General features: G+C 48.0%; 3 protein-coding genes across 5 annotated transcripts in view; all 3 read left to right on the forward strand.

The window, feature by feature from the left end:
* Positions 1-3375: 3375 nt before the first annotated feature.
* SPEG (striated muscle enriched protein kinase) lies at positions 3376-118499 on the forward strand. Of its 2 annotated transcripts, none has more exons than XM_063116802.1 (41): positions 3376-3802; positions 41973-42062; positions 47095-47437; positions 51423-52819; positions 56509-56652; positions 57441-57623; positions 62228-62436; positions 62740-62828; positions 63522-63697; positions 68921-69181; positions 75009-75167; positions 76376-76565; positions 78967-79196; positions 80225-80344; positions 81728-81832; positions 82678-82884; positions 84666-84789; positions 85753-85925; positions 86410-86522; positions 87358-87526; positions 88362-88455; positions 88811-89011; positions 89477-89537; positions 90829-90906; positions 92690-92862; positions 93439-93465; positions 93834-93986; positions 94687-94729; positions 95286-95354; positions 96189-98421; positions 99787-99942; positions 100622-100738; positions 101288-101455; positions 101602-101724; positions 104678-104842; positions 106503-107277; positions 108254-108493; positions 114410-114633; positions 115793-115868; positions 116183-116332; positions 118025-118499. In XM_063116802.1, the coding sequence occupies exons 1-41, from the start codon at positions 3385-3387 to the stop codon at positions 118227-118229; spliced, it is 10431 nt and encodes a 3476-aa protein (XP_062972872.1). In that variant the 5' UTR covers positions 3376-3384; the 3' UTR covers positions 118230-118499. The 2 variants fall into 2 exon arrangements, with proteins under 2 accessions (XP_062972872.1, XP_062972873.1); XM_063116803.1 differs by having other exon boundaries at positions 47095-47269; positions 75009-75188.
* A 10263-nt stretch (positions 118500-128762) lies between these two features.
* Positions 128763-135284, forward strand: SPEGNB (SPEG neighbor). Of its 2 annotated transcripts, XM_063118677.1 has the most exons (5): positions 128763-128834; positions 130006-130136; positions 132291-132598; positions 133856-133997; positions 134713-135284. In XM_063118677.1, the coding sequence occupies exons 2-5, from the start codon at positions 130006-130008 to the stop codon at positions 134849-134851; spliced, it is 720 nt and encodes a 239-aa protein (XP_062974747.1). In that variant the 5' UTR covers positions 128763-128834; the 3' UTR covers positions 134852-135284. The 2 variants fall into 2 exon arrangements, with proteins under 2 accessions (XP_062974747.1, XP_062974746.1); XM_063118676.1 differs by lacking the exon at positions 128763-128834 and having other exon boundaries at positions 129970-130136.
* Positions 135285-138614: 3330 nt separating this feature from the next.
* Positions 138615-142821, forward strand: part of GMPPA (GDP-mannose pyrophosphorylase A) — a 10884-nt gene continuing 6677 nt past the window's right edge. Inside the window, exons 1-7 of the mRNA XM_063116804.1 lie at positions 138615-138779; positions 139673-139770; positions 140085-140188; positions 140785-140977; positions 141552-141611; positions 142134-142264; positions 142709-142821. The exon at positions 142709-142821 is cut by the window's right edge and continues 22 nt beyond it. Coding sequence (XP_062972874.1) covers positions 138740-138779; positions 139673-139770; positions 140085-140188; positions 140785-140977; positions 141552-141611; positions 142134-142264; positions 142709-142821 — 739 coding nt within the window. The 5' untranslated portion in view covers positions 138615-138739. The remainder of the gene's footprint in view (positions 138780-139672; positions 139771-140084; positions 140189-140784; positions 140978-141551; positions 141612-142133; positions 142265-142708) is intronic.

Consider the following 142821-nt stretch of genomic DNA (forward strand, 5'->3'; position numbering starts at 1 on the left):
GGGTGGAGGGAGACTGAGAGATTAATAGTAATATTTATTTCTTACCCACCTCTCCAATGTTGAATACAAAAATATAAAATACATAAAACTGATTAAAACATAAAACCACTACAAAATCTTTTAAGACATCTTAACATTTGACTGGGTAGGCTTGCTGGAAGAGATCCATCTTTATAGCTTTTTTAAAAAAATCAGAAAGACTATTAAGCTGGCAGATCTCTCTTGGCAGGCCATTCCACAGTCTGGGAGTGGCAATAGAGAAGCTAAGGTATGATCCGAACCAGGGTCTTCCCAGTATAGTATACAATCTAATAGGGCACTTCCACACTGAAGTTTTAGAGCAGTCTTGCCCAGCCCAGCGCCTCCAGATGTTTTTGACTTCAGCTCTCATCAGCCCCAGCCAGCATGGCTCAAAGCATCCAGAAGGCACTAGGTTGGGGAAGGCTGTTCTAGAGGAACCAGATGCACAAAAACCCTAAGCTAGGGTGACCATATGAAAAGGAGGACAGGGCTCCCGTATCTTTAACAGTTGCATAGAAAAGGGAATTGCAGCTGGTGTTATTTGTATATATGGAGAACCTGGTGAAATTCCCTCTTCATCACAACAGTTAAAGTGCAGGAGCTATACTAGAGTGACCAGATTTATAAGAAGGCAGGGCACCTGCAGCTTCTTCTGTTGTGATGATGAGGAAATTTCACCAGTTTCCCCATATATACAAATGACACCTGCTGCAATTCCCTTTTCTATACAACTGTTAAAGATACAGGAGCCCTGTCCTCCTTTTCATATGGTCACCCTACCCTAAGCAGATTACAGGAAGGTCCGAGGAAACTGATTACTTCTCTAGTTCTCTTGTTTGTTCTTCTTCCTTGAGATCGAGCAGAGCTCTAGTCAATAGCTCGAAAACCCACTGTTCTCCAGCAGGTGGCAGCATAGTTCAAACCTTCCCATGGTCTGGTACCAAAATATGCAGCACTTCTCCACAATGCATTGCCAGAGCAGTATGGGAGAACTTAATGTTGTCCTTTCTTTTCTTTTATGAATGTGTATATACCGTTGTCTAGGGCAGTTCCCCCAGTTATTCTGTGTTATGCATAGGGCTGCGGGCTGTTCCCAAGCGGCTCCTCCACCTGTAAGAACCTGCATTTGCAGAATACACAGCTGGAACCTAGGCTGGTTTGATCACTCTGCCAATGTTCCTCAAATGCAACTCTCATCCTTCCTGTTATCTTAGCCACGGGCTCTCCAGATTGAGCAGATGTCTTCAAATCCCTGTATTCGTTTTCTTCCCCTCTGCTCTCAGATCTGGCTAAGGCCATAGCTAGACCTAAGGTTTATCCCTGGATCGTCCAGGGGTCAAACCTGTTCATCTAGGTGACACACAGGGGATCCAGTGCTCAGGCAGGGACGAACCCTGGATGGTCCCAGGATAAACCTTAGGTCTAGCTGTGGCCTAAGTCCACCTGTATCTCCACAACCTTCCTCCTCACAACCCATTCACCTTTGCCAGATGTTGCCTGCCTCCCTTATTTATTTGTTACGTTTCTATCCTGCTCATTCTCCAAGGAGCACCAGGTGGTGCATGTGGTTCTCCCCATCCCTTTTATCCTCACAATAACCCTGTGAGGTAAGTTAGGCTGAGAGATGTCAACCAGCTCAAAGTCACCAAGTGAGGTCCATGGCTGAGGGGGGATTTGAACCCGAGTCTAATCCAATCTCTTCCTTGGCTGTGTTTCTTGACTTCTCCCCTTCCCACAACACAAAGCCAGTGCTGCCCCCCTCTGTGCATCCTGGCTATACTGCATTTCTCTTCCCCACTTGGACACATGCAATGCCATCACCATAAAGAAGCCAGTGGAGGCCACCCAGAAACTATCTGTCTGGTGACCCCTGCAGGATCAACACTGAGGACAAATGTTCCATTTGCACAATGGAAGAGCCAAGCTTGCTTGCAAGACTCTGGCTATCCAAGCTCTGCTGATACTTTCCCAAAGTGAATTGCCGCCTCTTTCACCCTTCACATCTCAGATATTTGGCTCGGCTGTGTGTGTGTGTGTGTGTGTGTGTGTGTGTGTGAGTGAGAGAGAGAGAGAGAGAGAGAGAGAGAGAGAGAGAGAGAGAGAGAGAGAGAGAGAGAAATTTGGCTATGTTCATGGCAGAGTTGATGAACATTTTTCACCCTGAGGGCCATATTCTATTTTATAGAAGCTCTTGGATGCTGCATTCCAGTGGTGGATGAGATCACAGGTAAAAATGAGCAGGGCTGGGGGGAGGGAACCCCGATTTCTCCCCGCCTCCCAAACTCCATTTTACCAAGTTATAATAGAAAACACATCTACTCAGGAGTAAACATGAGCACCATGTCTACTCAGAAGTAAGTGGGGCAAGCCAATGCATGTCTAACCAGTAGTAAGCAGAATAAGCAAACAAGAGAATATGTCAAGGACGCAAACAGGGTCTACTCCCCACACCCAACCTCCTGAAACAGTTTCTGCAAAAGAACTGAGCAACACTAGTGAACAGTTAATGAAGCAGTTTCTCCCTCAGCTGCGCTCCAAATCTCCTTGGGCCCCCTGGGCCAGAGAGAGGAATACATTGTCTTTCTCTCTTGCTAGCATTCCAGGTGTCCTTCCTTAACATGAATTGTGCCGGAGCGGGGAAGGGAGGGCTGGGCCGAAGAGACCCCCTCCCCCGGTCCCTCAGTACTAATATGGAAAGCGCCATCCACTCATGTCTATCTTTGCTAGGGAAGTTAAGCCACCCCACAGTCATACGCTCCCTGCTCTTCTCAGCTCCGGTCAAGGAATGTGACACATCACATGGCAGCTGCTACTTGAGAGCAGGAGGGGGGATGACTACAGAGGGGCTGGGGAAAGATTCACGTTGGGCTCCAGAAAAAGGAGGGGATTCTGGGCTTTGTGCGGTGCTGGGCCCACTGAACGAGAGAGTCCAGATTGCAGGAGCTACAGGCTGAGGGAACAGGCACTCAGCAAAGCGGGAGGGCTGAGCCCTCAGCCCACAGCCCGGCTCCCTTGATGTATTGGGACGGGCCGGCTGCAACCTGAGACCAGCCTAAAAATAACACCACCACTACCACCACCACCCCGCCTGCCTGGCAGAGAAATGACCTTCTGGGACTTTGTCCGGCCGGGTGGGCAGGCACCTGGAGCAGCGTCTGTGCCCCCTGGCAGGTACCCAGGAGCCGGGGGTCACACACTGAGAGGGTGAACATCAAGCAAGGGGGACGGTGGCTGGGGGGCTTGGCTGGGCCCTGGGTGGCTGGTGGGATTGTGGACTCCTAAGGCGTGGGGCTGGCATGGAATAGCACTGCAACCCAAGGCTGTGTAAACGCGACTGAGTCCTCAGCCCCTCAGCCCCAAGCCATGCAGAAATCTCAGGGTAAGAACAACCTCAGCCGGGCCACGGGAGAGGCTGTGGGGACAGGACGAGGCCTGGGGAGAGCTCCCCCAAGCCCTGCCATCCCTCCTAAGAGAGCCAAAGTCACCGCCGAGCAGACAGGCCCTGCAGCCCCCATCTTCCTGCAGGAGCTGAAGGACATGACCACCAGCATCAGCCACGACATCCTACTGAGGGTGGCAGTCACTGGCAGTCCCCAGCCACACCTGAGCTGGTACAAGGACAAGATGCCTTTTGCCCCTACCCAAGAGAAGGACGAGGAGTATGGCAGCCTCCGGATCTGCGACAGCAAAGTGGCTGATGCCGGGGTCTACAGCTGCGTGGCCAAGAACGAGCATGGAGAAGCGACCAGCAGTGCCACCGTGACCATCACAGGCATGGAAGGTATGGGCAAATCAGGGCACGGGGCTGGCGGGGTGCAGCTGTGGCCATATGCCAGGGCTCTGCTCAGCCATCCGCACCCACAATTAGCAACAAAGGTCCCACGAGGAGCAATAATCACTGCTCTTCCTAGACGCGGGCGGCCCTTGGTCCTCAGATCTAATCACACCTGATCAGCGCTTAGTAGGGCTGAGTAAGACCCAGGGTTTCTGCTCTGGGTGGGAAACTTTTTCCAGGGTCAGCACACAACCATGGAAGTGGTGAAATAATAGCAGAATGCCCCTCACCTAAGAGTGAACATCGCTTTTCCCAATGCGTTTGGGATTAGCGGAGGAGGGTTCCTGGTCACAGGATATTGGCTGTCAGGGAGGTTTGAGCCGCTGTACCTCTTTCCTTTCTAAACAAGTTGCGAGCATAGAACAGCTCCCTGCCATGAGTAGCGGCATCGTGGAGGAGGAAGAATGGGAGCTTTCAGCAGGCTGTGTTGACGAGTTGTTGTCATGGAAGCATTTGGTTCCTAAAATGTGGACCTTTGTGCTTGGATAGAATTGGGGGTTATTGTGCTATGGCGGCAGGGGGGTGGGAGGTGAAGATATGGGGTATTAGAGCTTAATTTTGAGGCAAGACCTATCCCCAGAAACTGTGCAGTTCCACCCCCTCCCCCATAATGTTGTTTAATTGCTAAAATATGAATTAAACTTAAAGGAAAGAATGCACCCCCGTTTCACTGAATCCCCACAGCTTTCTCTCACATGTCCAAGATTAGGGTGAAAAGACTCCCAAGCCGACGTGATTCCTGGGTGGGTGGGGGAGGCTGGTGGTCTCAATTGTGAAGCTAGGTGCCGCTGGGGGACCTATTAGGGCCCTTAGAAATCTAACAGGAGGGTTAAGCATGTGGTGCAGACCGTACCAAAGAGGATATTTTAACTGCAACAGAAACCAGTCAGATCTGAGGGCCCCAGGCACGTTCAACCCCCACCCCCCGCAGCCACATGAGCTCAGCAATCCTTAAGATCTGAAAGATGAGTCCTTTCAGGAAATTAAAACGCTGCACACCCCCTGCCACGTCGGTTGTTTCTCGCTCCATCATCTGAATCCACGCTCCCGCATCCTGCATAAACTTAATATGATCTGTGGTTCTGCAGTTGTGCTGAAGGGCCCCTCTGCTACTTTCAGAACTGTTTTCACCACAGACTGGAGGTGGTGGTTTGGGTTAAAATGGACTTATGGGTAAGGTGGAAGCGGCCCATAGGTTAGGGCTGTCTGATGGGAGTGTAACGGAAACATCCCCTCATTTTTCTGCATCCCAATTTTGTGATGTCTGCTCAGATTTAGAGTTAAAGTTAGATTCAGATTCAAAGTTAAAATTCAGATTCAGAGAGGGCTCCTATTCCTGAGAGATATTAACTGGTGTGGATCCCTGTCTTTCAAAAGAAGCCATTCGTGGTTATATTTCCCCTCTTCAAAACTGAGGAACCCTTTCAGGCTCAGCACCTCTAATTTCGGTATGACAGTAGGGTGACCATATGGAAAGGAGGACAGGGCTCCTGTATCTTTAACAGCTGTATAAATAAGGGTATCTCAGCAGGTGTCATTTGTATGCATGCAGCACATGGTGAAATGCCCAGGTGAAAGCTGTTGTGATGAAGCTGTTGTGATATTTTCCTTTTTATTTATCTCTTAGGAATAGGAGCCCTCTCTGTTGTGATGAAGAGGGAACTTTACCAGGTGCTGCATGCATCCAAATGACACCTGCTGAAATTCCCTTTTCTATATAACTGTTAAAGATACAGGAGCCCTGTATCCCTTTTCATAGGATCTCCCTATATGACAGTGAGACTGCTGCAATTTGTTGCAAGCCTGCTGTACCCCTATTCCTGCCCAGGGAAAAATCCCACATATGTGGTGCAAACACATCCGGCACCACCTCAGGGTTGTGCTTTCTGAGTGTGGCTAATCAACCACAGAATCACAAGGCAGCTCTTATTTGGGATGGGAGGGAATGGCGCTAGCATCCATTTAGTCAAGGAGGTTATATCCTGTATGGATCCAAATGGGACTGGGCTGGAAAACCCTCCCAGTCATAATGGGCGTTCGAAAGTGTTTCTAACCAGTTTCATGAGGGGGCTGACTAGGGTGGCCACTTACACGTTGTCAAAATAGGGGAACTGAATCACCAAAAAAAAAAAAAAAGGACAAAAGAGGACACCAATCAAATGTAAATGTTAAATTAAAATACAGTACATCCCACCACAATGGAGAAGACAGAGCCGGTAACACCTGTTCTTGCTTAGTCTGCTGTCCAGGTGATAAATGTTAATGCTCAACTTCAAGGCCTCTGCTGCTCTCCTGCCTTATGGTTCTTTGACTTTAACCCAGACTTGGATTGGACAGCCCATCTGACAGAGGACACCTTCAAATAGAGGACTCTCCCCTGCCAGCTCTCCAACATAGAGGACTGTGTGAAGTAGGACACCTGGCCATCATATAGGAGCCTTGTCAGTCTACCCTCAGCCCCATGTTAAGTATTTTCAGAGGCAACTGTGACTCAGAGTGTCACTGAGCCTTAAATGGAATAATCTTCATATATTAAAATCCTCAGGCTTTGTATAATTAGGAATTGTGAATGTCTGGGGAAATTCTCCTTCCTGTGACTGCTCCAAGGCCAGTATCAGCTCTTGGCACTCTCAGGTAGCTGCCAGGGCCCAAGCATCCCAGCAGGGCAGGCCCACTGTCCTGACGCAAATGCTCTTTGGCCTATCTCCCGGCTGTGCTCCAGGGCATTATGGGAAGTTCAACATTGCAGGCAGCTTCTCAGACACAACAGCTATTGCCATATAACCCCACAAGCCGGGAGGAGCTAACTGTCCAGTGACAGAGATGATCCTCAAACGTCAAATGGCAAATGCTTTGCTACTTGACCTGAAGGCTGAGACTCCATGGATGGCAGCACCTGATAAGCACAGAGCCAGTTCACACTTAACCTAGTTCATACTTAACCTAGCCGAGATAATTCCTTCACACCTATAATATAACGTGATGCCAGCAATCCACATGGAGGCCAGTATATCATGTGTTTTGCTTTGGTAGACATAAAGCTATAGATTCATGAATGTTTCACTTTAGGCATCTGATGAAACTGGCAGTTCCTTACCAAAGCCTATGCACCGACAAAAACAACAACTGGTTTTTATGGCACCATAGCACACTTGTTTTTTGGGGGGCTATAGTATATACCAGCCTCTCCTCGCCAACTTGGTGTCCTCCAGATCCGATGAACTACAACCCCCAGTATGCTCCAGCCAATGGCAACAGCAGAGACTGACTTTTGTTTTGTCCAGTAGTGTGATACTCTTTATTTCTCAGTGGTCTAGCCAGCAAATCAGAAAATCGCTGCCTAGATAGACTCAAGTTTGCAATGGCCCAAAACTCGACAGATTAAAAAGCAAGCCATTCTAATTGGAAAACCGTTGCGTGAAAGAACACGCATTGTGTGAAAGTTCTGGATGTGTACTATAAAGCATTAGATTTGGCATATTCAGGCATCCCAACATGGTGCCAATTTACCGGGTACTTCAGGGGCCACTATTGATCTACAATAGAATATAGGGAATTCATTACACACACACACCCATTAGGCACAAATGCCATGAAGATATCCCCTTACCACATTAGTACAAGCAGAACAAAATTCTGTTTAAAAGAAATCCAATTCGCCAGTGGGCAGAATATGGAAGGACACCTGACAATCTAGGAAAGACAGATTTAACGAAACCCATACATTGCTAATGTCAACATAGTGCAGAAGGCTGTGACTGGGCCATTTGTGTGCCAGTTCAGTCTGCTGCCCAGGTGCTGTTGATGGGCTAGAGCTGTTAGGGTTCTTTATTTTTTAAGCTGGAATGGAACAGGACAGCCTTTCAAAGAGAAGTTGCCTTTAAACAGAGGACGGTTCTCTGACAGCTCTTTAATTGGAGAACACATGGCTACTTGAAACAGTGAACTCAGGCAGCACTGGGTTGAGTTTTTTGGGAGGGTAACACATGCCCTCTGTGGGCCCAATCTCCTGCCTTACCCAGCAGCCATTTTATTCTAGAAGCCTTCTACTTTAGGCTATGGACAATTGAGCAATAATTTGAGAACTCAATTGGCTGGAGATGAGGAGAAAAGATTTAAAGCTCCATCACACCGGGGGTTAATACGCTCCCCACCTTCGCTTCTCCGCAGGTGTTTTCCTTCCTCAAATTCCTTCCTCTTTCAAAAGAGGAAGTACAGAACCAGCACAAGGCCCACTGAGTCCGCTGTTCTAATGGCGCTGCTTCTCCTGCACACAGCAGGAGAGAGCAGCAATTCCGAGTTTAAAAAAAAATCAGACTTAATGAGGTTTTTTTTTTTTGTCGCGCAAGGAAGGCCAGAAGGGGCGGAAGGCAGACAATGTCATGAGAGGGACCTGAGCAAACTCCGTGAGTGCCCAGTAGCGAGCGTGCAATAAAACACTTGTCGGATGGAGCTTTAAATCATCTCAGCCTCCAGTCTTATTCTTAAAACCTATAGATCTGCAGATGAAGATGACATGCCCACCTCCACCCCTTGCCTGTTTTGAATAAGCTTCTAGCAGAAAGCAGTAAAGACTGTGCGCTGCTGGAGGGGGGGGGAGTGTGGAGGAGGATGAACATTCGAGAGCGAGTACTTTGTAAATTCTATTCGTGCCTGGCAAGGTGGAAATGAATAGGATGACAGGCTTTCTTCCTGATTTGGGGGTAGCAGTCCTTCCTCCCAGCCCCATCACAGCAGCTCTGTACTCTCCGGCTGACATTTCTTTTATACTGATCCAAGCACCTCCATTAAGAGTCCAAAAGCCATTAAGCCAGATTGCAGTGGTCCGTAGGGACTCCCAGACTTGGCTTTGAACATTTCCCCGTCTAATACAATGCTCTTCCTTAATAGCTGTTTCACACGTGGCCTGTTTCATCTAGGATCTTGTTTCTCCAAAGGAAACTGTACATGTAGAAAAATAGGTGTGATGATAAATGCACAGCTTCCCCCCCCCACCACCACCACATGTACATGCCATACCACAGGAACTCACTGCCACTGCAGTGCATACATGCTGTGAAATAGACATTTGTGCACTGCCACATCTGGCAGTGTGTTGCACCATTTCACTGCAGCTTGCAGTGAGAACTATGCAAGAAATTCGTTATGTAGGAAACAGCCTTAAGTGTGAGATTCTCCGGGGCACTCCAGCACATGCTGGTTTCACAGTCAAACCTACCTTCTTCCCTAATCTGTACAGCCCGGCACATTCTACTGGGATGCTTAATCCAGTGCTCCAATTGCAGGGGACTTGAGGGGCTGTGTCCCCTTACCTTTTGTGATGGCGTATTAGCTACTGTTTTTAGAAGGCTAATGGTGGCGGCTGGGGGGGTGGGGAGTGGGGACATGACTTGGCCAAGGGTTTTGATTAAGGACCCTCTACCTTTCCTCTTATAATTTGAGCACTGATTTCTCCTCTCTTCCCTATTCTTTCTGCCAAAGGCTATTGGGTTTCATTCAGTCAAGAAAGAAGTTGACAAATACAGATTTACCCCTGGAGGTGCTGTGCCAAGCAGCCAGCTGAGCACCACAGGAATCAGATGAATCATGATCCGCCTTGCTTTCCTAATACCTCCAGCCCCACAGGCCTGCCAGTATCCATAAAGTATGCTGTGTATCACGTAGGTACGAGGGGTGTAGAAAAGGTGCAACAAAGCAGAGATTGGCCATTGATTAAAAAGAGGCAGTGTGAGTCTTACAAAGAAGGCTTTTGAAGGTATGATGTACTTTGTGGGCAATTCCTTTGTTTTCAGGGACCCGTGCAGGCATCAAAGTGATGACAGGGGCTGTCTTAATGTCTTTGCCCAGGGTGACTCCAAATCTGCGCTGCATCAGTTATAGGACGCAGCCACCAATTCGGAGCCATCGTGGGGCAAGGAGCTGAAGACCCGCAGCAGAAAAGTCAGTGACTTACCCTGATTTTTCCTGGCCGAGTGAGGTTAGTGCAGCTCTTCCCCATCTGTCCTCGCTGGAGCGATGCGCCTGGGGGATGCGTTCCCAAGGGGAAGGCGGCTGGCCTCTCATTCATTGCTAGAATCCATGGGAGGGGGAGAGGTGGCCAGGCAAGCCTAATGGCCACCAGAGAGCCTGCGTCGCCTCCCCCAGTGGGAATTATTCAACTCCACCCCACACCAGTTTCGCAGCGGAGCAGCACCTACTCAGTGCCGTGAAGACAGCCCCACAGGGACACAGAAAGTGTTAGTCTCTAGGGCAGCCTTCCTCAACCTGGGCGCTCCAGATGTGTTGGACTGCATCTCCCAGAATGCCCCAGCCAGCATTCTGGGAGTTGTAGTCCAACACATCTGGAGCGCCCCAGGTTGAGGAAGGCTGCTCTAGGGCATGGATAAACAAGGTGGCTCTCTCAGCCACCTTAGTCTCTAGGGCAGGGGTGAGCAATGTGGCTTCCTCAGACACCTTTCTTGGTGCCTGCCAAGGTGCCCAGTTCCTCCCACTTTATATTTTAAGAGAAATAGTGAAGCTAGAGGCTGGGAGGGAGGGAGGGAGGGGAATAAGGCAAAGGGGTAGAGGAAAGAGAAAGAACAAGGCCAGAGGCTATCAAGGGAGACGAAGAAGAAGAAGGTTGGGGATGGGGAAGGGAGAGAAACTGTGAGGGAACAGGCTGGCGGGTGGAGAGAGAGAGCAAAGGGGAAAGGTCTGTGGGTGGAAGATTGGGCGACACAAGAAACAACTCTTTCCTTTTCTGCCACCCCACCAACAGCTGATTTGGAGCACGTTCAGGAATACAAAGGAGAACTTGGTGCCCTAACATTTCCCAAGGTTTTTACTTTAAAAAATGGTTTGGGTGTCTTTTTGGTTTTTGTTTTGGAAGGCTGCAGAAAGTCGAGAGCTCCGTGGGCGCTGCTGGAGGTTCCCACAGGCGCTATGGTGCCTGTAGGTGTCACACTGGGGACATCTGCAATGTGTGAGATCTGGGGGGCTGTCTATATGCATGGAAAGCCCCGGGGTGGCTGTGTGGTGCTGCTGCGTCAGTTATACGACACAGCAGCCACCTCGAGGCCATCATGGGGCTTTCCCATGAAGCTGCAAAGCAAAAAAGTCAGGGCAAGGCGAGTACAGTGCATTTGCCATTCATCCTCACTCTGGAGTCACAGCAGAGGCATGGCTGGGTGGATGGCAACCCCTGATTGGTCGCCATCCACCTGGGCAGAGGGTGGGCCCGGCCACTGGAAACTCCACACTTTTGCTGCTACATTGGGATTAGCCACCACCACCACCACCCCAATGCAGCAAAAGTGCGGAGTTTTGCTTATTGCAGCGGCAACCCACCGCCATATAGGCAGCCCCCTAAGCTTCATTTAGTTCCTAGAAATCCCAAACTTACTGTGTGTCCTCTGGAAGGGGTATAACCCACTATCCTCCCCATATTTACAGGATGGTAGGTGGCTTCAGTCTGCGTTGACAGCAGAACACCCATATATAGAAAGGAAATAACATTACAACAAAAAACAGACTTAGTTATTCTTTTGTAACCCTTAATATTTGATGCATAACCAAAGAATTTCACTGTTAGTAACTACACTTGATAGTAAGATCTCTTTGTACTTTTAACGATCAGATTGCTATTGCTTTATTCTAACCCATTCTTTGTACAAGAAAATACAAATATCTTTAGTAATGTAAGGCATCATAACTCAACTGGCTCACAGTTCTTTGGACCTGATGTTTAGATTGTCCTTTGAAGGAGGCAGGGTCTCTCCCCCACCCCCTTTCATACTTGGGTCCTGCAAATAGTTAAAAGGAGGCCTGCAAGCTCTGCAGGCTTCCACAAGCCCCCTCCCCCTGGTGTAGCTTCTCTTCCTTTGCCAGGCTGAACAGTTGAAGCCTTCTGAGAGCGGTCAAGCCCACCCTGGAAAGCCCCATACTGGGCATGCGCTAGGAAGTGGTGGGGGTGGGCGAACCACCACACCCTATGCTGGTAAATACAAGCTGAATTTCTTTTCAGTAATGCTAATAATACAGACTGTGACAACAGCATGGCTTACATTAGCACCATATATCATGTAGCTTTTGGGACCAGTGCCTCGGCAACATCAGGATTTTATAGCTCCTGAAGAAGGATTAAGGTTTTTTGTTGTGGTGGTGGCTGTTTTTACAGGAGAGCAGCCCAAATCCTGGGCACAGTTAGGTATGCTTAAGACTCAGCTGCCCAGAAAGCATTAGCCACTTTTCCTTTTACTCCAGCGATGCGGTGGGGTTTTTTAAACAGAAGAACCAGAACTTATGCTGAGCAGATTTCACGTTGACAGCTCAGTCCAAAGGGGTGGCAACTGCCATGATTGTACCAGGTATTCAATTCTAGTAGAGTGGCCAGGTGTCCTAATTTATGGAGGACAGTCCTCTATTTGAAGGGCTGTCAGATTTAAAGATCAAGAGCCATCAGAAGGGAGAGCAGATCAGCGGCCTTGAAGTTGTCGATCAACAGTGAGCCCATGGACAGTACATTGGGCGGGCACACGGGTCACAGGCTTCCTCATTATGGCAATATTCACAGTATTTCTATTCAAATTATAGCCGTTATTTCTAAATTTGCATCTATACTTATAAATCAGCATATGCAAATTTTTATGCAAATCGTCATCCTCTTTTTTTTGGTGATGCGTCTACTGTTTTTGGGCAATTTGTAAGCAGCCACCCTAAGCCAGGTGGAAGGCATCTAATTATACTAATCAGAAATAAACTTGGAATCAACAGAGTCTCGGCAGCATCAATACAACCATTCCCTGCCTTGGAAAAGCTTATTTATTTATTTTATTACATTTATATACCGCCCCATAGCGGAAGCTCTCTGAGCGGTTTACAAAGATTAACACACCATTGCAATAAGTAGCAAGGCTTTGTGGGTAAATTACCTATTTCCATCATAATCATAGAACAGGTTTTAAAAAAGGAGTTTTATGTACAAGACCTGCACGATTTTGTGTTTCTTCTTCACTATGATCTAGAAAAAACAGACTCTTCAATTAATCAGCATTTCTAGATCAGGAAGGTTTATCAGTATAGTGCTGTCCAATGAGCCCCCAGTGGCCATGCTTGCAGCTGCCATTTTAGTTTTCCCAAAATGCAAGGCCCCAGAGGTTCTTGTGGCATTGTGGGTAAAAAGGATAAGGTAGCTGCCATAAAAAGATGGTATCTTCCATGTTTTTATGGTAATTTTAGGTTGACCCACATGGCATTTGTTTTGTCTTTACCCACAATACCCACAACAGAACATCCAGGGCATTGCATTTTGGGGGAAACAAGAAGGTGGCTGCAACAGGGATCACTGCTGGCAGTGGGCCTAAGCAGCTGCCTGAGAATGCCACACCATTCAAATGATGTCTAGTTTGGCTCTGATCTATGGCCCCTCCCCTTAATTAAAGCCACCTAATGAGTTTATTACCTGAGGTGAAATTCAATCCAGAGCCGGCCTTGCTTTAAGCCCACACTCTTGACCAATTTAGCACACCACCCCTATTCACCAATGTCAGGTTCTCAGTCAAATCCCCTCACTCGAGCAAGATGCTTTTTCATGCCAGGTCTTTGTGTCCTTGCTGTGTTTTATCAGGCTCCCCCGGCTCCTTCCTTCCCCTTGCACTGCACTCTCTTTGCCCCTTCCCTTGGCATCAGTCACTGACACCCTCATTCTGCTGCCCTCCGCTCTTTGCCACTTTTCTTCCCTGCCTTATCTTTTGCCAAGGACTCACCTGGCCCTTTTCATTTCACTCGCTTTCTGACTTGGTGCCCAGCCTTTTCATCTCCATGCTGCAGTGCCATCTTTGGGGACAAAATCTGCAGGAACATCCTGTGCTCAGCTTTGCCAACCTTCACAGCTACTGACTTCACTGCTTAGTTTAAGAAGGGTGGCAGGAAGGGGCTGCTACCTGAGTACCTCTGCAATTCAGAGAACAAGGGCCCAATCCCAGTCTCCCTAGTGGGATAAGAACACCGTGGCTTCGCCACCTGGCAGGAAGAGAGAAGAAAAGGTACTGTCAACGTTGCTGGCAGGGCTCCGAATGTTCATGCCCGGTGTCAATTGGCATCCTTGCCATTGTCCTACCTGGCTATGTTAGTGGAGGGAAACTTGCTACATCTGACGTACTCCTTTAGTTATGAGTATACAAAAGGAGTGCACAGGGGCTAGATGTTTCAAACATCAGCATCTGGAGAGAATGTTGGAAGCACAGCACCGTAGGCAGCCCATTTGCTTGTCTCAAGGGGCTCTACACTCAGAAAAGATGAATATGCGATTGGACAGCTGCCAGGCTGTAGACAACAGCCAACACAATAAACCCTGCAGGTTATTTGCTTGCTGTAAGCAAACAGTAAAAAATACAGTGGTTAAACATACACACAAACACTTCCATAAACACATTTGCAAATCTGCACATATCTACTCCTTTGTACTTTCTGACTAGCAATTTTTAAAGCAAGCATACACAAAAGCTGAGATAAAGTGTGGAAAGGAAAAAGGGTGGGCTGTGGTGCATTGGAACAGATCCCAAGTTCTTATCTGGAAACAGTGCCTATATATCTTTAAATGTATATAGTATGTACCTTTAAATGCTCCAGGGCACAAAAGAGAATTCAACTACAGTGACGTATGTCCTGTTCCTTCTCTCAGCTATCTCTTTCTTCACTTGATATGGTGCTAAAAGGGCCCAAACAGATATAACCTGGAAAAGCTGTAGGGCTAAATCTTTTAATTAGGGCGAGCTCCAGGTTTGAGGAGGCCCTTGGCAAAATGCCCTCTATAGCACCCCTTCTTCCTTGCTAGGTAACTGCCTAGGAATGCCAGGTTCTGATTCCAAGTCTGGCTCTCAAAAAAATTGCTATATGTCTGCTGGGTGGAAAAAGCCCGGTAGAGGTACTTTTCTTGTTTCTCCTCTGCCAGTTTGGAAGCAATTCAGGCAAGGGGGTTTAGATCCGGAAAATAGCAAGGGGAAGAGCTTGAAGATACCCCTATCATTGCTCTGATCAAAATAATGGAGCTGTTGGTAGAGAATAAAAAGAGGAAATTGGAGGGGTGTGGGGAGATTTTAATTTTTCTCATCCACCAGGAGGCCTCAGTTAATAAAGAATTGTGAATCTCTGTAAATATGTACCCAAGCATGTTGTGTGTGTGTGTGTAGGATGTGGGGATCGGGGGGGGGGGGGCATCATGTGTATATCTGTAGGTGCATATGTTGGAAAGAAGAAGGATTTAGTATACTTAGGAAGAGAGGGAAGGGTTGTTGCAGCTTCTAGCTAAATTTGCAGAGGAGGGTTTCACCTTGGTCCTGAAAGCCCTATTACCTAATCCTAGATGTGAGTGGATTTGTTATCATTGTTTTGCAGTGAGGGATATGCACTTTGTGCATGCCTAGAAGTGCCTCCTTCTTTATTATTTCTCATACTATTGCAGAATGGGTGCCTGAGCTGAGTCTTGCTGCTAATCACTACATTTTTTTATTATTAAAAGATATTTTGTTTTAGTTCCCTGGACTCACTCTTTAGAAAGGAGTTTAAGATGAGGCCTTCTCTTATCTGCCTCTTCGCCCCTGCCAGTACCTAAAACAGACCCGTTCACTATGTGGATTGATTTCCAGCAATAGATTTGCATCACTCTTCCCTATATCTGTTATACTTCATCAGCTTTCTTTGTTTCATGTGGTTCATAAGATTAATTTTGTGTTCCCAACATTGTCCCACTGATATCACATACACAGATGGAAATCTTTTCTCCATTCCCTTTTCTTTCACGACTCCGCATCAGAATGTTTTCTCAACTGGATACCCACAAACATCAATTCGACCCTCTGAGAATCAATGGAGGGAATCAATGGAGATTTATGATATCTTTGTTAAAAATATTTTTTTAAAAAATCATAAGTGTTGGAAGGTCTTTTAGAGCTTCTTCAGAAGGGAGGGGATCGCGTTTCCTTCCCATCGCTTTGAATTCTGCTTCTGTCCCACTATACTGACAAGCAGCTTTCTTTTTCTTGAAGAAAGAGGAAGTAAACAAAGACCACGTGGCCCATTCAGTGGCTGTTTTTTCTTTTTTTGCATTGCTTTCCTGCACACAGCAGGAAATGGCGGCACGTTTCACTTCAAACCAAAAAAGACAGATTTTCTGGGTCTTATTATTTTCATGGAAAAAGGACCAGAAGGAGTAGGAGATACATGGGAGGTGGACGGCAGCATCAAAAGGACACGCAAACATCTGTAAGTGGCCAGTAATGAGAGTGCTATAAAATGCTCTCATATAGTCCAGCCCCCTATTCAATGCAGGATATTCAATGCAGGTTACAACTACAGCTTCCCTGACAGATGGTTGTCGACGTTTTGCTTAAATACTTCCAGCAAAGGAAAACCCAGCTATTCCTGAGACAATTTGTTTTACTGTCAAACAACTTGAACTATTAGGAAGTTTCTCTTATTGTTTAGACAAAATGTACTCACCTGCAATTTCCACCCATTAGTTCTTGTCTTTCCCTGTGAAGCAAGGGACAACATATCTACTCCATCTTCTGCATGACAGCCCTTCAGGTATTTGAAGATAGCTATCTCGTCTCCCCTTAATCTTCTCTTCTCCAGGCTAAACACAGCCTGGCTTTTTCAAATCTTTTCTCATAGGGTTTGGTCTCCAGACCTTCCCCCAGCCTGGTTGCCCTCCTGTGGAGATACTCTCTTTAGTTTACAAATGCACAGTTGAGATGGAAAGATAGGGGTGAAATAAGGGGAAGAGTGCATACAGCATGGGCAGTGAACCAGAGTGGTAGGATGGATGGAGCGCTGGATGCAATTCAGGGAGACCTGTGTTCGAATTCCCGGGTGGCCTTTCCCAGTCTAATCTGCCTCAAAGGTTTGTTGTGAGGATAAAGCAAAATAACTCCATGTTTACCACCCTAATACACCATCACATCTCCATCACACCTATTTTCCCCCCTGGTTTGCCTGTGCGTTTGTTTACCTCAGCTTCATAAGCGCTGATCGTAGCTAAACCGGTGAGCTCTCATTTCACTTGTCTGCTCTCCTGCTGCTATTGCGATGGCCCCACCCTGCCCCTTCTTCTTCCCCCTCCAGTTCATTGGTTCTTGTTGTTGATGGACATTGTGATCGATGTGGCAGCCTTCCCCCCTCCCTCATTGGAGCTCCTATAGGAATTAACCAAAATGCTTATATCTGCGTGATTTTTAAAGCTAAAGAGATGAAACTTGGGACCTTGAGAGCTCTTAAGCAGAGCTCTCGGCATATCAAGTTTGAATGAGATTGGTTCATACCTTGATTTTTTAGGAGTTTTTAATTTCCCCCCCCCCCCTTAAACCATTTCCCTGTTTGCATTTGGGGAGGATTTATTTTCCTTTACTTTGAGCTGTGCATATAAAATTGAGATCTGCTGGTTCCCTTACTCAAGAGTAAATCCCATTGATTTCAACTGTATTTACATCCAAGTCATACTAAAATCTGATGCATGCTTACCTTTGAGTAAACCCCATTAAACAGAGAGAGACTTACTTCTGAGTAAACAGAAGTAAGGCCTCAGAAGTAAGCATAGGGTTGCAGAGCACTTCTTTCCAGTGTGCTGTTTTAGACTTTTTTAAAAAAGAAGCTTCTGAGTGACCACACTATTAAAAGTCAACTTCTAGCATTCCTGACCACTGGCTATGCTGGCAGGAACTGAATGGAACTGACATCCAAAACATCTGGAGGATGGCTGGTTGGAGAAGGCTGCAATAGGACACCTCATCCATTTAGATGGTCCCCCACCCCAACCCACAGTGGGCTGTAATGGGAAGGTTGTGCCCTAAAGCCATGACACATTTAAAAGTATTTGTTTACATTATTTCCATGCATTTTGCATATTTCTTCTCATTGGCAGATAAGTGGACTAGAATCCAGCATCAATGGTAGTCAAAATGGTTGCACTGAACAGCCTAGGAAATGCACTTTATTTATTATTACATTTATATCCTGCCTTTTTTCCTCTTGCAAGAAACCCAAGGTAGCTTACATGGTCCTCCTCCTCTCCGCTGTATCTTCACAACAACCCTGTGAGGTAGGTTGGGTTGAGAGTCAGTGACTGGCCTAAAGCTATCTGGTGATCTTCGAGGCCAGGCGGGGGGAGGGGGGACACAAGAACCTGGATCTCCTGAGTCCCAGTCTTACAATCTAACCACTACACCACACTGGCTTTCTTTGGCATTATCTTATACAGATGTGACAAGTTGAGTGCCTTTGGCACTGTCCATGTGGAAGCCTGCCTGGGCCAACAACAGGCTGTAAATTGGGGAAGTGTTGTCCTCTAGATGGGGCTCCATCGACTGGAGGTGGTGGCACGTACAAAAGGCATCGCTAGTCCCAGTTTCGGTGTGATGGCTCTGTTTGGTGCAGCTGTCCAGTCAGTCAGCCTCCCGCTTGGGGTTTGGTGGTTATTTTTGCTATGGAATGTGCCAGCCCCTCAGATTCTAGCAGGGCAGCCAGAGCTTGAGTTACACGCCAGGCAGAGGGCAAGTGCCAGGCCCACAAGGGGAATAAATATAGTGCTTACGCTAGAACATTGCACTGCATCTTCAGGCATCTTGGCGTTTCTCTGAGCATTGCAGGGCCCTGCCTGAGAAAATGGCTGCCTTCTTCTCCCCTCTCCACAACTGCATTTCCCCACTGTCACCATTTCACCACTTTCAGTCCCAGGAGGAGGAGGGTGCCTGCATCAGCCTTCACCCATATGAAGCTAACAGTCAGAGCTGGTATCAAAGGTAGGCATGCCAAGAGCCTATACCCCAGCTGGCAAGATCTCTCTGGAGATGTTCCTCCTTAAGATTGCAGCCTGTTTGTTCACCTGCCTGTCTCTCTGGCCCAAACTACAGTAACGGTGAGAAGGATAAACATTAGGTGCCACTTCCTACTTGCTCACTGCCTGTCAAGCAAGCAAGTAGTAGCAATGATGAGAAAGAGGAGGAGGAGGAGGTAGTAGCTGGTGGCAATGGTAGTGAGAAAGACTCACTGAGGGAGGGGGCCCATTGTACGTATCTCAAAAACCAGGAGCTGGCAGTGGTGGTAGAAGCCATTGCCAGATAAGGGACATTGAGGAAGAAAAAGATTCCCATTATCCCTACCTTCTGTATAATAAAATGAGGCCACAGCCAAGTGAATGGGAGCCGACAGAATCCCGTCTGAACAAAGTAAAATAATTCTGCAAATTAAACAATAGCATGTTAGGGAAGAAAGCTAGTCTGAATCCTTCTCTCACTCTCTCTCTCTCTGATACGCTTGTTTTGCATATGCAGAGTATTTTAGTTGGGAGAGTGTTCAAACATGTGATTCCTTCATTTGCAGCCTGTGCATTCCAGACAAAAGCCTTTATTATTTGACTATGCTGAAGTATAAACTGGCCCTAACACAAGCCCCATGACAGTTAATTGGGGCAGAGGCTGAGTATGTTCAGGCAGCATTCACTGGCGTAATACAGTGAGAGCAGTTAAAAAATTTTTAAGGTATAAAAGAATAATTCAGACTGGTGTGGTCATGACTGGGAGTGACCAACAGGAAAGGGCAGGAGTGAGCAAAGCCAGCTCACTTGGGAGCAGCTGCCTCAAGGCACTTGGAGTGCCTTAAAGCAATGGATCCTCAAGGTGTGGGAGCTACTAGTCCTGAAGGCTAAGTGCAACTTCCAGTATAAGAGGCAGTAAGCCTATCTACACTGGTTGCTGGGGAACATGGGTGGGAGGGTGCTGTTTCACTGTGTCCTGCCTGGGGGTTCCTGCCACTGTGTGATCACCCTGGGTCTGATTCAGCAGGGCACTTCTTACGTGGGAATGAGAGGGGGGGGCCTCCAAATGTCGTGCTGTGGCCCCACCACCCTCAGCAGTCAAACAGCCCCACTCCCCCACCATGTCCTTCTCTAGAGCCCTTAGGCCTAAAACCTCTCCCCTGGTACTGAAAATACTGAGAGCCAAACTAGATATGCCCTTAATTGCATTCTTTGTTGTGTAAATAGCAGTAGAGAAGAAGCCTTGCATTTTCTAGATCATGGGGTAGAGGTGTGGAAGGGGAGTTTAACTCTTTTTTCTCCCTGAAGTTAGAATTTTTCTTGAATTGCAATTAGCAGCTTTGGAGCAGTGATTAAGAGTTAAACTCCCCCTGCCGAAGCTTCATCTCAGCTGCTACTTACATAGCAAAAGAAAAAAGTGCACAATTACATTCACACAATCAATGTCATGCATTGAGATAGGTGGACTAATGCCTAACTTTCTATATTCCTGTTTCTGAACCTTAAGTTCCTTATAGTCACTGTGTAGGGTGACCATATGAAAAAGAGGACAGGGCTCCTGTATCTTTAACAGTTGTATTGAAAAGGGCATTTCAGCAGGTGTCATTTTTATGCATGCAGCGCTTGGTGAAATTCCCTCTTCATCACAGCCGTTAAAGCTGCAGGAGCCCTGCCCTTTTTGTATCTGATCACTCTACAAAAAGAGGGCAGGGCTCCTGCAGCTTTAACTGTTGCAATGAAGAGGGAATTTCATCAGGTGCTAAGTGCATAAAAATGACACCTGCTGAAATGCCCTTTTCTACGCAACTGTTAAAAGATACAGGAGCCCTGTCCTCCTTTGCATATGGCCATCCTATCGTTATGACTAGTCTCCACTGATTGGAATTTCACTGGAATTTGTCTAATATCGCCTTTAAAAAGCCAATCAAGCTAGTGACCATGACCACATCTTTTGGGTGGGAGAAAATTCCATAGTTAACCATGCTCTGTGTAAAGAAGTAAAATTACATGATGGGTAGAATTTTGCCGATGAAACCTCCATGCTGGTAAAAAATGTCAGGGAATAAATTTGTGTCTGTCATTTTAACTTTAAAGCGGGGTTGTGTGTTTGCAGGACTTCTATCAGCCTGAGAGTTGATTTCTGTTTCGGAGAAACTCTTGGGGGCCACATTCCACTGGTAGCTTGGGCCAAAGGCAAAAAGGGTGGGGCTGAAATACCCAAATGCTGGCATAGTTTGGATTAAAGCTCTTACTCTCGGTTACTGAGCCTTAAGAGAAGCATTTCAACCTTTTAGAATGGAGGGGAAACTGTGCAAAAGGCAGGAAACCACCAGGTGGTCCTTGGCTGGGGGGCAGGAGCTGTGGCTGGCCAGGAGAAGGGGGCGCAATCTTCTTGGGAAGCTTGGAGGGCCAGTTTGGCCCTTGGCCTGAGGCTGTGCACCCCTGTGTTAAAGACACAGGAGTTTTCCCCCACCAAGGCCTGGCAAGCAACCCCAGTTCACTGCGGAGCAGGGGTGGGCAACCTCCAGCTTTTGACTCGGATGTGGGGGCCTCCTCCTCTTGGCCTGTGGTTCCCCACCTTGGCCCTGCCTCTTGTGCAGCATTTAGGCTTTCTTATTCTTTTTTTAAAAAAAGCTTCCACTAGTGTCAAGGGGACGCTTTGTTTCAAAGCTCTATTGTCATGGGAGAAAAGAGGGGAGGTAGGTGGGGAGGGGAGGGAAGGAAGTCAGACAGAGAAAAGGAGAAGAGATGGAGTGGAACGGGACTGGGGTGCATGTGAAAAAAGAAGAAGAATGGGTTGGCACTGGTCTTGCCCAATTTTGACTCTGCGCCTGTCCATTTTGACTCCACTGGCATAGGGGCCCTGACAGATTTCCCTGGAAAAAATATGGACTGCAGAGTGGGGGGATTTCCACTCCTGCTGTGAAGCCACAGTTTCCGTGTGTGTGTGTGTGTGTGTGTGTGTGTGTGTGTGTGTGTGTGTGTGTGTAGTTCAACAATAAAGGGGAGATGCTGGTGTTTGGGTTGCTGACTTTTTCCTGCCAGGGCTCCCGCACTTTTGACTGCTGCTTGGCAGCCAGTAAAGTAGCAGGTGAAGCTTTTCTCAGCATGGAGGTGAAGGGTTCAGAAGAATTTTATCTGCTACATTTCTACCTATGTGCAGCTCTTAAAAGGCTCAGGAACCCTGCCATTAAAAAAAAAAACCCAAAAATCCAACAGTTTAGCAACTTTCGCTGGCACACTTTACATCCTCATTCTTGTAAAAGCAACAGGACAGCAAGCTGTTTCTGGCCTCATCTGTTGAAAAATGCTGGTGCCTCCTGTTTGTGTGTGTGTACTTCCACTGTGATACGGCTCTTGCCTTTTGTTCAGGTTACACATCCCCACGTACAGTATATAGAGCAATCTTGCGCCTTCCTGGGCTTTTGGCTTACTTCTACAGGCCAGTTTGTGTCAGATGAAAATGTATATGGTTTCTTCTCCATTAAGCATGAAGAAGAGAGCAAGGGGCAGGAGCAGCCTCCTGCAGGGTTCTATGGGGCGGTGGGGCGCCTGCTGGTTGTGGTTAAGGAATGCTGGAAGTCTTCACGTCAAAGTAGAATCATTTTCTATTTTCAGGACAGCAGCGTACAAATCTGAACGGCAAATGCTGTCACTGTATTTCAGAGAGAACAAGCAGAAGGATAAATGATACTCATTAGCAGCCAATGCAATACATTTAGAGGGAGATTCTCTGTTTTAGGTACCAGTTTGGGTACACACAAGATCAGTATTAGATGTATAAGTGCAGTTAGAGTGTGCAGATACCTTGTTGTGTGTGAGGCTTATGACTTAAAGAGCCCGTCCCGTCTCAGACGCACCCTTAAATGTGGCTCCTTTTGCATACGGCGTGTTGCCTTTCACTGTAGCAGGAGCCAGATCTACATCTTGAGCGTCATCAGACCGGGGGAGGGGGGGTCGCGGTTCCCTACCATCACTTCTCCACCACTGCTCCTGTCCCACAATACTTCCTCTTTCTTCCAAGAGGAGAAAGAGGAGTAAACAAAGACCTCGCACTGTTTTTCCTACACACAGGAGGATATGGTGGCACATTCCGTTTCCTTAAAAAAAAGCTGGATTAAAGGGGGTCCATTTTGTGATGGAAAAAAGGCAAGGAGGAGCAGGAGGCACACAGGAGGTGGACGGCAGCATCTAAAGGACATGCAAAAAACTGTGAGTGGGCAGTAGCAAGCGTGCGATAAAACACTCATCTGATGAACCCCCTTGTGTCAAATAATTTCAATCCCGTCATGGTAACACCATATCCCTCTTGTGCCTTTATGCCTCATAGGACACACAACGACATACGTACATTGTGGTATTTTGAATAATGTGGAATAGCAAGCAGAAAATAACACTATGAAAGTGGCATAGGGAATGTGAACTGCCCAGAGAGCTTCAGCTATTGGGCGGTATAAAAATGAAATAAATAAATAAATAAATAAATAAATAAAATGTGTCATGTGCCCCAACAGCACTTTACTTTTATGGTCAGGAAACTATTATGGTCAGTTTACTAACACACTGGGTCTGTTCAGACAATAACGTTAAGCCATAGTTAAGCCGCTAACCATTTTGTAGCAAATGGTTAGTGTTTAAACTGTGGTCATGGAGCCTCCATGGATAGGAATGGTTCACACAACATGCTAAGCCATAATGTTTAGCTCAAAATGCTTAACCACCGCGGCTTAGTGTGTCTTCTGAACAGGGCCATTGTTTCAAAAACTGCACAGCAATTACAGAGTAAATTAATACTGCAGGGAGAAAAGAGCACTGTGTAATACTGGGAAGCCCCCCCCTCTGGCAGCGATCCTTGGTGTGTTACAATTACTATTTTGAACTGTGAAAGACCGAGAGGTACAAGAGAGGGGTGATGACTTTGCTTGGGTCTGACATTGCCCACATTCTTTATGGTATTCTTTATGTGGTATTAAAGTCAGCAAAGAGTAGCATATAATGGCTTAGATCAGGGATGGGGAACCCATGACCCTGCAGATGTTGTGATTTAACAACCCCCATCATCTCTATCTATTAAACATGGGAGTTGGACTCCAACAACATCTGGAGTCCCTAATTCCCGGGAGAAACTAATGGAGCTAGATAAATATTGATTGTTTGTCATTATCCCCTCAATAATTACTCGAAAAGTGCTGTGTTTTCAGTCAGCTGAGCATTCTGTTGACAGTAGTTTCGTCTAGCCTGCATTTCTCTTGTGAGCATATAGAAATGTTTTATGGAAATGCCTCTAAAAGCTTTTCAGTGTGCATCGTTGCATTTTCTTATCCAGTAAATTAGCTACATTGTTACAAAAATGATGACTGGTTAAAGGGTTGGTTTGGGGATGTTTTCTTTTTAAGAAGTCCAGAGCCTGCTGCATCCTTCCCCAACCTGTGCAAGATGGGAACTAGTGAGACACTTAGTGTTTTCCCCAGTAAACTGGGGCCCAGTCCAGGTTGCCCCAGAGATCCCCATTTTTCTGGAGGTCTCCGGGGTTTTCCGGGTCATTTGGTCACCCTAGAAGTTTTAAAATGCAGCAACAATAGCAAAGATGGCATCTGGGAGAAATAAAAACACTCATAATTTAGTCTAGCTTATTCCCCTTGGCATTGTCTGGTTTCCTTTACAAATGGGACGAATCTGAGCACTCACCCACTAGATTTGGGTGAGTGTGTGTACAGCCATTTTCAGAGCCTCACTTTAAAGTCTGTGTGAAGGCCATAGAGCTCCATCACACCAGCAATTTATCACACACTTGCCATGCCTGGTATGTCGTTTTGCAGTGCGGTATTCACATGATGTCATCCACATCCTGCACTCATTTCGCCTCTTCCTCTTCATTTTTTGTTTCATTTTGGAGCGGGAAAAGTCTGATTTCCCCCCCTCCATGCAAAATAAATGCGCTCCTCCCTCCCGTGTATTGCTGTCCTTGCGTTCTATCAAACCATCCCATTCTTTGTTGGGGGCGTGTGTGTCTGAGGGTTGTCTAAGGGTGGTCTCGCTAACAAAAGAGGAGGGCGGGGTGGTTCTCTGCTCAATCGTGAAGGGGGAGGGACAGAGGTCCCATTTAACTCTATGTTCTTACTCCTGAGTAGGCATGACCAGGAGTACATTTTCACCTTAAAAGAAATGCATAAAATGCACTGGGTGGTGGTGGTTCGCCCCTGCGCTTCCCTAGAACTGCGAAGCTTCTCAGTTAAGACTTGTTTTTTTTTAGAAATGGAGCGAGGCACCGGCATGCCCGGTACCTGACCTGCTGTGCACGTTTGCGCCTCCTGCCCTGTAAACCTTTCCCAAGCCAAGCGGCAGGAACAGTCTCTGCCCATGCGCTCCCTCCTGCTTCCTACAAACAGCCTCCCTTCCTTCTCTCCCCGGAGTTTGTTTGATATAATCTTAGAGGAAAGTATAGTATGTTGTTTGATTGTAATTGCGTGATTTCAGGCTGCCATACTATTGTATTTGCACAGAAATAAAAAAAATACTTTTTAAATTTTTTAAAAAAATAACTGCAGGGGAAAGGAGAACATAGGGGGCAGGGTGGGAGATTCCACCGGCATAGTAGTGCTCCAGGTGAAAAGATACAGGAGCTGAAAGAGTGCAACAATGCACAGATGTGAAAGTGCCCAGCGCTCGACTCGCTAAGGAGACAGAGGGGGAAACCGCGGATGAAAACTGGATAAAAAAAGTAGGTGTGATGGAGCTCATAGATTCCAAAACTGGTCCAAAAGGCCTCTAGGCACTATCATGGTCCTGATACTAGCATTGAGAGTATACTGGGGTCTAGAGGCTTTGGAACTCGTTACACTCTTCCAGGCTCTTCCGGTCACCTCCAGTGCCTCAGGTAGCTCCATTGGGGGGGTGGTCTCGGTGGGGATGGTCCAACCAGTGCTGGAAGAGATGTGGAAGGTTTGGAGGCTTCTGGACTCCATTGCATGTGTTCCTAGGAGCACCTTGAGAGTCCCTTCTAGACTGGATAAAGCCCTCTAGCATCCCTCAGCTTTCAGTGAATAATACAAAGAGGTTCCCTTCCAAGTTGGGAGGGGCACTGGAACACCTCTAAGCCCCTGTGAGCTCCCCATGTCACTGGAAATCACTAGTCTAGACCAGCTTTCCCTAATGTGGTGCCCTACAACTCCCAGCATGCCCCAGCCACCCATGAAGCATGCTGAGAGTTGTAATCCAATATATCTGGAGAACACTAGGTTAGACTGGTCAGCAGCTTCACCAATAACTGTTCTGTTTTTAAAAAGAGTTTTTCAGATCTCTTTTGCACCTCTAAATTAATCTAATTTGAATTAATCTAATTTAATGGACCAATTAACCAGACTCTAGAGAGTCTATCCATCATTAGTCTCCTACGTCTGGTTATTCCACGTCTAGCTTCACAACTGTGTGTTTTATATTTGTCTCATGTGTTCCCTCATAACAGAATTAAAGAGAAAGATTTGCTGATCCTTTAGCTTCAGTAACACTCGGGCCTTTCTGCACCTTGGATTTCTCTTGGGATCATCCCTGTGTGTCCAAATGATGCACAGGGTATCCCGGGAGCAGGCAGGGATGATCCCTCCATTTTTCCTGGATAACTGAGACCTTGGTTATCCTGGTTTTACCCATGGTTCCAGGACTATCCCAGGGACCATGGGTGGCGGGGGGGCCCTGTCCTGGCTTCTTCCCTCCTCCACGCAAGTAGTGGGGGTCAGCAGAGAGAAGGAGCCAGACCAGGGAGAGTCCAGGGACGTCAAGGGGGGGAGGGAGCTTTTTGCTTTGTTTTTTACTTACTTTTCCCTGGAGCACAAGTGCACTCTGGCTTGTTGTTGTTGTTTTTAAAAAATGGGTGCGACGTCCCTCTTCCCTTCCGGGATGTCACTTTTCCATTTAGACACTCAGGGACAATCCCGGAAGCAGCTAAGTCTGGGATTGTCACCCTTCCCTCCCCGAAGGCCTTGAGGTGTAGAAAGGCTCTTTGTTACACAGTATGTGAATATTATTAGTACCCTTGAGGCTGCAATTGTATACATACTTGGAAATTAAAATCAGTGGGGCTTACTTCTGTGGAAATGGTTACATACATGGAAAAGCATAGGAATATTGCCCCGCTCGTGCTCTTCGCTCCTCTGATGCCATGCTTCTTGCCTGCCCAAGGGTCTCTACTTCCCTTGCTCGGCTTCGTCCATTTTCCTCTGCTGCCCCTCATGCCTGGAATGCTCTTCCAGAACACTTGAGAACTACCAACTCAATCACAGCTTTTAAAACACAGCTAAAAACTTTTCTTTTCCCTATAGCTTTTAAACTTTGAGTTTGTTCTGACTCTATACTGTTAGCTTCACCCTTCCCAGTGCCTGTTTACACTTCCCTGTGCCTGTTTGCATTCTCTTTCCCTCCTTATTGTTTACTACAACTTTATTAGATTGTAAGCCTATGCGGCAGGGTCTTGCTATTTACTGTGTTATCTGTACAGCACCATGTACATCGATGGTGCTATATAAATAAATAATAATAATAATAATAATAATAAGAGAGAGAGAGAGAGTTCTGAACTAGAAAGGCTTTTAGACATTTGTGTTTCTAGCTAGACCTTTCCTTACCTTATGTCTCGGCCACATGATACTTCCACATTGAGATCCTATGTGACCAGGCTGTGGACCAATATAAAATAACCATTCTTCATTCTGTATGTGAATTAGCACATTCCTTTCATCCTCTGTGCGGCTAGCACGATCAGCTTATCAGAAACTTTAAGCTGTTGATGCCCGGCTGTGCACAGGTATCTGAAGCCATGAAGATATGTTTACTTCCTGCATGGAATGACGCATTCAGCTCCTCAGTTTCTCCTCTCCCACAGAGATCGGCCTTGTTTGTATGTTCAGTTAGAATTTAAGTATACACTGCTGTATCTATTTTAGACTAGCCTAACTGTCCTTACAACTCTTATCTACCAGTATTCCATTCATGTTATTTTTGGTAATACATTTTTAGCAATCTGATGACAGGAGCCACATCAGGCGACTTTGCATGGAAGACACACTGTTTTACGACGTCAGACTTTCATGCTACGTAGGAAATCGTGCAGGACACCCCATGTTCCTTACAATAATCTCATATCTCCTTGCATCTAAATATGTCTAGTCTTGGTCCTGTAAGTCAACAAATATTTGTGCTAATTGGATGGCTTGTTTCTGCTGTGGAAAAATTCAGGAGCAAATGTAGCTACTGTGCAAGAACTATAGCCCTGTGCTTGTATAGAATTACAGCACTATGACAGCTTGGCAAGCTGTGTTTTCATCTACCCAGTTCAGCGGGAGTATTAAACCAGATTTCAATTGACACCCTTCTGTGGTATCATTCATGATATCTCCTCCTTTGAGAGAGTTTCCTCTTTTGACTTTTTGTGCTTACCAAATAAGGTTCTCTCCTGGCTAGAGCAATCAAGTCTGCCTTAATGACTGAAGCACTACTGAATTCCCTTAATGTGCTGAATTCCCTTAATGTATTGAATTCCCTTAATGTAATGCTAGACCGCCTGCATGGAGAGTCCTGCACTTTAGATTTTTCCTGCTTGCCACTTTAATGTGCACTAGTTCTGTAGGTAATTAACTTTCTCTCTTATACCTTTGACATTTGGATACTTCAATGTGCAACCCTAGACACACATACTTGAAACATACCTACAAAACATAATGGGCTGCCAGTCAGAGCGGCAGGGCAAAAGATGGGGCTCGTCCAAGACAATTTGATCCCTGCGGTGAAGGACAAGATCCCTCCCCACCTCTCCCTGCATCCCACATACAAAAACCAATCAGCTGAATTTTATTTCAAGATTGCCTATGAGAGCTGCATGTTAGCTTAAGAGGGTCATGGTAGGCCATGTGGCATGCATAGTTCTGTTCTCCAATACCTTCCCACCATTCCCCAGTGTTCAGTGTCTGCTACGAGAGGTACCCACTACATTCTGACTAATGGTAGGCCAGATCTGGGAGCATCCGCCACCCCCACCCCGGTCGGTGCCTGCTCCAAGTATTTGAGAGTGCTTGGGCAAGTCAACCTCAAAGGGCCCCCTCCCTCAAAGGCCCTTGGTGGAAGACACCTCCAACCACAGCTTTAACCACAGTGAATAAGGCAAAAAGGCTTGTTCACCATGATTTAAGGTGTCTTCTGAACAGGGCCAATGAGTCTACCTTCTCATTGCGTTGCTGCTCATCTGCTTTCTCATTATTGCTACCAGTTGCTTACTTGACCGGCAAAGAGCCAGTGAGCAAGTAGTCAATGGCATTTATTGCTCCTCCTTCTCACCACCATGTGAGAGGCAGAGTGATGGCAGGTGAACAGGCAGGTTGCAATGGAGCAACTCCAGAGAGCTCTTGTTAGCCCTCCTCTGCTGGGGTGTGGACCCTCAGCAAGTGCCCCACCATGCCTACCTTTGCCACTGGCCCTGATCCCCCTTATTCCTCCTCCTCCCCCCACCCCACCTGTGCTTCCTTGCTTTGTTCCATCATCCCACCCTGTGAAACTTTTTCATGGGTTCATCTTTAATATATAAATTAAAAGAATGTTGTATTTAACATATAAAAGAAAAAGGTAGCAGTAAAAACATAAAAAACAGGAGTAAAATACACAAACCTCAACATTTTTCCATTGGCCTACACATGTATTTTTTTTTTTAAAAAAAAGAAAACAGAAATATGAGCCGATAATTAAGACACAGATATACAAAACACAAACTATGCAAATGCAACTAAACTGATCCATGCTTGGAAGAACCCTTTCACACACCTGCAACATGCTAGATAAAGAACTGCAGGCATAAATCAGATGTGCCTCAGAAACTCATCTCAGTGTGGATACTTGGACAGCAGCTGGAGAGAACACCAGAGTTGGCACTTTTAGGACTATTTCTGGGAAACAACAAAAACTGCGCCTTTAAGCCATTGGCTGGATTTTTGTTGGCGGCAGCCAGACTGGTCATTGCTCAATTTTGGAAGGACCTAAAAGGAGTTTCATTGGATGCCTGGTGGACTTGGGTTTGGAAGATTGCCTTATCTCAAAAATTAACAAACAAGTTACAATTGGCAAAAGGAAGTGGGGAACATGATACGTTAGCTATGGATTGGTATCAATTTATTATGTACGTTGGTAACGGTCAATTTCATAACACTCTGCCTGTAGCATATTGGTCTCTCTGGTTCATGTGAATAATGTATTTTGTATTTTTCTGCCTTGATTTATTATAATTACTGAATGCTTGGACTATCGCATGAAGGGAGTAGGGGGTGGGGAGGAAATAGATTGTTAATTTTCAAAAAATTCAAAAATGAAATGAAAGCCAAAGGGAAAAAAGGAAGTGGTCTATCCATATTGCATTGCTTTCAATAGGATACACATCAATAGGAACACAGAAAGTTGCCTTAGATGGAGTCAGGCCATTGGTCCATCTGGCCCAGTATTGTCTATTGGCAGCAAACCTTCAAAGTTTCAGACAGGAGCCATTCGTAGCTCAACCTAATGGCAGAGAATGCAGTCAGGGACCTTTTTTCTTTTTTCTTTAAACTCAAAGCGTGCACTCACTGAGCTAAGGCCCTTCCCTAAAAGAAAAGTGAACTCCCCATGTGCCTTGATCCAATTGGCCTATGGATTATATAAACAAGATGCCTCTACCCACTGAACCACCAGGCCCACAGTTTCCTGGGAGGTGATTCAACAGCCTGATCTCAAGGAAATATTGGGAGCCATTTTGTCATTTATAAATAGGTGTCTCCAAAAGTAATCAAAAAGGAGTTTGTCCATCACAGCATTCATCTTCTGATCTCAAGGCACTCAATGTCCAACGATGGCATCTGAGCTGAAGCAAGGAAATCTTATTCCCTCTCCCTAAAGCCAACTTGTATGCAGCACTAAGCATATCCATAAAGTGGGACACTTTTAAAATAATATTAATAGAGGCAATGAAATCTTATTCATACTCCTGACATGTTGGCAGAAAATTCTAAATGAACCTTCCTCAACCTGGTACCCTCCATATGTCTTGGAGCACAACACCCATCATTCCCAGCTAATATGGCCACTGAGTTGTAGTCCACCTTATCTGGAAGTCACCTGGTTGGGGAAGGCTGTTCTAAATATACTTCACCTTGAAATGTCATTGATATTATACTACTCTGTAGCTTTATAACATTTGAGTGGTAGTTTGAAGAGTTGGACATTTTGTGGGGTACTCAGCAGCAACATCCATTGTTAAACTATTTTTAAATTGTAAAAACGGACTAGCTGATTGTAAATACATGGTATTGTAATTTGACCTAAAATTCTCAAGTGCTGAAATCCAGGTGCTAGGATTTCAGTGCTGAATTGCAGCCACCACAGGGCTTTGAAAGCATAGAGACAGCGCCCTGGGATCTTTTGTATACAACGTATGTGGTCAGTTACCACTGAGCTAAGGGCCATCTCTCAATAGGCTTCCAAGGTACTTTTCTGAGGCTATCTAGTAGCAGCACACTTCAGAATCCTCAAAATTCCTTCACATCTATAATTCAAATGCAACAAGCCGTCTTGAGTTAATTCTGTAGCATTTGAAATTTAGCTATCCTAATTTTACCTTTCATGTAAACAGTGCTGGCCCTGCCATTGAGCAGAGTGAGGCCACTCCAGCAATTGATTGAGGTGTCGTAAAAGGGCAGCAAATTATTGGTTATTTAATGTATTTTTGTTGTAGTTTACTGTCAGGACTGGGGAAAGGCATTTGTGGGAATTTCTTCCTAAGGTGGCCAGACGCAAAAGAGGACAGGGCTCCTGCACCTTCAATAGGTCTGTAGAGGAGGGGATTTAAACAGGTGCAGTTTGCATGACAAGTGTGTGGGGGTGAAAACTGAGTTTCATGGCAGAAGGGAGACATTTGGGAAGCCCTTTCTTTCCTTGGAAGAGCAGGGAAGGCTTAATGTCACAAGGTTTTCTTCACCTGTTTTGGGTAAATTTCAAGCAGGCTTGGAGGACTTGATTACTCCCAATACTCTGGGCATAGCCACACTGCAAACTTGTATTGGTTTTATTTATTGAACCAGTTTAACTGGCCAGGTTTTTTCCAAGGAATCCTGGGAATTGTAGTTTGATGCCTATTCTGATGGAATTCCCTAACCCCCTTCACAGAACTACAGTTCCGAGGTTTCCCTATAGCCCAGCATCCATTCCCTTGTAACAATGGTCAGCCAGATGCCTATGACAGACACTCACAAGCAGGGCATGAAGGCGAAAGCTTGTCCTTCTTTGTCCCAGGCATCTGATAATGAGGGATACACTGCCCCTGAACATGGACGATCCATTTAGCTGTTATGGTTAATTGCTGTCGGCAGACCTTGCTTTCCTCTGGCAAGGATGAGCTTGTGAAGTAGCAGGCAAGTGCTGGGCCATGCCAGCGGCAGGGCTGATGCCCACTTGTCGAGACCGAGATCCCATCGCCCAGTATGGGTGGCACCTTTGGGCACTTTTACCGCTCACGCCCCTTCCTTGTTACCAGGGGGCCACATTCTTTCCGCAAACCCATCCTCGAAGATGGGCAAAATGATGCCTCTTCTCCAATTCCTTGACTGGCAACCTGGGGGTGCCCTGCCCGGCTTGGGGTGGAGGCAGCACTTCGGCGGCGCCCCCCCCCCAATACCCCTTCCACCCCCGGCTCCTCCTTCCAACCCCTCCCCCATTTCCCCCTCCCTCCGGCCCCTCCTTCCTCCCAACACCCCCACCTCTCCGCCTGCGCTGTCATTGTCTCGGGCGGGCGAGGCTCCGGGCTGGCTGGCTGGCTGGCTGCTCCACCAGCGGATTCCGCTAGAGGAGAGGGAGGGAGAAAGCGAGAGAGGCCGGTGCCCGCTTCCCTCCCCGGCGCTCGCTCGGAGGATGCCCCTTCTTCTTCTCCTTCTTCTTCTTCTTCTCCTGCTGCCCCTGTGCTCCGGGCCCAGCCTCGCCGCCGCCGCCGCATCGCGCTGACATTGGGGCGGGAGGGCGCCAAGTGTGTTTGTGTGTGCGAGGTGGGGGGTGACATGAAGAAGATCTGGGTGAAGAAGCGTCTCCAGGTAACGCATCCAAGCGCGGGCGGGGGCGGGAGTGGTCTTGGCCGGGGGGAGGGGGGTACGTGGGAGGGCAGGCGGCCGAAGATCGGACGGGGCGGCCGCCAGGCTGGGCAAGAGGCGTGCTGGAGGAGGGGAGCCATGAGGAGGCGCACAACTCCGAGGTGGAGAAACTGCACCCGGATCCCTGGGTGCGATTTCGGGGGGTTTGGCCGCTTAAATGCCACTTTGGGGTGGGTGGGGTGTTGTTTCCACATCATGGTCTCTGTGTGTGAAAGGGCGGGGTGGGGGGAGATCAGGGCTTAACTGCCCATCTACCCTCCCCTTCCACCTGGCCTCCGTGCCAAGGAGCCGAAAGGGGCTCAGGTGGCAGCAGAACAAGAGGTGGGTGCTGCCGGGGTGGGGCTCAGCAGCCCGTGTGCTTGCCTGGGGAGGGATGGAGGACATGACTCTTCACCTAGGATGCCCAGGGGTGGAGGGCTGGGGGCCGTTCCACACTCCTCAAGCCCGGAGCCTGGGGGTGCTCACGGAGGCTGAGCACCGCTGCGTCATCTGGCACTGCTGCACGTCAGCACCTGGCAGGAGCGCAGCTCCTCGTGGCGTGGACGTCACTCGGGGGCCTCCAACCAGGGAGGGGAGGGCTCCCCGCGTCGGAACTGATGGATGCGGGGTGGTGGGGGAGATCACAGCAGGGAAACGGGCGTTGTTAGGACATGCACGCCCTCGTCACCCTGGCAACATCTCATTCTCCACGCCTTCTTCCCCCCTCTCCAAACCCCTTGGCTGCTCGACCAGCCCAGATGCCCACCGACTACCTCTGCAGGGAAGCAAGGGGGGGGGGGAGTTGCTGAGCATAAAAAAAATGGGGAGGGTGGTTGCCTTCAGGTCTGCTTGTCAGCTTCCCAGAAACATCAAGTTGCCCACTGTTGGAAACAGTGCACTGGGCTAGATGGAACTTCAGGCTGATCCATCAGAGCTCTGGCCCATCAGGGCTGTATAGAGGCCCCTGGACATGATAGTCTGAGGGGAGATGGGTTTTCAGGCCTGAGGTGCTGCTAATCTCTCTCCCCAACAAAGCAGTAAACTGTGTCACCCCAAACTGGGCAGGCTTCTTTCTGTAGGTAAGGAACAAGGCAGAGAAGCCTGGATCTCGAGTGATAGAGATGGCCATGGTCAAATCAGGTATTTTCTTCCAGAACCCCAGGAAGTCTTCCCAGCCAAGGCCAATGAATCTCCATTGCCTGTAGGGATTTGCCTTAAGGCAACCTTCAGCACTGCTGTCCTGTGAGATCATGACACCTTTCTTGCTTGGTACTTGTCCCTTCTACCAGACCTAATTTCCCTCTTTCTTGACATTCTAATGCTCTATACGTGGGGGTTGTTCACACAACGTCCTAACCCACACTCAGTGGTTGAGTGGGTTATTAGTTGAACCATGGGTTAGTGTCTGAACCCAGGACATTTTCCACAGGATGGCTTGTTAACCATGCAGTGTGGTTTGTATTGTGTCTTTATATTATATTTTATATTATGCTTTTTTACGTTCTTTTATATTTTGAATGGTTTTTATGGTTTTAATTTTTGTAAACTGCCCAGAGAGCTTCAGCTACTGGGCGGTATAACAATGCAATAAATAAATAAAATAAATACATGGTTAACAAGCCACCCTGCAGATAATACCCTGGGTTCAGACAACATGCTCACCCATGGTTCAGCAAACAGCCCACAGTTCAACAACTGCCCACATTCAGCCACTGAATGTGGGTTTGCATGTTGTGGGAACCCAGTCATGGATTAGGAGCCCACCTTAGCCATTGGGTTGTTCATGCTATTTACCACAGTATGGGACTGCATTTTACCTACCCAGATGCCTCTTTGCCTGATGTTGCCAGTATCTGACTGGCAAGGCAACTTGGTGTGTGATCTTGGAGCCAGGGCTTGCCCATTGCCATGTGCCAGACTCAAGGCGATGCCAGCCAGGTATCCGTTAATGGCCCTTGATTGCATTTTCATTTCTTAATGGGGGAATTATCCATCGACAGCAGAGCTAATCTGTTCATATATCTTCCTGGCCTGGCACATGGCTGCCAGCCAGCACCAGCCTCAGTGGGGGCAAGCTGGCCTGGCCAGAATACAAATCCACCTGGAGCAGATCAAATGCCACGGGGAGCATTTACTTCTTCAGGTTTGGGTATCTGATCCCCCCCACCTCCGGTGATGTACAGTGCAAAACAGAAAGAGGAGAATAAAGCACTAGGTGCGGTGTGCATGTCTGAATGGATTATCTCTCTTTGTGTGAAGGTCCCTCTCTGTTATACCGGCACTCTGTTTCACCATCACAGTTCGATGCCGTCACCCCTATTTACTGCTGCACAGGGTGTTTCACTTCATTACGAGTATTATGGAAATATCGCTGGTGGAGCAGAGTTGCTGGGAGATGGGACAGCAGGAAACCTGGGGATGAGGAGTGGGAGGCTTTATGCCTGAGCTGCTGCTGCTGCCACTGCTCTCTCTTTCTCTTTCTTATGTATGCACATAAGTACAGCTCTATCATTGTTTGTGGATCAAGAGAGCTGTCCTTTCCTGCAGGAGAGCATGACTGGTCTGCCCGCTGGGTAACCAGTCACTTAGAAGGTTATAGTTGAATCCATGTGCCAGCGACCCTTTTCCACAGGGCACCTGCAAATGTTGATTCCAGCTTGCAGCTACATAGAAGAGCATAAGAGGGATCAGGGTGAGCAATGGGGAGAGCTGTTGGCCCCAGCGGAACCACTGCAGCCTGTGGTTGTTAGGTTGTGGTGTGCGCGCGCATGTGTATACACATGGCTGCAGGACAATGGGGTGTGTGTGCAGGAGAACCACCCCTCTGTAGAAGTGATGCATTGAGCCTTTGGGGTGGCTGGATGTTTGACTGTGGTGAAATGGGCAAGATGTGCCCCTTCAGGATGGATCCGCCAACTGTGGCAGATTCCCATGTGCCCAGGGCTTGCCACAGTGCAGCGAAATGAGAGCCAGAAAGTGAGCCGCTCCTTCCTTCTAATATGCCTGGCCTGTGACGAGCAGTCTGCTGCCTGCTCCTCCGCCTCTGTCCTCTGCCTAATGACTTGGAAGTCATGGTGGCAGCAATAGGGCAGAGGTGGGGAACCTGTGGTCCTTCAGGTGTTGTTGGACTGCAACTCCCATCATCTTCACTAAATGGGTGTGTGGTTGGGGCTGATGGGAGTTAGAGTCCAACAACATCTGGAGGGCCACAGGTTCCCCTCCCCTGTGGTAGGGAACTGTTACCATCCTTGCTGAACCAAATAATAATAATAATAATAATAATAATAATAATAATAATAATAATAATAATAATATAGTGCTTTGTTACAAAGCACTGTACACTTCTGGGTAGCCTTTCCCTGGGCCTTGCCCTCATGCTGGAGCTCTGGTCTCTGCAGGGACTGGCTACTTAAAACTGTGAACATTACCCAGGCCTACGAGTTCCATCCTGTCTCTACATCTACATCTGCCCATCCTGAGGTAATTTCTTTTTCTTTTTCCTTTGCAGAAAGGTGGCCACTCACGGCGTTTTGGACGCTTCACGCATGGTGCGTTGTATGACGTCTGCCCCTCCCTGCCAGAGGCCTGCCTCAAATACAGTTATTGGGGGAGGGGGAGAGCAGCAGGGCGGCCCGGTGCAAAAGAGGACAGGGTCTCCTGATCCTCGACTGGTTGTGTAGAAGAGTCAGCAAGTGTCGCTTGTCATGTGTACTTTTGGGAGGCAGCTAGGGTGATACCCCCAATATGAGTTTATCTTAAAGAGTTTAGATTACCTTCCCCGTTGTGTGGCCCTTGGGGTGTTGTTGGACTACAACACCTATCATCCCTGACCACTGGTGGCTGGGGCTGATGAGATATGGAGTCTGACAACATTTGAAATCCACAGGTTCTCCACCACTAGATCAGACAAATTGAGAAAGGCTGTGGAGGCTGGTGGCTCCAATATCAGTGGGCAGTGACTTCCACACTGGGTTTCACTCAGAACCAGTCATAACTAAAGCAGCTATCCAAGGTGTGGAGTACCTTGGATAGTTCCTTTAGAGTTGTGAATGCTTCTGACTGAAACCCAGAGAGGAATGATCGATCGATAGCTAGAAATGAACCTGCTTGCTCAGAGGCAGTGTACTTTTGATTACCAGATGCCAGGGACAAAATAGAGGGGTCAGCCATCACCTTCATGCCCTGCCTGTGAACTTCCTAGTGGCTGATGAACTCACTAGTGGTATGTGGCTAGCTACTGTTGGAAACAGAAGACTGGAGGGGGTCCACTTTGGTCTGATCAAGCATTTAATGTTGAAGCTGGCAATCCTATACTCCAGGCCTAGGCAACCAGGTCCCCTCCAAGTGTTTTGGTCATCCTTCACTATTGGCTATGCTGGCAAGAGCTGATGAGCGTTATAGGCCAGAACTTCTGGAGGGCCGCAAGTTGCCCACCAGTGCTATACCCACAGTAGACACATCTAGGATTGCATGCATTAGGCCTGTTCAGGTGACATACTAAGCCATGGTTAGGCTGCTAACCCTTTTGCACCAAATGGTTAGTGAGCATATTCAAACCATGGTTATGTAGCCACCATGGTTAGGAATGGTTCACATGACACACTAAGCCATAATGTTTAGCTCAAAAAGCTTAACCATCGTGGCTTAGTGTGTTGTCTGAACAGGGTCATTGTCTTATAACGAGGTAGCAATCCCCACTTCGGGGCTTATGTTACCAGCAAGCAAGGTTTGCCCAGCTGGCACTTTTCTTGCTGTGGGTCTTAGCTTAGCACTTGCATTGGGTAGAGGCTGCTGAAGCCAGTGGGAGAGGGAGTGAGAAGGGAGTGGTTGGGGGTGTGTGTGGAGAGAATATGCTATGCATGGTGCTAGGCTTCCACCAGGCTCTCAGAAACACACAGTGATTATTGGAGAAATGTCTGTCATATTCTCCCTCGCCCAACCCAAGGCTTCTGGGCCATTGACTTCATTGATTTGTTTTTCATTCATTAATCCTGTCTGCTACACCCTGCTCCCCAGGTCCTTATGAGTTTCAATGCCTGGGCTCCTGCACCTTCGATCCCCGCCCCCATTCACATCTTCTTTCGTTAAATCTGTACGCCTTGCCCTTTGGATCATTCTCCTTGCACATGCACCCTCCCAAATGTTTCTGGGTTCTACAGGCCAGACATTTCAAATTCCATTGCATTGGGGGATATTCATGGGGCTGGGCTGGTTTGGGTGGTAACACTTTGTTGACGTGTGTCTCTCTTTCTTGCTGCCCCTATGGAAGCGAAGTTTTCCGCTCCTGCAGAAAGCAAAGTTACGGTAGGAATCACACTTCTTTTCCTTGGCTCCATCTGTACCTTATCCTACCCCTTAGTTCTCTCCCCTGCTCTCTCTTCATATTCTTGCTGCTCTTGGTTCTTAATGTGCAACCTCATAGCCTTCTATGCTTCGTTTTGGGACTGGGTGAAAGCCATGTATGACAATCCATCCCTGCTCAGATTACCATTCCTTCCACTCCCTGCAGCAATTCACGATGTAAGGCATCCTTGCAAATCTCACATTTAAGGTTGATGACTCTATTGCCCATAGAAATCAACATGGAAGACCAGATTATATGGTGCAAACAGCCCTGTGTAATGAAAAGTAGGCTCTGAGAAGGAGCAGCTGAATGTGTTCCTTTCCGGACATTATTATGCTAACAATCACACACACACCCCAGTCAACTCTTCACCCCCTCCCCGCAAGGGGAAAGCTTATGGGGACCTCAAAGGGTCACGCTTTGATTTGGCTGCCACTCACCTTCCCTGTTAGTTCCCTTGAGCTTCCGTGTAAAGGCTCCTATGGAAGACAATGAGCTGCAGCTATCAGAAAAAATGAGCTGCATTTTTTTTTACTCAGGGCTGACCACCATGCCAGAAAGGGGTGAACTCTGGGGCTCTGTAGTTTACTCAGACTCACATGTTCCCTCTGCAGTTGACTCCAAAGACTTATTCATTTATATTTTTATCCTGCCCTTCTCTGGGAATGTGCAATGGCCCTTCCTTGCCCCGCCTGTACTTGGAGGGGGACAGTCTGTAATGACTCCATGGAATCTCTCTCCGATTGCCACTGAACCAAGGAACGAACTACCACCAATGACACCGTACATGTAATTGGATGTAATTTTCCTGTGAACATTTAAAAAAATAAAAAGCAACTACCGAGAGGCTGCAGTTGGGAGCCAGCATTCAGTACAGGTCACACATCTTTCACCCACGTGAAGAGGAAAATGGCTGGGATGAGCTGAAAAATGGCTCATAGGGAAAGCACCTCCTTCCTGCCCATTGATCAAGATTGCAGCCTCTTTCATTTAAAATCAAAGTCAAAAATCGAAGTTGTATGTAATAGGTAGTTTGCCCTCCAAAGCCTCTTCTCCCTTGCAAAGTGCCTATAGGAGCCAGTGGTTTGCAGCTGAGGAGATGAAGGAGGAAACCCTCTTCTCTGCTACAGCCTTTCCCCCTTGAAACTTCCCTGCTGCTGCTTTTATCCTTTTCCACATTCAGGAATCTTGTTTATCTTGCAAACACAGTTCTGTAATCCTGCAGGAGTTAAAACAGGTGGATGACGGAGTTTCAGGCGGAAAGCAACTGGCAGGGGAAATATTAAGCATTCCCTTCTCTGGTGCAAATCACCTCCTCCTAAGTGCACATTGCAAAGGAGAAGGTGCCATCTGAGGTTTCCTTACTTGCAGTTGCAGTATACCTTTCCCCCTAATCACCTGGAGCTTGTCTAGACAGGTGCTTTTCCCACTGCAGTAGCTTCGGAGTAGCGGCAGGTTTACTACATGATGCAGCCGCCACTCCGAAGCGATCCAGGGGCAAAGCCCCAAAGCTCCGCACTAAAAAAGTTGGGCACTTGCCCTGACTTTTTTTAACTTTGAGCGAGGGTCTGCACCTCTGCGGAGCCTTGTTTAAAAAAATAAAAAAGGGGGGTGGATATTTTGCCAGGGAAGGAGCACCCCGTTCCTCCTCCTCTTGTTCCCCCCCCCATTTAGCTGTAAATTTGATCTTTTGCATTTACAGCTTTAAAAAAAACTAATGAAAGAAAAGAACAACAATTTTAAAAACAAAGAAACCCTAATGTGGTCACAGGTGCCCCGGAACTGCCGCATCTGTGCTTGGGTGGGCAGGTGCAGTGGTGCCTCCCAGAAAGCCTGCAACTGCGCTCCTTCCACTGTAGACGGTCAGAAGAAGCGTCAAGGCAGCAGCGCACCATCTCATGCCACCCCACACTGCAGACCCCACGTCATGAAGACGAAGGCCTGGTCAGCCCAAGTATATAGATGTTGGGAGGGGAGCAAATTATTGAGTATTGGAACTGGTACTGCAAGGCCTCCAATAATCCTTGGTTTTGCAAGGCTTCCAATAATCTGCCTATTTACTTGTAAAGGTAGAGTATTTGTCATCTGGTGCCTTTCTCTGAACATGGAGCGCTCTGAGCCCTTGGTGTTGAACATGTTTCAAAATGAGGGGCGCTGTAGAAGAAAATGAAAGCCACACAGTGAAAATTACAGAGTCCAATACTTGGGGTGCTTCCAAACGAAGGGCTCCTCGCGGTACCAATCAGAAGGCATGGTGCAGCGATTCTATTTTCCCCTCCTTAACAGATGGAAAAAAAAAGATGGAGTGATGGAAAAACATGGGTGGGGTTACAAGTGGAAGACAACATTGCCGGGATTCCTCCCATCCTAAAATTCTGTAACTGAGGCAGGACCATTGCACGCTTACACACTCTGGATGCACCCTTGGACTTTCCTAATCCAAACCTTGTGGTGGTACAACAGGAACTCTGCCGGTGTGTGTGTGTGTGTGTGTGTGTGTGTGTGTGTGCACCTGAGACTATTTTGCATGCCATTTTGTTGCCAAGAAGCAGTGTCCTCCCGCCATCTCCCCAATCCTTTATTAAACACTTATGAAAAATACAAAGAATGCTCATAACAAAGACTATAGAAAATGGTTGACAATACTGAAGAGCTCTTGTATACAAATGGGCCTTCACATTCTAGCTTCTGTTTGTAACATCAACAAAAGGAAACCATTTAGTCCAAAAAGCCTCTGAACACTGTCTGCCACCCCTTAATTGCACATATTCCGTAAGCTTTGACATTTCTGCCAGCTTCCCCCAATTTAGCCAGCCATTCTTTTAGTGAGGGAGGGGAAGGTTCACAGCCCTTTTTTTGCCATCAACGTCTTTTCTGCGGTTCCTAGATCCTGGAGTGGCTCTTGTCAAATTGACTCATCAAAACATTTGTGCGATCTTAGAGAAGGATTAAGAACGATAGGGTAACTGAATATGAAACACATCACATTTAAGAATTTTCGCCCAAAATAACGTTTATCTTTGGGCAATTGGCCATATGTGAAAAGTCAGTTTTAGGTTGCAAGCATTTCCAGCATTTATTGGTTTTTCTAGTTTTGTTTTGCTTAGATGATAAGGGGTTTAGTACTTTTTTTCCCCAGAACCTTGTAGTGATTTTCCTTTACATTCCCACATGGTGAAAAAAGCAGGGCCTTTTATTATATTATATGCTATATATTGTCTGAAATTTATATCTTTAATATCTTTTCCCATCTATTTATTTATTCATTCCTTCAATTTATGAGTCGCCCTATACTGTAGCTGAAGCTCTCAGAGCGATCTACATAATAAAAGCAAATATAATAAGGAAACAGCAGTTTTGAAGAAATGTGACTTATTCTAGACTTGCTTGTTCAGACTCCCAGCTACCTTAACTGGCTGGAAAACTCTGGTATTTCTCTAACCCAAATGTGTAAAACCCAAGTTGGTTCCTTAAAAGTGGCTTAATAACCATGTAATCAGAAAGTGTGGTGAAATATAAGAGTTCTGTTTTGCCTCCTGGTGTCTGTACCTCTCAAATCAGTGGTTCTTATACTTTCAAGCATATCTACACAATTGGGAAATTTTCTCCCCTCCTTCTCTCTTGTAGTTGTTGTTCATTGTTGTTGTTGTTGGGAACTTTTCTCCTCTCCCTCTCTCTTGTGGTTGTTGTTGATGTTGTTTTAATACTGAGAGCTGAATTTTCAAGATTGTACCAAGGACTTGTGAGTCACATGTTGTCTGTTTGTGGCTCTTAATGGGGCTGAGCACCCGAGGTGAAGCTGTGAACTGACCTATCTAGCAAGGTCCCTTCTTCACCTTGTTCTTTCACTCACTTTAGACTCGGAGACGGGAGAAGATGACGCCAGCAGCACACAGGTGACCCAACGCAGCCAGCTCCAGGATGAGACAACCTACAGCTCCCCTACAGGTGAGCAGAAGCCAGGCCGGGGATGGAGAAATTTGGCAAAGTGTGGTGAGCAGAGTTGACACAAAATTCATGATCTTCCTGCTGGAGTTCCAGACTTCCTGCCTCATAATGTCCTCATAATCCCAGCCTGCAACCTCCCTGTTATCATGCACTAGGGTTTCTGTGGCAGAGGTGGTATCTCACACATTACACAGTTCTTGATCCGTTTATCAGAGGCCAAACTCTTGGGTGTTCACTTCTGCTCTCTTGGAACATTGGTTTAAAACAGCTTTCCCTAACCTGGTGCCCTCCTGATGTGTTGGAATACAAGGAATTCTGGGAGTTGTAGTCCAACAGAACAGGAGGGCAGCTGGCCTAAAACCTTTCTCCTGGATTCCTGGCAGGCTACATACATTAATACCTATGTAAGTAGGCCACACTGTTTTGATTCACCCTCTATGAAAAAGAGTGGATGAATTCTATGAGCAGGGGCTACTCTTGCCCCTGGGGGTCCAGCCCTCTTGGATCACAAGCTTTAGAGTGTCTCTGTCTTCCTTCTCCGATGGTAACTGTCCTGTTGCTGGCAGCTACCATTGGAGCATGAGAATTACTGCTCCCTGGAGACATTGCTAACTTGACAGCACCTTCTCCTGGAAGCAGGGCACATATTAACCGACGCAGAACATTAACTTAATAAAGAAGGTAACTTTATATCAGGGATGGACCCAGCAAAGCATAAAGGTCATTAGATACTACAGAAATAAAGCTGAAAAATCACAGCTTTTAACGATTGCCTACCCACATTAAGTCCCTGCAGTACATTGTCACTTCAAACAGCTCTCAATACACCCTTCACAGAATGTCAAGGCAAAAGGGGGGGAAATTGCTAGGAAGATCACGCATCCTAGTCAGTGATTCATTTTTAATAGGGGCCGTATTGTGAAATGAGCAAGTCATAGAATCTTTAATGCAACCTGGGGCATAAGCACGGAAGTAACTACAAAAGTCCTATCTTTACTACTTTTATTCTGTAAAGCTGGGAGGGGGGAACCTATACCCCTCCAAATGTTGCTGGATCCCAGCTCCCATTTGACCCAGCCAGCATGGTCTTGGGTAATGGGAATTGTAGTTCAACAACATCTGGATGCCCCCCTTTGCTGTAAAAGGCCATGCACATTGGTGTACTTATATATATAATAATGCTCACACATCTGTAAACACGCACACACCACCCCCAAAAGACCCAATTTCCAAAATGCTATCGCATTCTAGCACAGGGATAAGCAACTTGTGGCCCTCCAGATATTGCTGAACTACTTCCATCATCCCTCACCATTGGCTATGCTGGCTAGGGCTGGAGAGAATTGTAGTCCAACAACATCTGGAGAGCCACAAATTGCCCACCCATGTTCCAGCATGACCAGATAACAGAACTCAGGATGGAGCAATGCAGATGGAGGGACAAGTCTATGTAGGCAGTAGCAGCCTTGATTCTCAGTCGCTGAGGTCAATGGGTCCATGTCAGGGCCCAGTTTAGCCACCACTTCATTGTTTCTCTGAGTACTCCCATGAAAAGTGTGCAGTAGTGCATCTGTGGATGCTGTGGTTGTGGGAGTAGAACCTTTCTCCTGATACTGGGTGACCCAACACCAAAGAATCGGCCTTAATGAATAGAGGTGGTGTTTGGTGCTTGGAGCCAGACAAGGAACTCACTAGATGGCTTTAATCAGTGGCAGTATCTCCAATAGAAAAGATCAGGTAGCAGGTGAGGCTAAATATCTTTCCTGAGAATCTGGAGAGATGCTGCTTCAGTCAGAGTAGACAGTACTAAGCTAGATGGACCAATAGTCTGACTTGATGTTAAGTGGCTTCCTGTGTTCCTGTTTGCAGCCAGGAATTCCAAATTTTGCACTAAGAAGAGCTGAATTCTGAATAAATTACATCAGGCATTTTGCATATATTTCTCATTTTCCATTATTTATTCTGCCATTTCTATCACTTTGTATAATTTATTCTTGCTTTGTAGGTCATAGGGAGAAGTGATGAGCTACATTGGGTGATGAGCTACATTGCCCCTAACCACTGGAAATCCTATTTACCCACTGCTATGGCTTCTGAGAATTCAGAAGCCATTATTATACTTATAACTTACAAGTATAAACTCACAGCCATAAGGGATAGACATTTGATTTTTTGATAATGATTTTTACTAGTTCTTTATTAAAATAAATAACATTGAGTATTTTATTCTGCTGTGTTTTATTAGGCTGATTTTCATGTAATGATTACCCGGACTATGGGTTGAGTATGACGTGGATCACGCATAATAACAACTTGTTGAGTATGAGTTGTTGAATCGTGGGTCGTTGTTACATGCAAACCCTGCAATATGATTTAACTCTGGGTTGTTAACCACAAACAACCCAGGAAGAGAATCCATGGTTTGTTGTTGGTTGTTAAGTGTGGGTTGCTCGTGGTTAACCCATAGTTAAATTATAGTGCAGGGTTTGCATGTAATAACCACCCATACTCAATCTGTTCTCTGGGTTGTCATTATGTGTGAACCAGGTCTTGGGCAAGCCCCACTCTGAGAAATAAGAGAAATAGTGACCTATCTTACTGGTTCATTGGGAGGACAAGCAAAACAATGATAATAATGCACGGTGCATATTAAAAGGGGAAAGGGAGAATACAAGGACATATAATCAGAGACACAATCCTCAAAATTTGGAGGGGGGGGGGAGATATTTTGCTACTAGGCATTCCCACCCTTGGTCAACCACTTAATAGTTTTGAGTTGTGGATAGCAAGAGAACTGGGGGATTATTCTGAATGGTTTGAAAAAAAATTAAATTATATTTCCCAGGGAGAGTTCTTCTTTTATTTGCTCAACTGGTAGACATAAATGTGAACCTGGAAATTCCCTTTTTCCATTACTTGCAAATTAGGAGTAATAATCAAGAAGCAGCTTGGGGAAAAGAGATAGCCAGGGCTTATACTTCTTTTGAAACATTATGGAGCTTGAACATACAGAAAAGATTATTGTTGGATGGTGCAATCCTGCATCTTTGGATTCTCAGATCCATGGGCAGAGATAGTGTTCTGACCTTGGAGGAGGGAATTGAAGCTCCATCCTCTCCCCTTCAGAGAGGGGGCAAAGGGGTTTTTTGGGTGGGAGGGGAGGAGGCTGGAGAGGTCAGGATATGATTTATCTTGAAGCCTCTTCAGCCTCCTTCCCTCCACTCCGAAACGTCCCAGCTAGACAGGCTAAAAGCCCGTCTAACAAAAATGCAAGGTGGGAGGATAGGGAGGTGAAGATCACCTCCGCCACTCCTCCCACTCTGCATAAGATGTTCGTAAGCCTCCAGGTTCAGGGGCTTATGATCGTTGTAATAGGATTGCCCCCTAAAGGAGATTAAATATGAATAGACATATGTGATAATGTAATGGAAGTAATTAAATGAAGGTGGAATTTGATATAAGCATTTCATAAGAATGATGGAAGTAAGTATGTTCAAAAAGTTGTGGGGCTGTATTAGATGTGACTTCTAGAGAAAATTTCTATAAAATAATATATACGTGGTATTATGCACTGGCCTGGATGGCTAAGATATTTTCAGCAGTAACAGATATGTGCTGCCCATATATGGTAGTATTGTAATCTGGCTAGGGAATATTGGAAGAAGGTAATAAGCAGCATCAGAGAAATTACTGGCTATGAGTTACAATTAACCTCAACAACTATACTCCAGTGTGACATTAAAGACCATATCCCTTGAGATGTAGTGTTGAGTTTTATGTTAATAGCTGCAAAGATCCTCTTAGCAAAAGCTTAGTGAACAGCATATATATCATCTCTGGTACAGGAGAAAAAGAAGACTTGGATGGTCATGGTGATGAATAAAATCGCATATTGTAAGTTGCTACGGGAAGGAAGAACGACCTCCATCCAGACTTTCCAAAGAAGTTGGATAATGTTTATCAATTATTAGAATAGGCTGAGACTAGGTGACCTGATAAGCTTGGGTATAAGTTGAAGTATTGTAATTGGTTTGAATGACTGTCTTGGGAGACAAAATAACAAGTTATATACTAAAAAATTAAGAGCTATATAAATATTCATTTATATAATTTTAATAAGAAGGTATTAATCTTCCCTATTGCTGCCGGAAATGTCTGGTGGTGTACATTGTGGATTTATGCTTTCCTTCTGTTTCATTGAATCACATTGGTTGTTGAGTCTGTTAGTGACCAAACCGGTCTCTTTTCCCCCTTTTCCCTCCCGCCCCCCTTTGTCCTTTCCAGCTGATGAGTCCCAGTTGAGAGAAAAATGCTTATTCTTAGCATCTCGGAGCATGACCTTACGCTTACACATGATATATTCAATGGCACTGCATGCCCCGAGAAACTGGTATTTTATAGCCACCTGAATTAAACAATATCTATCAAATCCTAAAATATTACAGGCTCTTCTGAGGACAGGCTTGGAAGGTGTCTTTGAGCTCCTCTGGCTCTACCAATCAATGTAGTGTAGTCTTGACCTCTCGTCTCCGCCCGCCCAGCACTATCAGTGCTTCTCAGTCCTAGCCCCAGGCTGATGCAAGAGGAGGGGAGGTTCCCAGCAGTGGCATAGTGCAGGGAACGCAGGGACGCAGCCTGGGCACTTTTTGATTAGCAGGGATGATGATGTTATCTGCCGCCCATCTCAGACTCTCCTATTCCCTCTGAGCACAGCTGCAGTCCTCCCACTAGCTGGGGGAGAAAATAGATTTTCTCAGCAACAAGACATTTTCCCCTGCAGAGTATTTTTGGGGTGGCTTATTCTTGAATGGGACACTAAAACCCATGCTTGCTCAGGGACCTGTTCCTGGTAGAGATCAAAACTGTTAGAACTGGTTTGCTGTTATGGGTCAATAGGACTGCCTGCATTTCTGGTCTCCCCTCGAGGATGTGGCTCTGGGGACTGTCACGAAGAGTGCCTGCACTTCCAAATTTACCACCACACCCCTGTCTCCCAGCCCCCTCAATCAGTCCTTGCTTGTGTTTCTGACAGGGGAGTCGGACACGCTGGTGGATGCCTCCATGAAGACGACTCCGACCTCGGTGCCAGGCCTGTCCCAGACAGATGAGCACTCCAGTTGGTCAGGGAGCCAAACCACAGTGTTGGAGAAGGATCCAGAGGCTGGCCCCACCGTGAGGGGACCCTACCTGCACCCCAGCATTCCAAGGCAAGCACCTGCCGAGGCCCGGCACCTGGGGGTGGAGCCGCTGGTGCGGGCATCACGGGCGGAGCTGATTGGCGTGGCCCCGGGGTCCGAGGACAGCCTGTCTCTGGGGAGCGACCCCTACGGCAGTGCCTTCAGCCTGTACCGGGGCCGTGCCCTCTCCCTGCACGTGTAAGTAGCCATGGGGCCGGGGAATGGGGTGCAGGGGCCATTGTGCTGGGACCATCATTCCCCTCTACCCCCCAGCCATACCCCTCCCCCCATGAAATTCTCAGCCTCTCTGTCACCACTCGACCCCTCCTGAGCCCCTCCATCCTAACCCTAATCCCCGATGTCATGGCACCCTCCATCCAAAGCCCCCACTGCACTCTCAGCCCTTTGAAGCCCCACACCTCTCCTGCCATTGCCTCTCCTCTGCTGCAGTCTCTCTCCCCACCCATCACCTCCAAAGCCTCCTGCAATCACTCTCCTAGGCTGTTGTTAGGAGGACTGTAGGCTACTTGTAGGTAGGCATCCCACCCTCACCACCACCCACCAGGCTGCAGTCTCCTCTCTCAGCAGAAGGAGCAGAGTCACCACAGCTTCTCTTACTCTGGGGTTTGCTGCCCGTTTTCAGCCTTGAGCTGACCCCATGCCATCATGTGGCAGTGGGAAACCTCAAAGCCATGTCGTCTAGTCTGGGTATTGCATCAGGGATATGGTCTTGAACCCTCAACACCAAACTCGGACGGATAGCAGTGCATTTGTTACCGATGTATAAAGAGCCCTGGCACTCCTGTTTGGTCTGAACGCAGGTGCAGTGGACTGTACTCTCCTAAGCCACGTGGCAGCAGTGGTAGGGGCTGGCAAAGAAATGGACACATTATGTGTCCATTTCTTTGCCAGCCCCTACCACTGCTGCCACCAGCCCCTACCACTGCTGCCACGTGGCTTAGGAGAGTACAGTCCACTGCACCTGCATTCAGACCAAACAGGAGTCTTGGTCTGAACGTTGCATTTATTTCATGGAAAGGGTTAAGCGCATGCTTACATTTATCTTACTGAAAACCAATGGGACTTAAAAGTGCTTGAGTGTGATTAGAATGTGCTGTATGTAAGTCAGTCAAGTTGGCACATGTTAGTCTGATGGGAAATTGCCATTTCACCTTGGAAGTTTTATTTCACCCGCACAGAGACCCAAGCCTCCAGGATTGGTTTGGTGGGAATAAAATGGGGGCAGATGCAAGGTAGCATGGCGTAACCACTAGGGCAGGGGTAGGCAACTGGGTGCTCTCCAGATGTTTTGGGCCACAGCTCCCTTAATTCTTGACTGATGGCCATACTGGTTGGGGCTCATGGTAGTTGTAGTCCAAAACTTCTGGAGGGCACAAGGTTGCCAGCTTTTGCCCTAACGGTTGCCCCATGCTGCCCTGCATCTGTCCCCACTTTTATCTTCACCAAACCAATCCTGGAAAGCTTGGGTGTCTGTGTAGCTGCACTACCCCTCCGGTAGGTGGCAGTGACTCTCATAGGGACTTGCTCCAAGCACTACTCTGCTTGGTAAAACCACAGCAAGCCACGGCTCCTTTAGAGTTCTGCTTGGTTCTAACTGAAACCCAGAGCGGATGCACTGCCCCACTGACATCAGAGCCACCAGCCTCCACTGCTTCACTCTCAAGGGGTCTTCAAACCAAAGCTCTATTGCCAACATTTCACCTAGTACTAAAGAAATTCAGGCAGGTAAACCTGGAGGCACACTGTGAATATGGGGAAAAGGTCAAAGGCTACTAGATATCTCCTATCCATGAGGATGAAAGCAGGGTTCTTTTTCTTTCTTCCCTCCCCCCAAAATTCTTCCCTCTTAAAAAATGAACACCTTTAGATCTCTGTGGTGTGATAAACCAGAAGCTAAATGACTGGTTTGAATTACCAACCAAAACCAGGTGTGACATCAGATTGTGAGCTCTTTCTACACAAGGCTTTTAATCTCTGCATCTAGTTTTGGATTGGTCGCAGAATTGAAAACTGAGCAGTACGCGAAGACTGTTTCCTTTCCTGCTTTTCCACTACATAACCCCTAGGCGACACTGTGGGGAACTGCAAATGCACAAATAAAGCAAGCAGTTTTTATAGCTTTCACAATTAAATACTAAATTTTCCCTGCTCTAAAAAAACCTCACCAAAAGCACTCTTTAGACATAGAAGGGAAATTGGACAATGTCATCTAAAGAACCCCAAAGAACCATGAGTAGGAAATGATGAGTGCATGATAAATGCCCCAGGAAGTGTGTGTGAAGTAGATCTTAATCCCGCAAAGAATCCGGAAGCAGAAGCTCCCGTAAAGTTGCAGGATAAAAAAAAAAAAAAAACTGGTGTGGAGAAGCCTGTAGACTTTGCCAAGGGATGCTCCTATTACTTTTTTTAAAAAAAAACTTCAAAAAAGGAAGAGACTGATTAGGGATTTCACAGATGCTGTGATGTGATGACCTCTGTTCGGTCATATAGGCAAGGTGTCTTTGTTATAGTTAACTGCAGTGAGGTGGGGAGGCCAACCTGTGAGTCCACAGGAAGAGATAAGAAGCTGTGCAGAGTGCCACGGCTATGGCTCTTCCTTTGTAGCCGTAGATAGATCCCTTCTCGCTGCTGAGCCATTAGCAGGCACCACCCACACGTTTTTATTCTTCCCCGCCACCCCCTGCAACAATGGGAAACGCGACACCAGCAACTCTTCTTTAAAATGAAAGCTGAGACTCAGCGTGTTCTAATAATGATAGCAAGTCCCATGTTGATTTTGCAGAGGCAGTGAGGATGTAGCAAGGAGGATCTGATGGAGGGTGGGGGCAGGGCTATGTTAGGATCCAGGTCCCTATGAGAACTAGAGACTCCTGCACATGCCTCCTCTTCCTTCCTGAAGTTGCTTCCCCCTTCCTTATCCTCATGCTTGTCATCAACACTGCCTGTTGTTAAAACGTGAAGGAAAGACTGGCGTATGATTAAGCATACACATGGACAACTGTCATTCTGTGTCTGTGTGTGTCTGTGTGTGTCTGTGTCTCTGTGTGTGTATCTGTGTGCAGCTGAACATGCACACCCATTTCTCTTAAGGAACTGAGGGTGCTTCCAGATGAGGCTTTTCTGATGCCATCACCTTGACTCAGTCTCAGAAATGTACATCACCTTCCCATGTTTTCTCATCACGTCTTCCGTCTTTTACCTTAAATGAGAAAATCCACTAAGGAAATGGGGTTGGTGGGAATAGAACAACTGCCCAATGCCTTCTGGTTGCTAGTGCTAGGAGCCCTCTGTCTGGAAGCCCCCTAAGTTGGCATTGGAATGAGTGTGCATGCCCGTTTGCGTGTACAGCAGAGTTAGTATTTATGCCGGGAGGAAGAAGCATGTTTGGTGTCCTGGTTACAGCTCTCTGTTCTCTTCCCCTCTCCTTTGTGTTGCATTTGTGGCTGCACTAGGGCCTCCCCCATGTCTCCCCACCCTGCCCCTCAGCCTAGACTATGCTAATCTGAGATAACACTGATGTATAGCCTGACTAAACCCCAAATGTCTTCCTTCGCCCTAGTGTGGCGCCCTGACACAACTCATTCAGCAGGTAAGACCAACTGTTGGATCTTGCCCTAGAGAGTGGCTGCTTTTCCTGGACGTTGCGCAGACCCATCGGGCCAATCCTGGAATCATAGAGTTGGAAGGGAACCAAAGCCCCTGGTAGGAGGCAGGACTCATCTGTATGTCATTCAAACCACAGCTGAGGGCAGGTGCATTGTGGAAAGCTCTATGGAGAGCAAAGAGCTCCAAAGCCTCATGCTGTAAGAGAAGGCAAACACATGCCCCTCCCTACACACATGCACGAATGAGCGCGCGCACACACAGAACCTCCAGAGCCATAAGCAAATCTGACTTGGGGAACAATTCTCCCCTACACCAAGTCTTCAGATCAAGACAGAGATCTTGACGTTTCTCCTTCTTCTCAGGGAAGTGGAGAATGGCGTAGCCCTTTCTCTCTCTTACAAGGGCAATTTAGCCCCAGGTGCCATTGTAAGCAGTTGCCCTTATGCCCATAGCTTACTGACCCTGTAGGTGTCTCCTCCTTTGTTGCTCACCTCCCCAGAGTTTCCAGGCTCTCTTGCCTTAGCAAACCTTGCCATCTCTTGTTTTTCAACTGCAGCAGCCTCCCCCATGGTGGGTATCGGAGGGATGAGGCCAACAGCAGCAGCAAAACCAGCACAGATACCCTCCACCCACCTGCACAGAAACCTCCTCTCCAGCGCCCAGTGTCCCCCCGAGCAGGGCAGTGCCCAGCCCAGCCCCCGGGGGCCAACCGTGGCCCCACACCACCTGTGGCTCCCCGCAGAAAGTTGCTGATGCCCCCTGACTCCCAGGACACAGCGTCGGAGGAATTTGACGAGAAGCTTAAGCGCCCCAAGTCATCGGGCTACTCTCAGGCTGGCACGGGGGAGTCACGGCCCCAGACACCGCTGAGCGAGGCCTCCAGCCGCGTGTCTGTCCTCCGCCCCTCACCCAAGCTGCCCCGGTCAGGCTCCAAGATCTTCGACAAGCTCAAGTTCTTTGAGGAACGGCGGAAGAGTCTGGAGCAGAATGAGAACCCTTTTGTGGGCCACACGTGGCTGCCCCTACGCAAGACACGCTCCTTTGATCAGCCCGGCTTCGACGACGCCAGCCCCTTCATCTCGGCTGCCTCTCATGAGGACCTACAAGAGGACACCCGCTCCGAGCTGGGAGGGGTGGCCTTTCGGCGCCAGGCCTTCCACCAGAAGGCAGCCTCTTTGGATGAGCGCGGCCGTTTCTCTAGTCGCGTGCATGACCTGGAGCACAAATTCACCGAGGAACTGGGGCGCATTAAGCGCACTGTGTCCCAGCAGCAGCTGCGGCGATCCCAAGAACTGTTCAGCTCACCGTCTCCACGTGCCTCTGCCGAGCCGCCCGCCCCCAGAGTTCCCCCGCCAAGGAAGCTCAAGCCCCTCAAGGCCTTGCCACTGACGGAGAATGCGCACGGTGTGCAACAGCTAGTGCTGTCCAGCGTGGGACTGGTGGGGCCCAGAGATGAGCCCAAGGGGACGCAAAAGCTTCTTTCCAGGAGCGGAGCCGCAGCTGATCAGAAGGAAGAACTGAGCCGAGGTCCGAAAGACACGGAGTTGAACGGACAGGATCTGCGGCGGAAGGTGGAGCAGTGCCCGCTGTCCCATGCTGCCCCGCCCGGACGGAGGGAGCTGTTGCGGACTGTACCCCTGGAGAGCAATGACTGTGTGGACGGAGGCTCTGCGAACCCAGCGAAAGCGAACCATGAGCCAAAGGGTCCAAGTGAAGCCTCGCATGCCCGGAAACGGGAGTCTGGCCAGGATGGACATTCCCTGCCCTGGACCAAGGCAGAAGCGGGCACAGAGAGGAGCAGGGCAGCAGGAGCCCAGGGTGCAAGCAGAGAGTTGGAGAGAAAGTCTGGGAAAGTGTCAGAGAAAAAGGACAATGCATTGCAGCCACAGGAAGGGAAGAGCGCACGGAGCAGGGGCAAAGGCCGCCGGACCCGACGAACGTCACCCGAACCAGGTATGGAATAAAGGCGAGTGCTATGGTGGTCCGACTAGGGAAGAGGCTAATAAGGCCAGGCAGGAATCCTCTTCACTGTGCCTTGGGGAGAATTGTCCTCCTGACAAAGATGGAGAGGGGGGACCCAGTGTTCTTTTTTCTAGTCTAGGCAACCCCTTTGACATTCAGCCCAGGGCATCATGCCTGCCTGCCTGCCTGCCTAGGACTGGATGAGCTCATCAAGAAGGGTTGGTAAGTGCTGGGCCTTAGGCAAGCTTTGCCCAGATCAATCCTGGCTGCTTCTCAAATTTCTGCCCACTTCATCAGTGCCTGGGAGGTGATCTCAAAGCTCCATCACACCGGGGAGTTAACACGCTCCCTACCTTCGCTTCTCCGCCTGTGTTTTCATTCCTCAGTTATTTCCTCTTTTCAAAAGAGGAAGGACAGAATGAGCAGGAGACCTATTGAGTCCCGCTGTTCTAATGGCGCTGCTTTTCCTGCACACAGCAGGAGAGAGAGCAGCAATTCCGAGTTTAAAAAAAACATTGGACTTAATGAGTGGGGTTTTTTTTGGTCGCGTGAGGAAGGTCAGAAGGGGCGGAAGGCGTGTGGGAGGCAGACAACGTCATGTGAGGGACCTGAGCAAACTCTGTGAGTGCCCAGTAACGAGCGTGCAATAAAATGCTCGCAGGATGGAGCTTTCAGTCAGGGCCTGCCTGGAAGCATCGCCTGTGCATGCGCCTGGCACCGGATGTGAGGAACTGGACAAGAGCCAGGCAAGGGAACTATAATACCCCAGTGAGTGGACCAGAGTGGGGTGAAGATAAAAGAGCCAGGAAAACAACATGAAAGGATGGGAGGACCAAAGCCTCTGGCAGAGATAGGGAGTTGGGGGTCAGAAAAGGAGCTTGGGGCAGATCTGTCCTTTCCCCCTCCTCCTTCCTTGAGCATTCTCTGCCAATTTGTGCTAAGTAGCCTAAACTCCTTTCTCTTTTTAGTTGCCAGTCTTAAGCCTACTTGTGTTCTATTTCATTTACATCACAGTTGCTTATTGCGAAAGGACAAACAGAGCTTTAGTATCATCGCCCTTAGTTTTCCTCCCTGAGTGAGGATGAAAAGGCTTTTGTCATACTGGTCTACCCTGATACTGTGTATTGATAACCCTTGGTAAGCGTGTTGCTGTGTCCCTAGCTAGGGTTGCCAAATCAGAATTTAAAATATAGAGGACACCTTGTAAATCCATTATGTTCTCTGAAGCTGTGATGTTTCAGGGAAAGGGACCTCTAGCAAGCCAACCTCCAAAATTGGGGTTATGGTCTCTTGCCATATCTTCAAAGCAATGATTCATGTTTATGCCTACAGAAGGTGCGCGTGCATCACTCCTGAGTAAATCTGGCTGTATGCTCACCAGCCCATCATCATCTTGTATATGTTTCCTCCACTTTCACTTGTTATAAAGTCAATCCTGGGAGCTGTCCTGTTGGGCTAATCCCAGTGCCTATAAATAAATAAGTGTGTCCTTTATTATTTTGTGGATGGAGACCATGCCCTGCTGATCCATGTGGTACTGGAACTTTTTGAAGCTGATGAGAGGCTTGCTAAGGTTTGAGAGCACACAATAACTCAGTTTCTTCCTTTGTATTCAGACACACACAAACACCCTTTCTCTCTCTCTCTCTCTCTCTCTCTCACACACACACACACACACACACACACACACAGAGCGAGAGAGAGACACTGCACACACATTGTCAGAGACAGTGGTTTGCTGTGGGGGGTGGGGTCAGCACCCCAAATGGAAACAGGAACAGATCCCCAAGTTCAGAAGGGAACAACTTATCAGCCAGGTGGGGTCCAGAGGCAAGCTAGTAGTTTAAGGCAGGCAAATGGTCAGAGTGCAGAGGTATCCAGGGCCAGAGGAGATGAGCCACAGGTAAGTGGCATTGTTCAAGACAGGCAGACTTTATACTCAAGAGGCCAGTGGTGTAGTTAAGTAACGACTCTGGATTTAATGATTTTATGGGGGAAGGGGAGCTCTTTATATGGCAATGTGGATTACGATTACTCTGACTTATCTACCTCCCACTTCTTCTGTTCACTCAAAGCTCACACATTTTATTCTTCTCTATCTTATTAAGACAACAAATTCCCATGCTCCCAACCTGAAGTGTGAAAAAGTACTATAAAGAACTGATCTCATTGGACAAGTATATTTCTTACACAGACCCAGTCTTGTCTTGACTTTTAACACTGAGAAACCAGAGTAGATCAACCTGTTTTCACACTGGCATCTTACCTGAGACAGTTGTTTATCTCTAGAAAAACAACCCACTTTTATAAGTGATTTTTAAGAACAGTTGCCAGTTTTGGAAGTCACCATTTTAGCCAGTCAAACACACTTTGTTTAGATTTCAAATCAGACAAATAAGGTAAGTTGCAGAAGGAAAGTGATTGATGAGCTCTCAACAACAGGAAGTGTCTAAGGGAGTGTCGGACCTAACAGCAGAATACAATAGATGTAAAATCTATGCTAAGCACATGCAGTTAAAAAACAAGATTACTCAATCTGGTTGGCAGTATCTGTCATTGTTATAGCTTTCCATAAAATTAAGGGACACACATAGCTCCTCTCATCAATGAAAGATGTAGAGACGAATATAACGGTTTCAAAAACAGGACTTTATATCCCATTTCTGATGGTGCCTAATGAATGTAGTGAGGGTCTCCAAGTAGCTGGCAAATGCAAAATGGAGTGCCATGTGTACAACAATTCATTGGTTCGCAGCTCCCTGTGGTTACACGTAACTTAACAGGGAACTGTTGTCACCTGATGGCTTACCTAGATTTTGTGACAGGAATTTCAGTGTACAAACAGCTGCTGGGTCAGGAGTGACAAGAACTGCTCTTTGGTCCAGCCTTGAAAGGTAGGTAGACTGACCTCAGTATCCCCATTTTGTAGATGGGAGCCAAGTCTGAAAGGTAAACATGTCTGGGATGCATAGCTGCTATACTGGGTCTTTGAATCACTGATGGAAAAGTAAATCACCCACTTCTTTCCTATTTTATTAGAATGTAAGCCTATGCGGCAGGGTCTTGCTATTTACTGTTTTACTCTGTACAGCACCATGTACATTGATGGTGCTATATAAATAAATAAATAAATAATAATAATAATAATAATAATAATAATAATAATAATCAGCCTAACCCAATAAATAAGCAATCACTCATATATTTAGACACATTTATGCCTAGGATCAACTTTGAATGTATCCAGCTGTAACTGTGTGGTTTTGTGAGGGTTCGGCTATGGGGCGGTATATAAATGTAATAAATCAAATCAAGCGAAATGGAATCCATCTCCTTTCAGTTATTCTTTAAAGACCTGTGATCAGGGCTATTAGCATCAAGGCAGAGGAGCTTTCCTGCTCAGGGAGCTCATCTAATCCTTTGGACTCAGCTAGGTAACATCAGATCAGGAATACACTCTGTGTTGGAAAAGCTAGAGATTATGGATTCTGTGCAAATTGTAAGCACTAGCACATAAAAGGACTCTCCCAGGGCATCCATCCTGATTAAGGGGGCTAAGAAGATTTAAACACATTCCTTCCCCATTGGTAGGGCAAAGACTTTTCATGTGGGTTTTAGACCCCTAGCCTTCCTCCATACAGCCCCTTCTGCAGCTGTTCTCTCCTCCTCTCTCTGCGCAGAATCCTCTGATGATTCCTACATCTCTGCGGGCGAGGACCCCCTGGAGGCCCCCATCTTTGAGATCCCTATCCAGGATGTAACCATCATAGCTGGAACTGAGGTGCTGTTCAAATGTATCATCACAGGCAACCCTTCCCCAGAAGGCAAGTGAATGGGGTACCAGACACAGAGCGGGTGAGGAGCATGCACAGGCAAACATATGGGGTGGTGCCCAGCGCACACCAGATTAAGATGGGCCCCAACTGTCCCCTGGCCTGTCTATCAACTCTCCTTGATCACAGATCCATAGATCAAAGAAATACAAATAAACCAATTGGGTGGAAATGTTTATATAACTATAGTGCCCAGTTTGCATCAATAAGAAACCCCACTTTTGAATGTTGCCCAAGGTCACCCGGCCAAGAGTTTTTGATTTGATTTTGTTACAAGAAAAACAAGAAGCAAAGCCATTTTGTTTTGTTTAAGTTGTACCTCCTAGATATATTTGCGTTAGGCCTTTTCCCGCTCACATACCAAAATTGCTGGGCTCAGCCCCTTGTGCTTCCGCTCCAGGTCTGATCTGGGCTTTGTCCCTTGGTGCAAAGAATTTCCCCCTCTCTCCAGCACCATTTTAAAAACTATTCTTTCAAGACTTGGCAATTCTTTCTGGGAAGTAATTTTCCAAGATCAATACCTGCGCAAAACTGTGGCCCTGCATTAGGACTTGAAAATCACCCAGGGGAAATTACAGCCCTAGAAATGAAATGTGTAGGTTGTCCCTTTTAGGAAATTCAGAAAAGGCAGCAATTGTGTGGTTTCATGCCCATCTGTTCCAAAACAGACATTCTTTGGCAGTAACAGAACTCGGCATATTAAATAGGTGATTTTACATATGTGTGGGGTAGTGAGATGCTCCCACCTGCTCTGATCTCGCCTAACCCCTTTCCCACAGTGTCATGGCGAAAGGACGGCATCCCCTTTCGGAGCAGCACCACTCGCCCTATCAAAGCAGAGGGCGAACGCCACACCCTGCTGGTCAGGAGTGCCCGCGTGGCTGATGCCGGCCTCTACACGGTTTGCGCCACCAACGAGGTGGGCGAGGCCTGCTGCAGCGCCATCTTGACTGTGCGGCCAGGTAAGTATATTAGGAGTGGGGTGGAGATGTTCGGTCCTTGGAGGGATCCTGGCCAGGCCAGTTGGGTTTGTAGGGCCATCTTCCTACGCAAGTGTGGGAGCAGCCGTTTTTCAGGCCTGAGTTTTAGTACCCTGGGGCAGGGGGTGTTAGTGGGGCCTTCTCTGCCAGCCCTGTTCCTTCCTGCTGCTGCTGCTGCTGCTGCAAGAGACGTGAGGCTGCCTTTACCCTACAAGGCTTGGTTTAGGCCAGCCTGGCTGACAAACAGCCAGCGGTCTTGAACGCGGGGAAGAAAGGGGAGACGGCCTGGCCTGCTGGGCTCTCCGCCCCAACCACCAGAGGTGGCGGGGGGAGCAGCTGGCTGTAAGGTGGGTTCCTTATCAGTGATCCGGCTACGTGGAGGAGACCCGGGTCGGGGGTTGCAGTTCGTAAGAGTCTCTGGGCACATGCTAATGCATTATCTGAAAGGATGCAAATGAGGTCACTCACGGGTTGATCTGAAATGTGAGCCTTAGAGGGGCTGGGCTGGGCGCCTGCCGCGCCGACGCCACCCTCGGCTGCGGCTCGGAGGGAAGGGGGATCTGGGCAGACTGCTGGCTTCTGCCCGGGCTCCGGAGTCTCCCTTCCACCTTGTTAGCCGGATCCTCTTGCGCACCCTTCTCTTTTCCCGCCGCGCTTGACGGACGCCTCCTCTGAAGAGAACTGTGTATTTCACTTGAACCGGGCGGAAGGAGCGAGAGAAACTCTACTCGGGAGTTGTCTGTAGAAGTCCTGTTGCTGCGCGGGTTGCAGATCCGCCTGTTCCCCGCGTTCTTGCAGTGTAATCCTATGCATGTTTACTCGAAAGTAAGTCCCACTGTGTTCAAGGGAGCTTAATGCCAGGTAAGTTTGCATAGGATTGCAGCGTTGGCTAGGGTTTGGGTCAGATGGAGCACAGACTTAGCCGGCCACGAGGGGGAAGGAAGGTTGCATTTTGCTTTCATTAAATCTTCGAATGCTCATTTGGATGATTCGAAGGGATCAGCCACCAAGAGTACAAGCAGCACTCCTTTTTTCCTTATACTGCCCATACCTGGCCCTCAAGCCGAAAGAAATGGTATTTCTGCCTTTGGACGCAGCTATGGAGCGGAGGATGTATTGAGCTATGTGCTCCCAAAGCAATTGCCTCCAGTAAGGGAGCCCAAAATCATCTCTGGGTTTCTTACCTTTGTTGTTTGGATATATCAAGGTGACTTGACTTCTAAATCTTGACTTGTTTTGGGAATGCAGGGGAGGGTGAGAATAATTGAGAATAAAACTGCTAATATCATACTTGTCTTTATACAAATCTTTGGTGCAACCACACTTAGAATACTATGTACAGCTCTGGTCGCCACACCTAAAAAAAGATATTATAGAGCTGGGGAAAGTGCAGAAAAGGGCAACTGAAATGATTATGGGTCTGGAGCATCTCTCCCCTATGAAAGAAGGTTACAACAGCTGGGATTGTTTAGCTTGGAAAAAAGGAGGCTAAGGGGAGACATAATAAAGGTGTACAAAATTATGCATGGTGTGGAGAATGTAGATAGGGAGATGTTTTTCTCCCTCTCTCAAAATACTAGAAGCCGGGTCATCCCATGAAATTGATTGGTGGGAGATTCAGGGCATATAAAATGGAAGTGCTTCTTCACACAGCACATAGTTAAATTATGGAACTCACTATCACAAGATGTAGTGATGGCCACCAATTTGGATGGTTTTAAAAGGGGGTTGGATAATTCCTGGAGGAGAAGGCTGTCAATGGCTACTAGCCCTGATGGTTATGTGCTGCCTTCATTATCTGAGGCAGTAAGCCTGTGTGCACCAGTTATGCAGGGAACTCTAGGGCAGGATCTACACTACTGCTTTAAAGCGCTTTATAACAGTTTTGACAACTGTTGGGGCCCAGTACATGCTCCATATACAGCTGTCAAAACTGTTATGAAGCGCTTTAAAGCAGTAGTGTAGATCTGGCGTAGGACAGGCCTTGAAGATTTCCCTCTTCTGCCTATCTGAAGCAGACCATGATATTGGGCTTGAAAGACAAAACCTTTTGTCTGGATTCTCTGCCATCTGGTCAGATTTATGCAGAGGGCTAAGAAACGTTCTCAGTCTCACACTTGTGCTTGGCTCAGAATCAACATGTACCCCTTCCTGTCTCTTATAAACGTTAGTGTAAAATATTATTTTATTGTAAACATCCCTCCCTTTGAGTATCATTGCCATGGAAATGGGTATCTTTAAAGAAGCTACTCTGCCTTCTCCAGGTCTTATGCCATGGACAGAATCCACTAACTCTGGCCTCACAGCAAGGTCTGGATCTGTCCCAGGTTCTTTCCTCCATGCATACTCTGCAAGTCGTGATTGTCCTCTCTACTAATGTCACCTTGGCCCCTTTCAGGGAGAGCAAGCCAGGAATGCTGCTGCCAATATGAAAATTCTTTGCTGATATCTCTTTTTCTTTGCTGATATCTCTATACCACTGCCGCCACCCAGTAATGGGTGTCCCTGAATGCCCATGGGATTTGGCAGGGTCAGAGGCAGCACTGAATGTGATGTCTTCTGATGAAGCAGTGGGGAACAGGGCTTGTTGCTGCTGGTTCTCCACACTGCCTCTCATACCAGGGGATTCGACACAGACAAGGGCCTTATTGCAAGATAGATTTCACAACTGGACGATCATATTCTTCACAGTGATCATAAACAATGCATTATGCCAGTTACATGCATTATAGAAACATCATTTGATCAAATTAGTTAATCATTTTTATTTATTTATTTATTTATTTATTACATTTCTATACCGCCCAATAGCCGGAGCTCTCTGGGCGGTTCACAAAACTCTGGGCGGTTCACATTTTTATTCGATATGTGAATATCTGAGATGAAGTTCTCGCATAATGACTTCAGTACATCAGATTTACATGAGGAGCTGTTTCTCTGAAATAACCCTGTTATACACACACATGCAGGAAAATTGGCTGTTGCCATTTTCTTTGTTTTATGACATTTAATCTCACCTTTCCTCTAAGGAACTCAGGCAGTGTACCCCCTATCCTCACAACAGTTCTATGAACTAGGCTAGACTGAAAGATGATGGTTTGCCCAGGGTGAGCTTCACGGCTAATGAGTGTTTCAAAATGAACTTTCTCTCTAATCTGGCAATTGACACATGGGAATAATTTTGGAGAAAAGACTCTTCACAGAAAACTGAACTGATAAAAAGTCTCCATATCAGGATTGTCGACACTTCAGAGATGAAGACAAACATCACATTCAGAAACATTGTATGGTACAGTCCTACTGCTTTAGAATGTAGATGGGGGGAACTTGCATGTTTGAATGACCTGTCATGTAAAAAAAGGCTACCTGCCTGTGGAAACCTAGTTTGTCAGGGAGAAGGGTTCTAGCTTAGCCTTCTCTCTGATGTATTTTTTTTTTTGCATACAGGGAAGGTTTTTTTTTTTTAAGGGGGTGGCATACGAATATGTGATCCTCCAACTGCAATCTGAAAGAATTCAGGCCTAGGAGGGGTGTATACCATGTAATGTTTCTGATTGTGTAGGTTTGCTCTAAATCAGCCTCTAGGGTCCATTCAGTAGAAGTAGAAATCGTCTATTTGAGATAATGTTGTTCATGCTAGGCTAGGTACAGTGCCCTAATTGCAAAATGGGGCATAGTGGAATAATCAAGAGGAAAGAAAGATAGAGCTGATGGGATGTTAGTTGGTAAGAAATTGGAAACTGGCCGCCGTAGGAAGGGACAGTAAAAAACAAAGAATGAAGGTCACTCTAGCCATATACTGTTAGCAACCGTGGTTATGTTATAGGGCCAGTGTTATGTAATATTATTTATTATTATATGGTTGGCACTTCCTCAAGGCTCCATCCCATGCTGCTCTGTTAATATTTGAATGATGAAAATCATGTGGGAAGAGTTATGTTGTTACCTCTCTCATCAGTGCAGTGAGATGGAGCTATGGAGAAGCAATAGCTGTAATTTTCCTCTTAGCGTAAGAAGTGAACCAACAGTCTTTTGGACCCTAAGCAAATGTTACCTTAATTTTGTTGTTGCTGTTTCTGTCCACAAGAAGTCCATTTTCTTAGGATCCCTCTGTATCCTAGTGCATGACTAGGGCCATTAGGAAGGGTGAGAAGTTTGGCCCTTTGTGGATGGTCCCTAAAGATGGTATAAGCAACCAATCATCCTTGGTGTAGTGTATTTCTATTGCTATTTGGAAACAAGACTCCTTTGGCCATTTGGAAGGAACCAATACATTCTAATGGTCATTTTGTGTCATTCCTTTTTGTATCCCTTCCCCAACTGTGTTGTTTTTAAACAACAACAACAAAGGAAAAGGAAGTGGAAGCCTGAACTCTTAGAAAATGGCACTGGGATATCCTGCAGGAAGCCAGATTCTGCATTTTACTCTGTGCTTGTAGCCATGCTGTTTACTAAAATCCTTGGGCACAAGCACTTGCAATTAGGTGGGCTCCATCCTGGTGCTGTTTCCCCCTTAGGAAAGAGGCCTTTGCCCTTCTGCTGTATTCTGCACAGTCAATATCTCTAACACTCTTCTGCCTGTCTAGCTCCTCCAGAAAGCCACAGCCGCTTGGTGGCCCGCCATGAGCTCAGCAGCCCGGTCACATCAGATGAAGAGTACCTGAGCCCCCTGGAGGAGTTCCCTGATTCCGGCACTCCTCGGCACCACCCTGTCATGAGAGTGCAACCCCGGTCTGAGCTTGGCCCAGCCCCTGCCCACGTGGGCACTAACTTCAAGGCTGCACCATCCTTTGAGGTGAGTAGGCAAGGAGCGGCAAGGAGCCTGCAGCTTTGGCACGCCTTGATAAGCATCCAGGGGCTAAGCAGGTCCTGTTTGGGATTGAGGTCCAGGGGTCTCTGGGCTTTCGATAGGTACTGGCAGACTCCCCCTGCACACTGGCTCAGGCACTGGGGGCAAGAAGCAACTTCCAGCCTTTGCTTGGCTGAAGTGCTGCACCCACTGATGCTGTCCTAAAGGAAACCTCCACTCTGTCCTAAAGAAAACCTGCTTTCCAGCTCCCTTTTTCAGTTGGCATGATCCTGATGCCCTCTTCTGCAGGTGGCACTGAGTGACCAGGCAGTACTGGAGGGACAGGATGTGGCCCTGCGTATTCGGGTACAGGGAGAGCCCAAACCTATTGTACACTGGTGAGTGGGTTCTATCATATAGCATGACTTTAATAGTAGCCCTGTTGTCCGGCAGCAAGTTGGCAGGATGAGATGGCGGTGGTTGTGGTGGTGGTGAGAGACAGGGCCTTGTGAAGTAAGAATCCCCTTCACATGACCAGTCAGGGAAGCTTCTCTACACCAAGAAAAGATTCAGGTCCTTTTCCCTTTCTTGTCTTCGGTATGCCACAATTGACTAACAGTTGTGTAATGTGTAGGCTGGCAGGATATTGTAGATGTTTGTGGCATTCTATGATTGGCAAGGCACTACCCTGTGTTTAGAGGGCACTAGGTCAACCCTGGGAATGGCTAGTTTGATGTAAATGGTGGAATGGCAAAAAGGAAGCAGATTTGGGGCATTTGTCCTTTAGAAGGTTTTGGCATCAGAGCCAAGACCAGCTGGCCTGGATGGGATGAAATAGCAAAAACAAACCAACAGTGGGGTCTCTGATCTTCTGGATTGGACTTCCTTGACCATGTTTGCTGTGTTTGTAGTGGCAACAAGGTTGGGAAGAGCAAGGGCAGAACCAGCCATGCAGATGGGAGTAGGGGAAAGGGATGGAGGAGGGAGGATGGTGAGAACAGAGGGGCTCCAGCAGGAGGGCAGAAGTTCTCTTGAACTTGGATGGGGTTGCAAGCGCTACAGGCTCTCAGACCTTCTCTTCTGCTTTCTAGGCTGAAGAATAGGCACCCTGTAAAGTATGGAAGGCGCATTTCTGCTGTGGAGGACGAGGATGGATCTTTCTGCCTACATCTCCGCATGGTGGAGTGCACAGATGCTGGCTATTATGCCTGCAAGGCCATCAATGAGTATGGCACCAAGCAGTGTGAAGCCAAGCTTGATATACAAGGTACTTTTGGGAGCTGCAGAGCATGAGGGTTAATGCTTGCCTGCCATGGGATGACCCCGGAAGGTCCTGCTTGCATGCCTGCTTTTTCTGTTCACCCATCCTCTGGTGCTGCTCCCCCCCATGTGAGCATGCTTTTTACTCACCCTCATCTCCCATATGCTCCAGGCTGTCCTCCCTTTGCCCACTAATACCTGTGGTTCGTGTCTGCTTCTCTCTATTATGCGTATTTAATCCACTAGAACGCATTGCATCCTTGGCTTACTTGTATTCCTTCTTCACCATGAGTATTAGGAATTTTGAAGCCCAGGTCAGGGCTCTAGCTTAACATCAGATTCTCAAGCAGCCCAAACAGTAAGGCACTTTTGCTGAGACCATATTATAGGGCAGGAGAGGCACAAGGAACAGAGGAGAGCAAGAAGCATCACAAGTGTTTATAATACTAGTTAGCTTTTCTATATCACCTTTTGAATGTTCACAGCGCTTCGCAAATGTTACCTCAGTAAACTTGCAACTGCTCTATAAGTTAGTTCATTGTTATCCCCTTAACGCAGTTGAGGGCTGAGAGACCGTGGCTTGCCTAGGGCCTTCTAATCAGTTTGAGTCAACAGAAGGGAGATTTGAACTAGGAACATCCTTGTTCACAGCTCAGTCTCTTAGCCATTATGCTACACACCAAGCTTATATTTATAGAGCACTTTCACCTGCATGGCCAGGGTTGGCCTGACCTGTTAGACAGGGTGAGGTAGTCCTCAGGTGGCAAACTCAGAGTACTATTACAAACAGCAAATTAATTATTTAAATTATTATTACATTTGGATTTTCTTTTGGGTTTCCTGCCTCAGGCACCAAAATGTCTTGGACTATCACTGCTCGTGATTTTCCTCAACAACTTGTGTGATTTGCACTTTGCTGAGGTACTGAATGTTATGTATAGAGAGCTTTCACCCATCACTGAACCAGGATTCCCTGACAGCAGGGAACGAGGGCCAACCAAGATGTAATACGCAATTTCTCCCGATAGTTTTGGGTTTGTTTGTTTCTTTAAATGAAAATCAGTCTTGGTTGCTGAAATTGGGAGCAGAAGAGCAGCAGGGGAAGGAGGATTTTCCCTTTCCCATTCCAGCAATTTGTTCATTCAGAATTTCACCCAAACTGCATTTCCACACACAGGGATCTTTTTTGGATTGTGCGTGTGTGATTTTAAATGAACAAATGGTTGGAGAGGAAAAGGCTAAACTGACTCCCCGCCACTTCCCGCTGCATTAGATCCCAATTTCAGCCTCCTTTCATTAAGGGAAATCCAGGGACAGTGACTCAGGACTGCCTATCACATCTAGCTTGGCCCTTGCTGAACAAGTTGAAGACTGTAGTATAGGTGTGCTTTTAGGCACTAGGCTAGACTAGCTCCCAAATCCTTCAGTTATAGAGAGCCCTCCATAGACTTCTGCTGCCACTGACTTCTCCTGACCATGGCAAGCAAGCTGCCTTAAAAACCACCAGAGGCCTGTTCCAGATAGAAAGAGGAGGAGTTGGTTGTTGCTTAGCAACCAGACACCAACGGCCATGTGCATTTAACCCTTTCCCATCCCATCTTAAGCTGACATAATGGCAGCTGCTCAGTGGTATCTAGGGGAAAGGAGGCATAAGCATCTGTGCAAAAGGAGACAGATGGGACAGATGCCCATTAAGAGGGCATGAGGAGCCTTTGCGTTCAGGTTCCTTTACAAATGTAATGCTCTCACATTCCCATAAAGACAACTCCTGAATCTTCTCCTGGTAGTGACTTCCACACTGACTATGAGGGCAGCCTGGTGAGCTCCCCAGGGGCAACAAGCAGGGGCTTGTTTAATAGCAGCTCCCAAAACACTGCCCCTCCCCGTCCCCACAATCCTCCTATGCTTCAATCCCCCCAACTTGGTTCAGCTTGTCCTGCTCTTCTGATGCCACTTTTACCAGCCTCTAGTAAAAGAAGCAACATAATGTTTGGTGGCTTCAGTCACTTTATGCATTAATACCTGGTCTTGGCCAGAGTGGGAGCAGTGTAGACGGGAACTGGAGCAGCATGGAAGGAGCCAGATCTGTATTTCCAAGCAGTTGGTGTCCGAGGGTGTATGGCAGGACATGGGAACCAGTGGCCTGCCAATTGTTGCTGGACTCTTATCAGCATCAGCCAATATAGCTAACTAGCTTGACTCACACAGATTACAGGAAGAGAACACAGGGTGGGTGAGTGGGTGGAATAGAGTCCTGTGAAACCTCATAGCATAATTGCCAAGAGCTAGAGCAATAATCCTCAGCACCATTTTCTGGGGCATCCAAGTAGGAGCAGAATTACTGCAACACACTACTTGCAACTCCTTAACCTAGCCAGACGGATATCCATGTCAATGGTATAAAAAATCGCCGAGAGGTCCAAGGGTCACACGTCCCGCAAAAGTGATCTTGCAGAGTGTCCAAGGCAGTTTCCATTCCAAAGTTGGGCCTGGCACAACTGAAATAGATGTAGATAATCCGTTTCATTTGAGCATGTTTGGAGCAACTTGCTCAGGAAAGGGATGTTGGCAACTGGCCTGTTGCCGTTAACATCTTCTAGATCCAGGTAAGGCTTCTTTAAGCCTGGCCTAATGGCTGCCTCCCTTAAAAAGGCTAGTCCCACCCGCTCTCTCAAGGAGGAATTTACAATCTATTGGACCCAGTCAGACATCTCCCAGTAATACGTCATGAAGGGCGAAGGGTCAGGCACACAGAGGGTCAACCAAACTTGGTCATCCTCAGGCCTCAACCACTGAAAGTCATCCAATTGTCATCCACCTGGGGAAAGAGAGGAGCCTGAATGGGAAGTGCCTGCAGGCTCTATTCCTAGGATCACTGGATCTGCAAAATGTTTCCAAGTGGCATGTTTTCCTAGGTAGGAAGAGGGACCTCATGCTTCCTATAATGGGTTCTGCCTGGGTGGGGCTAGTTGGGCACACCATGAGGCCAGTGAGAGTGCGTCTGTTCATGTGTAAATGCACTGTGCTAACGCTTTTTCCTTTGCCAGGCAGCGTCTACGTATTTGTCTGCTCTGCACATCTGTTGCTTAGACCAGGCATGTGTGAATTTGTGCTTTGCCTCTGTGTCCACCATGCTACACTAACCCTTTGCTTGCTGACTGTGTTTTTGTCTGTACAGGGGGAGTGAGCTAAGGTACTGCTGGCCCCTGGGCCACTCTAGCCAGACAACTTGGGCAGTTGCCTCTGCTCCCAGCGCGACTGAACAAACCAGGCTGGCAAGGCTTGGCTCTTGCCCCCCACCCACTGGATGGCCAACGCCGAGACTCACCTGGACCCACAGGGCCTGGCTGCAGCTGGGGGAGTGGGACACAGTGGATGGGAGAGGAGTTCTGGGCTCCCCTTAGCTGTGTGAGCTAAACTAACCCGTGGCATCCCCTTAGTGCTTGGGCAGGAAGCCTCTATTCAAGTGGGTCTCCCTGTGATCTACTCGGCATATAATCTCAGTGATGGGCACCAGGCATTACACCTCTAGGTGCCGATGGCGTGTAATCCCCGGGCCGGCATCCATTTCCGTCTGGCCCGAACTCTGGCCAATGTGTGGTGCTCTTTGTTTCCTCCGTGTGTCCATGTCTCCTTGCCCCTGTTTGCACACACCTGTTTCCAGGGGCCTAGGGCAGAGCGCTCATTTGTCTTCTCCCTGCCCAGCCTTTCCAGAGGCTTGTGTTCGCCCACACTCTAAAGTGAGGCAGCTTTGGAAGGAACAGGCCAAGCTTGGGCCTTGCTATCCTGCAGATCCAAGAAGGTCTCTCTCTGTGGGCGGAAGACCATGTAGCTGAGATTGCAAGAGACAGCATCCTTATCCACATGAACTCTGTGGGCAGCACAAACTCACTGGGATGGGACCTTTGCCCAGAGTTAAGTGGGATGGAGGGTGGCTCAGGGAAATAGTGGGAGCCCACTAGATTCGAGACTTCTGGGCTATGGAGCATCTTTAATAGAGGAGGCCATGGATGCACTCTCTTACCATCGTTGTGCCCCCCCTCTGGGAGGGTCTCACAGGGGCTGGGCTACAGTGAACCCCCTTTTTTTGTAGATGAAATAAAGTCTGTTTGTTTGGTAAAAGTGCTGTGTGGTTTGTTCCTAGCACAGACCCCTGTCTCCTCCTTCCCCATGTCCCCTTCTTACCCCTATTTCCCGCTCTTGTGTTATCCACACCCCACCCTCCTTTCATTCAGGTTTAATTTGCTTCTGAATATGGCTGCCTTCCTCTCTCCCGTCACTCATTTCCTGTTGCAATGGTTAATAGGTTGCTGGCCTTCTGGGAGACAGCCCTTCCAGCTGTGGCACATTTCAGTAGCTGTTCCATCCCCTTCTTTTGGAAGAAGGGAATATAGCAAGGCTCAACCTTTACCATTTTGTTAAAGTGTTAAAAATAGAATACAAACAGACATATTTGCTCTGATTTGCCCTAATCTGCTAGCTTTGAAGTGTTATGAAATTTATAGGCTGGTGGTTCCCTACAGAGTCGAGGAAAGACATCACTGGAAAACTAAACATATTCCTTCTGTGAGGTAACCTTAGTCCTGAGATGCTTGCATCCTTGTTCAACACTAGAACTAGAGTTATTGGATCAGATCCCCACCACCACCACCAATGCAGCCACTTATAGTGACTTCGGATGTTTTAGATGTAAGGGGGAAAGGAAGTGTAGGTTACCTACACTTCCATCTGCTTCCTATTCCTTTGCAACTTGAATTCCGAAGTTCATTCGCAGAGGAGATGAAATCAGTTTCCCCGGTGAGTTTACACAGCTCTTGCTGGAAATTATTGAGCCACGCCTCAGTCCTACTCTAAAAAGAATGCAGATGTCCTAGATTATTATGACTATTGTGCTCATCCTGTTGCAGAACAGACCTTGAACACAGCCAGATATAGCATGAGTGATGTAACCACAGCTCAAAGCCGGTCAGTGCTACTGAAATCCAACTTTGCGTAACAATGCACAGCGTTGCATGACACTTGCCACCAGGGGCGGGGAAGGACTCTCACCTTTGACACTTGCTGACAACACTAGTCAACGAGGCAACAGCAACCGAACTTAGCCATGGATCTCCTCTCCATGCTCTCCCCACCTTGTGCCCTGCATCCTTTCCTGGTTTTGTTCCATTGCTCAGAGACGCATTTCTCTCTCTTTTTCCGTTTCCTCCTCCCTTCCCCTCCTTCTCCCCAGTGCACCCTGAGACCCAGTCCCTGGCAGTGCTGGCCCCCCTGCAGGACGTGGTGGTGGGGGCTGGGGATGCAGCTATCTTCGAGTGCCTGGTGTCTGGCCCACCTGATGTGGACGTGGACTGGCTTTGGCGGGGGCGCCTCCTCCAGCCGGCCCTGCTCCAGTGCAAGATGCATTTCGACGGGCGCAAGTGCAAGCTGCTGCTGACCTCTGTGCATGAGGATGATAGTGGCGTCTACACGTGCAAGCTAAGCACAGCCAAAGGTAAGTTAGGAGGAAATGCTGCACTGAAATGAGGTCCAGATGGTCCAGGAGGAAGAGGCTACCCTCATGCAAGCCAGGGGATATTTGCAGCCAGAGTTGCTGTCTTTTCAACCAGCCCCTGTAGCTGTGCCTTTAAGAGCAATTTGACAAGCAGATAAGAGCGGGTGATTTTATCTCCATTTATTCCTCCATATCAAGCTACATTTAAAGGCACAGGAGCAAGCCCAGCTGTTTTGGCAGGCCAGTTGCTTTCTAGAGCCATGTCAAGGGACAAGAAGCTACCCTGGAGAAGGAAGAAATGTACTTGTAGTGTGGATCTTGGACCTTCGGCATACACAAGGCTTCTAATCCCTACAGACATTCCTGACTATTATGTGTGATCAGGGCCAACCCTATCATTGGCTACAGTGAAGCAGCCAACTCAGGCAGTAGATGCTGAAGGATGGGGAGAACACAAGAGTTCTGTAAATCATACAGTCTGCCCTATTACCCTAAGCTAATCTGCTGTACTTCCCAGTGGGGTGAAGGAGGCTATCCATTTGGCACTTCAAGTTGAAGTACGGTTCAACTGCTGGTACAGCTGGCATCTCTACAGTGAAGTGGCGGGTACCATCTTGTCCATGGCTTCAGGCCACAAACTATCTCGGGCTGGAGTTGTGTGGGACCAGCTTGAAAAAGTCCCTTGTGCAGTGTGTACACAAGCACAAACCACTAGCCTGCAAAAGTGGGCAGAGGAAAAATCCTTACCTAGGCTTATGATGAACATGTCCATTAAGCGAAGTGATCCCAATACTTTTGGCCAAAGCACAAGGAGATGACAATCATACTGCTAAAGCAGGGCTGTTGAGCCTCTTTCAGCTTGAGGGCTGAATTCAATTTCAGAGACATGCTTTGGGGGTGGCACATTCCATATGGGTGTGTGTGTGTGAAGCCAGAAGGTGCTGGGCCCAAAGCACCAGCATATGCCTTAGGAGAGGCATTTCAACCATTCAGAATAAGGGTGGGCAGAAGGTAGATATCCCGATGTTTTGGGCTTACAACTCCCAGACGCCCCTGCCACCATGGCCAATAGGAATGCTGGGAGTTGAAATCCAAACCATCTGGAGATCTATTTCCCACCCCCATCTCTTTTAGAATTTGGGGGAGGAGTGTACCAATTGATCTATGGGGAGAGGCATAGTCATATGGAGAACCCCGGGGGGGGGGGATTGGGACCTTAGGCAGGCCAGATTTGGCCCTTCAGCCTGAGGTTCTACGCTCCTGCCCTAAAGGTTTTGCACAAGAGACTTGAGCCTGTGTGTTATACCTTGGTATTAAATCATTTTGTTGTGCCTCCATCACCAAACGCCATAGGCAGACATCTCTGACGTTAACACATGGAGCTCCACTTGTACTTAGCTACGCTTCCAACAGTTAAAATCTCAGGTCCCTGAGCCCTTTCAAATCTATTCCTGCAGAGTTCATCCATGTGATCAGCGAATTTCAATGGTCTGGCGGAATTCCTCAAAAGCCTTGGGGCCTGATTTGGGTTTTGTAATGGTTTCGCTTGTGACCGGTCCCCCCACCCACCCCCACCCCTCCTGAGCTTTTTCTAGTAGTCACCCTACTTTTTCCTATATGACAGCAGTGATGGGTCTGATTTTAAAACAAAAAACACTACTAATGCAAGCAAGCTAGCAAGCATCTCTCTGTATGAATGCATCTATGCAGGAGGTAGGGATTCCCCTGAGAATATATGGGCAAAAAGGGCAGGTTTTAGAGCACAAAAACAGAGTATCTTGTGGCACCTTAAATACTAACCACATTTATTTTGGCATAAGCTTTCATGGTCTTTGTCCACTTATTATTATTATTTATTTATATAGCACCATCAGAGATATGTGACAAATGAAATGGACATTGTCTACTGAAGCTTATGTCAGAATAAATTTGTTAAGAGGCAATCCAATGCATGTTTAGACAGAGAAAAAGGCCGACAACTCCTAGAATGCTGGGGTATGCTGGGAATTGTAGGCCTTTTTCTTTGTCTGAACTTGCATAGGATTGCACTCTTAGTCTTTAAGGTACCATAAGACTCTTCATTATTTGTGCAGCAACAGATCCCCTCTGGATGTTTTAGAAGTGTTTGCAAATGAGAGCAGCTGCAACGGGAGATGATGGGAGGGACAGAGGGCGGCAGAGGAACAGCTGCCTATGAGAGTGGGGAGTTCATAATCCATGTATACTTCATTATGTCTCAAGCTCTGCTGGACTTTTCCTGCCTCGAGATGGGCTGTTCCCTTGTGAGAATGAGTGATAGAACACCCACCACGCTTTGCATTATGGATGATTCAGGGCAGCTCACCTCATCTCCTAAACACCACGCAGCATCTTGCATCCAATTCATAGGAAAACAAACAAGCATGAATTTGATCAAGAGGAGAGAGGTGGAAAGTGTTCTGCACAGTCAGAAATAAAAGACAACATTCCTTTTATTAGCTGATGCTTAGAGTGTGTGAAAATAAAATAATCTGGGCTTCCCAATGCAACAATTTACAAGGAGGAGTCAGCCAGATCTATGAAGGACCAAGAGGTTTCCTGCTGAATGAATTTTTAGGGAGTCCTTGTTGGCAGGTCCTTCCTGCATATCCCACATGACCCTATGGCAAAACACCATTGGAAAATTACTGGCACTTCTATCTTTCCAGATCCAAGTGACATTGACTTCCTCTCCTCTTCCATCCAGGAAATTATCTGTCCTTCCTAGGCAGCTAGTCAACTAGGAAGTAGAAAACTGACCGGTTCCCAGGGTGTGGTGATCAGAGGCATCATGTAATGGAGCTAAAAAAAAGTCTTCCTGGATAATGAGAAGCCTTAGAAGGTTGTAGCTTATAATTGGGCAAGGATGGACTGAAAAATAATTAATATATATATATATATATATATATATATATATATATATTAAAAAAAACCTACTCCAGTGCTCTTGCTTGCTTTTCACCGTATTTATGCCACCTTTCAGAGCATAAGCCGTCTCAAGGGGGCTCACAATCACTATAATGAAAACAGATTAAAAATATAAAGCAACATGTAAGGTTTAAACTAAAACAGCAGTATAAAACACCCTAATGCAGCCCAACCATCCAAATAAAACACATCAAACAATTTTACATGGTTTAAAAATAGAGAACGACAACAATTAAAAATCCAGACCAGCACATTTAACAAAAAGATTGAAAATAAAAAGCTTTGGGGGGCATTTAAGAGTGGAAGCAGCCAAACACACATCCCTTAGGAGGGAGTCCCCCAGAGATGGGGCCAACGCTAAAAAGGCCCTATCTCTTGTGCCCACCAATCTGACACATGCACACAAGCAGCACACATATATAGAGTTACACATTATAATAATATTTGTCATTTATATAGCATTTTAGAGTGTTCAAAACACTGGACATTATTTGAAGAATAATTAAAGGCTGCTGTGGGTCAAAGTACATATTACGTTAATTATGTAGCATGTAGTCTTAGAGCGAGTGCATGTGGCCCCGATTTGGATCAGGATCTCCATTCATAAGGAGGGAAGGATTAAAAATGGGTAGGCACCCTGTGGCCCAATCAGATGTTTTGGCTTACAACTCCCATTATCCCTCACCATTGGCTATGCTGTCTAGGGCTGATGGGAGTTGTAGTTCAAGGTCACAAGTTGCCCAGCTGTTTGCTTCTTGAAATCCCCACCCATCTGCTGCATGGTGATGGCAAAAAAGAAGCCCCGCCCTCTTTTTAAACCCTGGTTCAGGCGGTGGCGGGGGGGGGGGGGGGAAGCAAGCTGCTGAGTGGAGGTTAATCTTCCTCTCCCAGTGTCTGGTGATTCCAATCTAAATCAGAGCCACACACACTTAGGCTAGAGTCAGAAAACAAGATAGGGGTCAGCTACATAATTAATGCAATCTGAAATTTGACCCTGAAGCACATGGCATACTTTGAACCAGTGTTTTCCATGCTGACGACCCCCGTGGATAGAGGAGGTTCTTCGCTTCAGACAGTCACCCTTCCCACGTAGAAGGAGACAGATGCGACTGTGGGAAGGGGCCGGGCTAGAGCACTCCCTCCCCTGGTGAGATGTAGTAACAACTTCCAGGAAAGCCTGAACAGGGCTAGAGTTTAAAGTGATTTGAGAGAAGCCTTGTTTCCCATTATCTGCCCACATATTTCTTTTGCTCCTCGCTTGCCTCTGGTCGAATAGGTTTTGCAGGTTATTGAAACAATCAAACAAAAAACACCACCAAACCTGTTCATGAGAGATAACAACGGGATGACCATCCGCTCCACAAGCAGCGATTCCCCTTTCAAATGGCCTTCATCCCTGTGAAAAGAAACCTCCATCTCTTTGTAATAACACTACAGTAGCTCTGACTAATTTTATTATATTGTTTTTATAATTTTATATACACTGCATTGGGATTGCCTTTGGTAAGGAACCAATGGCATAGAAAATTTTAAAATAGATGAATAAATAAATAGCTCTTTCTACTAGTGAAGTTCACACTAGCAGCAACAGCCTTATAGGAAGTCATTATTTACATTATCTTTTTTCACTCACAGTCTCAGATATGTTCAAGTGTACCCCACGGGGGCTGTTGATACCCTCGGTATACCGCATGATGGCTGTGCAATAGCGCACGGTGTCGTTTATACAACACAGCTGCAAACTCACACCCACCATGGGCTTTCCCCCCAAAACTGCGCACTTAAAAAGTCACTGACTTACAGTGACTTTTTCATTTACCCCAAGGTCACCACCACCACATGTGTTGGTGGTGACCTCGCTTTGCATGTGGGCGGGGGGCATTCTGGGGGGTGGATTGAGACCTATGGTAGGTTGGGGGGGATGCACGGGAAGGCCGGGCAGAGGGCAGGCTTAATGAGCTGAATGCCCGGAAAGCCCGCACTTCTGCCATGGGGATTTGCTACTCCCACCCCGCAGCTGCGATGCTGCGGGATTTTGAAGGAACAAGTGGCAAAGCAATGCTGTCAAGACACCCCTCATGACAGTGTTGTCAGATGACAACTCCAGACCAGGGAACTGCAGATGTTGTGAGGCAGGGGAGGGGAGGGAAACTGGCAAACCTCATACCTATCTATACAAAGGAACGCTTGGATTCTGTTTTGGAGAAATTCTCCAAGTAGGCTTGGCACTTTTTTCCTCTTTCCTGGTCTGGTTCCCATGCTTTTAAAAACAACCTGACAGGCAGAAATGCAACAGGTGAAGCTTTTCCTGGCACAGAGATAAAATGATCAGAAACGCTTCCAAATGTACAGGAGCAGGGCCATAATCGAATTCCAATCCCGAAGATCGAATGGTCATAACATATCAAGGAAAATTTGGGATATTAGGAGCCAGGGGAAGCCTTGAGACTGTGCACCTAGGATCCAGAGGAGTAGCAGGAGCAGTTCAACTTACGAATTTTCCTCATTCTTAACACCATAAAATTCCACCCACAGAGCTTCCTTCATTTTCCTTTGTCCCCAACACCTCCCATGTCCACAAATGCTCACAGACACATCATGGCCAGGAGTATAACAGGCTAGGCACCCAACTAGGGGAGCTACGTATGAATCACTCAAAAAGGGGAAACGCATCACACACATGCATATTGCATGAAACTTGCATATGCTCATTTAAAAGGACAGATGAAAATTTAGAAATAAACACAGTCCATCCCACCATAGTGTGGTACACTGACCAAGTGACCCGGGTGCCTGGGTGTCCAGTCTGCTGTTCAAAGGGGAAGGGGAGATTTCCCCAGGGTCCTGTATTGGGAGATTGACTATCCACTATGCCTTACAGATGAGCTGACGTGCAGTGCCAAGCTGACGGTATGGCCTTCGCGCCAGCCACTCTTCACCCGCAAACTGGAGCCCGTGGCTGTGGTGGAGGGGCGGACAGCACGGTTTGACTGCAAGATCAGTGGGGAACCCCCACCGACCATCACCTGGACACGCTTTGGTAATTGTCCCCATCTGTACAGTACGGGAAACTTTAGATGGCGGGATATTCTCAGATCAGCTATGTCTTGGCCATGGTGGGAACAAGTGAGCGAGTACAGGACTGTGGTCCATCTATTCATGCCTGCCTTGGTGATGCAGAGAGAGCAGTCCACTGGGTCCGATTGCTCACTGTCACTCTTATCTTCTGGTGACCATGACAAAAACTTTTGGGAAGGCCAGACCAACAGTAAGCTTGCGTTGAAATTAGTCCTTCAGTTGTGGTCAAATTTAAGAACTGAAGGAAGTTGCCCTGGCTCAGTTAAGAATACACCACTGTGTCTCTCCCCATCAGTATCAATAGAGGCATATGCATGCCTTGTAGTGTTCCCCTCTCAGTTAATCATGTCTTACTGCAGTGTCCATGAGCCTCAATTGCATGGTAGGCCTTTCTGCACTTCCCAGTCCCAAAGATGGCCTCAGTTCTGGGTGATGTGACAATGCGCCTGTTCAGACGACACGCTAAACAATGGTTAGGCTGCTAACCCTTTTGCAGCAAATGGTTAGTGAGTGTGTTTAATCCGTGGTTATGTAGCCACCATGGTTAGGAATGGTTCAAACAACACGCTAAGCCATAATGTTTAGCTTAAAATGCTCAATTACCATGGCTTAGCGTGTCGTTGTTGTTGATCTACGATGTCATTGTAGTTCAACAGGGCCATTGTTGTTGATCTACAATGTAGATTCTAGTTACAAGGGAAGGCATCCTGGTGCTCTCTAGATGTTTTGGACTGCAACTCCCATCAGCCCCATCCAGCATGATGAATGGTCAGGGCTTCTGGGAGTTTTAGTTCAAAACTTCTGGAGGGCACCAGGTTGCCTATCCCTGATCTACAGGAAATAATTCTCCTATATTTGCAATGACACCAGTGCGTAGCACAATGTAGCCTAGCTGCTGCTGTGCTAAAAGTTTCAATATACCTGCCTATCTACCTGCCTTTCTAGGATGTGGGAAAGGTGCAAGGGAATTCTGCCCACTGTTAACGACATCCTGCTGGCAGCCTCTATCTTTCCTTTCCCTTTGGTGGACCAAAGAAGAGAGTCACACCATGTTATCTCCATTCCAGGCCCTGACCAGTGGGTCTGGGCTTCACATAGGTCGGAACCCGCCTGTGAGTGCTCTCCTTCCTTCAGGGCCTGGCTCTTCTGACTGTGATGTATCTGATGCAGGCGAGCCTGTGCAAGAGGGGGAAACCATGCGTTTTCAGCAGGACGGGGGGCTGCACTCGCTGGTCCTGCTGCACGTGAGCTCTGAGGACGAGGGTCAGTACGGGGTGAGTGCCAGCAACAAGCACGGCCGAGCCGAGTGCACCGCAGACCTGTATGTGGAGGAGCCCCGTCCGGCAGCTAGCTCCCAGATGTGAGTGCATGGAGGAGGAAGGGCAGAGGGAGACGGTGGCTGAAACGGCCCATTAACTAGCCAGACACAGCCATTTGTGGGCATTTGGATGTTTCCTAAAGCAGAGGTGCAGATCCTCGGCTCCGGGGGCCAAGTGGTCCAGAGGGAGGCCCACTCAGGCCCTCCGGCATTCCCCAGAGGGTCACGTTTCTTTCCCCTGGACCCAAACCTTTCCCCCAGCCACTGAACATGGGGTGGTTTTGCTGGCATTTGTGCAGCTTTCCCCCCATTCTCAGACCTTGGAATGCCTCTCGTAAGGCTTTAGTTACTGGCAGTAAGAGCTTTAAGCTCCGATATCCTGGTATTTTGGGGATTTGGGACTCCACTCCTTTTGCCCTCAGCAATGCCCCGCACTGGAAAATGGCCTCTGAGACCTTCTCCGAAATGGAATTCAGCCCTTGCTCTATAGCCAAGACCGGGGGCATTTTAAATCACCCTGACCAAAGGACGAAAGTGATTTGTTTTCTTTGGCTTATAAGTACCCAGTGAATCCTTTTTCCCAGCTGTGCCCTAACATGAGCCAATGACCACCTGGAAGGTGTTCTTAAAGAACATTAATTTATTCATTTCAGACCCATTGGTCTATGGACATATGTCAATGAACAATGGCCATTTCTCCACTCTTTGCTCAAGAGGGAGTGAATGAGAGAACATGCACACCAAATAGTATTTGGGGACAGAACTCCTAAATCTGAGAGTCATTCTGAATTCATGAGAACCAGATCCAGCTGCTGTTCTCACTGACCCGAGCTCATGTGCAACTCCTTGGAATGTAGGCCCTATTACAGCCTGGCTTCTTCCCAACAAGAGTGACTCCCAAATGCACACACACACACACACACACACACACACACACACACACACACGCTCACAGGGGACTTGCAGCCCTCATGGGAATGGGCTTTGCTCACAGCCTTTGCAGACTTTCTCATGGTATTCTATTCCTGACCTCCAGTTCCAGGTTTTGAAAAGGCCCACAGAGCACAGATTTCCTGATGCAGCAGCAGCTATAATTAGCGTCCTTAAAACGAGGGACATTAGCGAGACAAAATAGAGACATTTTATATTAAGGCCAATTGAACCGATTACATGTAACATAAAAAAAGAAAAGAACCAAGGGAGTTAATCAGTTGTAACAGAGAAAAATAGATACCCCTGGCACTGCATACAAACAGGCAGCTATCTGGCTGTCAATGAAAAGTATTATCCGGCCAGCCAAGATGTTGGTTTGATTGCACCAACATCTCAGCTTTCGATAAAGGCAAATGTTTTCCATTCCTCATTAAGTGGGGACAAAGTCCTGAAGCGATTGCTCTGTCATGGGCTCTATGCAATATATTAACCAATTAAATGCAGCCAGCCAGAGCTGACCCACAGCTACCAAAACCTGCCCTGCTAGCTACAGACTAGCTACTGCTTCAAGACAGTGTGGAGACAACTAGTCTTCCCTATCTGAAGGCGCACCCCAAGCATTTTTAGAGAGAGAAAAAGCCCTACAAGTCTCAACATGCCCCAGGCAGCATTCCCCGTCACCCTGCCTAAACGTGCATGGGATTGCACTCTTAGACTACTGCAATTTCCTATTTGCTAAGGCAACGCAGAGCCTTGTGGCACCTTAAAGACTAACACATTTCTTCTGGGCTAAGCTTCGTGGACACTGTCCACTTTACAACTTCACACTGAAGTGGACAGTGTCCACGAAAGCATATGCCGGAAGAAATGTGCTAGTCTTTAAGGTGCCACAAGACTCTTCGTCATTTTTGTCGCAACAGAGTAGCACAGCTATCCTTCTGGAAACTTAGTTGTGGAGCTGTCTGAGAGTTACATATTCCATGGATGGCTTTGCCTACTTGCTTTCTCTTTTCATGGTTGGAGATCTCTGTATATTAGCTGCCGAACCAAGCTTTGGGGAATCCAATTTCCATCTCTCAATACCCTGCCATAACAGGATGAGATGGATCCAGCTTATTTCTGCCACACTTGCCTTAGACTTTTATAGCCCCTTTGGGGATGGCTTGATTTCCCAATCTTAATGAAAGGCCTTCCAAATTCTTTCTGCCTCTTGCTTTTTCCCCCTCCTTAGGGAGTGTTTGCAAGATCTCCCCTGTTTTGTTTTGTTTTATTCCCTGGCTGTGGTGTCTTTTCTTTAGAAACCTGCCTACGCTTCTGAGACATGACCATGGCTTGTCAATGGAGGCATCTTTTCTGTGCCCATGGGGGAGGGAGGGATGACTTCTTATAACTGCTGTCATGGCCATCTTTTGTGGGCTTTGACTGGGTTGCTGGGCTCTGTGAGAAGGGCAACCCCGTGGCTGGGCTGGGGGTGCAGTTTAGATCTCTCCCCTGCCCCTTTCCTTTGCAGCTCCAAGCTAGAGAAGATGCCATCTATCCCCGAGGAGCCAGAACAAGGGGAGACCGAAGTGGAATGCTCCACCATGCCTGACTTCTTGCGGCCGCTGCATGACCTAGACGTGGTGGAATCCAAGGAGGCTGTACTAGAGTGCCAAGTGGCCGGGTTGCCCTACCCCGCTATTACCTGGTTCCACAACGGCCGGCGAATCGAGAGCACTGATGACCGCAGGATGATGCAATGTAGGCGACATCCCTTGGATTCTGCACAGATAGGGGAGCTACCCTAGGAAATAGAGCTGGCTCCAAGATTATTTATTTATTTATTTATTTATTTATTACACTTATATACTGCCCCCATGGCAACGGGTACCCTTAGTAGGCCCACCACCTCCTTCTTGGCTTTGCTCCTGCTCCGGGCCACCATTGCCTGCTTCCTTGCCAGGGGAAAAGCTGGTGGATGGGTAGGTGAGCCGGCAGTGAAAGTTCCTCCTCTTTCTTCTTGCCATCATTATGGTCATGCTCATCCCCTCTGGGCCAGAGCAAAAGGGCAAGTGAAGGCAAGGACAGAAGCAGTAGGGGTCAGTTATGTTGGCACTGGGCCCTCACTGGGCCCACAACAGATGGCTGACTATGCCAGCCCCGGACACTAAGCCTGACCTGAAAACAGCTGCTGGGGTTGGAGCACCCTCTGAGCCCTTCCCCATGGCGTTCAATTAAACGATGGTCTGGCCCAAAACATATTGGTGCTAGAAGCAATTTATCAAAATGACACCCACCCCTCTCTTCACAATTCAACGTAGGGGTGATCCACTGGGAAGTTCTCTTGCACAAGCCCCACTGAAATGAACGGGAGCTATGCTCCAGCTTGCATAGCTTCCCATCATTTTCGACGAGGCTTACGCAGCAGACTGTGCCCAAGTGAGATCAGGTCTGTTCGTCTCCCTTAATGCCATTCAAAATCTACTGCCTAAGCCTGCTGCAACTTCTTGCCTCAGGGTAGGATGAGTGATGGCTGAGACCACCGTGTCTGGAAGTGCAACCGTGGGCTGTTGCCCGTCTCAGCCTCTCATCCGTGACACCCAAATCCGTGAGACAGAATGTCCTTACAACAGCGCCTGTAGGGTTCCAACTATCCCCTGACATCTCTTATTTCCCCAGCAAGCATGTGGGTGTCTGTGTGTTTCTGCACCGAGGGGCTGCTCCCTCTTACAAAGATTGCAACTCCATTCTCTGTTCCCTCCCTCCTGCTCCTCCATCTTCCTTTGCAGTCAAGGATGTGCACCGCTTGGTCTTCGTCTCTGTCAGCCATGCCCACGCAGGGGTCTATAAAAGCGTCATTGCCAACAAAGTGGGAAAAGCCACCTGCTATGCACACCTCTATGTCACAGGTAAGAACAGGAGGCAGTGGGGAAGAGATCCTGTTCGGCTACTGGCTATGTTGGCAGGGGATGATGGGAGATGTAGTTAAGCACATCTGAAGGGTGCCAGATTGGAGAAGTCTGGCCTAGGCACACACCTTCTTAGCTGTAGTGGAATACCCCCTTTGTAGTAGTTTGGTGTACTCTCCCCAGGGTGGCAGGGACATGCGAACAAAGAGTGTCCTAATGGCCTGTGTCAAAGCAGGTTTTGCTATGCGTGTTGCTGCCTTATTTGCTCCGACCTGGAAGAGGAGTCTCCCATATGGGGCCCCAGCTGGAGACTTATAGTGCAATCCTCTGATTGTTTGCTCAGAGGTCCATCCCATTGTGTTCAATGGAGCTTACTCCCACAGAAGTATGCAGAGGATTGCAACCTCAGATTCTACAAATGGGAAATAGAGCTGCTGTTCTGAGGTCGGTTGAATGCCTTGGACTCATTTGAGATTTTCAGGGCCATTTTGTAGGTTAGCCAGCAGCGCAAACCTGGGTTTGCCACTAAGCATACTGCCCAGAGAACTTTGGCTATTGGGCAGAGATCCCAGTGATATAGGGCGGGATACAAATGTTTTAATAAATAAATAAAATATAATAATAATAATAATAATAATAATAATAATAATAATAATAATAATAGCAGCAGCAGCAGCAGCAGCAGCAGCAGCACATACTCAACATGGAGCTGGTTCTTTGATGAATACATTTATATTATATTTCCAAACATGTTTTTGTCTCATCCATGTATTACATTTTATGGGCAAACTTAATCTTGAAAATATGATATTTGAAGAGGTCCTCAGATAAGGCCTGAGAGGCCTGTTCCAGGATTAGTAGGCTATGGAGGTATCTTTCCTATGGAGCAAGAAATTCATCCATGAGGGTTTCAGACGTCTCTCAGACCTCCATTTCCTGAACCACAACGTGTGGGAGACCATATCATCACCATCGTCTTCTTCAACATCATCATTAATTCAATTTATATCCCGCCTATATACAAAATACTCTAGGTGGCATACAAAGTTAAAAACAATTTAAGCAAGAGAAAAGAATCTATAAAACAATATATAAGTCAGCAGTAAAATTCTAAAAAGGGAAGACCTGCTGGAACAATAGTCTTTAATGCCTGCTTAAATACATTCAAAGACATAACGTCCTTGGGGTCGTAGAAACGCTTTGGGAAAGCACCCACTATTTGAAAAACAATGTAGGCCTCACAGCCTCTGGTAAAGTTAGTGGGGTTGGGGAGGGGCGAAGGTGATTCTGACCAGAAACTAGAGTATAACCAGAGTTTGCTGTCTTCTCATCTTTCCCTATGATCTCCGTTGTTGTTCAGGCTCCATGCTTTGTCTTTTACAGACGTGGTGCCCACCCCCCCTGATGGGCCACCCACCATAGCCGCTGTTACTGGCCGAGCTGTCACACTGAAATGGAACAAGCCCAAGTGGCTGGATTCAGCCATTGGTAAGCAAGGCCAGGAAGGCAAGTAGGAGGGAAGTTGGGCTGTGAAGAAAGGAGCTTCCTAAGGCACGAAGCAGGGAAATCTGGTGTGGTGTCTGAAGAAGCCCCCAGACCTTGCGCTGCTGTAGGGCAAGGGGATCTTAGAGGGCAGATCCTTTCACTTAAGCTGGCTGCCTCTGCTGAACAGACTAGCATTTGTCACTGGGCAGGAGGGCGCACAGTCTGGTGCTGTGATGGCAAATGAAGCCCCCGCTAACTGACAGATGCCATTGACGTTTTGTACAGCCCACTCACTCTGCTTGCTGCTGGCAGACAAGGATGCATTACGCCGTTGCACAAATTTATTGGAAAATGTGTTCAACTTTGCACTGACTACTTGTTGTCAGGGGCCAGGCTGTATCTACTCTGCTCCCCCTTCTAAATCTGCACCAAAAAAGCTGAATTTTACAGCTGATTTGTAAAATGCATTGCGCAATCGTTACTGTTCTGCATATCTTTCCCCACAATAAAACTAACTACCAGAAATTTTATTCAGCCACCTGAAGATTTCAGCAGATATTGTCCACACACTTCAGACATGTCTTTGTTGCTCCTAAGAACTATAAACTTGTCATTGTTTTTATCAAATTCGCAGTAACCTAAAAGGTTTTTATGGGCTTAATGGGAGATGCCATACAGAGGATGGGCATTCTTTAGTTTCTCCCATAGACTGCTGTATCCCAGTGTCTTGGAGGCAAGCCCCTGCCTCGTGACTACTGAAATGTTGAATGTGGGGAGGGGGCTAGACAAGTGTGGCGTAAGGGCCTATGCATTGGCTTGCTGTTGGAAGTTCTTTCTTCTGTTCGCAGACCCTGCTACTGTGACCTATACCATCCAGCAGCAGATGGTGGGTACCAGCCATTGGACTGTTTTTGCCACGGGGGTGCGTCACACCTACTACACCGTTCTGGCGCTAAAGAAGGGGATCTGGTACATGTTCCGCGTGCTCACAGCCACAGCCAAGGCCAATAGCAAGCCCTCTCCACCCACTGAACCTGTGCAGCTTCTTGATCGTGGTAAGATGGCATCAGAGCAGGAAAAAGGGAAGTGGGAAAGGCCAGGAACAAGGTTAGGCAAGCTGGTGCCCTCCAGATATTTTGAACTAGCATGGCCAACAGTCAGGAACTGGGAGGGTTTTACTCTAAACCATCTGGAAAGCGCCAGGTTGCCTACCCCTGATTTAGAAGCATTGTTTTAAGTTTTTGTTGCTTTCTAGAGTGGTGTTATAACTAGGCTGCAAGGTTTATGGAAGATCCAGTTCAAAAGATTAAAAGTCCGATCTATTTGCTGTCATAGGCCGTTTCTACACCTGCTTTCCCCCCCCCCCCCCCCGGGATCATCCCTGTACATCCAAACGACACACAGGGCTTCCCTGGAGCAGGCAGGGGCGATCCCTCCATTTTCCTGGGATAATCCTTAGATGTAGAAAGGGCCATAGTTTCTCCAGAGGCCATAGAAAAAAGCCATGCATGCTTTCTCCCTCAGAGGATCAGCTTTTGAGATCGCTCCTCTGTTAAAATGTAAAATTGCTGACATTACCCAAACCCTTTGAATTCGCCTGCCACTCTAGGGGTCTCACTTTTATATGAAAAAGTGGGGCAGATGCTAACTGTTGCATTAACACTTTTCTCTACTCAGTGGGAACACTCCACTGAATGGTGGAGTTTGTAGGGGTACTCACCACACCACATGTTCCAATTACTCCCCCGCTGTGTGGTGTGGCCTCCTGTGGAGTGTTTGATTGACAGTTCCTCCGTCCTTTCTCCTCCCCCAGTCCTCCCAGTGATATCCCATCAGCCACTGCTGCAGAAAAACAATCCCAGCAGCAATCCTAGAGCAGCACTAGCTCCTTTCACTGCTCTTGCCAGAGAACTTTATGGCCACTGGGAAACTCCACTCAGCTCAACAGGAAACTCCATGGAACAACATGGAACACAACAGTTGTGCAGGAACTCTCCTCTGCACAGTGTGGAGATTCAGGGTGGAGGGTTTTTCCAAAAAAAACCCACAAAAACCCTTCCACTGTTGCTTGGAATTTTCCCTCCAGACAATACTTTTCTCAAAGGTGGTGTGGACTAAGCGTAAAGTCTTATGGAATCTGTTACTGCATAGGAATTAAATATTTAAAAGGTTCATAAGACTAGGGCCAGATCTATACCAAGCAGGATATGACACTTTGAAAGCAGTTTGAAAACTGTATATGGAGTGTGTCCTGGGCCCCAACAGTTGTCACTACTGTTATAAACTGTTTTAAAGTAGTAGTGTAGATCTTTAGTAGACACTCAAGACAGGGTCTTTTTGGCCCCATATCTTTGGAACTCTCTTTTGTGGGTAATATGTATAGTCTCCTCTTTGTTAGCTTTTAAACAGGTCTTAAAATCTTGTTAGTTTCAATTTGCTTTTCACTAAAAGTGTTGTGCTGAGCTTTTAACGTGTTTTTTTTTTTTGTAATTGAATTGTTTCCTTGAGGATACAAATCAGGGCTCAGTGTTTGGGTACAAGAAGCCAGATCATACATGGGAATGGCCTCTAGAACGAACTCCACAAGGTCAGGATTCCTGTTTGATATGGCTCAAGGAAATCCAGCACAACCGACTGAGAATGGGGAAATCCCTCTCCCCAGCGCGCGTGCACACACACACCCCACTGGTGGTCTAGAACAGCAAACATTGTACATTGTACATTGATGGTGCTATATAAATAAATAAATAATAATAATAATAATAATAATAATAATAATAATAATAATAATACAAACGGACTTCCTTGGCCCTGACGCTGCTTGCTGTGCTTGCAGGTCCCTACCTGACAGAGGCCCCTTTGATCCTGGACAAACCAGATATGGTGTATGCGGTGGAGGGGCAGCCGGCCTGCATCACTGTCACCCTCAATCACGTAGCGGTCGCCGTCACCTGGAGGAGGTAGGGCAGCCACCGAGTTACACACTTAAATCCAGCTCACAACCCCGCTCACAAGTTGTTGGGTAGGCTACTGGAGTACAGCAGTGCTAAAAAGATCCTGAGTTTGGCAGGAGATCAGCCGTTATGTGTCTTTAGGGAAAGTAAAAAGAGATCAGCAAGACAGAAAGGGACATGTCCCAGAGAGGCCTGTAGGTTGAGTTCCTGACTGCTCCCAAATATTGTTTGTTTGCCTCTTTATAGCTCGCCCTATGCTCTGGGCTCAGGGTGAGTTACGATAATTCTACCAGAAATTTGATGAGATTCACTGTGCCCCCAAAGGACTCACAGTTTAAAGGCCATTTCATACATTATTTGGAGGCAAACTTGGCTCCTTTGGAGGTACACTTGTCTGATATATTTCTTTGCAAACATGCGTGTCACACTTTTAGATAATATATGCTTAAAACAATTTAGCTACGCAACTGGAGGGTGGGAACTAATGTATGAAGTGGTCCCAAGGGGTTGAGAAAACAAAGCATAAGCAAAGCAACCATCATTATCATCACCATCTTTTGATTTAGAGAATGTATAAAGAGTTCTACAAAAGAAATTATATTGCGTGTTTTAGGTATGACTCAACAGCTTCTCATGCTGCTAATGCCTTTCTTCTCAAGTAGTCAAACAAACGATATTATGAATCACCACCAGTATTCATGAAACATGCCAGGGGGCTTCTCAGCAGGAGCTTAGTTTTAAGATTCTTAAGAGACCGGAGCTGCGTTCTTATTGCTGAGCCTTAGGGGGCAGTTGTTCGTGCCTCTGTTCCTTGGGGCAGCTAAGCATGAGGCCTTGAAGCTATGAAGGCAGCTGAGAAGTCATGAAGATGGCTACTGCTAGCTGTGGGAAAGGTTTGGTGGCAGGGTACATGGTTGTGGAGATCCTTTGCCTCCCCTCACACACTCTTCTTCCTCATTTCTCCCCCAGGGCTGGTGTAGTGCTGAAAGACAGTGACCCTGGCTGGGAGATGAGCATGCCTGACGATGACCAGCACTCCTTGCGATTCTTCCGGGTGGGCAGGGGGGATGTGGGGGAAATCACCTGCGAGGTGAGCAACCAGCATGGATATGACCACTGCTTCATCAGCCTGGAGCTGGCAGGTATGGACACTTGGAACACCCCATGTGCTCCACCTTCATCCCTGCTCTGAGGGTAGTGCCTCCCCTGAAGTCTGTGTCGACGTTGTGTCGACATTGGGATAGAACAGCCTTCTTCACCCTGGTGCCCCCCAGATGGATTGGACTGCAACTCCCAGCAGCCATCAGGCAAGAGGTTGGGAAAGACTGGGATAGAATTCTCTTCCAAGCCATTCCTGTAACCTGGGGGTGCCACATATCACAGGTGTGCAGACGTCTGTTGTCAGAGGTTCCTGCTCCTCTGGGTTGGTGCAGTCCTAAGACTTTCACACAGGTGATAGGCCTCAAGGCAGAAGAGGGGAGATAGAAGAAGGCCTCTCTGAGAGAGAGGGAGGGAGCAAGGTAGGCAGCTCCTCTAACGAGCTAGGCTGCAACATTTTTCTGGATGGTCAGAAAGGTAAGTGGGAGCCTAACTCTGCTTCAACAGAGTGTGTGTTTCCATCCCCAGAGGCACCCCGCTTTGAATCCATCATGGAAGACATTGAAGTTGGGATAGGTGAGACACCACAATTTGCTGTGGTGGTTGAGGGCAAACCCCTTCCAGACATCATGTGGTACAAGGTGAGTGTGGGTCCAGGTCTAGGAGAGGCTACTGGGGTTGCCTGTGACCGAAGAAAGTCCTCCAGTTTCCATTTGTACAGCCACCTTGGTATCTCATGGTGCCCTTCCTGTCAATGTCTCTCAGTTTTAACCCTCAGGGCCCATCCTGGCCTCCTTCCCACCTGAGCTCATTCCTCTCAGTCTTAATCCAGTTGAGGCTTGCTTGGCCCGACGTGATTTAGTCAGGAGTTTCTGTGTGGTTAGGAGTTTGGAAGTGCCTTCTCTGCTTTGCTGCGGATAGCCATGCTGCAGGGCCAGGCCTCCTATGAGGCAGAGTGAATTCCCTGCCTCAGGTGGCAGAGCAGAAGGAGCATCAAATTGTGTGCTTTCCCCTCCCAACCAAGAGGGCCTTCAGATTTTGCCTTGCTCCATTGAGACGGCACTGCACAGGAGTCCTTCTTCAGAGCCAGGCATTGAGGGAGGGGTGTCCCAGGAGATTGCCTGTACAGGGGGAGGGAGGAGGGATAAGTGGGGGTGACAGTCAATGTGGTGGTGGCAATGCAGCATTGAGGTATCAGGCAGTAGTGGATTTGTGCTCTCCCACCTCATGCACAAGGAGAGCTTGCGCCAGCCCTCATGCTGTGCTGCTTCCCTGCTTCCCTGAGGCCCAGTGCTGTGGAAGTCATTTTGGGGCCTGCCTTCCATATATTCTCTCCCCTGAATCATGAATAATGGGCTATGCTGGCTGTGGGTGGTGGGAGTTGTAGTCCAGCACATCTGCAGGGCATTGGGTTGGGGAAGGCTGAACTAGCCTGATGTTTGCAAGTGCTTTGTCTCCATAACACATTCCTAATAGGATGAGGTGCTCCTGACTGAAAGCAACCACCTGAGCTTTGTGTACGAGGAGAGCGAATGCTCACTTGTTGTGCTGAATACCACAGAGCAGGACGGAGGGGTCTACACATGCACGGCGCGCAACCTGGCCGGAGAGGTATCTTGCAAGGCTGAGCTTGTGGTTCGTGCAGGTATGTGATGCCTTCCTAGCCATAAGAGCCGTCAGGAGTTGGCTTGTAGGAAATGATGGCCACCAGGATTGCCCAAGCACTGTTGGCTACTGGTCTCCCACTGTGCCATAGTGGATGTTGGGCAAGGCTAGAGTTCTGGGTGCCCATTCCATACCTAGAGTTTGTGCAGTCCAACCCAGTATCTCTGAGGTCAGTTGCTGCATTTTGTGGTTACCCACCCATTGTTAACCCATAGTGCAGGGTTCACATATATTGACATCCCATGATTCAATAACAACCCACAATTCAACGACAACCCATACTCAACCCATACTCAACCCATATTCAGGGTTATTGTTATGTGCGAACCGGGCCACTGAGTTAGACCATTGGACCATTTGGCTCTCAGCACTGTCTACACACCTCCTGGCAGCAACTCTCCAGGGTTTCAGACAAGCCCTACCTTGAGATGCCAGGGATTGAACCTGGGACCTTTTGCACGCAAAGCAGGTGAGCTATCACCAGGCTAGTTTAAGCTCAGGTGCATGACATTCCTGGCTCAAGCCCAAGCCTCCTTGATAATGGATTTCCAAATGAGGATTCATATAACTCTTATCCATCTCATAATATACTGATGTGGGTCATACAGGGGTTGGGGCTGGGAAGCAGCTCAAAAAGAATGTGATACTTAGGACTGAAACTGCCTCTGTGAACCACAAAGGGGGACAGAAGAAAATCGGGCGGGGGGGGGGGAGTTTTGTGCTGTGAATGTTCTTGTGCTGCAAACATTCTTCCTTATTCCACCCAAGCCCACTCCTCTCCATTTCTACCTCTTCTGCCTCCTGCCGCTCTCTAGCTGTGCCAGATGCTGATGCTGCACGGGCAGAAGAAGAATCACACACGGCCCGCCGCCTGGCTGAATATTATGATGTCCACGAGGAGATTGGCAGGTGAGGGAAGAGGGAAAACATCCTCAATGAGAGAAGAGGAGGAAGCTAAGAGGGGCCGCATCTGGGGATACATCAGTTGGGACTTCTTGGTGGAGATGGGTCCAGGAGGGAGGCTCCTGGCAGAGAAAGAGGTGTGCCAGAGTTAGGGTGGGATTTACACACATGGATTCCCCTAATGGATCGATCAGGGCCATGCCACTGGGGCATCCAGTTTGCCAAACACTGGTGCTCACTATTCCCTTGACCGACCAGGCTGAGGTCAAAGCAGGGTGACCCTGACTCAGTATAGCAACGGGAGGAGCAAGGAAGGCGGCTGGGTCACATCTCCCTTGATGACCTGTGCTGTGTGTCACAGGGGAGCCTTCTCGTACGTGCGGCGAGTGACCCAGAAGAGCTCTGGTCTGGCCTTTGCTGCCAAGTTCATCCCGTGCCGCGCCAAAGCCAAGAAATCAGCACGCCGCGAGCTTGGCATCCTGGCTCAGCTGGACCACGAACGCGTTGTCTACTTCCATGATGCCTTTGAGAAGAGGAACGCCCTCATCATTGTCATGGAGCTGTATCCTTCCTCCTCCATTTGTGGGGCCTGACTGGGAAAGCCAGTAACCTGAGCAGTAGCCAGCTGTTGTGGACTGCTATGGTTGTTGTTTTTATTTATTTATTATTATTTTATTTGTTGCATTTATATCCCACCTTTTTTCCTCCAAGGAACTCAAGGCGGCATACATAATCCTCCTCTCCATTTTATCCTCACAACAATAACAACCCCGTGAGGTAGGTTGGGCTGAGAGTCTAGAACCCGGACCTCCCGACTCCCAGTCCAACACTTTAGCCACTACACCACACTGGCAGTGGTAGGAGGGACTCCCAGATGGACATTGCTTTCAGGCTCTAGGGACTTATAATTTAGGGCCCTGCCCTGACAGACCTGGCGTACCGAAGACACTCACTGAGTGGGGCCTTCCACTATAGGTACTTGCCGTTGCCTCTTCTTCCTTACTGTTTCCCTTGACGGACTGTATAGTTGCACTGGAGAGGAACTGCTGGAGCGTATAGCAAGGAAATCCTCTGTGAGCGAATCTGAAGTAAGTTGGAGTCTGTGACCCTCCCTAGGGAGAGAATTTCAGAGACAGGGAGCCATGACTGAAGAGGCCCTATCTCTGGTCATCTTTACTTCTGATGGTGGGGCAACCCGGATGGGTTTGTGTGAGAGAAGGTGGTCCTTTAGGTACCCAGGGCCCAAGTCATTTAGGGGTTTTGAACACTTTGATTTGTATTTGGAAATGGACTGGAGGGCAGTGCAGTTGTTTTAAAACTGGTGAAATATGTCTCCTTTGCCTAGTTCCAGAAAGCATTCTAGCTGCAGCATTCTGACTGAATTGCAGTTTCTGAACAGTCTTCAAAGGCAGCCCCACATACAACATATTGCAGTAGTCCAAGCAAGTTGTCACCAGAGCATAAGTAACTGTGGCCAGGCTATCTCTGTCCAGGAAGGGCTGCAACTGGTATCCCGGCCTCAGCTGGTGAAAGGTGCCTTGTGATATGGCTCCAAAGACAAGGATCTAAGAGCATCCCCCAGACTGTGAATCTGATCCTTCAGAAGGAGTGCAGCGACATCTAGAGCAGGCTGAACACCATTTCCTAGATCAGACGAACCACTTGCCAATGTCACCCCTGTCTTGTCTGGCTTGCTTGTCAGCCTGCTTGTCATCCTCTGGCCTATTACTAATCCCAGACAGCAGTTCAACATTTCCATGGATTCAGCTGAATTTGGTGGAATGAAGAAGTAGAGCTGGGTGTCGTTTGCGTTACTGATGACACCTCATGCCAGATCTTTGGATGGCCTCGCTCAGCAGTTCATGCAGAACGTAAACAGCATGGGGGTATACAATACAGCCAGGCAGCACTCTATAGAATGGCCCACGGCTTCACCTACTGGAAACGGCTATCCAGGCCCAAGCAGAGCCAAAGCACGGTGCCCTAGTTCTGACTTGCCAACACCTGCTCTAGAAGTACCCCATAGCAACTCAGTGCCCTCTAGAGGTTTTAGACTGCAACTCCCATAAATTCTGATCACTGGGGATGATGGGGGTTGAAGTCCAAAACATCTGGAGGCTGCCGATCACTGCCATACAGTAGTCAATGGTGTTGAAAGCTGCTAAGAAGTTCAGTAGAATTAACAGGGTTTCATTTCCCCCCTCCTTCTCCTGGCAAAGGGTTTAGTGCCAGGTACCACCAAGGTGTATTGGGTGAGTCAAGGATGAGGACCAAGCTTCTTTAGCAATAGCAGGTTAAGAACTGGAGCTCCAGTTTCCCCCATTCTTTGCATGGACGTCTCTTGGCCTCGGACTTTATCCCAGCTTACTCTCCCTGCAGATACGCTCCTACATGCGGCAGGTCCTGGAGGGAGTCAGCTACCTTCACCACCATGGCATCTTGCATCTTGACATTAAGGTGAGTTCATCCCAGCATGCTCAATGATCTGTCTCTGGGCTTTGACTGTATTCCCTGGGCATTTGGCTCATCTGTTTTGGAGATTGCCGCTTTTGGGGGGCAGGACCATAACAATATTGCTAGACTGAAATTATAGCATAGTGCAGTAACCTAAGTGGCTAATATGAATGATCCTCAATGATCTAGAACAGCGGTTCTCAACCTGTGGGTCGGGACCCCTTTGGGGGTCGAATGACCCTTTCACAGGGGTCGCCTAAGACCATCGGAAAACACATATTTCCAATGGTCTTAGGAAACTGTATTGATTGAACTATGTCATGTATCATCTTTTGTATTATTAAAGCTATTGTTATGTATTATTTTCATTAGCAAACCATCCCATGACAATGGATCGTGTAGAGAAGAACGAAAATAATTTTATGGTTGGGGGTCACCACAACATGAGGAACTGTATTAAAGGGTCGCGGCATTAGGAAGGTTGAGAACCACTGATCTAGAATAATTGCCAGTGAAAGCTGCCATCCCACAGGCAGAGGCAATGGGAAGGTACTGGCTGTGTCTCTCACGCTTTCACCAGACTCACAGGAGACTGGACGACACAGAAATGCTTATTCAACAGCAACTGTAACATATGAGTTATGCCTCCATAATGAGAATAAGTAGGAATGAAAAGGTACAGATTATTGGCAAAACACCAGGGAGCCCTAGCAAAACATTTCCCCTCCGTCTTCCTCCCTGATTGTAGGCCAGGGTTGCAGAACCTCTTTCAGCCTGAGAGCTGAATTCCACTTCAGAGAAGCTCTCGGGGGCCGCATTCCAGTGGTGGGCGGGGCTGAAGGCAAAAGGGGTGGAGCCAAACCCAAAACAGATTAAAAATACAAGCATATTGTGCAATTTCAAGCTCTCATTGCCAGTAACTGGGCCTCAGGAGAGGTATTTTAATCTTTTAAATTGGGGGGAAATGCACAAAAGCCAGGGAAAGACCCAGATTGGAGCAGATTGGGAACCCTCAGAGGGCCGGATTTGGCCCCTGGTCCCCAGGTTCTGCAACCCAGCCTTAGAGTATTGGCAAAATGTCCTAGACTGTAATCCACTTTAGTCATCACTGTGGGAACTGAAGGAGTGGAAGATATGTTGGGGTGGGAGGCTGAGAGTCCGAGGGACAGTGTGGGTTTTGCACTGAATGGTTCCCTTAATAAAGGTAGTGATGAAAGCAGGAAAATAATAGTTTAAATTGGATTTGGAAGGGACCACGAAGGATTGGCTGGCCTTGCCTTGAGGCAGGGAAAGCCTCTGTCTGTTCTACAGCATCTTTAATCAACTTCAGAAGCTCAGGCTGTTTAGCATATTGAGAAGCAGATGGAAGGTGACATGACCAGAAAGACTTTAAGGCTTGCAGAGCATTAAGTGGCTCTTGTATCAAGCAGGAGGAGAAAGAGCAGAAACAGTGGGAACTTGTGACACTCTGCCCTTGTGAGCAGCAATGGGGATTAACCACAGGGGCACTTGCCAGGGGAGGAAGGAGTTTCCCTTGCTCTTGTAAACATCATGCTTCCATCAAATACACTTTTATCAAATGTAAGTTCAGTGGGATGAATAATACTGTCGGGAATTCTCTGGAGAAGGGAATCATTTCTGTAAATCTGTGGCCATTAAGGCCATGTCTGGTGAATACTTGTGGCAGTTTTGTACATGTCACTGTTGTGTGTTAATTTTTTTCAAGTTAGCAGCTTTTTACTGGGGCACCTCCTGAAACGCCTCTCTGTCTTGTTCTTTCCCGCAGCCTGAAAACTTGTTGCTGGCTGAACCAGGCAGTGATCAGGTGAGGATCTGCGACTTTGGCAATGCCCAGGAGCTGACTCCGGATGATCCACAGTACTGCAAATATGGCACCCCTGAATTCGTAGGCCCTGAGATCGTCAACCAGAGCCCTGTCTCCAGTGTCACTGATGTTTGGTAAACAGAAGCAACAGTACAATGTGATGCTAATGCATGTCTGCACGGGGACATTAGGCATCCCTGAACCTCGTCATCGGAAGGGGTGTGTGGATTTTAGAGAGGGGAAACCCTGTGCTGTGCCAGCTCTCAGTGGGTCCCCTCTTCTCCAAGGCACTGTTGCCCACTCACTTGCCCTCACCCTCTGGGTCCAATTCACACAATGGCCCAGAAGGCAGGCTGGGGCTCCCTCTCCTCATTCTTGTCATTACTTGGATGCTAGAGAGGGCAGGTGCAGGTAATGATAGCATGGAAGTTGACAAACAGCAGGGACCGGAGGCTCCAGGGAGTGGTAGTGGGCCCTCTGTAGGGGGGTGGCCCCAGCAATGCCAACCTTGAGTGGAGGCATGAGAATGGTCTGGCGCTCTGGGCTCCCTCTGAGCTCATGGACCCACACCATTTGCTGTCAGGGCCATCTTATCTAATCTATCATCTTCCTTAGGGTCACCAAGCAGAGATTTCCACTTGGGCCATACGACTTGGCTCCTAGAGATGCCCTGTCAAGGTACTGAAATTCTTTCTCGTCTCTCTTTACAGGCCAGTGGGAGTCATCATGTATCTATGGTAAGTCTCAGATTTGGGGAGCAGGGCTAGAATGGCCCAGGCCCTTCCCACCCCCCACACATCTGTATCACACACAGTGAACAGGTGGCACAAAGAGCAAGGCCAAGGCTCTTCCTTGTTCCAGGATGGTTCTCCATCCCCACTATGCACTGACACAGCGCCCTGTTCAGTTCTCCACAGAGCCAGGCTCCACTGCCCCCAAGGTGCAGATTGTGCCTTGGGGAGCCTGGCAGAGCTGTGCCAATACATTTCCCCACTCCATTATTTACGTCTATGCATGTTGGGCAGGCATGGGAGCCGGAGGGCGTTCATCCTAAGCATGCCGGCTGGACGCTTGATGAAGATTTTCTGACTGTTCCCTCTCCTAGTCTCACAGGGATCTCCCCATTCGTGGGAGAGAATGACAAGACAACTCTCATGAACATCCGCAACTACAACGTGGCGTTTGAGGAGAGCATGTTCACGGGACTGACGAGGGAGGCTAAAGGCTTTGTGATCAAAGTGCTGGTTAATGACCGCCTGTGAGTAATGGGGTATTGTAAAGGGTAGGGATAGAAGCTTCTCCCCAGGCAGAGAGCTCCCCACTTTCTCCCCATATTGGGGAAGGGAGAGGCAGAAAGCAAGCTTCATTTCCCCTGCACTAACAGAGAAGGTGAAACCCATGTGCCTAGAGGGGAAGGGAGGGGGGAGAACCCACCTCCAATGAGTAAAAAACAAACCCCAACCCTGTTTTGCAGATGTCCTTGCCTTCTACAGCAGCAAGCAGGAAATCATCTATCTATCTATCTGCATATATTTTGCTCATCTCTTTAAAATAAAATCAAGGCAATTAAGCAAGAGTGATCCCAATTTTCCCAAGCTGTGGGAACTGACAGCAGTCCTAAAATATAAGAAAACTGCTCCGGATAACTGATTAGACTGAAGGGGTAGGCAACCCATGCTGGTGGGGTTGATGGGAGTTGTAATCCAAACATCTGGAAGGCACCAGGATGCCTGTCCCTGCATTAAGAGCCTGGGGAAGGAGGTGTGTTAAAAGGAATCAGACCGAGCTGTGCTGCTTTTGGTGGAAGAAAGAAGAGGTGGGCAGGAGAGGGTAGAACGAAGGAAGGCGATACGCTTCTTTTTAGGTTTGCTGAGAAGCAGGGCTGAAGGGCTCTGACTACAGCTTTCCCCAAAGCTTCTACTTCTACACATTGCCTTGTTCTTGGCTTTTCTGAATAGGAGGCCCAATGCAGAGCAGACTCTGGAGCATCCCTGGTTTAAGGTGAGTCCAAGTGCTGATGCCTCTTTAGAAAGAGCAGGGCAGGGGGCGGCGTACTGGTCGTGTGGCCTCTCTCTAGGCCAGGGGTGGGGAACCGCAGACCCTTGGGCCAAATCCAGCCCACCTGGGGTGCCAATCTGGCTCTTCAGGGTTCTCCAGCTGGCTACACGCTGACTGGCTACAGTGACCTGACTGCTGGTCATTTTCTGACAATTCCAGCTTTTCTCAGGTTTTCCCTATTCTAAAAGCTTAGAAGGCCTCTCCTAAGGCTTTAGTTCCCGGCAGTAAGAGCTTCAAGCTGCTGCATGTAGTTGTTTCTTTGTATTGTGACCCCGCCCCTTCTGCCTCTGGCCCCGCCCACCCCTGGAGTGCAGCCCTCAAAAGTTTCTACAGAACCGAATTCGGCCCTCGAGCTGAAGGCGGCTCCACACCCCTGCTGTAATCAATGGTTGAAGTGGGAGAGGGTTTCTTCCAGCTCGGCCTTCTGCCACCTGTACAGGGAACAAAAGTAAACTATTTCCAGCTGCCTGAACCTGCCTCCACCCTCCCTTCCTTTCAGACACTGGCCAAGGGCAAGAGTATCAGCACAGATCATCTCAAGCTCTTCATCTCTCGCAGGAAGTGGCAGGTAAACTTGGTGGAGACTTGGTTGGTTGGTTTGAGCGTGTGAATTTCCTCAAGCAGGAATAACGGGGAGGGCGTGGATGGGGAGTGGAGATGAGTATATTTCTGCAATAATAAGTCGGAGGCCTTGGTCAGCTCCCCAGTTCACTAGCACACGGGCTTGCAGGATTGGCTGAAAACACACACGAAACTCTTCACACAGGATAGAATCGCCTTTAAGACTAGGAAGCAATCCCCTTTGTGGGGCAAAGAGGCTGGCCTACATGCCTCCCGTTCCGTTTAAATTAGTGGTGCAGGGGTCAACGAATGTGGAATTTGCCAAGATTTGCTGCCAAGGGGGAAGGCGTGGAATAGGTGGACGTGTCCATTGGTCAGTGGAAATGGAGGCTTGATTGACAAGGTGTTTAAAACAGCAGGATAGAGGGCACTGCTGTTTCCGCACAGGGGTGGGGGTGGGGGAAGAGTGCTCGGCGTCTTTGTCTCAGACTATCAAACAACACTCGCAGACATTCTGGGTCCATTAGCCCTCTCCTATTCAAACCTCCAATCGTACAACAGTACATTTTTAGAAATTAACCGCTGGTCCTGCTGCTGGCCATCTCCCTTTCCATAATGGGGCGTGTGCGCGTGCAAGCATGTATGCAAACACAATGGTGTGGGTACAGCTCGTAGGCAATGTCTGGGTGGGCATTTTTGGCCTTCTAACTCATGGTGTAGGTGAATACAACCTGGGTGGCCGAGCCCTGTGATGCAAGATGTGGCTGGGATGGGGGTTCTCTGGGTCTTTGCTTGAGCTCCAGCCCATTCTCTCCCCTGCCCTGTTTACTTTCTCTCCCAGCGCTCCCAGATTAGATATAAGTGCAACATGGTGCCACGGCCTATTCCTGAGCTTCTGGAGGACACGTCCAGCCACTTGTCTATTGCTGTGCCACGCCTCCTCAAGGAGTCATCGGTGTTCTCCTCGTCTTCCGATTCTGATGACCCAGAAGAGTTGCCCTACATACCCATGCCCCATCAGCCTGAATTTTCTGGTTCCCGCATGTCCCTCACTGAGATCCCGACAGATGCTGAGCCTCTGGGCCCAGATGGGGCTCCAGCAGATGAGGAGGGTGCATCCATGGAGTGGCAGGATGAGGGACCCGGAGCCGCAGGAGATCCCAAGAGAAAGGAAGAGGCGGAGCCCTCTGTCAGGAGGCAGAAGGGTATGTTGGCACGGAAACGCTCCACAGAGGCTGAGAAGCCCGGCTCTTCTGACGAGGAGGCCTCTGGGGCCCAGAAAAGGCCAGAGAAAAAGAAAGTCCTGAAGAAAGGCTCCAGCCTGGACTCCCCAGAATCATCCGAGAAGGCCCTACGCAAGGGGGAGCTGCGTCGTGGCAGTTCTGCAGATAGTGCCCTCTTGCTCAACCTCCCCACAGATGACACCGAGCCCCAGTCCCGTAAAAGCCTGACCAAGGCAGCTTCCATGGAGTTGCCCCGCCGCAGCCCTAGCCCCGGCACCTTGTACCGCAAGAAGGGTGGCCTGCCTGAGGAAGAATACGCCCAGCGTCTGGAGCTCATGCGCCAGCGCCTGCTGCGTGGCAGCCCTGTGGATGGCAAATTGAGTGGCTTGAGGGGGCCCCTGCTGGAGACACTTGGCCTTGAGAAGAAGGTGTTGAGGCCTCCCAGGCTGGAGAAGCAGCTGTCCCCTGGGCATAAGATGGTGCGCGCTGCCTCCAGTGAGACGGCTCCCCAGCACCTGCCCCCCGAGGGGCGCCTCCTCCAAAAGAGCAGCTCCTTCAGCCAGGGAGATGGGGAGCCTGTCACGCTGCACCGCCGCTCTGGAGCGCCGCTGGAAATCCCCTTGGCACAGGCTGAGGCCCAGAGACTCAAAGAGACACCCTCCCTCTCAGCTCTGAATGAGTCCAGGCCCCACACACCACACGAGCCCCCCTCCAAGCCCCCCACCCTTGGACTGGAAGCAGGGACAAAGCCCATCGCCAGGCCTAGTGTGAGGAGACCAACCACCAGGGGATCTGAGGGAAAGCTGCTGGCCAAATTGGCCAAACCTGACGCTCCGGCGGCTGTAAAAGCCGTAGGCTCCCCAAGGGAGTCAACATCACCCCTGCCCATTTCACCCACCCCTAGCAGCTCAGCAGCCAAGCGTTCTGCCTATGCTGATGTCATGCTGTCCTTGACTGGCGAGGCAGCCCATGTCCCTCACAGGGAAGCAACGGAACCTTCTGTGGCTGCCTCAGAAGGCGGACCTCAGATTTCACCAGCAGGCATGGAACCCCACACGGCTGTCTTTGCCAAGATGGCAGCACAGACACCTGGCAAAGAAGCCTCCACTCCGGCTCGCTCCTCCAGCGCTGAGCACATCCTGGACATTGACTCCGAAGAGGTGTTTGAGGCCAAGTTCAAGAGAGGCAGGGAAGGCTCCCTCGGTAGGGGCCGCAAGCTACTCTCCAGGTCTGAGGACCGGCGGCTGGCTGGGCCCCTGGTGCGGGAGGAAGGCATATATCGGCCCAGCCCGGCCGGTGCTCCGCTAGAGCTGTCCAAGTCCGCGGTCTCCCGGCGCCTGGGCGAGCGCTCTCATTCCGTGCAGGACCTGCACGAGGTGGAGAAGGAAGGGGGTTTCATCCGCAGGATGTCGATGCGACTCCGCCGCACGCCCCCCACCGAGAGGAGGAAGGTCAAGGAGGACGAAGCAGGGGGACCGGCCCAGGGACGGCGGCTTTCGTGGGGCCTGGCTTCCAAGGACAAGAAGGACTCGGACAGCCAGCAGCCGGAGCCCGGCTCCGGCGAGTCGCCTGTCATGGCAGTGCGCAGGAAAATCGGCACTACCATGGGGCGCCTCTCCACGCACTTGCGCAGCCACTCTCAGCAGCCTGCTGAAGAAGACCGCGCAGACACTGCTGGGGACCGCATCAGGCAGCCTGAGAAGAAGGCCCCTTTCCTCTCTCAGCTGCGCCGGGCAACGTCTGAGGGCGAAAACCTGCGTCAGGTGGGCATCCCACAGAACCAGCTGGCAGCCCAATCTGCAAACGTCCCCTCCACGGAGTCCTTCCAGTCTGACTCATCCACCGGCAATGGTGAGCAACAATCCACAACCAGCACTGGGAAGGGAGTAGCGCCGGCCTTTCGGCAGACGGCCACACGGGTGTTTAGGGAAGGCAGAGCAGGGGATTCGTCACCTCAGCTTTCTAGTCCTTGAGGTGAAGCAGATGAGCAGGATTTGTTACTGGGCGCTATAATTTTAGACAACACTATTTGAATGCATCCTAAAAATATTTCCTACACGTAGAAAGCTATCACTCAAGGAAAAGCTCAACCTACAACCTCTTGGATGTGCTAATTTTGTATATCCAGGTATTTAAACTTGGGGAGCATTCAAACATTCCCCCACTCAACACACACACACACACACCCCTGCAGATTTGAAATGGTGGCGCCTAACAACAGACACATTACATAGGTCTTCTGCCCCCTGAGGTTTTAGCTCTTAGTCCAGTCCCGCTATACCAGCCTTCCCCCACCTGGTGCCCTCCAGATGTTTTGGACCTCATCTCCCATCAGCCCCAGCCAACATGGCCACTGGTCAGGAATGCTGGGAGTTGCAGTCCCAAACATCTGGAGGGCACCAGGTTGGGGGAGGCTGCTTTATAGAATTGGAACATGTTTGTGTGGCTCTGGGCCTTTTGCAAAATGGCTGCCATCAGATACCGTTGAGGCGAAGCTACTGTGGAGACCCTTCATCATCCAGTGTGCTGTTCAAGGCAGGGGCCCCAGGAGCTGGAAAGGAGACTTGTGACCCAGACACAGCTGTGTTAGTATGACCTGAAGGGCAGAGCCTCCCCTGCAAACCAAAGTGGGGAAGGGGAAATGCCATTAAAAACTATAATCTTCTCTGTTTGTTTTTGGGAACAGGTGTGTGCGTGTTTTCCCCTAAAAATGTGTGACTTCAAAAAGCTGTCCTGTTTAGTGTGGTTTCATTTCTGAAAGAGAAGTGTCTGGCAGGCATGTTTATGCCTTCCCACATGGAAATCATCCCCCCTATCTGTGGCTATGTGGAGAATGCTTGATATTTCTCGGGAGACTGTGGCCTTCAGCACATGTCTGAAGGCATCCTTCCCTTTATACGTGCTGCACAAGTCCTAAAGTGTGGAAGGGAGTTGGGTTTAAACATTATAGCCTTACCAATTCAGCACCTACCCCTTCTGTGGAGTACAGGAGGACACAGGGAAATACCAGTGAAACTAATGATTGAGGAAGAAAGAATAACGAAATGGGCTACTATGGCTGTGGTGGGGGAATCTGTGTGGTGAGAGTGAATAATCCTGCTTTGAGAATGCACATCAAGGGGAAGCCAGCATCGTGTCAAACAGGCCCTCACCTATTTCCCAGAATTCTGTGGGCTTGGGCAGGAATGAACCCGCCCATGTCTGTTGTCCCCACAGTTTCTGGTGATGGCCCCCGGCGCAGTTCTCGCTGGGACCGCTGGAGCTTGTCCCGAGCCAAGAAAGACAAGGTTGCATCACAGCCCAACATTCCTGCCAGCCTGAGAGGGGAGGGCGTCGTCATTGTGAGTCAGCCCTATGTGCTCAGCGAGTCAGGTATGCCTATGGAGGAGGTGGTGGTGGTGGTGGACATTGCTCTGAGAGAAGTTCAGCCTAGTGGGGTGGCCTAGGGGGGAATCAGAGCTGCCCTCTCCTGGGGCGTTCCAACTGCTCAGGCAATTGGAGTGGGCCGTTCGAGGAAGCATGATGGTGAAGGATTGAGTTTGAGGGCTCCAACCCACCTCTTCCCTCACCCAACTCGATAGGGCAGGAGAGCAGAACCTTTTTCAGCCTGAGGGCCTCATTTCAAAGAAGCTCTCTCAGGGAACTCATTTCAGTGGTGGTGGGGCGGAGCCAAAGATAAAATGGGCATGGTCAAAATACTTAAACATACCAGCATATTTTTAGCTTTAAGCCAGTGACTAAGTCTTAGGAGAGATGTTTCAGTTTTTTTAAATGGGTGGGTAGGTGGGGGGACTGCACAAAAGCCAGGAAACCCCTAAACAGTCAGTGGTTTGGAGAAATGGGGTGGAGCTTTCTGGGGGTACACTGGAAGTCTGAATTTGGCACCTAAGCCTGAGTTTCTCTTCCCCCCCCCCCCCCGCTATAGGGGGCCATTTCCACCCTAGGGATAAGGACAAAATTCCTGCCAAGTACCTTGGTACCGACTGGGTGCTACCTCCCTCCACAGCATTCTCTGATTTATACCTTCTGTTCTTTCCCCCCCAAAACCCAGATTTCCCTCCAGTTTTCCACATAAAATTGAAGGACCAGGTATTGCTGGAGGGAGAGGCAGTGCAACTTTGCTGCCTTCCTGCAGCCAGCCCTGCCCCGCGTATACTCTGGATGAAAGGTAGGTCATGTAGGCATCGCAAGAATCAATACAACTGCTGCTCGGCTCCTGCGATCAAGGGGGAACCTGATGGCTACTGAGCTGTCCCACAGTGTCGCGGGCTTAACTTTTGTTCCCACCCACTTAGCGATCCCCCAATGGCCCAACTGCTGTGCTGCCCAAATGCCATGATGCGATGGCACCCAAGGCAGGCTCAACCCTTAGAGCGAAGAAAAGGCTAGAGTCACATTCAGCCTTGATGTTCCAGCAATGAATTGAGAATTGTCATTTGGATGGCAGGACCATCATGCTCTACATGGAGACGCTCTACAATCATATCTCTATGGTGCTATGGAAACCCAGAAGTGTCACTCAAACTAATTGGATGGGGGGGGGGCTTGGTTTCAACTGGGGAGGGAGATACTCCAACTTTTGATCAAACTTACATGTTTGAGTATATTGTTACCAACTCTATGGAGACTATGCAGTAGAGCACAAGCCAGAGGGAGACTACGCAGTGCAGTAGGCCGTACTGATGTACCTATGGATCAGTGTTTCCATCCTCCACAGATAAGCATCCCCTGGTATCCGAGGGAGTTCTCAACATTGTGGCATGTAAGGATGGCCGCCAGCTGCTCACCATCTCCAAAGTCTCCAAGAAGGACGCTGGCTTGTACGAATGCAATGCTACTAATGCCCTGGGCACTGCCACCAGTTCCTGCACCCTTGCTGTGGCACGTAAGAACAGAAGGAGGGTCTCTTATATCTCCTCACCCCCCCCCCACTCCCCCAAGCAAGCATCTATGAGCCTGTCTCTGCGCATGTTTCGTATGCTGTGTCATGTACCTTTATTCATTTCTCTTTTTCAAACCTGCTTGGGACAGGGCTTCCTGGAAGGCCGGGCACCCCAGAGATCCCGCAGAAGTACAGGAACACAGTTCTGGTGCTGTGGAGGCCAGCGGATAGCCAGGCACCCTGCACATACATGCTGGAGCGCAAGATGGATGGTACGCACCTGTTGGATGGGGTGGCAGAAATTGCAGGTGAGTGCAGGTGAGTCCTTTGCATAGACTCACCTGCACTCCTTAGCTCTTTGAGGACCATCTGGGGCACCAATATGGTCTTCTGTGCATAAGATCACCCCCAGGATGTTATGCGCAGAAGGCAATTTTCTTCTATTAATTATATATTTGTTTTATTACATTTATATACTGCCCCATAGCCGAAGCTCTTCGGGCGGTTTACAAAGATTAATGAGCATAAAGTGCAGTCACCTACCCACTTCTACTAACATTGGTTGCCTGCACATTTCCAAACAGCTGATGGTAGATCAAGACAGAAAAGGATAGCTTTCTAGTTTCCTTCCCCTGTCTTCTTCTGCTCACTACAGTTCATTTATTTATTTATTTATTTATTTATTACATTTTTATATTGCCCATCAACCGAAGCTCTCTGGGCAGTGCACAATTAAAAACCACAAAATACAAGTATAAATTTAAAACATTAAAAGTTTTAAAGGCAAGATAAAACCAGCTATATTAAAGACCAGGGAAAGCCTGTGTAAAAAGGTATGTCTTCGGGAGACGTTTAAAAGATACGGATTCAGCCCTGATCTGAGGGCAACACCCAGAGGTCCACATCTGCCTGCAGGGGTAGGTGTTCCCGAGAGTTAACCCATTTTTCCCCCCTGCAAAGCCAAGCCTTGTCACTGTCCCCTCCAGTGAGCCCCAAGGAGGCAACATCTGACCACTGGTGCTTGGCTCCTACAAAACTCTGCAGCATCGCAGCTACTTCTTCATACAGCGCATAGTGAAATTATGGAACTCACTACCACAAGATGTAGTGATGGCCACCAATTTGGATGGCTTTAAAAGGGGGTTGGATACATTCCTGGAGGCGAAGGCTATCAACGGCTACTAGCCCTGATGGTTGTGTGCTATCTCCAGCATTCAAGGCGATAAGCCTGTGTGCACCAGTTGCTGGGGAACATGGGTGAGGGGGTGCTGTTGCACCATGTCCTGCTTGTTCATCCCTGGCCGATGGCTGGTCGGCCACTGTGTGAACAGAGTGATGGACTAGATGGACCCTCGGTCTGATCCAGCATCAGGGCCCTTCTTATGTTCTTAGCTGTGGGGCGGGAACGATGAATCCTGATGGCAGGAGGAGGGAGCGCAGGCTAACCAGCTGGAAAAAACGCAGTGCCAGTGGCCATTTGGGTCATCAAGCCCACCCCCTGCCCTGCTTTCCTGTGTTTACCTGGACCCACCCTGGGCTTCGATCCACCCCCTGGAATGCCCACTGGCTCAACCTGAAGTGAGGCCACCACAGACAGACGAGGAAAGAATGTGCTGACCTCGAAGCAACTTTGAAAATCGCAGTAAATTGCGACCACGAAAAAGTGCAGTTCCAGGGTGGGTGGGTAGAAGCCTAATGTGGCTGCGTCATATAAACAACACAGCGCCGCTTCATATAGACAAGCCCCTGCTGTGAACTCTACAGCAGCCTGTCTCTGAGAAGTACCGTATTTCTTCCATTCTAAGACGCCATCGATTGTAAGACGCACACTAATTTCAGTACAACCAACAGAAAAAAAAGCTTTGATTCTAAGTAATAATAAATGCACCTGCGATTCTAAGACGCACCCCGTTTTTAGAGATGTTTATTTGGGGGGAAAAGTGCGTCTTAGAATCGAAGAAATACGGTATTTAGAAACTTCAGCTGGTGCAGAATGTGGCAGCCGGGTTTGTGCCTGCTTTTTGGAGCATTTAACTCCAAGATTGTTCATTGGTTAACCATTCATTTTGGAGCACAATTGGAAGTGCTGGCTATTACCTATAACCAGGATATCAGGTTATTTGAAGGACCGGCCTTCTCTCACACGTTGTGGGTCTCCCTAACGCAGGAGGCTCAACTGGCTCCCTGTTTATTTATTTATTTATTTATTACATTTTTGTACCGCCCAATAGCTGAAGCTCTCTGGGCGGTTCACAAAAATTAAAACCATCATAAAACAACCAACAGGTTAAAAACACAAATACAAAATACAGTATAAAAAGCACAACCAGGATAAAACCATGCAGCAAAATTGATATAAGGTTAAAATACAGAGTTAAAACAGTATAATTTAAATTTAAGTTAAAATTTAGTGTTAAAATACTGAGTGAATAAAAAGGTCTTCAGCTGGCGACGAAAGGAGTACAGTGTAGGCGCCAGGCGGACCTCTCTGGGGAGCTCATTCCACAACCGGGGTGCCACAGCGGAGAAAGCCCTCCTCCTAGTAGCCACCTGCCTCACTTTCTTTGGCAGGGGCTCACGGAGAAGGGCACCTGTAGATGATCTTAAGGTCCGGGTAGGTACATATGGGAGGAGGCGTTCCTTCAAATAACCTGGCCCCAAACCGTTTAGGGCTTTAAATCTCAATACCAGCACTTTGAATCGGGCCCGGACCTGGACTGGCAGCCAATGAAGTTGTAGAAGGACTGACGTAATGTGATCTTGTCGGCCAGTCCCTGTTAGTAGGCGGGCTGCACTGTTTTGAACCAGCTGAAGTTTCTGGACCGTTTTCAAAGGCAGCCCCACGTATAACGCATTGCAGTAATCCAAACGAGAGGTTATCAGATCATGGATAACTGTAGCTAGGCTATCACTGTCCAGATTAATGGTGTTTCAGTACCCTGCCGAATATTTTTGTTCCGTTTCTCCTTTGGTTTGGTTTAGGTCCCCCAGCTCCCCGCCGCCTTCTGTGATTTTAATGTCTAGCTTCTGGTTTTTAAACACCCCATCCCACTTTTCTTTTTCTTGGCTCACAACAACTGAAACAATATACGTGCGGTGGAAAGGCGGGATAGGAATAGTTCAATAAATAAAATCTGCACGCCCTGCACAACACTGGGTCACTCTGTCTCCAGAGGAGCCTCCCCCACTCTTCTCTAACTGATGTCCCTGTGCCCCTCCCTCCAGGAGAACATGACTGGAAGATGGTTAGCTCAGGCATCGCCGACTGCTACTTCAATGCCACAGACCTTCCAGTTGGGAGCAGCGTCAAGTTCCGCGTCGCCTGTGCCAACAAGGCTGGACAAGGCCCATACAGCAACCCTTCTGGGAAGGTGTTCATTGAGGGTGCAGGTGAGAATGAGGGAGACGGTCCTGTGTGGTTTACTTTCTTCCTTGAAGGATTATTGCATTGCTCTTCAGCCATAAATTCAAACAAACCCCAGAGCGACCTAAAAAGAACAACAATATGACAGTCCCTGCTCTCACACATTCAATCCAAAAGACACGACACACAAGGAAAAGTGGTTGGGAGGGAGAAGGAAAAAAGCATCATGATGGCTTCAGTTGTCCAGGTGGAATATACTGATGGTACTCTTTTAATTATCAGGTTTGCAGCACATCTGTTCTTCTGGGCCAGACTGCTCCTCTTTTCTTCATTCTGTTCTGCTGTTTCTCTTCTCCTTTTGCTGTCTGTTCATGAGTTCAAGTTTAACCAGCTTCTTCTCTTCTCCCCTCTTCCTCTGATTGAGTTGGGGGAGGGAGGGGGAGGGGCACCATTGGGAGTTGAATGGTTGCAGCTCACTAAGCTGCATCTGCTTCTTCTCCTTAGTACCAGATAGAGATGTGAAGGCCTGGAAAAAACCCGGAAAAATTCAGAATTAAAGTGTTTTTTCCAAAGCCTCTTTTGGTTCCCCCCCCCTCCAAAATTGGAAAAATTGAAAAAAATGAAGAAAAAATGGATTATGGGATGTTTATTTTAGCATGATGAATAAAATGTTTAAGACAAGGTGTTCAGATATTTACTTCTCCAAATGATTTATAAAAACTGTACAGTATCAGATTATTACAATGTCTGTGCACCAAGGACAAGGAAGTCCTAGGTTGCAAACTGAGACTACAACTCTCAAATGCAAGATCAAGATGCATTTCTGCCTCTAGGGGGCACTACCATTGAGGCAGAGACTGAAACTGATAGTGATAGCTATAGGTCAGAAAATGAGTCTGATTAAATTTCATGCATATTCATTGAATCTTGGTTCCCCCTTTTTTCTCAGTTCTTTTTATGGGAATGGGGGCTTTATGTCTTGACACTGGAGGACTAGCGGAAACATAATTTTCTTTGTTACTAATGTTGGTGGTTTCTTCTGTTGTTGTTTTAAATAGATTTTTTGCCTGCTTCACATAAACTGGCAGAACCAAAGAAGTTCCTTACAGTTCAGGTGTTCCTAACAGTTCAGGAGCTTGTAGCTCCATTAGTTAACAAAAAAACCCACCGTAAATTAAATTTGTAATAATTGTTTGAATACACTGTACTTTTAATATACCAAATGTAATAATTTTATGCCAAACCAACTTGGACATAATTTTATTTTATGTTACTAAAGTAACAAAGTGACTTTCAATTTGTAAAAAGTGCTAATATTGCATTATTTCAATTTTTCCAAAAATTTCCGTTCCCCCCCGGAAAAAAACATGGAAAAAACCGGTTCTTTTCCATGGCTTCAAAATTTCCGGAAATTTTACATCTCTAGTCCCAGGCCCTGCATCTTACTTATGGGCTTGTGCTTGCCATCATCCTTGACAGGCCAGATGTGCCAAAATCTGGCTGTAAGCCCACCTCATGGCATCAGGATGCAGCTCCCCGTGAGTGAGAGGATGGTTCTGCCTTCAGCGGGCAATGCCATAGCTGGTATTGCATCTCCAGGACCCTGCATGGATTTTCCCCCAGGGAAGCAAGTCCAGAGTCCTCCTCTGTGGTGTCCACAAACTTGTTCTCTCTCTTCCCATTCAGAACTCAAGGCTGCCCACCCAGCTCTCGCTGCCAAGAAGAGCACGGCTGCCCAAGAAAAAGCGGCTGCCAGCCGATCCACCCAGACCTCTTCTGACCAGTCTCCCCGGCCAACGCTGAGAAACACGGGGGCCCTGCCCTCCACCCCACCCAGGAAGCATAAGGGGCCAGTGCCAGTGCGAGGAGAGGCTCATGCTGTCCCACCGGTGATGCAGGCCAACGAGGAGAAGTCTGTGGCTGCAGAGAAAGTCAAGCTTCCAATCACGGCTCTGCTTCCATCCTCCAAGGACGCCCCCTCCGCTGAGGGTCCGGCCGTCGCAGCGCCGACCTCTCCAGAGCCCACCTCCAAGCCTTCCAGGACTGCTCCTCCCCTCAGCATCCGCAGCGTCTCCATCGCCACCAAGGCCTCGCCTGCCCCAGCATCCTCCCCTACCTCTCCCGTCGCCAAGTTCTCGCCTATCTCTCCTGCGCTACTGACCCCCGCAGCAGACTCACCGGCGACCGTCTCCCCTAAAGCTGTCCCATACGTCGTCACCTCTTTCATCTCCATCCCACCAAGGACACCCTCCACCTCGGAAGGTGCGCCCAGCCCCCCAGTCACCCCTGGCACAGAAGAGGCGCCTTCCCACACGCGCTTCCTGAGCCGGAGCACTACCCCTAGCAGGGACACAGGCAGCGGTGGTGCCCAGGGCAGGCTGACGGCATCTGCAAAGGATGACTCCTCTTTGCGCCAAGGGGTCCCTCAAAAGCCCTACACCTTCTTGGATGAGAAAGCAAGGTACGGGATCTCTGCCCCCTACAGATAGGATGCTGCCTTATACAGAGTTGGACCATTGGGCCATCTTGCCCAGTATGATCTATTCCAATGAGCAGGGGTGTTCCAGGTTCACAGGAGGGAAGTTTTCCCAACTCTTTGACTGGAGGTTCCAGGGACTGAACCCAGAACCCTTCTCATAGATACCACCACTGAGCTATGGCTCCTCTAGTCAGTATTAGGTGCTATGCTGCAACAGGCCTTCATGGATCTTGGTTGTAACAGAGGACTCCATATAGTGATGGCCATGGCATTCTCAACTTTCCCCCTCCTAACATTTTTAAGAGGCTTGGATACTATTTCAGAGGTTCACCCTTTCCTTTTTAGTCAAGTTATAGTAACCCTGTTTCTTAACTTTACTACTACATTTTGTGCATCCTTGGGACGTGGTGGAGGAGAACGTCCTGGATGAGGGGTAGTGATGAGTCTCAGCCAGCCCAGGGAGCCAATGATTCACTATTTGGAAGCTGTTGCCATATCCACCAAGCTCTACGGGCAGTGTGGTAGCCTTCCCAGACTCCCCTCACCTACTGAATGAAGAATTGGGGCAGGGGAGGGGGCAAAAAGAGATCTCCATCCTCTCTCTGACCTACCTCTCCTCCCAGGTACAGACTTCCTTTGTGGAGCGGTACTTGCATTTCAGGATCCTGAATGCAGGATTTGGAAAGGACAAATACAATACACTGTATACAGTAATTAAGATCACACCCCTCTTTGAGTAGTAACCCTTGAGTCTAGTTTAGTCTTTGATGTGTTTCACCACTTCAGGCTCCCTACTCAGAGACCATTTTGGGGTGTCAGTTGTGCTCAAGACCCAAATACTGAAAACAGTGTAAGTTGTGATGACTTTTGGGAGGAACTGCACTTCCTGTTCTGTGGGCTTCTTTGTAATGTCCTAATTCAGACGTATACTGAGTGTGCTCCATGTGCTAATTTGCAGGGGCCGGTTTGGAGTGATCCGGGAGTGTAAGGAGAATGCCACAGGCAAGCGCTTTATGGCCAAGATTGTGCCATATGAGGCGGAAGGCAAGCAGAGCATCCTGCAAGAATACGAGATCCTTAAGGGCCTGCACCACGAGCACATCATGGCATTGCACGAGGCCTACATCACCCCTCGTTATCTGGTGCTGATAGCTGAGCACTGCACTGGGAAGGAGATCCTCTATCACTTTGTTGACAGGTTTGCTGGAGGAAGGGGTGCAGTAGAGTGGGTTGGGACGTCAGGGTGTTAGAAAAGAAATTCTGTGTCCAAGGCTGGACAAGCATTGAGGCAACTGGGTTTTGGTGGACAAGCAAAGTCGTACAACCAGAAGAGAGAGGCCAAGGCAGAAGAGCTTTGAAGGAATATTGCCAGTATATAGCAGCAAGACTATGTACATCAGTTGCTGGGGAGCATGGGTGATAGGGTGCTATTGCACCCCTGTTCTGCTTGTGGGTTCCTGGTCAACAGCTGGTTGGCCATTTTATGACCAGAGTGGTAGACCAAGGGCGTTGCTAGACGTACCGGGTGTTCCGTCGTTGAGGAGCGGTGAAAGCGGCTTTTCCCGTTCAGCCGTGACGCCTCATCATCCACACCTGCCTTCGATTTGTGGCGGAAGTTTGCGCCGGTTGTGCTGCTGCCGCCGCGAGAACGGTTGCGCAGCCACACCGGCCTGATTGCCGCGGCTTTTTTTTTCGCTCGCTGCACGGTTTGCGCACGTCCGAAAGACCGCAAACTTGCGCAGCCGTCAGCGATGCCGCCGCCGGCCCTGGCGGCGGCAGCGGCGGCAGTGCCAGTGCCAGCCGAAGTGCTGCTGGTGCTGTTGAGGGTCAACATTGATGCGCTCACTTCCTGATGGGGGTCGTGGCGGGTGTCATATGACCCGAGGTCAATCGTCTGCATGGCCACTCTGTGCCTACATCTCCCATCATGCCTCTGAGGTGTCGGCGGCGATGACCGCCTCTGTGCCCTGTGCCCCATCCCAAGGAGCCAACCCACATCTGGCCGTAGCCATGGCAGCAGCCCACAAACAGCTCTGCCCTCTGCCAGCCTGGTACCCACACTAACAGGCAGCGTACAGCACCGCCATTATGCGGCCACGGTAGCTGCCCACCGCAAGGAGTCACCAGCCACTTTTCCGGTCCTCCGTTCCTGCGCAAACTGTCACTGGGGAAATAAAAAAAAAAAGCCGCTCCGCCGCGCTGCCCCAGCTGCCGGACTGCGCGCAAATGGCGGAGGCGGCTTGACCGAAGCCGCTGACCACTCCCCCTTAGCACGCCTTTTCCTGCCCAGTGCGGACCGCAGTGACCTCACATCCTCCCACACGTACTCCGAATTACCGCGGGACAGCAGGAAAAGGCGTCCTAAAACTCACTTTTTTAAAGTCGGGAGAAAGAGGCTTCACCGCGGGATAACGGCGGATCCTCGTGAACGTCATCTGGAAGCCTCGACGTGACTGCGGAAGGTAACGCGCGCTAGAGCCTCGTCTAGTAACGCCCTAAGAGCTTTATCACACCAGCGTTATACTGTGCAACAACTGCGAATTGCATGCAAAGGACTTGGAAGCTTTCCACCTTATAATCTGCTTTGATTGTGAAGTACTCCCATGCATCCTGCCTTAATTGTGCTATAAAGCCAAAAGATTTGCCGTATTCAGCCCCTACTTTTTGAGCGTATCTTCCGAGCCGCTGCTGGGGCGCAAGAGCAGGGTTTTATAGAAATACTTACATCTGCGTAAGCTTTAAAGCTAAAGACACCAAAATTGGCACAGTAATAGATGTTAGGGAGAGCTTTAAGCATACCAAATTTGAATTGAATTGGGTCATCTGTTGATTTTTATGATTTTTTACATTTCCCCCCTTAAACTCACTTCCTGGTATGCAAAGGGTCGCTGTCGCCCGGTAGCAAAAACAACAACTGCAAAAGCTTAGCGCTACGGGGAGAATCCGAGGGAAGCAGGTACGTGGGAAGAAGCTCTAAGTGGACCCTTGGTCTGATGCAGCATGGCTCCTCCTACATTCTTAACTAGCCTTAGTTGACCTAGAAATCTACAAAGGAGTTGATAATTGGGCTTATTCAGTTCAGGGCAATTAAAGAGGTCAAACTATACCACTGAATCACAGAATAGCAGAGTTGAAGGAAAAAAGTTATGCAGTCCAGTCGTTCTACCTGAGCCAAATATTTAAACATATTCACGCTCATTGTCCTGTCTATAATCTGACACAAAACGAGAACGAGAACAAACAATCTATACTATGCTAGTATGCTAGCAGACATTACAGGACATTTACAGTAAAACACTCCTAAATAGTTCAAACAAAGGCCTCATTTGACTGAAGAGTAGTTCTACTAAGGGCCACTTCCTATGTTATGATTCTTAAGCAAGTCACCTCTCTGCAATGACAGAACTGCCTCTCCCATTCCTTCCTTCTCTTTGTTGTCTCTCCCCACCCCTCCCTGGGCTAAAATGTATATTATAAGCTCCTTGGGGCAGGGACCTTGTTGTTTTTAATGTTATTCTGTCCAGGATCAGAATCAATAATAATAATAATAATACAAGACAAAGAAGAAAGTTGTCTCAGCAGGCAATAGGTTTCTGTAGTGCTGGAAATGCTTCTTCTTACACCCTAATATATAACCATCACACCTACACTTTTGCCCTCGTATTATCCCCCTTCGTTTCCATAGCATGTGAAGCCCTGATCACTTTCTCCTGTGCGCTTTTAGGGTTCATGCATCTTTACACCTCTCCTCCCCTACACACCTGCGAATCGCCCCCCCCCCCCGCAGGTATCCTTTGTACCTCCCCCTATACTTTATTGGTTGGTTGTGGTTGGACAACCACCACCCCCTGCACTGACTGTGATGGACATGGGGCTACTAGGGTGTTGCTGTGCTTTTTCCTTGGCAGTAGCTTCTCTTGTTGCTGAACAGATTTGGGGGGAAACAAGGACTTCCCTCCCCTAAGTAGTTTCTTGGATATCCCCATAAGTCATTAAGCGCCCTCCTACAAATCTTTACTTGGAAGTAAGTCCCAGTTAGGAACACTGAACACTGCGTGGGATCTGGCTGGTAGAAAGAAAGAAAGAAAGAAAGAAAGAAAGAAAGAAAGAAAGAAAGGGTGTGTGTGTGGAGAGAGAGAGAATCCCACTTCAGTAAAGTGCCCACCTGGATGGATAGAGACACAGGGCTCTCACTTCCCCACTGCTTGACTCAAGGTTGCCTCTCTGCCTCCCCTTGATGCAAAACAGAGGCCCACCCCCCACCTGGAATAAGAAAAGAAGCTGCCGCTGCAGCCCTCCCGGGATTGGTATCCCCAGCCAACTGTGGAGACAGCTGGTGTCCAAGCCTTGTGGAAAGGGCACCAGGCAAATCCCGTTCCCCTCACCCGCTTCCTCTCCCTGCCTCCCACAGTGCACCTCTCATACACGCTCCATCTGTCAAACACACACACACAAGCCCTCCATGGCTCTCTAGAACTGGAATATGTATTTACTCAGAAGTAAGACTCCATTCAATGGGGTTTACTCAAAGGTAAGCCTGCATGTGACTTTAGCAGTTGAAATCAATAGGATTTACTATTGAGTAAGGGGACCGGCAGATCTGTGGTTTATGAACTTGAAGATGCACAGCTTCGCATGATCAGAGGAATGGAAGAGCAATCCTACAATCCTTCGCACTGGTGCAAAGCATAGGAAAAGAATTTAAGGGGCAATTTAAAAAATCACAAAAAATCAAGGGATGACCCAATCTGATTCAAATTTGGTATGCTGAAAGCCCTTCTTAAGAGCTATCACTGTGCCAATTTGGATCTCTTTATTTTTTAAAAAATGAGGGCGCTGCTGGCAAGGAAGGTGCATTTCCCACATTTGTTTTAAGCAGCCTGCTGGAGAAAAGGCACGCCCCTCTCTTTCATCAGCAATACTGCCCCTTGAAAACACGGCCAAAGAACATCGGATTGAAAATGATGGATGAAAATACATGTTGAATTTTGAGCAGTGTGCTTTTGCTTTATCGGAAGAACCAGACTTTCTGCGTGCCAAAATACATCGCTAAGAGTGGGGCGAAGAACCACAGTCACAGCAGGACCTGGTCGGCGTCATCTGAGTCCTTTGCATGCAATTCACCGCGACAGCAGACTATAACGCTGGTGTGATAAAGCTTTAAGAGGAGATTTTAGTTTCAAGGCATTCTGTGTAGAACACAGCTTTCCAAAGGCCCTTATTTTTATTTTATTTTAGTTTATGCTGGCAGCCAAAAACTTGGTGACTCTATCATGGATCTAGCACTGTTCAATATTATGATTAATGATTTCAACAGAACATTAGATTTCGCTGATGAAACAGAACTGGAGTGCTGCGTGGGGAGGAACTGCAAAATCTTTAGGCAGTGATTCAAATGAGAAAGATCTCCATCAGATGGAACGCTGGGCAAGCTTGGGGCAAAACAACACAATCCAATAAAAGAGAGGATAAAACATTAGGCTCAAGAAAGAAACCTCCAAATGGGACACAAAACATGAAATAAGTGATCAACTATTTTAGAGACGGTGAGGAGGTGCTTTTCCACTCTTTTTCAGGATCCAGCCTTCATGAATTTTAACTACCTCCCTCCTATGGGCGCACTAAGGTCTCTTTGCACCTCCCTATTGAAACTTGAACTAGTGTACCTGTCATAAATTATTTGGAGTGGTGGTGGTGGTGGTGGTGGTGTGTGTGTGTGTGTGTGTGTGTGTGTGTGTGTTGAATGACACAATAAAAAGAAGAGACAAAATGGGGTAAGTAAGGTGCTAGCTTTTATTAGACCAACATCTGTTGGTAGAGGAATATACATGCTCCCAAAACTAGTACATAGCATTGGTGCAGTAATATACATGGCTCCCAAAGCCTAGTACACATTAGAACACTACATCTCTGCCTAGATTTAATAGTTTGAATCTCCAGTTCCATGTCAAAAACCAGGCATTGTGGCAATTAGGAAGGGGAGGCAATGGTGATGCTGGCTGAAAGGGAATTGGAGCAGCAGCAGGAGTTCTGGAAAGCCTGTAAATAATGTATGTTATTACATATTTAAAAATCAATTTCTTCCTGAATTCTTCAACATAACCACAACAAAACCTTAGTTACGCAGAACTCTTGAGCTGCTAGAATTGAAGCTGAATCTCAAAAGTTCGTAGGTAAAGCAAGCTTGATGGTTAAAGAAAATAACGCAGCTATTGAGCTTCATTAAGGGCACAATCCCTTCATGAGAAGATTGGCTCTCATCTTGTCTATTGCATTCAATTTGGGGCTGTTACAAGTTCACTTTGCTTCTGTAGGGCTGTGCTCTTTAGGAGAAGAGTTGTGGACTTGGGTTTAACCATGCAGTAGAATGATGTGGCAGAAACCTGATACGCTAGAGTGGACCGTACTGCTTTAGGACACTCTCGTTTTAGAATGCTCCCCATGTAAAAACGGCATAGGCACTTTTGGAATTAGTCAGTGGGTTCTTGTAGGTGATACGTTGAGTGGGCATCTGGTGGAAGCACTCAGTGCAACAGAACGTTGCTAGATGGGAGTGTTTCTGTTCAGCCAGCCAGCAAGGCAGTCGGGCCTTCTTTCACGACGCCTTCTCTTTCCACGCCCCGCTCCCACCCATTTTTCTATTGCGCCCCCACCCACCCCACAAAAGTCAAGTCAGCATTCCGTGCTCATTGACCATGTTCTCGGTCCTCCTTGGGTTGTTTTTAGGGATTATATTCTAAACATTTTTTTGAAATTCTGCAAATATTGGGGTTTCTTTGAGCCTACTGATACCTCCCTTTTGCACATGGATGGTGCCTTTTCACATGAGCACCGGAACTCACCTCGAAACTTTGGAAATAGAGAGAATGGTTAACTAATGTGGAGTGCAACAATGTGATAGTCATGTTACTAAAATTGATTTTTTTTAAAAAAAATTAAAAATAAGCTGTTACAAAAATTAGAAAACATGGTGGCCGATCACAGTCTTCATTGCATAGCAAAAGGTTCCCAGTGTACTTATTTGGGGTTACTGGTACCTCATCATGGCTTAGGTGGTATCAGTACAGGTACTGGGAGTTCTTCCATCCTCTTAATTGCATGTCTGTGTCTACAGGTTCCGTTACTCAGAGGACGATGTGGTGGGGTATGTAACACAGATCCTTCAAGGACTGGAATATCTGCATGGGCGGCGCATCATCCACCTTGACTTGAAGCCTGATAATGTCATTGTGTCCTCCACAAATGTAATAAAAATCATCGACTTTGGCAGTGCCCAGAGCTACAATCCACTGGTGTTGCGCCAGTTGGGGCGCCGTGTTGGCACGCTGGAGTACATGGGTGAGTTATCTGCATGGAGTTGGTATGCCAAAGGACTGGGCAGGGGACTATGTGCATTGAAGTACATAGATTGGGCCATTTACATCACTAATGGATTGGAGTTTGCATACTAGTGAATGAACAAGGAGACTGAGGGGAGAAGGTGGAAGGAAGTGTGGAAAGTCTTACCCCCATTCCCCATCACATAAAGAACATGAGTTCAGACCCAATGCCACTGGGAAATGGAGGCAGATTCTGCCAACAAATACCACCACCCCTGTTAGATTTTTGCAGTTTCTTCATGAACCCAGAACTTACAAGGCATTGAAAGGCCCACAGACCTGTCTGAACATTTTTCAATGTTCACTATCAATGGATGATATTCGTTTGAAAGAGTGGTGAAACAGTTACTGGGTACCATTGCAAACTGACACCCTAGTCCAGTTATAAGGGTTCATATCCACACCACTCTTTCTGTAATCATGCATCTATTCAGTTATGGTCATTTCCCTCTGTCTCTTCCTATCCTCAGCCAAGCACCCCTTCGCTTCACTCTCACCTCATAAACATGGTCTGTGCTTAACTTTGAAGATGTCTTGTCCACATCTTTCCTTAGTTACTTTCTGTTGTGTGAAGCAGTAAAGCAACTTTGGGTTCCTTGCCTTGCAAGTACTCAGCCTGCCTCTCTGCATCTGCTGCTCCAAGCTTAGAGCTCTTGTAGACCTTCCAATCTAGTCACTACAGTCTCAACTAGGGAGCTGATGAGACCCAACCATTTTAAGGTCCTCCAGCATAAATAAAGGGAAGCCCCTCTAGGTCCTGTATGGACCTTGGCAATGAATACCATCTACAGCAGAGGTGTCAAGTCTCTTTAAGTCCAAGGACTGATTGCAATGTTGGAGAAGCTTTCAGGGGCCACATTCCAGTGGTGGGCAAAAGGGGTGGAGCCAAAAAAACCTCCACACACATATTTAAACTTAAAGCCCTTTATGTCAGTAGCTAACCCTTAGGAGAGGCATTTCAACCATTCAACCTTTTAGAATGAGGAAAACACACGCAGAAGTCGGGAAATCACCCAACAATCGGGGGGAAAGGGGGTGGCCTTCTGGAGAATCCCAGAGAGCCAACTTTGGCCTTTAGGCCTGAGGTTCAAAGAGATGGTTACTTTCTCCTTTTGCAGCTCCAGAAATGGTGAAGGGGGATCCCGTTGGCTCAGCAGCTGACATCTGGGGCCTGGGAGTGCTCATATACATCATGTAAGTATGATTAGAATGGGTGAGTGCAAGAAACTAACCAGCAGGGGAGCGCAGATGGAAGTAGAGATGCATGATCAGATTTTTTTGGCTTATCTGTTCATGTCCCTTGAAGGGACAAAAACGGGCCAGACTGCTGCCTGCAGCCATGTCTCCCTGATGCTCTCCTGACTTCCTAGAGGCAGCCACGCTCTTTATAAACCTCTTAGAAATAATTGTGCTTCTTTTGCTCACTTGCCATTTGGAATGCTGGCTTGATGCATGAGCGGTATTGCACATGTCTGTCCTCCCCTTCCACCCTCAATGTTACCTCTCAGGCTCAGCGGCCGGTCGCCATTCTTTGAAATGGATTCCTTGGAAGCAGAGGCCAGGATCCTGGCAGGGCGTTACGATGCCTTCAAGCTGTACCCTAATGTCTCCCAGAGTGCTGCACTTTTCATCCGCAAGGTCCTCAGTGCCCATCCATGGTGAGTCTGGGGTAGGGAAAGACAAGTGACAGGCCTTGAGAATAGCATCACTTGATGTGTTGCAGGGCAGAGCCGCCATTTGCAAAGGGCTGTAGACCATCCAGACCTTGAATTTTGGGGTGCTTCAATGTAGGTATTAGATTATGTAGGTTTTTCTTCACTCTCTCTGATGGCACTTGAGCCATGAAAATTGTGCTACAGTCACAGTCTCTCTGTCAAGAAAGCAGGGAGGTGTCTGGCAATGAAATGGCTTAGCCCAGGATAATTCACGCTACAGGAAAGAAAAATCCTTACAATCAGGAATCCGGTGACAAAAGTCCCAAGAGATTGACTGTGCTGCTGAAATCAAGATGACTTGGAGTAGTTTCTGTCACCAGTAGCAAAGCACAGTCTGAGGTCAGTCCTAATTCAGCATCTATGAACATCATCATACTTTGAACTTTACACAAGGCATTTATTGTGTGCTAATCATTCCCTACTCATGATTGTTTTGGGGTTCTCCACACAACGTCTTGGCTCTCCAGTTTTGATTCTGTTTTTAAACAACACTTTTGGCAACCTTTTTAGAGCAGGGGAAATGCAGTATTATTTGAGACAGGAAAAGGAAATGTTTTTGCCACTTGTGTAATTCTGCTATACCACAGTGCCCCACCTAGAGGTCATGTGGTGGAAAAGCAGGAAAAGAAACACTCTTTGTGTAGTTTTCAGATCTTGATATTTTGCCAGAAAGGAAAGTAGATACAGTGGATGAACAGCCTCATGTAAAAATGCTGTTCATGTTTAAAAGTGTCTAAAAATACTAGGAGCGGTAGTACAACAATTGAACATCCCAGGTCCCTCCCTGCCTGCAGATTTGCAGGCCTAATCTACACCAAGCAGGATATTGCACTATGAAGAGAGTATGAAAGCAGTATATAAAAGGCAGGAGCCACACTACTGCTTTATAGCAGTATTGAAGTGCACTGACAACTGTCGGAGCCCATTGACACATACCATATACCGCTTTCATAGTGCAATAGCCTGCTTGGTGTAGATTAGGCCCCAGTCTTAAAAGAGGGAGCCAGACAGGTAGTACTGTGCCTGGTCATTAAAGCAGATTGATAATGTAACAAAACTATGCATGGACACCTGAAAGTAAGGCCCACTGTGATCACTGGGGTTACTCCCAGGTACGTGTGCCCTAAGTTTTAAGTGTAAGAGATGGACTGTGAGTGAGAATAGAGCAGCTGTTGATGAGACAAGCCCCCCTAAGCTCCGTTCCCAGCCCAGCTTCATGTCTGCTATGATGCCTGGATGTTGTCTTGTTTGGGGGAAGCCCCATAGCTCTGTGGCAGAGCAGTTGTTCTGCCTACAGGAGGTCCCAGGTGGGGCTCGGAAAGATCCCTGCCTGAAACCCTGGAGAGTTAGTGTAGATCAGAATGGGCAAGTTTGGCCTCCACCTCTCATCAGCTCTAGCCAGCATAGCCAAGGGGGAGGGATGGGAGCAGTAGGCCAAAACATCTGGAGGGGCACAAGTTGCCCACCCCTGCTGTAGATACTACTGACCTACGTGATGGACCTGGCTCGGTATGAGCAGCTTCCCCGTTTCCTGCCACTAACGTCTTCCAGCAGCACGCGTCTTCCTTCCTTTGGAGGGCGACGAAGGCTATGGAAAGAGCCGCAGCCCCTTCCTAATTTTCCTTGGCCTTGCAGGAGCCGCCCCACTCTCAAGGACTGCTTTGCCAACCCTTGGCTCCAGGACGCCTACCTGATGAAGCTGCGGCGCCAGACCCTCACCTTCACCACGAGTCGCCTGAAAGAGTTCTTGGTGGAGCACCAGCGTCGGCGCAACGAGGCGGCCACCCAGCACAAGGTCTTACTGCGCTCCTACCATGGCGCCAGCAGCCACATGCCCTAGCCGCTTGCCCTGCCGGAGGAGCCACAAAACATTCCAGCAGGGGGCGCGATGGGCCAAGCACCCGTCCACCCAGCCAGGGTGGGACTGGTTGATATACCTCATGGATCAGGAGGCGCCGTCAGCACTGGCCGCTGTTCCTCACTCCACCCACCGGTCCTGGCAGTAGGCTGGCTGAGAGGGAGCGAAACTGTGCTTGAGGACAAGATGTGGCCGATCGACAAGACCGGTGACCGTGGGGCTGGGGCTGGGGATCCGGGAAGGGTGGCCTGCTCCGGGAAACGCAAGGGGCCTTGAAGCAGGGCCGAGGCCACAGGCCAAAAATCTCGACGTTTCCTTATCGACGCTACCCACCCCCTCCATCCCCATTGGGGCTCCAAAGGGCCTCTCCTGTATTGTGCCTAAAGTGCCGCAGCTCTACTCTGCGTAGGTCAGTGGCAGCCAATCCTTTCTGTAGACTAACAGCAGACACAGAACATGTGGCCTGCAGCCCTGAGCAGGTGCTGGGGTATCGTTTCCTTTTACACACCAACCTGAGCTGGGAGAAGAAAACGAGGGATCAACCCTGGAGCCTTGCCCTGGAGCCACAGACGCAATGGGAAACATCAACCCCCCACCTGTGTAACTGACATCCAACACAGGGACAGAATATTCTTTGTCATTGAGGGTGTCTCCATTCCCTAAGGCAGGGGCTGTGGTTGGGAGCAATCCCGCACTTAGAAGAGCAGGCAATAACGAGGGATGCTGGGATAGGGGGGCATGAAGCTTTGGTGGTAGTGTCCCTGATGTTCCTCCCCATTCATGTCTATTTGGGTATCCAGAAGATGCTAACGATGTAAGGCATCCACCAGTAGTTCTTCCCTGTTCACCACCCCACTATGCATATTATTTCCTGCTGTTCTCCTTGCATTTTGCACATGCTTTTCTGACCCAGGTACACAGAATACAGTCCTTCAGGGGAAAGACAGCTTCTCTCTCCACCCATCTTCCTGAATCAAGTACATGCTTCGGACACACGCTCTCCTGCTTGTTATATTTACATACATGCACGCACGCCCTCGGCATTCTTTTGCCAAACTGCGGCTGCAAAACACTTGTAGTGAATCCCAGTTAAACAGGAACAGGGCCTCCAAACTCATGCAGCTTCTCCTTTTGCAGTAAGGCACATGCTTGGCTTTCCCAACGTATATACCATGCCTCTGATGGGTCGGTTCTACTGGTGAGGAGGGAAAGCGGTTGGTTTCTATGCCCATAGCCCTTCCACTCCTTAGCCTTAGGGTACTGAAGGTGGCTGACTGTATCTGCACTGGCAGAAGCGCACTAATGAAGCCACTTACATAGCCAGAGGAATGAATTTGTTCACAGGAGTGAGGATACAGGCTGGAATTTCCCTGTTTTGCCACCCGGCTTGATCTGTGCAGCATCTATTGTGAGCCACACCTGAGACACCCAGCTAAAAATGGTGGAAGCCATTCTGAGAACTAGAGTCTACAGGTTTTCACAGCTGCAGACACTTGGGAGTAGTTAGGTGCAGCAGCTAGGAGATACAAACCTAGATTTGTTAGGGGAAAGTAATAGTAGAGATGGTTACCTGTTGAACAGAGCTGAAAGTAGACCCAAGGGTTTGGCCAGGATCCAGGACCTAGTAGTGCATGAATGCAACTCTCCTATCCTGGCTTGGTTGTGTGAATCCATGACATGGTCCCCCATCTCTGTCCCTTCATTCCTCCTACTGCTAATAAATCGTTGCTCTTCCACTGTAAGCTAGAAGTGGAATTGCAATTGACTTTCCAAACGATCAGGGATATTGCACTGTTTCTGTATGTTCATTCTGTTATGTTCCATCCACACCAGTGGGTGTGACATAGCTACTGTGGGTAGGGAAGGGGAAAGTCCAATTCACTGAGCAGCCATGGGGGGGCGGGGGGAGAGAGAGAGAAATCCATGCCATTCTTAACAAAAATAAAAATCAATTATTTATTTAGTGCTAAGTGCTTATTAAATTGACCATTACTACCCATGAAAACAAAATATTTAATGTTTTGGAAGTACTTAATTGCGGGGGGGGAAGCACATTACTGAAATGGCACTGACAGGAAAAAGGGTTTCTCTTCTTTATGAGCTCCATCAGACAAGCATTTTATTGCACGGTCGTCACTGGGCACTCACAGATTTCCATGGGTCTCTCTCACGACATTGTCTGCCTACCACGTGCCTCCCGCCCCTTCTAGCCTGCTTCAAGCGACAAAAAAACACACCCCAGTAAGTCTGACTTATTTTTAAAGATGGAAGTTGCCGCTATCTCCTGCTGTGTACAGGAGTAGTAGTGGAATCAAAACGGCCCACGGAATGGGCCACGTGCAAGTTGTTGTTTACTTCCTCTTTCAAAATAATGAGGGACAAACACATGGACGGAGAAGCGATGGTAAGCAAACACGATTTTCCTCTGTGTGTTGATGCTCCGTATTTAAAATTAGCGTTACACTGCTATAACACCCTTTTATTTAAAGTAAGCAGTATTTCACTAGTATTTTTTTTTTAAAAAAAAATGTATCAGAAGTGTAGACTGGAAGTGTAAATGGGGTGAGGATGGGGAACTGTTTCCTAAAATGGTGATGACTGAAAAGGTATTTTTGTTTTTACTTTTTTAATTGGCATTATAGTGATAGAGGACTATAACATTCTCACTTAAGCAGCATTTTGCTCATGTTCTTAAAAATATAACCGGAAAAAGTGTTTTAGTGCTAATTAAAAGATCGGGGTTTTTTAAAATAACAAAAAGGTTACAAAATGGTGCCCACCACAAAGGTTATACTGATTGTGTGCTGAGTTGTGATAGTTTCAACTGCAAGATACATCAAAACCGTCAAAACCATGCTTCTTTGAAAACATGGAAGAGTAGCACTAAGTGGAGATCATATTACTCTTCCATTGTTCTCAAATAAGTCAGTATTTAAAAAAAAAAAAAAAAAGACAGAAGAAGCACTGAGAAAACAGGAGGATTACAAACGCATGACAGCATCATGTCAACTCACCAGTAAAATGTGAGTGAAAAGGGCTGGGCAGTTCCACATTTTGAAAAGCCTAGTATGGAAGTAGCCCAAGACTCAAAATAAAGGCAGTGGCTAATCCCAGTGGCTCTCTGTGGTCCCTGGAGAAGCTGGGAGGTAACAGGAGAAAGGAATTCCCTATGCCTACACAGTTTAAAAGGACTAGTTGAATACTGAACTCTACATCAGAGAGTACCATCAACCGACTCACCTTTTGATGCATGTAGATAACTAAAATCCTGAGTGGAGCTGCTGTGGAAGTGCAGGCACCACTTTTGGGTCAGACCTTTCCCCCCCCTCTAGGATTAAGCTCAGAGGAAACTAAGGACTTCACGATACTAGGGTTTTATCCCACACCTTTACCAGGGCTTCTCCTTCTGAATTCTTTGTGGAATTAAGGTTGGCTTGTTTACACATGCATTTTTGGAGGGATTTCCTTTCTCTGCAAGTTCTGTATGTTTCATTGCACAGCTACTAGGAGGTGCTGTGGTATAGCGGAATTGTGGAAATACACCTAGCCATTGCAATGCTAGAAAAAATACCGGTCTTTCTCTGATATTTAAAATAATGGGATAAACCACGGGAGAGGCCCCTGGAGGTTGATGGTGTTGGGTAAAACACCTGCAAACTTCCTTGAATAAGCCTATGATAAAAGCCTCATGTAGAGATGCCCATGGCCTTGTTCACTGCAGAAGTCAGCTGTACACAGTGGGGACTGGCTGGTGCTCTGAAACTTCAGGAATCCAACTCTTCCCAGAGCTATTTTTCAACTTGTAAAAAAATTGATGGATGGATTTTTTAAAAGTTTTGAATGAACTTTTAAATGCATAAATATGCAAAGAGAATTTTAAACAAAAGGAAAAGGCATGAAGCATGGGGGTAGAAGCAAAATCATTTTCATGTCAGACTCAAGTATGTGTTTGCAGTCAGAACAAAGAAGAAATTAAAACAATACACACACCAGCTCCTGCTTAGATGCATTCTGTACAGTTGGGTGGGGATGATGGGAGTTGCAGTCCAACACATCTGGCAGAGACTAGGATGGGGACGGGTGTTGTACACACTTGTTGCTTTCTTTTAATCTGGGAAGTTCCTACCATTGAGTAGATTCAAACAATCTTTTTGCTGATGTAGGGACGTTTGTAATGGTAAAGTTTGTTTGTTTACTTGAAGTATTTTTAACCCACCATTCATCCTAAGATATCAGGGCAGTATACAAAAGGCAAAAACTCAATAAAACTTTTCAATAAAAACAAACCACCAACACAAAAACCAGAGGTTCATAGCAAGACAGGCAGTCCCTTAGATAGCCAGGTCCTGAGCCATTTAAGGCTTTAAAGATTAAAACTAACACTTTGAATTGTGCCTGGAAAGCAATTGGCAACCAGTGCAGGCCTTTCAGGACAGGTGTAATATCGTCCCAGTACTGTGTACTGTGCAGCCTGGTTGATGCATTTTACACCAACTGAAGCATCTGGATACTCTTCAGAGATAGCCCCATGTGGAATGCATTGCCATAGTCCGAATATGATGTCGCCAAGGAATGGATAACTATTGCCAAGTCAGACTGACTTGGGAGAGGTTGCAACTGGCGCACTGAGGATAATTGTGCAAACACAATCCTTGCCACCATCACCACCATCTGAAGATCCAGAGACAACATAGGATCTCCTACAAACACTCCCAAGCAATGGACCTGATCCTTCAGAGGGAGCACAATCCCTGTCAGAACAGGTTGAATCCCAATCCTTGATTCAGGCTTTGTATTGACCAGTAATACCTCCATCTTGTCTGCGTTTAACTTCAGCTTTTTCACCTTCATCCAGCCCATAATTGAACCTAGGCAACGCTGAAGGATTTCAACTACTACGTTGGTGACAAAGAACAATAGAACTGGGTGTCTGATGGCACCTCACTCTAAGGCTCTGAATAACCTCTCCCAGTGGTTTCATGTAAATATGAATAATATGGGGGACAAGATAGAATCATGTGGAAACCACAGGCCAGCAGCTGTGGAGTCAAACAGTAATCCTCCGGCACCACCTTCTGGATATGGCCCACAAAAAGGACTGGAGCTACTGCAAAATAGCACTCCCTAGGTCCAGCCCCGCCAGGTGGACCAGAAGGATAACATGGTCGATGGGATCGAAAACACCTGAGAGAACTAATAGGGCCCAACTCCTAGCATTGTTAGGTGTGTATATACTGTCCTAGAAGGAGTTGCAATCCCCTTGAAAAAGTGTGTACATGGCTTGGGGATACCCCTGGATCCAGCACTGTCAACTGAGGTTCAAGTGGTCTTGGTGGCACAGAGTACCTTTAGCTACCTTTAGCTGGTTTGCCAGCTACAACAGTTCCTGTGCAGGGATAGTCTGGGCCCCCAGTGAAGGCCAATAAATTTATTGGCCTTCCTCCAGCCCATTAGCAACTCTAAGCACTGGTCTGGCAGCTGCAAAGACTCATCTGATTCAGATGACAAAGAGAGAGAGACCTGAATGTTATTAACATACTGAAAGTACTTCATGCCAAATCCCGATGGCCTTACCCAGCAGCTACATATAGGTGTCAAATAAAATGCATGGGGGACAGGATGAAAACTTGCGGGGGCCCACGGCTTAAATGCCAAGGAGCTGAGTAAGAGTCCTTCCTTCCCATGCTTCTTTCTGAAAGCAGGTTTGAGAAAATAATGTGAGATACCATGGTTATTGGCTTGCCAAATAGTTTATCAGTCCTTATTCCTTTAGCTTTTAGCAATAGCTTGACCTACAAAATCCACAGTTGGGCAATACCTTTATTAGGACCAACCAAAGTGTTACAAAACAATAAGAAAGCTTTCAGATTCTCTAGAGGTCTTAATCTCAGCTGAGGAAGAGTCCTGGAGAATATGAAAGCTTGCTCACTGTTTCATGACACTTTGGTTGGTCTTAGTAAAAGGTAGATTTTGGAGGGGGGGTTCCCCTTATGGACCAGCACAATGACCTTTGGGGTTTGTCTTTTCCTGATCTACAACAGGGTTGATGAACACGTGGATGTCCACACGTTGTTGGACTACACTTCCCAACATGCCTCACCACTGGCTATGCTAGCTAGAACCGATAAGACTTGCAGTCCACCAACATCTGGAGGGCTGCAAAGACTCACAGATGACAATGCCTATATTCATGCTATAAAAAGTGTCACATGTTCTTTGCAGACACTTACAAGAGGCAATAAATTGAGGAAGGGGCAGGGGCAGTCCAAGACTTATTGCTGCCTGTGAGGAAGTAGTTAATCAGGCAAACCCCCCACCCCCATGCCCCAGTCAAATTGCATATTACCTCAAAGTAGCCCTGTTATTTTGGCCCATGAAAAATCCCCCATCCCTACCAGTAAACATACAATAATATGACCAACAACTTGCTGCCCTTTCATGATACCCAAAATCTGCTGCCTGAGGCGGCCACTTTACTTTGCCCAACCGTAGGGCCGGCCAGAATGGATTCCACTCACTGACACTTTGAGGCTTGAGCACACAAAGGCTTCTTCAAGCCCCACCTCTCTAGCATGGACTGTAACAGAAGGGCTGGCCATTCTGTCCTCATGCACTTCAAATACTCTGAGGGGCTCATCCTAACCCTCTTTTGCTGTTCACAGAGAAAGAGCCCTTTCTCCTTATGTCATTCCCTTTGGTCTCTGCCTGGCAAGATATTTGCCTTGGGGTCGACAATGACCCCTCCATTTGTCAGACCGGCATGCAGAATGAATGGTCTGAGAATCAATCCAATTGTGTAAGATGTTATTCACGTCACTGCAAAACTGATTTTAAAAGGTGGGAAGAGAAACAATATTTGCACTTACATTTCCCTCAGGATGCAAATTAATAAACAACCAGAGGCGGGGGGGGGGGAGTCATACACACTGCTCCACTGCAACAACTCCATCTCCCGAATCTCCTGCAAACTGTACTTCATTCTGTTAGTTGTCTCACTTGGCTGCAGCTTCTATTTTCCTGAAATCACCACTAGAAATACGGGAAAACCCTATATGGGTGGGGATAAAGAGAGGACTGACTTGCCCAGATAAATGAACATCCCCTCCAGGCCCCCGTCTATACGACAATGGGATTGCTCCTCATTGAATATAAACCCGAATTTTCATTGATTAAAATCTAGGCAACGAGCATCCTGAATTTTTTTTGTAGTGCAGTTATTAATGCGCACATGTGCACATACGATGCTACAGAAGAGAGAGGAGCGAAGCTTTAAATTTTATCTGCAGACCTCCACAGATTCATATAAGAGAAAAACAGAGAAAAACCAAGATGGGGGGGGGGGGAGGAACGAGGCAGCAAAGGAGGACACGAGAGGGGAAGCAGCGCGTTGCAAAAGGACAACCCTCCAAAAAGAAAATGGAGGCTTTTCTCCAAGGAGCGAGAGGGGGACTGAACACGTCTCCTCCCTCTGGTTGCCCGTTCCCCCCTCTTTGTTTTAATATTATAAGCTCTATCTGTGGAGCTCCGCAGAATCATATAGTTTAAAATGAAAATGGTGGGAAGGAATGAGGGAGCCAGAGGAGGACGTGATAGGTGGGAAGGCGGGAAATCGGCCAATCACTTTGTCCTGCCCTGAAAGCTCCGCCCACGTGTCAAAATGCAATTTAACTCCCCCAGGGACACATAACTACAAAGCAGTGCAAACTTGGATGTTGATCGCAAATGTGAATATGCGCATTATCGTGTTAAAAACCCAGCACTGTGGCGAATGGACGGCTGCGTCATGTGTCCTGAAACGCAAATCTGTGTCTTTACGTTGGGGTAAAGAAGCCGTATAGACAAGCCTCAGGTCAAAGTAGGAGAATGAACATCCCACTTCTTACTGACCAACCGGGCTGTGGCTATTTAGGGCCCAATCCTATGTGTGTTTGTACAGAAAAAGTCCTATGCTGGCTGGGACATGCTGGGAGTTGTAAGAATTTTTTCTGTCAGAACATGCATAGGATTGTGCCTTTAATTAAAATTATTTCCAGTCCACCTTTAAAAGTGAAACCCTTTGTGTAGACCAAAACCGGTCATTCTAAGTCTCTCGGGCTGCTTCCCTGCTGCCCACCCCTAGGCTGGCTCCTGTTCTTTCAGACAAAATATTTTTCTGGGGTCCGTGGGAATATTTCCCCCCCCCCAGACTAGCATTTACACATGCAGACCCGTCCCCTGCAGTTGGAACTGGTACAGTCTAGGAAGGATCTTGTTCAGTGGTAGAGAGCACAAACTTTGCATGCCAAAATTCCCAGGTTCACTCTTCAGAAAGACTCCTGCCTGAAACCCTGGAGAGTCTCTCTTCAGTCAGTGTCGATGATACTAAAAGCTCCATCCGATGAGCATTTTACTGCATGCTCGTTACTGGGCACTCATGGAGTTTGCTCAGGTCCCTCACATGACGTTGTCTGCCTCCTGCACGCCTTCCACCCCTTCTGACCTTCCTTGCGCAACAACAACAACAAAACCCTCATTAAGTCTGATGTTCTTTTAAAACTCAGAATTGCTGCTCTCTCCTGCTGTATGCAGGAGAAGCAGCGCCATTAGAACAGCGGACTCAATGGGCCTTGTGCTCCTTTTGTACTTCCTCTTTTGAAGGAGGAAGTAACTGAGGAATGAAAACACACACAGAGAAGTGACGGTAGGGAACGTGCCCCCCCCCCCCCCGTGTGATGGAGCTCTAAGCTAGATGGATCAATGTTCTGATTCACTATAAGGCAGCTTCCTATGACCTGTGAGGCAGAACTACTTGCTTATTACTTAGCAACAACCTGTGTCAGTGCAACCAAACTACTTGGACAAGCAAATCAGAGACACACTCCCAAGCCCAGGATGCTGCCATTGGGACATTCCTTCCCTCTACATGATGGAATGTGGCCTGAATGCCATTCTAGAAACTTCTGGTAATGCACTCAACACTTCACTAACTCCTTAGAGACATTTAAGTTACTGTATGTCACTTTTAAGCCAGCTATCATACTAGCAAGTAGGAAAGAAAGTAGGCTGAATCTGTGACACTAGAGAAGAAATCCTTACAGAATCCAAATTCTTTAATCTTATTTATCCAAGAAAATTTAAAATGAATCACATCGTAGTCAATCAATATTCCAGAGGAGTCGACACGTTTGTCTGTTACAGCAAAATGCAACAAAGAGTCTTATGGACTAACCAATTTATCTTGTGGGCTAGAGTTCACTTTATCAGATGCATGACCTGTTATTCTTCATGCATCCTTTGTACACATGTTCAAGGGAGGTCAGATGGATATGAAACGCAAAAAAAGTTCAGACCATGACAATTAAGTTAAAGCTTAAATATGAAATTATTATAATAATCATTCGAAAAGCAGTGTCGATAATAATACAACATGGGTAAGCTAATTAACTCCTGTGGTGGGATAAAAATTCATTTTCTCAATTCAGGCCACAGGCGATAAATTGAGAACTCCCACAATTATTCAAACTGGTATGGAACAAGCCAAGCTGGCGTGACAGAGTGTGGCTTTCAGACCCAGCATCTCTGTCTTTCTCGAAAACAGTCAGCTCTGCCCTCCCAACGTAGCATGAAGTGTTTTTCTTCAAGAACATGTTCCTTCTGAAGTGTGTGGGGCCACATATACCACAACACCCGATTGGAATGAGCCACTGTGCACTTGCTTATTCTCACTATCACCAGCACAAACACTGGCACACACCTAGGTTTTTGTGTGTGTTCTTCTGGCTATGTCATTCCATTGATTGCCATTGCGATTAAGGAATTGTGGGAGTGTCATTAGCATCTTTTGTGATGTAATTAGTGATGTAGAACAGAGCTATACTGAAAACATTTTATGATTTTTTAAATCATTTTATGATTTTTTAAAATTGTTTTTGAATTTAGTCCCTTTTGTCAGTGCCATGTTTTAAACTCACATCTGCCAACTCTCCCTAATTCAGGCACAGGGAACCTGTGGCCCTCCAGATGTTGTTGGACTACAACCTCCATCATCCCTGACCACTATGCCAGCAGGACATTTTACCCAGATAAAATGCAGGGTTTTTTGAACCACCCAGGGCGCTTCAGCTATTGGGTGGTATAAAAATGCAATAAATAAATAAATAAAAGGGTGAACAGGAAGAACATTATACACTACCTTAACTCCTTGGAGAAAAGGCAAGATATAAATATTATAAAAAAAATAGTGATAAAATTTTTGCAGATTGTTTTTATCCCAAATAGGATTTATACCAGTGGTCACCAGCCTCTTTTTTGGCTGTAGGACACATCTGGCATTTTTAAAAAGTGCAGTTGGCAAAACCAGACAATGGCTACTGTGGAGGATGTGGCTAGACACACAATGGCTGCCACAGGGTGTGGCTAGTCACAAAACCTTGGAACCCCACCCCACCCCCCTCTGTTTTCACTCTTTTACACACAGAGAGAAAACACAGAGGGGGACTCAAGAGTCACAGAGGAATGTGCTCACCATTAGAGAAAGACAGTTCTGTGCAAAACATGCTGTTCAGTTTCACTCCTCCTTGACTGGGAGCTTTTGGTGTCCTGCAACAGGTAAACTACTCATTGAGGCTGTCAGGTGCACTGAAATGGCTCGTTGTGACAAGTGTCAATAGTCAGTGGAGATGTGGTTTGCATCCGCTGCTCTGTGAACAACGCCTATGAGCAGCTCCTGACAGTGCAGTATCTGTACGTTTGAGTAATAGCTCCAGCTCTCCTCAACTGCTTCAATATCCTTTGATCATGATGCACACACCCTTTCTACCCCTCCGATTTTTCCTCCTCCTCCTAAGGCCGTGTGTGTGCATGTGTGTGCGTGTGCGTTGGTAGCAGCCCAGACACTGGGGGCTCGGCCTGCCACTCCCCTCCGCCCCCCTCTGCTTCTCTGCCAACAAGGCAGGAATGGCACAGCTGCTCCATCTCTGTCCCTCTGGACTGGTCAATGTGATTACACAGCACCGGGCTGCAATCAGCTCGGCCCCAATTCTCACAGGTACCTGGCAGCAGGCTATATAAGGGAGCGCCCGGGATTCCTGCCTGGGTAGGGGGCATGTCCCCCCTCCCCGGCCAAAGAAGGAGACGTCAGGATAGGAATGCGGTTGGGGCATGAACAGACCTGGCATCTCCCCTCCAGAGATATAAATGTGGGTGGGATGAGCGGCCTGTGCCCTTTCCCTTCACGGCAGGACTGCACTGGTGCTGCCCACGGTAAGCGACCCCTGCCTTGTGGATCGAGAAATGGGCCCCTAGGACTCCTGCCCCAAGCTAGCACACACCCCAGCCCCACTCTACCTGGGAACTTTCCTCAGGGACTGGAGGGCTCCCATTGCCCCGATGCGCCTCTCTGTCTTGCTTCAAGGCGCACCCCCAACCCTCACACTGATGCGATCACAGTAGAATGGCTGCGCATGATTTCAAGCAGCCTGATGGGACTTTTGCCAGTCCTGTCTCATGGAGGTCTAAACTGGGGTTGCAATAATGAGGGAGTGAGGAGAGCAATGTATCCTTGTTCCAATCCGCCTTCACTGGGTCTGGGCTGCTTTGTTCTAGGAGGCTCTGGAAGAGCGAGGACAGGGCTCGCCAGGACTTCTCAGCAGTGTGTGGTTGATGGGAGACCCATGTTAGAACAGCAGTAGTGGAGGCAGGAAGGCGGGCTGGGAGGTCTGTCCCATTGGGAATGTTGCCTCTGATGCTAAACCTGCTCTTTCCCGTCACAATCACACAGATGTCAAAAGCCGCAGCACCCAAGAAGGCAGCGGCAGCAGTCCCTCCCCCACCTGGATGCTCCCTGGACATTAATGACCCTCAGGTGCAGAATGCCGCCATCCGCATCCAGGCCTCCTACCGTGGGCACAGGTGAGGGGTGTGGCTGGTGGGAGGGTGGAACCCTGAGCACAGGCCGTGAGGAAAGGCAAGGCTGGGAAGGCGATCCGAAAGGTTGCATTGCTTGGTTTTAGAGCTCTGTGGGTTTAATTATGTTTGAATTGCAATGGATGTTGTTTGGGGTGTGTGTGTGTGTGTGTGTGTGTGTGTGTGTGTGTGTGTGTGTGTGTGTGTCTTAGAGGCAGGGCTGAAAGGTAGGCTATAACAAACAAACAAGCAAGCAAACAAACAATCCTAAGGCTAAAATTAGTGCTGTTGCTTATCTTCAAAGCCCTGTACATCTTGGGACCAGATTACCTGAAGGACTACCTACCTCTAAATTAGCCTGCCTGCCTGTATGTTAAGATTTTTGCCCTCCTTCAGGTGCCCCCGCCATCTGAGGCAAGGCGAGTGGCAACAAGAGACAGGGTCTCCTCAGTGGTGGCACCAAGGTATGGAATAATCTCCCCAGAGAAATCTACTTATTGCCTACTTTGTAATCTTTGCAGAACCAGGTAAAACACAGCTTGAATTTAATAGTTTTCATCCCTGACAAAATTGGGTTCATGTTGCTTTTTATAGGCTATATATCTTTTATTAGTTTTGAAATTGTTGTACTTGTGTTGGTTTTATTTTCTTTTGAGTTGAAGTGCCCTGGAAAAATCTTTGGGAATGGGTGGAATGTTGTCGATAAACCAATAAACACCAGGGGGGGATCTACACTACTGCTTTTAAAGCGCTTTAAAGCGCTTTGAAAAAGTTTTGAAACCTGTATATGCAGTGTGTCCTGGGCCCCAACAGTTGTCAAAACTGTTATAAAGTGCTTTAAAGCAGTAGTGTAGATCCCCCCCTGGAGAGCGTTTGGAAAGGGGAGGCAGGCAGGGCTTAGAGCATGAGAAAGGGCAGACTCAAGGCAATGCAACAATGGAAAGTGGTTTAAGGGATATGGTGAAAGCAGGCAGTCTACGGAGCTGTTCACGAAGACCGGATTTATCTCCAGTAGTAGATCTAACAGTGTAGCTGGGCTGTGTGGGGTGGGGCTGGGTGGGAAGTCCTTAGCTTGTGATGAAGGACAAACTGAGAAATATTTTGAAAAGTTGTGATAGTTCTAGGATATGGCTGGTAAGTGAAGGAAGGCCAAAGAGATGGTGGTGATGATAGGATGGGTGGGAAAGGGCCAGTTAGAGACATGGGTGAGATGAGCAGCCATGAAGATTTTGAGAGAGCGGGAAAAGCAGGAGACCAGGCAATAGAAGAGGGGCATTAGGGATGTGGCAGGTAGAGAGAGAGAGAAACTCTGGCACCTGTGAGAATTGCAGGTCTAGACTCTGCCGTTCTCCTTCTAGCGCAGAATATTCTTCAGCTCCTGGGATTTGGCCTGCACTCTTGGTGAAGCCCTGAACTACACTACCTACTCCAGGAGTTTTAACCCACAAGTCCCATTATCCCTTGCCATTGATTATGCTAGCTAGGGCTGATGGAAATTATAGGCCAAAAACTCTGGAGGGCCACATACCCCAGCTCCTCTGCTCAATCAAGTTTTTGAACTACTAATAAGTAACCACCCAATTCTATTGCTGACCATCACTCCCATTTACCCCAGAATTATCTGTGGAAAGAGGATTGAGTCATTTGATTTAGGAAGTGACTCCAGCATCAGAAAGACCTAAGCCAACATTCCCCACTGGCAATGCTTCCTTTTATATTTTTATTGAGCTCTGTGGGGCTGGGGAGGGCATACACATTTCGAACTGGTTATATGATTTTTGCCATCACTCTACCCATTTATACCTAAAGTATTTATTTACTGTCATAATATTACTAATATTACTAATTAATTAGCTGCAGCTTAACGAAGTCCATTTTTGAGTGACACATAGGCAGATATAGATGGCTGAGTGCTCGTTTCAAGCAATTCAAGTGACTTAGTAGTAAAAGCTGCCTGCATTATTTTGTGACACGTGGCTGACTTACTCAACAATATTGTTAGCATCGCCTGCCTTTTCTTCCAATTTCTCTTCACTTTCTTGCTGTGGGTAACATTATAGGCATGGGCAGTTTGTAGTCGTCCCCAGACATGGGGAAGCTGCAAGATCTCAAGGGGTCTCTTGGATTTCTGCCACTTAACCCTCTCCTCTCCATTACCAGGTCCCGCAAAGAGTTGAAAGATAAAGGTCCCCCACGGGTGCTGGAGAACCTCAAGGATGTGATGATGATTGAAGGGAGTGCAGCCAAGCTGGAATGCCGCATCAGTGCCTTCCCGGACCCCTTCATCCGCTGGTCCAAAGATGGGGTGGAACTCAAGGATGGGCCCAAGTACCGCTACGTCTTTGAGGACCCTGACGTAGTAGCCCTGGTGGTGCGTGATGGTGGCCTTCCTGACCTGGGAAAGTACACCATCTCTGTGAAGAACCCCTTTGGAGAGTGTTCCGACTCAGCACGCCTCCTCATAGAAGGTAATGTGGCATGTTCCTACCTTACATAGCCACACTCCCCTTCCAAACATAGCCACGCACATCCCCTGGGCAGCCACGTCGCTCTAGTGAAGTTCCTCTTTGAGAGAATGTCTCACTTGCGCACACCTCACTGGGGAAGGAAACACTGTCTGCTCTGCTCCTTCAGCCCTGCTCAGTTCTATTCATAGCCTCGTGTCTTGTGTAGAGAAAGCCAAGCCCCTTCTAACTTTAGCCATGCCTCTGTCAAGATATAATCTTCCTCCTTTCTGGATCGAATCACGACCTTTGGCTTATGATCCCAAACCCAGAGCGAAAACCCTCTTTGATGACTTCTCAGGATGGTTGAGCTAACTGGGGAAGGAGTCCCCAGGAGAGGTCTTATTTTACCTTCACCCTCAGGTTAGAAGGTGATGCTTTAGTCAGAACTAAAGCAAGCCTCTCAGGGTTTGTGTGTGTTTATTCAAGGAATTGGATCCTCACGAACCATACAGGACCTCTTTCTGCCCCCTCTCTCACTGACACCCCCCCCTCAAATCCACACAGCAACTGGTGGAACTGCAGAGTCATGAGTTTCAAAGTTCACATCATTGCAAGCTATATAAGAGATGTTAACTACACCTCTGATTCTGGCCCTGGATCTCTGTATCAAACCTGAAACCCAGAGAGCTCCCTTGTAGATATCCCATCCTTGTGCCTTCCAGATGTTTTGGACCTCAACTCCCATCAGCCCCAGACAGCATGGCCAATTGTCAGGAATGCCTGGAGTTGTGAACCAAAACATCTGGAAGCCATCAAGTTGAGGAAGGCTGGGATATACTGATAATTTAATGGGATTGGCCAAGTTATAACTATAGGAGATTCTATGGTCATGCTATAGCAAATTCAGAGCAATCTGGATAATCTCAAAGACAGTATTATCAAAATTTAAACTCTAGAGTCTAAGACCCACAAAGTGCTCCAAGGTTCTGTTTTCAGTTTGGTTCCATAAATCGTTCTGGAACTGAACTGAAAATAGAGTCATCCCTTGCCCTCCGTAGGGCTCCTCAAGAATGCTTCAGTGGGAGAAGCAATGATGGCAGAGGGATGTTTCTTGCCTGTGCCCTATCCCCAGTAAATAAAGATCTAGGTTCTTGCTCTAGAGGATGGCATCTCTTGGTCCCAGGACAGGGCTAGTAACTTGTAACATAGGATGCCTCCAGACAGAAGATGGACAAGAAACGGTCCCTGTTTGGATCTCACCTGCTGTCTCCCTTGCAGTACCTGCCAAGATTCAGAAAGGCCCTGACAGCACTAAGGCCAAGAAAGGCAGCACAGTCAACCTGACAGCCCACATCAGTGGGGAGCCAGCACCTGATGTCGGCTGGGCCAAGGATGGTGAGGATATTGAAGAGGACGACCGGTGAGTGAGGTCCCTCACTAGGGTCATAAGCATGGGTAGCCCCATAATACCCAGACAGCTGGGCCAGGTGCACAGCAAGGGCACAGTCATGCTTGGTCCTCACTGTCTCTTTCTGGCTCACATGAACACTACTAGGTATAACATTCAGTAAGTCTAGAAATCGGCATGGAAGAATCACGGGGCCTCACGATCCTTCTGACTTTTTGGGTTTAAGCAGGAGGTGTCAGAAAAGTTACCACAGGGATAACACAGAGCTTGAATTCTGGAGTATTGTCTCCAATTCAGAATCCCAATAATAAAAGCTTTTATCCTTTCCCTTTTTTTAAAAAAAAGAAGGACGTGTCTAGTTCTCATAGTTATATTACGGAGAACCTTAGATATGTAGTAGTTTTTGTTAGAAGCGTAGAAAGAAACCCGTGTTGAGCTTCCAGCAGTGATCAGGTTATGTGAGATTTCTTCATTTAACATAGATCTCAGATCATGTTTTTCTTTGTATTGGACCTGAGCTACTATGCATAGGGGAGACCAGGTGGAGCTAAGGGCGAACAGATTTGAGTGTTCAGGGCTCCCTCAGTAGCAACCTTACATACCGGAGATAGAGAGGAGGAGTGAGAATGAATATCAGCTCATGGCAGTGGTTGAGTTTAAGACATGTTCTGACTTTGGGTTTAGCCAGATCCGCATCTTAAAGTCACCACCTTTCCTTTCTCTTCAGAATATACTACAATATTGGCAGTGACTCGACCACTCTCACCATCAAGAAGGTGACGCCGGCTGATGCTGGGAAGTACGAGGTCTTTGTGGAGAACAGCCTGGGCATGGACCAGTCTTTTGCACGCCTTGATGTGGCTTGAGCTCCTGCCCTCCAGCTGTATGGTTCCCCCCAAAGAAACTCTTCATCCTTGCTGCCAAGTATGGCTCAGAGTACTATACTTTCTCACCCTGGGAACGGCTGGACAAACAGAATGGCCCTCAGAGCTGGGGAAAGCCAATTTAATTACTCCCCCCCCCCAATGGTGCTGTAGGGCTCCCTTGTCTCTTGATGGCATCTTAGGGTCTTGCCTCTCGAGTCTTGCTCTTTTTCTCACTTCACGTGGCTCCTTCTCACCTTCTGCCTTTGTGGGGGCACAACATCTTGCCTGACTCACTGGCAAGAATTCTCTAACCTGCGTCAGGGCTGAATCCATTTCTGGGGCAGGTGGGGCCATCACCTTGCCAGCCAATAGCATTGTTGAAAGTGCAACATGGGCAGCAGTGGTCCCTGAAAAGCCTCGGTCTCGGGGCAGGCCAGGGTCTGTGCAGGCCTTAATAGCCAGTGGCCTTCCCCCAGCACCTCAGCTATAGTGAACCATCCCAGAAGGCTCCAGACCCTTTCTGACCTGTTTTCTTGCAATTTGAACTCAATAAAACAAATTGATTATACCAAGGTCTCTTGTGTGTACTATATGCAGTTTCTCGTAGAGAAATCGAAAATCCTGGGACTCTAATCTTTTGCGTTGCAGGGAATGAGAGGGAGGAAAGAGTTTCTAGCTCAGCCGTCTCTAACCTGGTACCCTCCAGATATTAGTAGTCATGTTGGCTGGGGATAATGAGAGTTGTAGTTCAACACATCTGGAGGGCACAAAGTTGGGGAAGGCTACTCTATTCTTGTAGTCAAAGAAATTAAGAGCTTCTCTACATGGGTGATTTATTGCTTGTGATTGGTCACTCACGGAAGTTTGTGGGTCCTTCACATGACGTCAGTCTCCTGGATGTCTCCCATGCTTACCCCCTGCTTTATCCAACTTTCAAAACAATCGGAGATAAGTTGGAAAAAAAATAATAACTCGACATATTGGCACCATGTAATACCAGTGCACATGGAGCATTACCGAGAAAGGAAGTTTACAATTCCATATCAGGTGTTTGCCATCTAAAGGAGCCCATCATAAACCCAAAAAGACTCTGGAAGAAGAAAGTCCAGGAAGAATACAGGATTTTTGTTTAATGTAGAGATGCTCTAATTCTGTGAGCAACCTGTTCTCAACAAGAAGCTTCTATGGAGGGCTGCTGACTTATTGCTCCTCTGTGCTCTGCATCTCCCTTACATCAATTGGAAGATGAACTATTAGGAGTCATTACATATATTTCATACAAGGGACTTACAATGCAATCCCCTATATGCCTACTTAGAAGTAAGTCATATGGTGATCAGTGGGGCATATTCCCAGCTAAGTGCGCACATTGTTGCAGTCTTAAGGAGAGACATGGCTGCCTTGCTGGGCTTTGACATGCTACATTTCACATTCAGCACTTGGGTTGTGATCCTCCTTGTGAAAGATAGGCAGAGTTAAGATATGGCTCAAACTGGTGGGGAGTTGTTCATCTGGATGGATGCCAGTTATTCCCTGTCCCGTGTGTATAGGGGGAGGATGTAATATCTGGCACCAAGTCCAGTTTTGCACAGCGAGAAGAACTAGAACCTTTCTATACTGTGTGCTCTCCAGGGATCAAGCTGTATCTTGCCAGCTGTCATAACACTGGGCAAAAGGGCCCACTCTGACCTGCAAGACCTGGTCATTGCTCAGAGCACTTTCCTTCAGTGGGCCCTACACTGGTGGCATCCAGATGGCCCCACCAGCCAAAAGAGTCTCCCAAATAGGCTCTGCTGAATCCCCCATGAGTGACCCCCCTGATCGCCACAAGGGTCTCGGAAACATGTCGCTGATAGAGGAAGTAATGGATCAGATCAAGTACTTTGAGAATTAAAGACAATTCCTGCCCCTGTTCCACAATTACATCAAGGTAATGCTGAAGCACTTCTAGGGTGGGATCCAACAATCCTTTCAAGTTTCAACCTCTCCTTGCACCAAGCCTTAGGAAGTGTCACTGCCTTGCAGCTCCATTCGGTCCCACATTCTGTTACCTTTGCTATTCCCAACTTGATGATCATTATTTATTTATTTGTTTGTTTATTACATTTCTATACCGCCCAGTAGCTGGAGTTGGGATTATAACTCTGGCTGGAGTTGTAGTCCAAAACATCTAGATTAGGGAAGCTGGGGTTACCGACAGCATTGCTTCCGGAAGTTGGGAACCCCTTGGCTCTTAGGGCTCCTCCGCATTTAGCAAAAGTCTCTCAAAGCCTTACTGGGGCTTTGTCTTCTGGAGTGTTTGCGGGTTTAATGATCACCGCAATGCACATGCTTCCCCCACCCTTGTTTTTGCTGGTTCTTTCCCATGTTTCATTTATATCACCAGCAGATGGTGCTGAATTATTGCACGATTTCAATTCATTACAGCATTTGGGGGGTTTTATAAAATGGCGGGGAGGCATCGGAGATTGATGACATCATGAAAAGGACCTGCAAACTTCCGTGAGTGACCAATCACGAGTGTGCAATAAATCGCTCCGGTAGAGAAGCTCTTTAACTCTGGAGCCAGGTCTGTGCCTTCATTCCCTTGGCAATGCTGCCTCTTGCAGGCACTAAGAGACATTGCAGGAACCTTTCCTGGCCTACCCCAAGCCTGAAGATATAAATAGCCCTTCTTGACCATATCAGGGATTGTTTGGGTCTCACAACTGCTCATCTTGTCCACGTGACAGGGGCACTGAACAGGGGAAGCCAAAGAGTGGAACACAGCCCTGAATCTCTAACCCTCACAAATCATGTAATGTGCATGCCTCCTGCGTTCACATGCCTTCTTCCTTGCTCAGGAAGCCAACTCTCAGCCTTGTAGGACATCTTATATACATTTGAGAGTGATCTCAGTTCTCCCACTGTCATGGATCCACACACAAGACAGAGGCATCAGTAGGCTTGGGGGAATCCCACGATTTCCGAAAGTACAAAAAATAAAATAAAACTGTGCGTGTGCATGTGGGAGAGATGGAAAGGGAACAGGAATGGAAGGCAGTATTTCGCCAGGGGGGCAGCCGTGGGAGGGTTGGGGGCACGACAGCAGAGCTTGCACTGGTGGGGTGTGTACATGGCTTGCTCGCTCAAGTGAAGAGGGAAAGCCATATTTACATGCTCAGAAGAAACATTCTATTTAGAATTAGTTCCCAGGATGGTTCAAGCAGTGGAGGCCGGTGGCTCCGATTTCGGTGGGGCTATGAAGCTATTCTGGGTTTCAGTTAGAACCAGCCAGAACTCTAAAGGGGCTATCCAGGGTTTTGAAACCCACCCACCCCAATAGGTTGTCCCTTGGACAGCTTCTTTAGAGTTCTGCATGAAAGCCAGAGCGGATTCACAGCCCCACCGACATCGGAGCCACCACCTTCCATTGGGCCCAAGGCTGAAAAGACGTGGCGAGGACTATCAAGCGCTGCCCCCGCCTGAGGCAGCCGGTCCGCCTGGGCAGAGAGAGCGGCGCTCCTGCTTGGACGCCCTTCTCAGCGAGCGCCATTTGATGCCCCCTTCCCAATTGTACGCCCCCGCCCCGCCTTCCCTCTGGGCTTAAGGTGCAGAGGTAGCAGCCCTGCCAGGAGGGTAAACGCCCACCGGCGGCGGCGAAGAGCCTCGCACGACCCCCCATTGAAGCCTGGGAAGCTCCTCGGCCTAGTTGCGGTGGTGACGTGGCGTTCTCACGTGTTCGGAAGTAGAACTCGGCGTCCGAGTTGGGCTGGGCGAGGAAGGCGGGGAGAGACGCTGCGCTGCTCGCTGCCGGGTCTTCCTGTCCCCACTGATCGCGGTAGAGGCGGGGAAGACCTCCCTGCCCCGTCCCCACTTCCTGCTCCCCTCCTGCAAGACGAAGGGACGATGCTGAAAGCCGTGATCCTCATCGGAGGCCCCCAGAAAGGTGAGTTCCGTCGCCATCCCAGCGCGGACATCCACGCTTCGCCCCGGCCGTCACCCAGCCGTGGACCCGCTGCTTCCTCTGGCCATTAGAGCAACATTCCCCCAACCGGGGGGCCTCCATATATTTTTGGACTACAACGCCCATCAGCCCCAGCCAGCCTGGCTAAAGGTCGGGTTTCATGGCAATTGCAGTCCAAAATACTTGGAGGTCACCTGGTTGGGGGAAGACTCCCGTAGACCATCCTAGCAGCCTCTCCTTTCCGTGGTCACTGTCCCATCTACCCCACCTCCTAGTTGTGTGGAGACCAATCCCTCCTTCCCCCCTGCTGCCCCCACCTCTTGCTCTGCAGTGTCCAGAAGTTGTGGCAAGACAATCTGGCACAAGGGCCTGAGATATGCAGCCCTCTTTGAGAGGTGGGGTGGCTCCTTTTAATGTCAAAGGGAGTTGGAGAGAAAGGAGGCTGATGAGGCCACGCTTTCTTCCCGAAAGTCTATTTCCAAATGTGTGTGCATATGTGAGACTTCACAGTGAGAGACAGACACTCTGCACATGTTCAGAAACACTCTTCTCACTTCATATGAGCAAAGGCTGGATTCTGGCATTGAAAATGGGCCTGGGGTGATCTCAAGAAGAAATGACACCCCGATTTCACTTCAAGCTGGCTTCTCCGCCCACTCTGCATTCTCCCCTCTCTCATTGCTCAAGCCTTTGTTTGAGTCATGTGCAGCTTACCTGCTGCTTTGCACCCTCTGTGTGATGCCCCTTCTTCGCCCTTGTTTAACACTCGCAGCAGCAGACCACTCGACAGTACACATGATATGGGGATGCTCTGGTCTTAAGGCGGGAGGCGTAAAACAGGGCATGTGACCCTGTAATCTTCTTTCTCCTGGCAGGGACCCGCTTCCGACCCTTGTCCTTTGAGGTGCCCAAGCCCTTGTTCCCTGTGGCAGGAGTGCCCATGATACAGCACCATATTGAGGCCTGCACTAAGGTAATGAAGCCTGTTAACGTAAGGTTTTGCTGGGAGGGAGGAGGCGCTTCCATTCTCACGGTTAGGGCCCAATATGACTTCTGGGACTTATTCCCTTAGGAACATATATAACCATAAGAAGCTGCCTGCTAGTGGGTCAGGTCATGTGTCCATCTAGCCTAGTATTGCTGACACTGACTGGCAGCAGGTCTCCAGGATTTCAGGCATGTTTTTTCCCCAGCTCTACTTGGAGAAGCCGGGGATCAAACCTGGAATCTTCTGCACGCTAAGCAGGTGCTCGGTCACTGAGCCACTGCCCCTTCTATCTTTTACAGGTGCCCAACGTGAAGGAGATTCTCCTGATTGGCTTCTATCAGCCCAATGAAGCCCTCAGTCGCTTTCTGGTGTCAGCCCAGCAAGAGTTCAAAATCCCCATCAGGTGGGTGGCCGGCCAGCTACCATTGGTCAGGAAAGTTAAGGAGGGCATCCGGCTTCAGATTCTGACACTTGAGATCCTGACTCTGCATTGCCTGAAACTGCCTGTTGAAACTGCCAGTGGCATTTGCCAACTTCTAGTAAAATGTTCCCGTTTGTATGCATTTCTGCTCTAATTGAATTGTCACAGCCTGTCCTTTTTGCACTCCGTCGGCATATAACTCCAGCCTTTATGTTTCTTTTTCATTTACACCTGAGTGTATGTGTATGTATACATGCATGACCACTGAGGATAACATTTCTAGTCCACAAAACCTTATGCCATTATAAATGTGTTAGTCTTTATGGTACCACAAGAGTCTTCGTTGGTTCTGGTGCCACAGACTAATGCAGCTGCCCCTTCCGGAAATGGGAAGTGGCCCTCGAGCTCTATTTGGACTACATCTTCCATCTGCCCTAGCCAGCATAGCCAATGGGGGGATGATAGGATCTGCAGTCCCAACAACATTGGGAAGGCCCCGAGTTGCCCAGTCTCAGCATAGAGGACTCTTCCACCCGCTGAAAAAGCAATGAAGCCGTGCTTTCCCACAACCTCCGCAGGTACCTACAGGAGTACGCCGCACTTGGCACAGGCGGTGGCATCTACCACTTCCGGGACCAGATCCTCTCGGGTAACCCAGAAGCCTTCTTTGTGCTAAACGCTGACGTCTGCTCTGAATTCCCTCTTGACGAGATGCTCGGCTTCCACCGGCAGCGCGGGGATCCTGACAGTTTCCTCATGCTGGGCACCACGGTAATGACAAGCCCAGACTCCGTGGGCTGGATTGCTGTGGGCCTGGAAGGAGAGCGCTGCTGAGGGACTGCGGTTAGGGAGGGGGGCTAGCAGTGAGGTCCCAGTCTGTGCAGGGCAGTGTGTGTCTCTACCCTTCCTAAGGCCGTGATTGGAACCTGGCTGCCCAGCAGTGCTGTATGCATTTTGCTGTATGCATTAGTGTGGCGTATGCATTACTGTATGCTGTATGCATTAGTGTGGCATAGTGGTTAGCGTGTTGGGCTGGGGCTCGGGAGACCCCAGTTCTAGTCCCCACTCAGGCATAAAGCTAACTGGGTGACTCTGGAGCAATCACTGACTCTCAGCCTCAGCTCCCTTACAGTGTTGTTGTGAGGATAAAATGGAGAGGAGGAGGAGGACCATGGAAGCCACCTTGGGTTCCATGCAAGAGGAAAAGAGGTGGGATATAAATGTAATAAATAAATAATAAAATAAATAAATATGCTGCAGCGGGTGAGCTTGTGTAACCTTCACTTTGGCTGTGAGTGCTTCCGTCCCCACTCAAGGCTTTTGTGACAACATTCTTTCCCTGTAGGCCAACAGGAAGCAGTCTCTGAACTATGGCTGTATTGTGGCCAATGCTGACACCCATGAGGTATGTGGAGGGAAGGCCAGGAGGAAGGGGCCATGCCCCTGGGCAGAGTGTCACAGAGCTGAATGGTGGGAGGCGCGGGACAGATCAAAGGCAGGACGTCCTTCACGCGGCGCATAATTGAAGCGTGGAATTGGCTACCACAAGATGCGGTGAAGGTTGTCAACTAGGATGACTTTAAAAGGGGGCTGGACAGATTGATGGATGATAAGGCTATTGATGGCCACTAGCCGTGATGGCCATATGCCACCTCCAGTATCGGAAGCACTATGCCTCTGTATACCAGTTGGTGGGGAACATGAGTGGGAGGGTGCTCTTGTATTCCTGTCCTACTTGTGGGCTTGGCCAGCGTGGGAAGAAAGTGCTGGTCTGATCTGGCAGGGCTCTTCCTCTGTGCTTATGACACCCAGCGTCCCCTTCCTTGAGTCCTGCTTGCCATTTTCTGGATCCTGGCTTCAGACACGAGTGGTCCCCAGCGTTGTGTGGGCAACTCGCCCGGCTCTTCTGTTCCCTTTCCTTCTCTAGGTTCTGCATTACGTGGAGAAGCCCAGCACTTTTGTCAGCGAGCTCATCAACTGCGGGATCTACTTGTTCACACCGGCCATCTTCCGCCACATTGGGTCGGTCTTCCAACGTAACCAGCAGGAACTGCTCCTGTAAGTGTTTCCCCCAACGGGACCCTTGTGTCCTTCGTGCTCTCAGACTGCAGCAGCAGCAGCAGCAGCAGGTCATTCATCTACCATCTCTCTCTCTTTCTGTTTCTTTCCACCTCCTCCATCTCCTTCTCTTCCTTCTGCCCTCCCTTGCCCACATGTAGGGGCTCATGCATTGGGTAAGTGTCAGTCTCTGCCTTCATCCTGCATGCCCCTCCCCTGAGTGTGGCCATGGCTCTGACCCGTGGGGCTTGGGCACTTAGGCGTAGATCCAGCTTCTTAGCCTCCCAGTTGCCGGAGGAAGCGACTCCACACTTGACCGCCAGCTTGAGCATTTGTTTTGCAAAACCTCGAGAACCGCTCTTCCTTTTCCTGGTCGCTGTGTATTCCCTTTCCAGCAAGCCGAGGTGCTGCCTCCCTCACCTTTTCTTTGGCTCTTTCCCCCAGAGAGGAAAGCACCAACGGCTGGCAGCGAGCTGAGGCCATCCGACTGGAGCAAGACGTGTTCACGGCGCTGGCTGGGCAGGGGCGCCTCTTTGCCTACAAGACGGAGGGATTCT

The sequence above is a fragment of the Elgaria multicarinata genome, chromosome 2 (genome assembly GCF_023053635.1).
Source record: "Elgaria multicarinata webbii isolate HBS135686 ecotype San Diego chromosome 2, rElgMul1.1.pri, whole genome shotgun sequence".
NCBI lineage: Eukaryota > Metazoa > Chordata > Lepidosauria > Squamata > Anguidae > Elgaria > Elgaria multicarinata.

Bases quoted from the DNA above. Each gene is read 5' to 3' on its own strand.
- SPEG (XM_063116802.1), top strand. From the start codon at position 3,385: ATGCAGAAATCTCAGGGTAAGAACAACCTCAGCCGGGCCACGGGAGAG. The intron at 47,438-51,422 runs GTAAGTAGCCAT...TTTCAACTGCAG, and splicing joins CGTGCCCTCTCCCTGCACGT to CAGCCTCCCCCATGGTGGGT. The intron at 89,012-89,476 runs GTATCCTTCCTC...CGGACTGTATAG, and splicing joins CTCATCATTGTCATGGAGCT to TTGCACTGGAGAGGAACTGC.
- SPEGNB (XM_063118676.1), top strand. From the start codon at position 129,970: ATGCTAAACCTGCTCTTTCCCGTCACAATCACACAGATGTCAAAAGCC. The intron at 130,137-132,290 runs GTGAGGGGTGTG...CTCCATTACCAG, and splicing joins GCCTCCTACCGTGGGCACAG to GTCCCGCAAAGAGTTGAAAG. The intron at 132,599-133,855 runs GTAATGTGGCAT...TCTCCCTTGCAG, and splicing joins AGCACGCCTCCTCATAGAAG to TACCTGCCAAGATTCAGAAA.